Source organism: Trematomus bernacchii, unplaced genomic scaffold (genome assembly GCF_902827165.1).
Source record: "Trematomus bernacchii unplaced genomic scaffold, fTreBer1.1, whole genome shotgun sequence".
NCBI lineage: Eukaryota > Metazoa > Chordata > Actinopteri > Perciformes > Nototheniidae > Trematomus > Trematomus bernacchii.
In genome coordinates this window covers 429,740-571,539 of record NW_022987558.1, presented here as the reverse complement: position 1 = coordinate 571,539, position 141,800 = coordinate 429,740, and the positions used below count along the sequence as shown (strand labels likewise).

Here is a 141,800-nt window from a genome sequence, read left to right as displayed (position 1 = left end):
TCAAACTGTACGCTCTCATTCAGTGCAACGGCCAGGGCATTCTATCAAGAATATAGAATACCTTGGTTGAAGGATATTCTACCCAGAGACCCAGAAAAATATCTGATTGGTTGCATTTCTTCTCTAACACAAAACCACTGAAATGCGTAGTGCATGGACCGAGAAGGACAAACAAATCAACGTAACACTGTAATATTACAGATCAACAACACAGATACAATTCTCATTTATTCATTTTATATACATTTTATTACATTTTATTTATATAATTAAATCGATTTTTTGTTTGTTTTATCTGAGTGTTCCAGGGTATTCTCTGAATACCTTGAAGGCCCTGACGGTTCACCACTGCAGTGGATACACAGTGACTGACTCAATAGTTCATACAATTCTTCTTGTACGTCATCCAAACTCTTCCAGAAATTGCATTAGAAACCAGCCCATAGGAAACTGCCCACATGTCATTAAACTCTTGGTAGTTCTACCAGACACATAGGGGGAAGAGGAAAAAGTGCTGATGAATTGTTTACACTACAAGAACAGGTTCCTGTTGTAATGAGAAATGAGAACCTCTTCAATATTCTGAAAAACCTTAAGAATTCACGTTTCATTGTCGTGATATTTGGACTGACAACAAGCAAACTGCTCGCTACTCGCTATAGGAGTAACGTGTTTTCGCCGACCTTTACTCTCCCACCACATCGTCCTCTGCACAGTTTATTTCTGTTTCTGTCAACACTCACCTTTACCTTCTGTGTACTTGTTCCTTCAGTTCCTTTTATTCCTGCTGGGTAAATATCTCCAAACACGTTCCTGCATCCCCATGCTAAACCTAATCTATACAAATCTGTATCACTATGGTTTTTTGTATGTATAAGAACATTGAACTCGCCTGATAAGGGCCACTTAAATATGGAATCCAGACAATATTACAGTAAATGTTTTGAAAAGCTATCAAACCACTTTCTGTAAAAAATATCTTCATTAATCTTGAATGTATTTTCTTATTTTATAGATCAGTAATAACCCTAAAAGACTATAATTGAATTTGCCAAACTGTGATAAAACATTTGGCACTTGCCTTTATAAGTGGACGGCAGACACAAATAATATTCTGTTCATCTCATTTAAGACAAAAAGGAATGAACAAATGTCTATATACTGTATGGTTTAGTTCAGACATAGTCACCTTTAACAATCTCTAAAGGCTTCAAAAAATGTATATGTGGTCCAGCTGTTCAATCGGACGGATGCTTTTAGATGGTGAAGAGACGGTATTAGAGCTGAATCCCAGGTCAAATGTACGCTAAAGGGTCTTTGAGCATGTTTCTCTTCAGTGATTGCAACCTGATGTTAAATGTTGTTTTTTCTTATATCGTGTCTTAATATTTGTCCTTGTTTGATGTTACAAATGGAGCTGCTGTGATGCAAGTAACATTTCAGACTTGATCTGACAATAAATGATTATCGTATCGTATACATTAACGACACACACCTTGTGTAGTCAAAGATTGAAGTTGTTCGTCACGTTTTTCTCACAACTTCTACAATAAGTCACTAAGCTTTTATCCAAAGCAACCTAACCTACATATACTTAATCCTTTAGACATGTCCAAGACGTTAAGTACCTCGCCCAAGGACACTTCGACACTTGTTGACTGGGGATCAAGCTGTTGACCCTCTAACTGTTGCCTTTTTCCTCTCATTAAACATTAACATCCACAGACCAGAAGGGAGACATTGATCCCATGGTTAGCCTTTGATTTGGGAGGGTGGACCCAAGGTAGAAATAATAGGTGGCAATGACACATCAGTTTATTGATCTTGGTGATTAATTACAAGGATATCCCCTCTTTACGAAACATATGTGCGTCTTGAATTTGACTAATCTGAAAACAACATAGGAGCATACAGTATATTCACATGTATTGCCATTGCCAATAAATATGTTGAGCCTGTTTCTGCTTCCGCCTTGTCGCCGGGTCTGAACCTCCATTTCTTTTGTGGATGCTATTCTTCAATTGCTTCTTATTATAAAGCCTCTTAGTGTTAAGTGTGTTGAAACATCTTGACCCTTGTCTCCTCCACCTGTCTTACACAGAGCTCATCTCCAATGTGACGCTGAAAGCCAATCGGACCGACCTGATGGAGTTCAACAGTTCGGCCGTCGTTACCTGCTCCGTCTCCACTGGATCCTCTCTCTCTTTCCTCTGGCTGAACAGCAGCTCTCAGGTTACAGGAAGTGACAGAGTTCAGATCACTGATGGAAACTCCACTTTAACTATAATTAATGTGACGCGCTACGACCAGGGACCCTTCAGCTGCCGTGCGATCAATCCTGTCAGTAATGGCGCCAGTGCTCCAGTAAACTTCACCATCAACTGTGAGTAAGACAGTGATATTTCAGCCATCGGCACTATAGCTTGTACATGCAGTGGTTAGGGAAGTATACAGATCCTTCAAATCAAGTAAAAGTACTTACTATATTAAAATACTCTAATACAAGTAAAAGTCCTGCATTGAAAATGTTGCTTGAGACAAAATAAATACATTTTGTTTGCACATATTACTTTAAGCATTTCATTTTAATACAGAATTTAAAATAAAAAATGAAATAAAATGACTTACATTTGTTTGAGATGCCAAATCATTATCCCTTAAAATAGCTGTCATTCTTTTGTATGGAGTAAATTAAATGATGTTTCCCTCGCACATTCCTCTGTTTAATTTTGCACATTTCTGTTCAATGCTACCTCTCCAAAAACAGCACTTAATACTCTGATTTCCTGCACACATTTTATTTTTCAGAGTGATTTGTCATATTCTTATTGTTCTTAGTATATTTATATTTCAAGTATGTATCACCTTTATTTATTTTGTTATAGTTTTTTTTAAATAATTCTATGTATGCTCCTTTTCTTACAACTAAATTCCTCTTATTTTAGGTACTGTATGCACCATTAAACACTAACGCAGATATGTGTACTAGGCAATACACCTGATTCTGATCCTTGACTGTGTTTTTTCCTTCTGTCTCTTTCTCAGATGGTCCGGATAACATGGCGCTGACAGTCAATGGACAGAACACGACTTCCTTTTCCGTCGGATCCAATCTGACCCTGCTCTGTTCAGCCCAGTCCGGCCCTGAGGCCCGGCTGCAGTGGGCGTTCGGAGGAGAGACTCTGAACACCACGGGTCCTCTGTTGGAGCTGCTCAGTGTCAGCGAGAAGCAAAGCGGGTCGTACTCCTGTCTGGCCTCGAACCATCGCACCAACGTGAACAGCAACATCACCACAAACATCATGATAGCAAGTGAGTTTCTTAGTAGAGAGCCGTCAACCTCCATATTCAGAGATGGCAAAAGTACACACATCCTTTACTCAAGTAGAAGTACAGATACCCGTGTTTAAAAATACGTTGGTCAAAGTAGAAGCACTGACTAAACCTCTTTACTCAAGTAAAAGTAAAGAGCCAATTAACACTGAGGGTATAAAGGTAGGAACCCATGTTTGTGGTTACAGGCCCGCCGGAAGGCCAAACAGTTTTTGACCACACACGGACCACACACACGGACCACACACACACACACACACTTAAGGTATTGTGTGAACCGTAATATCGTGTATGGTGAATGAGAAAATGAGGCAAGTTAAATGGACACCAGTGAACAGGAAATAAATGGACTGTATTTAACTGGAAACTTTGTATCAAACCTTTATTCACCTAGCAAACTTTGTGTGCGTCAATTACGCCAACATAGCGGATCCTCAGAGGCTTAAAGCGTTGGCTTAGCCTCTACAAGAAGTATGGGCTTCGAAATGTACTTAAAGGGGACCTATCATGCAAAATGCACTTTTGTACGTCTTTTAAACATGAATATGTGTCCCCGGTGTTCCAGGGAACTCACCAAGTGTCAGAAAACACAACCCTCTCTATTTTCCTCCATACCCAAATCTCTAAAAAAGGGGCTGCAACGGATCTGATAAAAACTGATCCAGATTTGAACACTGTCCTGACGTCAGGACAGTGGCGCTACGGCTATTGGGCCAACTCTCCACCTATCAGGGGAATGTGGGGTTGGACTTTTTTTCTCCCTCCCCGAGGCAAGCATTTGCTCCCGCTAGTAGTAGAGTAAAGTACTGATACCAGAAAGATGTACTTGAGTACAGTAACGAGGTATTTGTACTCCACTGCTTACCACCTCTGTCCATATTTCTCTATCTGTCCCTGACTTGGTTTTTTCTCCACAGAGTCTCCGTCGTCAGGATCTGAACAACGAGCAGTGGATGTGGGTCTGCTGTCCCTGCTGCTGTTGGTCGGGGTCCTGTCCTCATTGCCCGGTCAGTTGTAGAATAAAGTTGTGTTAATCAGTCACTCTTTTTCCATTCATAGTCTTAGAAATATTCCAATATATATAAATGATATGTTCACTCAATTCTACATGGTTTCCACAAATGTTTTCTCTCAGAAAACACAAAAAAGGTTTATTATTCCTTTAAAATGGGGAAATGTCTACATTAATTCATATCAAGTCAACTCTACATGATACAATGATTTTAAGAGATAGATTAAAGGTCAAATCTACTTCCTTTTGTGAAGTCAGTGATACAACTTCAATGTGGGATTCTTTATATTATTAATTAGTAATCATTATGATATTATTATATGTAATCACTTAAATGTAGGTCTATGAAACAGCTCAAAAACATAACATCCCATTTTAAAGGTAGGGTAGGTAAGTTTGAGAAACCGGCTCGAGATCGCTAGAATTTGAAAATACACAACCGGAGAAAATCTGCCACTTCCTTACAGAGCCCCTCCTCCAACACACACGAACGCGCACATGACCAATGAGGGCACGAGATAAGTTTGTGCACAGATGGAAGGCTGACAGGCAGGTAGGCCATCCAGTTATTTTAGCCGGGCCGGCTAAAATGATTGGTCGTACTTTTTACAGTACTACGACTTCCACAGATGACATTTTTGTATGGATTTTTTGTCAAAGCACTTAAGATATTCATTGCTATCGGGATGTTAAGAGCATTCCATGAGTAAGTACTGGAATAACAAAAAAAACGCTCACAAGGAGGAAAAAACTAAGCATAATAAAAAGAGAACTTAAGATAAACTTAAACTAACAAAACCTAACAAGACTGGAAACAATCCTCTCTTTGCTGAGGCCTGGCACGACCACACGTTGGAACAAACACGAACTGACACAGGACAGGGAGAGACAGGACTATTTGAACATGAGGTGAGTGGGAACAGGTGGAAACAATCAGGGGCGGGGCAGACGCTGACGATGGCGGGAGAACACACAAAGGGAGGAAGTAACAGGGCCTGAAATGAGAGACAAGAGGGAAGTACAAAATAAAACGGGAAATGGAAAACGAGACACGACATGAAACACGGGGACTTAACTAGAGATGAATGACATAAATAGACAGACCTGACATGACGTGAATAAACATGAAAAACTGACTAAACATGAAATGACGGACATAATACATAAACATAACTAACACATTTGACGAGACACAACAAAAGGCACTGTTTGGCAAATACATTATCACTATTCTTAGATAATACACAATATTTGAAAACACTTTGAATACAAACAACCAAATGCATGCAGGAATGGACCCTGTACTGAACTTACAAACCTTACACGTGTAAGACATTTTGATAAGCTAGCCAAGTACTAAGTTAGCTTTTTCACTAAGCAGCCTGACGTCGGACTGTCAAACTTTGGCTACGGTTACATAAATTAACTGACAAAATTGTTTATATTAGTTACTTTCTTTGTCTCTTGAGTTACCATGTCCATTGGGGGAGGTTACTACCTGGTTCAGCAAAGGGCGTGGCCGAGTGCTGAGGACTCATAAATACTGCAAGGAGTGGGACAGATTGGGACAAACCACCTGCTTCCATGTCAAAGGGGGGATTTGGGTTTTGTCAGTGTCCTTTGTGTTTTCTGTTACTATTAATTATCCCTTGGTTTCAACTTCGTTTGGCCAAGCCACTATATAGGTTCCTTGGTTTTTCTTTGTAGCAGGTCAGTTTGTTGAGTTAACACCTGTTAAAGGTGGGGTAGGTAAGTTTGAGAAACCGGCTCGAGATCGCTAGAATTTGAAAATACACAACCGGAGAAAATCTGCCACTTCCTTACAGAGCCCCTCCTCCAACACACACGAACGCGCACATGACCAATGAGGGCACGAGATAAGTTTGTGCACAGATGGAAAGCTGACAGACAGGTAGGCCATCCAGTTATTTTAGCCGGGCCGGTTAAAATGATTGGTCGTGCTTTTTACAGTACTACGGCTTCCACAGATGACATTTTGTAATGGATTTTTTGTCAAAGCACTTAAGATATTCATTGCTATCGGGATGTTAAGAGCATTCCATGGAATATAACAAAAAGTGTATCTCGAGCCGGTTTCTCAAACTTACCTACCCCACCTTTAATCAAACAAAATGTTAAAAAGTTAAAATATTTAATCAGCTCTCCAAAATCTCCCAAAAATGTATTTACGATCATTGGGGATTAAATCATTTCCACCAAATTTCAATACAGGCCTTGCTATTCTTCGGCTTAAAAACAACAAATGGCCAAACCTTTTGTGAGGGAAAAACAGAATGAAGAATTACTCTGACAATCAGCCATGCTTACAGTATATGAAACTAAACTGCATACACTGATTTAATCTGACCTGACTAATAGTTTAAATAACTATCATCAGTCTATAATTTAATATTCCATCTGTCACATATGTAAATAATACCTTGCTTTAAATCTTGTTATTGTTCATTTGTAAATTCAACATGTATATTTTCTACTTTCTTGTTTATTTCTTGTCTTTTAATTTTTATTGTACAATGCCATGTCTTTTTATGCTGCTGCAACACAAACATTTCCCAAATTGGGATCAGTAAAGTTCTATCTTATCTTATCTTATCTTATCTCTCTTTTACAGATGTCGGTGGCTCCTTCAGTCGATGAATGACTCTGATGCAGTGAAATAAATCAGATCCAGTGAACCGTAAAACCATAATACATAATTTAAAACTAATTATATGTGTCTTTAATTCTTTTTTTGTATTCACCAAAGAAATTATGAATACAATATTATTGTTATAATCAAATTTGATCAAGATTAGTTAGATCAAAGTATTGTATCTTTGACCTATTTGTGTGTCATGTGTACTAATCAAACAAGGAAATCTGGCTGATAAGGAGTACTGAAAACACTTTGCACAACCTCATACCTCAAATAAACAATGACACATGGGTTGAGTAACTGTACTACCCAGACAAAAAAAATATTCCATTGTACCCATAATAAAAAAATGCCACTGCACGGTTTAAGACTTTGTTTGTCGTACTGTGTAGCGCTCATGATTTCCACTTGAATTGCTGTAACTATTGAAGAAAGATTGAGTATTTAATAATTCAACCGAGAGAAAAGCCCTTCACGTTGCATTGGCTGATTTGTATACAGGTTTAAAGGGAACATATTATGAAAAACTCACTTCTACATTCTGAAGTACCAAACTTCAAACTGTGAAATGAGACAATCCAGTCAGTTTTTTGTCAGGATTCAACAAGCCATTAAGACTAAGTTCCCCTTGAGGCTTATTAATATAAACCATTCCATCTGAGTATCTCCGCAATTTCTTTGAAAGCCCATCAGAGCATTACATTACATTACATGTCACTTGTTAGTCACTTTTATCCAAAGCGACTTACATACTCAATACTGTGGACAATCCCCACAGGAGCAATTTGGGGTGAAGTGTCTTGCCCAGGGACACAATGACATGCTGACTGCAGTGGGGTTTGAACCTGTGACCCCCTGATCCGAACACCAACACTCAACCCACTGCGCCACACGCCTCCCAGATCAGACTGGACTTAAAGTGTCAGGCGTTAAAACAAAGAGATTCAGACAGAGGGTAAATACAGGTACACTCGAACAGACAGTCAGAGAAACATAAAGGTGTTTTAGTAGAAACATGTATGCTTATTTTCAGGTACACACAAGTATGAAACCTTAATATCAGCATATTGTGTCCGCTTTAAACAATGAGGAAACTAAAAAGAAACATCACAATCATTCATTGGTGACCACTGACAGTCATTAGGGAAAACCAAAAGACTATTGAAAAGTCACATTGGTTTTATTCCTTAGAGGTACTTGGCATATTCAGAAGCTTTGATTCCAGTATCATATTAAATAAAAGTGTATTTCCTCTGAGAAGCAATAGTATTCCTAATATTCCTCATGTGGGTCTGCAGGTACATTAACCCTTTTACCCTCCATTGAATCCTGTCAATATTGTTATACATGATGCAGCTGGTTATCCAAAAACTGTAACAGCGAACATTGCCAATCTGTCATGATGGAGAGTTACCAATGATATATATTTAAAAGGATTTCCAATAGATGCTTAAATAGGTGTACAATCTCAAATAACATATCGCCACCTTCTTAAACTAATTGCCTTAGTCAACATGAACAAATTTCCCTCTGGTGCTCGGCTAGTATTTTAAACTGTTTGTGGCTGACCCTTCCCCATGGTATGTCACAGTAGTGGGAATAACAGAAGTGAACTGTTTTGCCTAAGTCACTAGCTCCAGAAGTAATTAAGTCAGGTTTAAAATTGCCTACGTAACAATGGCATTTTGGTAAATTGGCAAAGTAATATTATCCTCTTATTTTACATAATTGAAAGACAGTGTTATTTATATGTCAATAGTCATATATAGCCATAACCTTTTGTGTATCATATATTCTATATTTGGTTCAGTTTTTTCAGTTCTTGCCCTTGGTTATCCAGTTTGTTCCTCCTGTATTGAGGATGTGTTGTGTTAGCCCACAGTATACTTTGTATAAGAGAACCACAACTCCACTGAGCAGGTCCTTGCTCTTGTTCTTATCTGGTTTGTTTAAAGTTGCAGAACAAGTGAGGTTTACAGTAAATTGCCACACCTTGTTAGGGTTGGTGCTGGGACCAGGGCAAAACAAGGTGTGGCCATGACTGGGTGGTGGCTCAGTGATGGTAGGGGTGAGCATTTATGTGAATTGAAAGCTTGAGCAAAGTAGAGCAAATATTTGCTGATAAAAAGGTGACTGTGATCACCCGATTATAATTACAACAGCCAGAGTCAAGTCCATTCAGTTGGCAAGGAAGGATCTAACAAAAAAGAAACTGGAGATTAACATGGATGTTCGGGTGGTGTTGCTGATCTTGGCCACGACGATAACAGGTAAGGCTGATTATTTAGAACTTGATTTCAATGTATATGTCTTATTCTATTAACCCATTGGTAGCGAGTCTCCAGATCCTAATGATATACAAGTTTTAAACATGCTGCTTTGTGTTAACTTTGAATCTTATACTAGAAATATTGGTGCATGGATAATAATTACATTTAATTTAACTAAATGTTTTCTGTTTCTAGCTACGGGGAGCCAGCAGATATCTGCCTCAAGGAACCCGTTACCAGTGGGCAGCAACGTCACACTTTTCAGCCAGGACCATGTCAGAGCAGGAACGTGGATCTTTGACAATACTTTGATTGTCTTCATAGCTCCGGGAATTTTAAACATCGCCAACTCTTGGAAGGACAGGGCTACATTCAATTCAACCACTTCATCATTGACTATAACATCAGTGAAGCTAGAAGACTCTGGAGAGTACACATTACAGGCAATTGATACCTTTACTGCTAAGTTAACACTGTCAGTCCAAGGTAAGGACACCGTTTTTGTGTTTACTCCTTCCTTAATATACTTTCTCACACTCTACGTATCATAAATAAAGCTTAATCTTAAAAAACATACATAATCAACCTTTCATGTATTGTATTGAAAGACCTAATAACATCGTTTTTAAACAGCAATCAGCATGGAGTATTTGTATATTTCAATGTCTACTTCAATGTTTGCCAAGTTTTTATTTGCAAATACAAGTGCAGTACGTGATCTGTAGCCATTACGGTCACCTTGCATTTGACTACAGCGAGTAGAATGAGTCAGCTTTGCTCGTGTCCTAGGGTTTAGATCTTCAAATTAAATAAGTAGGACATTTTGATTTACATTTTGTTGTCTGAAACAAGACTACAAGTGTTCAGCTATCCGAGGCTTTACTCAAACTAAATACTAATACCAGTGTCCCTATATTGTTATTATATTTTGCACTTAAAGCAATGTACATCTGAGGCTGATTTAAAGATATTCAGGAATAAACCAAATTATTGGACAAATCAAATTGACCTAATGATGGAAATAGGTAACATATTTAGGGACAAAAAGTGATTGCACTATCTTCAGGTTTATATTAATGTATGTGCAAAATGTATTGGCAATTGATCCACTAGATGATGAGATGTTTTAGTTTGACCCAAAGTGGTGGGCATTGAGGCCAATATATGGTGCAGGGATGACATTTTTTGTAGGCCGACTCGGAAGTAAGCCTTGCACTAATTTCATCGACGAGAAGCCAATGGATTATTGCAGAAAAAAAGTTTGGGCCTTGGCATTAATCAGACTTAAGTTCATATCACATGAGTCATATTTCAACCTATGTCTACTATTTAGAATCAGAATCAGAATCAGGTTTATTACCAGGTAGGTTTACACGTACGAGGAATTTGACTTGATGTCATGGTGCATACATAAAAAATAACATAAAAAATTATTAGAAATAATGAAAAAAAAGTCAAATATAGCAGTATTTACAGAATGGAATAAAAAGGAATAAAATATGGAATAACATTTGGCCGTAATAACAAAAAAGAAAACAGATATTGTGTACATGTTAATGTCTTCATTGAGAACATCTCTTGTTTACTACAACCCCACATTTCCATAAAACCTAACAAATAGCTTGTTTATTTCTTTTTTTCCACAGTGCCTATTTCCAATGTGTCTCTGACAGCAAGTGCCACTGACCTGGTGGAGTTCAATGACACAGCAGTGCTCACATGCTCTGTGCTCAATGGCACGTCCCTGTCTTATGTTTGGATGAAGGGCAGCTCAGAGGTGGCAGCGGGAGCGAGAGCACAGCTCAGCGATGGAGGCGCCACTCTCACCATCGTCGGGGTGACACGATATGATGAGGGGTCGTACAGGTGCAATGTGTCCAATGGTGTGAGCGATGCTATCAGCCCCCCTGTTCACCTCAACATATACTGTGAGTATATGTAATAATAGCCTAGTTTATGTATGTTGGGAAAATACTAAATGTACTCTTCCAATATCAGAGTAGCACATGATAACAAAGGTATCCCAACTGTAGCTGTGTACATAACAGGATGTATGATTACCTAGAAGAGCATCAGGACTGTTTTAGGCATGTGACAGCTATGTGATTAACATGATGATTCAGCCTCTATGGAGATAGACATATGACAAGCATGCTCATTTCTGAGGTGGGCCTTAGCTAATCTGAACTAAACATTGTATACTGCTTTGAACCGGTATTCCTCCATCTTGTGACTGTGTAACTCCCTCTCTTGTATATAAGCATGGGAAGGACACTGTTTAGGAACTAGTTGTACCAAATGCTCTGTGATGACTACTTCCATTCTTGCAAGGATAATAAATACATGTATCCTGATATTGAAGCTCAAGCCGGTGACGAGTGATATTTTTCTAACAATGTAAAATAAACTTCAATCACTCAACGTCAACCGGTTACAACAATTTCCCTTTTCTTGCTTCGTCAGATGGTCCCAGTAACACAACAATGACAGTCACGCCCATGAGGTCCGCCTACATAACGGGATCTAACATCACACTGTCTTGCTCTGCGGAGTCTAAGCCTCCAGCGGGTGTCCAGTGGATGTTTAATGGGGTGAACCTAAATCACTTTGGCCAAGAGCTTCAACTGGAGATGGTTGCAGAAAACAAGTCGGGAAATTACCAATGCATACTTCACAACACAGTCACGTCCAGGTTCACGAGCAAAAGTGGAATGATCAGGATTTTGAGTAGGTTTTGGATTCGTTTTTCAAGTATTTGAGCTAGATTAAAGGATTGTTGCTGTTAGTTTACCTAAGGGTAGACATAACTAGCCTAGCTGTGTTCAAAGATAACAAACTCTACCCAACTGCACCTCCAACGCTCAATAATTAAAAGTCTATTTGCCTTGCATGAATACAAATGTAAAAAAAAACATTGGAAGTCAGGGTTATTTGCAAGACTTGAATGTGACTTATTTGAATTCTGCTGTCTCCGTGATGTTGCCACAAAGCCAGCTGAGACTTATATTTACACTTAAGTTATTGAATGTAATAAGCAATGAGATATACAATGGTAATTAGGGACTTTTAGAGATACTAGTGGCAGATTTTCTTAACGAGCCATAGCTTTCTTCCCCGTTTCCAGTATTTATGCTAAGCTAAGATAAACTACTGTTAGACAGATATGACAGTGGTGTCAATATTTTTAATTTTCAGTAAAAAAAAGTAAATACATTAGGCATATACAAAACTATGTCAGGCTATTATTTTAAATATTCTAGTAATATATACCAAATTCATTAGATCAATGTTAATTTGTATTACTAATTTTCTTTCTCTTTCTATAGCACCGATAGCAGCCGTTGTGGTGAATCCAGCAGGTGGACCACCAATACTTCATGAGCAGTACATGCTGCATTGTGAAGTGAATGGATATGTTGAAAACATTCAGTGGTCGAGGAATGGTCAACCAATTACTGCTGACAATACAACAGTCATTGATATGACCAACAGGACACTTCTTCTCAAGCCAGTCCAACTTTCAGATAATGGAGATTATCGGTGTGAGGCTTCTAGTCCTGTGAGCAACATGACCAGCCACCCTTACACAGTCGAAGTAAACTGTAAGTATTTTAAAGGTCACCTATTGTGCAAAATGCACTCTTTCATGTCTTTTATACATAAACATGTGTCCCCTCTGTGTAAAGAGATTCTGAAAGTTTCAGGAAAAAAGCTTTGCTCACTTTTTGTCCTGATCCATTTATATAAAAACCTGTCTGAAAATGAGCTGATCAGATTTTGGCCACTTTATGATGCCATAACGATTTTTTTGGCTTGTGTAACCATTAGCTAATCCACCCCCCCCCACCCTTATCACCTGAATCTCCTCCTAGAGCACCATTGAGTTCTTTTTAACCAAATCTCTCTCAGAGGGGCGTGGGGAGTGGCTCCTTATTTTCATCTAAAGTAACAGACAGAGAATCAGCACTTTTGAAACAGGGCTGAAACAGAGGGGATTATGGGATGCTGCAATGATCTGTTTGGTGTTTGGAGCCAAACACTTCAGAGACATGTTTTGTATATATCTGAGACCTATAATATGTTGATGAAAAACAGTATAATAGGGGACCTTTAATATTATCTCCTGTAGATGCACAAACAGCACATTAATGTATTTTATAAGTATTTTAACCTTTTCAATTTTTTTCTTACTTAAAAAGATGGCCCAATGACACCAGTGATTGCAGCACCTTCCATGGCTCTAACAGGACAAATGGTAACCCTCAACTGCTCAAGTGACTCTCATCCACCCAGTCACATAAACTGGTACTTCAATGGATCCCTGCAGGCTACCACCTCAGAACTAGTGATTGGACCTCTGACCTTCAATATGAGCGGGCAGTACACATGCATGGCCCACAACAACATCACCGGCAAAAACAGCTCAGCTGACACAATGCTCACACTTTTGGGTAACTAAGTATACAATAATATGTTGAAGATTTTTGAAGGGAGGCCCTTCTAGCCTGGCTCTATCCAAACGTAGCAAAAACTAGCTACCTGCACTTCCAAAACTTCAACTTTATTTTAACATTTGCTTTTGCCAGTAAGTCTAAGAAGTACTTTTCATATCTTTTGGATTTAGCCAGGCTACATGTTTTTGCATGATCCCAACAGGCTATGCTAAGCTAAGCTAAACAACGTGTGGCTGAGAGGGCTGCCAATGACCCCATTTACAAGATGTCTAAACCAGGCTACCAATGTATTATACATATTTTCGAGTTTAGCCAGCATCCTTTTGTTTTCTGTCTTTCCACAGCTCCAGTGACTATGGCATCAATAAAGATTGTTGGAGCTCAGCCAATCATGAACCACACTTTCACTCTGAGCTGTGAGACAGCTGGAAGTGTGCATTATATTGGCTGGATGTATAATTTGTCCCAACTGCATGCTGATAACACAAAAAACCTCTCAATGGACAACGCAACCCTCACCTTTAATCCTGTCACAAACGCTGACAATGGGGACTATAGATGTGAGGCAAACAACGCACTCAGCCACTTTGTCGGCCCCATCTTCTCGCTGGAGGTTTACTGTGAGTACTCACTTTGCAGTTTAGCAACATGTTCACCCCTTTTGACGGGGGAGAACTTTTTGGACCTGTCACAAACGTAGTGAAAATGTGATTCAACCAGAACCAAAGAAGTAACCCATCCAAAACACTGTAATACTGCCGTTTAAAATATAAATGAATGTAAGAAATAATTAACTTGTGAATGACGTGAGACATAACACAGTAGATCTATCATAAAATTCTGACTGAAATAACCTCAACATCAGATTGTTGGTGTCAGGTTAACCGAAAGTGGACCTCTCTGATCATGAACAGTTCTGCGTTGTAAGAATGTCTTTATGAAGGTGATTTTAAGGTAATATCTCTGTGTTTAGATGGCCCGCACAAACCAACTATCATGGGACCAAGTTTCTTAGGAGCTGGAGACAACGCCCCTTTCAGCTGCTACGCATCATCAAACCCTCCCAGCTCCTACAAATGGTTTTTCAATGGTTCTCTAGTTTCCAATACATCTGAGTATGTCTCCCCTCCTCTTACCGAAGACATGAGTGGGACTTACACCTGCATGGCCTACAACAACATCACCGGCAAAAACAGCAGTGCAGACAAGATGCTCACTGTTTTGGGCAAGTAACATGTACAAAAAAAACAGTAAATGTTCGTAGAAATGCTAATTTGTTTGGCATGATTGTTGACACTCTGTCTGTTCAACATGAAGCTACAGCCGGCAGACACTTAGCTCAGTTTAGACTCGAAACAGTTCTAAACAGCTAGCCGATCTCCATCCAAAGGTAACGCCATTTGACTACCAGCAATTAAGATATTTATTTCATACAAATTAAACAAATGAGTAGTCAGAGAGCCTTATATGTGCTACTAGGCACATTCTTTAAAGTGGACCTATCATGCTATATTATAATAATATAGTGTAGGACAATACCTACAGTATATAAAGCATATTTATACTTTTTTTTTTTCAAAATACCAAACAGATCATGCATTTTAGCCATGCCTCATTTTGCTCAATTTGCACTTTTTTACCCCTGTTTTAGCAAGGGCTGATTCTGTGAGAACAGCACCATCTACAGGCCTGGCATATGTACTACAGCGTCTCCAGCGCTTTCGAACGGCAATGGCCGTGGCTGTCTCCTCCTGATTGGTGGAGTTGGCCCAATAGCCGTAGCGCCACTGTCCTGACGTCAGGACAGTGTTCAAATCTGGATCAGTTTTGATCAGATCCGTTGCAGCCCCTTTTTTAGAGATTTGGGTATGGAGGAAAATAGAGAGGGTTGTGTTTTCGGACACTTGGTGAGTTCCCTGGAACACCGGGGACACATATTCATGTATAAAAGACGTACAAAAGTGCATTTTGCATGATAGGTCCCCTTTAATTTGGATGGATCCAGGCTCGCTGTTTCTGCCTGTTTCTTATCTTTATGCTAAGCTAAGCTGAGCTAAACATATTGGGGAATAGTATGTTTTCATGGAAGAAAGCAAATGTTTCCCAAAATCTCAAACCAATGTTTATTTACTGCACAAATGAAAATCACTAAAACATATAGCCAATGTTTCATACATTTCTTCGAGTGCCGCCATCTTTTTATTTTCTCTCCCTCGATAGCTCCAGTGACTATGGCATCAATAAAGATTGTCGGAGCTCAGCCAATCGAGAACCACACTTTTACTCTGACCTGTGAGACAACAGGAAGTGTGGAGTCAGTTATCTGGATGTATAATTGGTCCCCACTGTATGCTGACAACAGAAGAAACTTGTCAATGGACAACACCACCCTCACCTTTGATCCTGTCATGAAATCTGACAATGGGAACTATCAGTGCATAGCATCCAACCAATTCAGTAGGAACTACAGTCATATCTTCTCGCTGGATGTTTTTTGTGAGTATTCATCGTGCATTTTATCCCAATCCCCCTTTGACATGGTTGGGCTTTTTCAATCCATCAAAAAGAGAGAGATTAAATCAACACTTTGATTATATATATATTTTTTAATCTGGAAAATGTAACCAAATAATTAAACATCCAATTGTTGGTGACAGATTATCCAAATGTGGACTTCGGCGGAGTTCTTTGCATAAGGCATTGACAGTCATGTGAGAGTTTTCTTTTCAGTAAAGGTGATTTTAAGGTTATGTTTGTGTGTTTAGATGGACCAGAAATGCCAACTATTATGGGTCCCAATGCTGCTAAGAGAGGAGACAACGCCACATTCCGCTGCTACGCCTCATCAAACCCTCCCTGCTCCTATGAATGGTTCTTCAATGGTTCTGTAGTGTCCGATACGTCTGAGTATGTCGCATCTCTTCTCACTGGAGAATCGAGTGTGATGTACACCTGCATGGCCTACAACAACATCACCGGCAAAAACATCACTGCATACAAGATGCTCACTGTTTTTGGTGAGACTTGGACTGCTATTTTACAGTTCTGTTATATGTTATGCAAAACAGGACATTTGGCACTGGAGAGACCTAAATAACTGTTGCTTTTTTTCTTATCAGATCCAATAGAAGATGTACAAATAGAAACATCAATGAATCCTGCCATAGTAGGTCATTTTTATAACCTAACGTGCAATGTGACTGGAACTGCTGAGCATTTTTACTGGATGAAAAACGGTGAGCTTCTGCATGAAGACAACAGAACTGTTTTCTACATGGATTACAAGATAGTCACTTTCAACCCGCTTGAACTAAATGATACTGGACTGTATCAGTGTATGGCTCTCAATCCTTTTTGGAACAAGACAAGCCCTTCTTACATGCTTCTTATGAACTGTGAGTAACACTGAAGTGACAAGTATTAACTGACCATTTTTTAAATCTTAATTCATAGTATTTGTAGTTTCTAAATGTTGGTACCACGAGAGCCTACTTTCTTTCTTCCTGTTGCAGATGGACCAGAAACACCCATGATTGATGGTCCAGCTTTTGCGGAGACAGGACAGTCGGCTGTCTTTACCTGTTCTGCCAAATCAGTGCCTCCGAGTCACTACAGCTGGTGGTTCAATGGCTCCAGCGTGGCCAATTCTTCTGTGTTCACAACTGACCCTTTGTCTTTCAATATGAGTGGAGAATACACCTGCATGGCCTACAATAATGTGACGGAAAACAACAGCACTAACTCCAAGATGCTCACAGTCATTGGTAAGAAAAACTCAGCATCTCATATTGTATTACAAGCCTAACTTCCTACTGTAATCTATATCTTTTTACATATAATATTAATATGCCACTATAATGCTCATTTCCAGGTTCTTTGTATTTTGTGTTTCTACTGTGACATGTTTACATGCTTTAATGTTCAAAAAGGTCTGTAAAGACTGCTGTAAAGCTCTTTTCACCCTCTGTCTGAAACCAGAGCCAGTCTGCTCTGTTAACTGGCCAGCTTTATTGTGATTGGTTAATCGCTTAGAGATGTCCCGCCCCTTAACCTATCACGTACAATGTGTTGAAGCGCTAGCCAATAGAAGCGCAATTGTTAAATAGTGATGTCACTATGTTATGGAAGTAAACAAAAGAGTCCAAGGGAGACCATTTACATGCACATTAACCTATATTACACACTACAGGAAAGGGACAAACCCAAAAAGCCTAACATATTTAAATATACTTAACTGCTTTTGTTCTGTTTGAATGCTAAACTACATTTAAAAGTAGAATGTAATCGTATCTAATGGGTTTGACTTCTTCAATGCATGTCATGTGACTGTACAACTGATGACATACTGATTGATTCCTGCTGTGTTCTCTTCCCACAGAGGCAATATCATCAGTGATGATCAGAATCACCACAGTTCCAATAAACTTAGATGTCTTCACTCTCACCTGTGACGTTTCTGGGCCTTATGACATGATCTACTGGATGAAGGACAACATGCACCTCAACATGACAAACTCCACAGCAAACCCTCTCATGTCCTACCACATTAATAACAACATCCTGTACTTCACTCCGGTGAATCGGATTAATGACGGGACATATGAGTGTGTCGCTACCAATCAGGCTGGTCAACACAAAAGCCCCAAATATATGCTCCTGGTGAACTGTGAGTTGGGTGGATTTGGCAAAAACTTTATATAAGTTAGGCAAATATGCATTAACAAAATGCAAAAGTGAATATATTGTAATATGTATTGGTAATAGTGATTTACTATAACAGTAATTTTTACACATGCCATTTTACCAGGCCACAACTTTGAGCGTTAAATAATGCAAATGTAGACTTTTAAAAAGTAGCATTGTGTGCCAAGCCAACACATTTTCTACCTTTTTAGTGTACCTTATTCTGACCAAGTCTCTGTCTCTGTGTTTGCAGACGGCCCTCTGAATGTGATGATCTCTGGTCCAGATAAAGCAAAGGTTGGCAGCTCTGTGTCGTTGACATGCTCCGCTGAAACTCAGCCGGATTGTGACTTCCTCTGGTTCTTTAACAATCCGTTATTACCGAATGTAGAGGCCGGTCCTGTTATCACTTTCTCTGTGACGAAGGAGAATGAGGGAATCTACGTATGCAAGGCGAGGAATCCTGTGACCAATATCGAAATGTTCCAGTACAAAACCTTCATGGTCATTGGTGAGTGATATGATGAGCATATGAGCACTTGTTGACTTTATATGGTATGACATCCATCATTTTGCTATTAAAGGTAGGGTAGGTAATTCACTTCAGAAACACTTTTTGTTATATTCCATGGAATGCTTTTAACATCCCGATATTAATGAATAAATGAAATGCTTTGACAATAAATATATACAAATATTTCCTCTGTGGAAGCCGTGGCGCTGTAAAAAGCAAGTCCAATTATCTGCCTCGTCCCGCGGCAGATAACTGGATGGCCTACCTGCCTGTCAGCCTTCCATCTCGTGCACAAACTTATCTCGTGCCCTCATTGGTCATGTGCGCGTTCGTGTGTGTTGGAGGAGGGGCTCTGTAAGAAGTCTGAAGGAAAGGGCAGATTTTTTTCGGTTGTTTACTTTCAAATTCTAACTTACTCGAGCTGGTTTCTCCATTCTTACCTACCCTACCTTTAATGACTTCAGAATATGTGCTTTACAATTACAGATACCTCCCGTTTTACTAAATGCAACATGTGATTTATTTGTTGTTGTTTCCGTCCCTTTCTCCCTCTAAGGTCACGCCTCTGCCCTCCACTTCCATTCCCGAGGCGTTCTGATGTTGATGGGTGTGTTTGCTTTATCTTTCCCTGTGCTGTTCAACTGAGTCCTTCACATTTTGTCCAATTGCTCCCTCTACAGTCTTAACACTAACAGTCATATTATAAAATGTATGGAAAGGTCCTACATAGTCAATTATATGATTTGAATGTTATCAGTTCTTGCGTTTCTTGTTGTTTTGAAAGGCAAAGATGATTTGGAAAGCGTGACTGACTTTAAATTAAGTTACATTTTGTTGTTGGATATTTATTTGTATTAGATTTGTATTTGTTAACGTGCAATACATTAACACAGACATTTAAAGGGGAAATCATTTTAATACTGTTTAGGGTTTTATGTCAAATGTATCATTGTTAGTAGGTAAAGGTGGTGTGTTATTGTTACTGGTCTTTATTATAATTCAATAGTTTAACAATTCCTCTAATATACCTGCATTCTTCACTTTGAACACCTGCAGCTTTTATTGTTTAGTATACAAACTGTAAGTAAATATAAATCTAATCATGCTTTAATTCATAGAATGTTTTTCCTAATCAATAAATAATCAACACAATCAAAATCAATTTAGTTGGGACTTTATTGAGGAGGATACATTGTCTCTGTGCTTATTCAGAAAGATATAGTCATGCAAACATTGTCAAAAAGCTACAGCTGTTTTTTTTAATCAAATACAATAGAGAGAAATATGCATGTTAGCGATAAATGTATACATTTTAATTCAGTATTAGGTATTTATAGTACTTCTTTGTTGTTGTTCATATTGGGACACTGGGACCCAAGTTCCTGGTGTTCCCGCCCTTCCTCGGTTTGGAAAACTGTCTGCACGTCCTCAGATTCTTGTTTTTCTTCTTCTGGCAAAATATTTTCCCTTGTGGTTTGAAAGAATCCAGACAGATAATTAAAAAAAAACAGATAATGTCACTAGTAAATCTCTAATCAACCCTTTTGAAGAGTCCCTAATCACCTTTCCATACGAGCCAGTGGAATATACTGAATACAAGACTGATATCACTTATTGTTGTACTTTGTTTTTTAATAAATCTCTAAAACTATAACTCACATTTTCCATTCCTGCCGTTGCGTCCGCCAGACTGCTGACAAAGGCAGCGGGATTTCATCTCTCTTCCTTTTCCTGGGTGCCCCAAATACAGAAAGAGAACAATGGGTTAGGATGAAATGCACTCCACTAAGGCTGTGTTTACATTTAAACCGCTAAATTGTATCACCAAATATTGCTTTTACCTTTACAGTAACAAGCTCTGTTGCGCTGTCTTGGGATGTCGATTGGATTTGCAGTAGTCAGTAGTTCTCCAAAAATAGAGGCTACGATACCATTGATAAAGAAATACAGATCATTAATGAACATGAATGAAATAAAGTAATGCAGATACAACAATTCAATACATATAAATGGACAACTTGTGGAAAATGTGTTTTAAACATCAAAATCACATACCATCTGAGAATTTGCTGACATCCAAGGATTTCTCATGTGTCTCAGGAATACCTTTGAAAATCACAGAATAAAATGCAGAGGATATAAACATACTTTAAAATGAATTTAATAGTATAATACTGAAAAAAGTATACACTACCTTGGCTGTGATCAGTAAATAGGAGCAGGGTGAGAGCCAACAACAAGAACAGTCTTGGTCCCATATTGTAGTTTAGCAAGTCCAATACAATGAGTCCACTAACTTCAGTCCCAGTGAGGGAATACAAGGGATGTTGTTTGTCTCGTGTCTTTATAAAGGCTGGTGTTCAGTTCTGAAATTATAGCCGTGGCACATTCATCGCCTGCCAGGTATTTGAAGCTTGACACTTGCCCTACCAGCACCTTTCACAGTGAGTGACTGTGAAAGACAGGAAACATGCACCTTTGCCCAAAAAATCTGTTTGTGGTTTTGAGTCATGGCTCATTGTCGTGAGAAAGAGAAAGACCTGCATGATACTGATATCCACTGAAAGAAAACTTACTGGGTCTTCTTATTACATGATCTTACCAAAAAATAGCCAAGAGGCAACCCTTTTTTTTTTATCCCTGGTAAAGCCTTGATGGGGGAACATAATAGACATTTTTGAAACTGTTACTGTGAATTAGTAGCATGTGCAAAACTAAAATCTCAAAAAGGATGTTCTTCCTACTTGGTTGGTGGTTTGCACATATTGTCATTTTTTAATTCCTGGATAAGGCTTTTCATGCTGTACAAACTTTTTTAATCATCCATCAAAAATGATGGGTGATGTTATCAGCCTTGTCGACAAAACTGCAATGGGGCACCACTAACTGTCACATGGTAGATCATGCGTGCCATAATCCAGGCAAGGTATGTGGTCTGGTATTGTGTGATTAATGTTGGATGAAATGTTTGGGCAAAACGAGACTTGTTCACCAGTCTTAAATTACTGAAGTGTAGCTCTCTGCTCATAACAATGTTTAAGACTGGAAAAAAACAAGTAAAAAAACAAAAAACATAAATCCCCTTTGGCCATCTATGTACTCACAATGACCCTGCTAGTTAGTGAGTTAGAAAAGAGGATATATTACTCTTCTTCAGGTTCATATTTGTATTTTGAGCCTCTACTGTGACATGTCTCCATGCTTTAATGTTCAAAAAGCTCTTTATTTTTCTCATACTACCTCTTTTCACCCTCTGTCTGAAACCAGAGCCCAGTCTGCTCTGATTGGTTAGCTGCCGGTCAGCTTAGAGATATCTCGCGCCTTAACCTATCATGTACAATGTGTTGGAGCGCTAGCCAATGGACGCACGCGTGTTACATATTGATGTCATTATGTTTTAAACAAAGGAGTCAAATGGCGGCGTTTCAGGCAGGTGGGAGGAGTGTGTGGGGGAGAAACTCTCTCAGGAGGGATCTTTGGGAATTTAGACTTTGCAGACCATTTACATGCACAAAAACCTATAACAAGCTAAAGTGAAGGGAAAACCCCAAACAGCATAATAGGGCCTCTGCACTACATTAGTTTCAATACATGAATGTATCCTACTCAGTATCAGCAACCAGATTTAATTAATGAGTCAAAGGACACTAAAACAATTTTTCATATTTAATGCATTCTTTCATCACTTACAGTCAGAAATCCTGAAGCATAATTTCAAGGTCTGTAGCACAACCCTCATATAAGAGGCTCAGAAGCGTTTTAGTGTAAAGCCTTTTTAAATGATCTGATTGATCATAATGTCGCAGTTGAGGTTACACTTGAAGCACAAGCAATTTTTAGATATATGTATACAACTTCACAACCTACTTAAATACATTTATGTTTGAAACAAGACACAGCCTCTCATCGCAAAATATGTTAATGTTACAATAGGTGAAGCAAAAAAGGTGCAAAGACAATAATGAGACAAGTCACATGGTAAAAGGCAAGTAAACATAGTTATAGTCAATGAAAAAACATTTGGTCATTCAAATGAACATATACAAAAGACACCAGACATCACCATGGAGTAAATAAAGCTATTGGCAAATGAATGTAACTCATGGAACCGAAATGGCAAATTACAGCAGTTTTCTGGTAAGGGCAGTATTGTATCTCATTTTTTTTTAACCAGACATATACTGGCAACCCGTTTCAATTAGTTCCTGTTCCAGTAGCCTCAGATGGGCAATGCATTTTATCATTGTTTATTTTTTCAGAAAATGTTATATCCGTCCATATTCTAACGTAAATTAGGCCTTGTATGTCTCTAGAGAGTTTTAAGTGAAAACTGGAGAACCCAGTTATAAAGCTTTAAATAAGGAACAGCAACTAATGTTTTGACCTATCTTCATTGGAGTAAAAGTTGCTGCGTCTTTTTAAAAGTTTCATTTCAACCAATAGACATCTGGATGTATTTATCCATAACGCTGTCTTCCAGCATTCAGATTTCCTTTCACTGTCTGGCTCTGATCGTATTCACTCATATTTACCATGTGTCAGAGGAATGTGAATATTCTACTATGAGAAAAAACTTTGACAATCAAAAGCTAGTGGATCAGATGTTTAACGGGAGTAAAGGCAAGACTTTGTTTCTTTACAGCACAGCATGTTACATTTCTGACTGTATCATTACCACAACAAAAACTCTATGGTCCCATAATCTGTAACAGTGGTCATCAACCACCATGGAGAGGACTTAATGTGTTAATAATGTGTACAGCTCTTAGGCCCAAATAATTAATTATATTGATCATTGATGGTGTTAATAAGCGGAGTGCTGTTCTCTGGAAACAGGGATGAGGACCACCTTCTGTGACTTTGTGCCCTGGCTGCTCAGTTCTCAGCAGGCTTCTCTAGCATGGTCTTCAGATGGGCATGCAGGGGGTCGCACACAGCCTGGAAGCCCTGGGGGGTCAGGTGAAGGTAATCATACATGTCCTGATGGGAGATGCTGCCGTTGGAGTGGACGAAGCCTGGGTCCACGTTGAGGAAAGAGGCGTGGGGGAGGGAGGTCACGGCCTCTTGCACCAGCTGGTTCACAGCGGCGTTTCGCTCCCGGCGAAGGTTTGGCGATTTACCTCTAGGCAGTAAACCCTGGAAAACAAATGTATGTTGCTTTAAAGGTGGGGTAGGTAATTTTGGAGAAACCAGCTCGAGTGCGCTAGAATTTGAAAATACACAACCGGAAAAAATCTGCCACTTCCTTACAGAGCCCCTCCTCCAACACACACGAACGCGCACATGACCAATGAGGGCACGAGATAAATTTGTGCACAGATGGAAGTCTGACAGGCAGGTAGGCCATCCAGTTATTTTAGCCAGGCCGGCTAAAATGATTGGTCGTGCTTTTTACAGTACTACGGCTTCCACAGATGACATTTTTTAATGGATCTTTTGTCAAAGCACTTAAGATATTCATTGCTATCGAGATGTTAAGAGCATTCCATGGAATATAACAAAAAGTGTATCTCGAGCCGGTTTCTCAAACTTACCTACCCCACCTTTAAATGTTGGACACTTCTATTCCAACAACACGGACTATAACACCTCTTGTTGTTAAATACCAACTATGTGCAATATGTGCAATATATATATATGCTGTTAAAAACTGTGCAATATATACCTGGCTGCTAAATCCTCAGAACTGTTACAGGATGTGTATTTTGTAAGATGTGTAACTCTTTTTATTATAATTATTTGTATCTTTAATACTTTTTTATGCATGCTTTAGGTAACATTAAGCTGTCTTTGGCTCTTTTCTGCTGTAACAATTTTAATTTCCCCTCTGTGGGACTAATAAAGGTATTCTGATTCTGATTCTGGTTCTAGTAACATTCCTAGAAATACATGCATCAATGTAAAAAAGCATTTCACATCTAAGGTTTGTTTCCCAAAAATAAAATTAGGCTTTATCAGTCAACAGTTTCTCACCCATGTCAGAAGGTTTGTCATAATAGTCTGTAGCCAAACATACAGTAGGTAGCACATGTTGTTGCATCTCAGCCTTCCCCCAAACAAGTATTTTAAATAAAGTGTGAAAAGTAGCGCATCTCCAAACAGTTCACACAGAGTCGATTAGTCTTTTTTTCTAAATTACATAGGGTTGAAATGCAACTTAAAGTGTTAAACTGTGCAGTCTAATGGTAGCATGAACCTTATTTGTCATTTTTAACGGACATGCAGCTGTAGGAATGCATTAAAAAAAAAACCTACGAGTACTACAGTGCGGGAATTGGGGAGCTTGTTCTTGATGACTTGGACAATAGCCATGATGCCTCCACAGATCTGTTCAGGAGTATGGGCATAATTGAAAGTGCCCACCCACAGCACTACAACCTACACAAACAGAAGAGAAAGACACGTTGAAATGAGCACATATCCTCCATAATAGTTTAGGGTCAATATACCTGGAGATGGGATTTACGCACACAAATAAAGCACAATGGTTCTACTGTGTGAATAAACAAGTACAATCATGTTCTCTATTTTTGGCAGGGATATAGACCTTTGGGCTGATGTTATCCAGCTCGCCGTTGCTCAGTCTCCACAGCACATGTTGTGTTGCATCACCACCCACCCCAAAATTGAGGGCATGGAGAGGAGAGAACAGCTGCCTCCATATCTACAGACAAAGCACAACAAGAAAGCTTCAACTTTGACTGTTTGAAAGTATAGAACAAGAAAGACAAGCTATCAAACTACCAGGACACAGACACAGGAAAGGGTGTGACTTACCCCAAACTGGTGCAGGAGCTGAATTAGAGAGTCTCCAACAAACAGGACATCAGGTTCTTTGTCTTTGCTGTCAGAAACAAAGCGGTTGTGCTACAAAGAGAAAAAGAGAAAGTAAACATATATACAAACTATGAAATTATTATTTTTAAAAGTGTTTTGATGTATAGTAAATGCACACAAATGGTTAAAAAAATTCTAAATATATTTTGATATTTAAAAATGGGAAGACATTAGCTTGAATTAGCATGGACTGCAGATGGAAATTAGCTTTTGCCTATAATCTCATACATAGCATCTCTTCTCTTTTAGAGATGGTCCTTGCTCAATCGTGATATATAATACAAAAAGAATAATACTAGTGCACATTTCTATGACAATCTAAGGGGAAAACTGCTTAATTACAGAAGCATATATCAGCATTGTTGTTCTTGTGTTAAATGACCTACAAAACAATGACTATAAGTACTTTACAGTAATTCCTAAAGAGTAAACATTAGCAACAATACAAGACTGGGGAAACCAGGCAGTTCATGGTTGTATTAATGCTTTAGCTATGTTAAATACATGGAATAAGTAACAAAAAAGTCATAATAATCACATCATTTCACACACCAAAGACATCCATCGTGCATCTCCCTCGATGTCCTCACGGAGAGTGGGTGTGGCGGCTGGGTTTGAGTCTTCTGCACTCATGACTCTATCTGTGTAAGCTAGCAGTCACGTAGTGTTTTTGGTACGGAAAACTAATCGATTAATCAAACGTCTGCAGCTATAATTGCTAAATCTAAGGAGGTTGGAAGAATTAGCAAAGGTAGCTAGCCTACTTGCTGAAAGACAAGATAGATGTGGTTTAACAGAGAGATACTGGTCACAGCAACACAGATTGTTGTCAACCTTATGCAAACCTATACGGTGCGAAAGGGAAAAGGCAGAGCTTTATATTAAGGCTACATTTAAAGATATTACTGAACATAGGCTACCATGAAATCAAAAAACCGTCATCTCCCAATTCAGATTCAGGAAGTAAATGTTCACTATAGTCGCCAGTACCATTGTTGTCCATGGGCAACAACATGTGTATTTTTATGTTTTTTGATAATTGTTTGACACCTTTTTAATACTATATGTTTTGCGTTCAATTTAAGATCATACTTTATGAAGAAATGGACAATTCTAAAGTGTAAACGTTAGTAGGAATATAAAAGATAATACGGGTTCACCCCCTCGTCTTGGAAAATGAACTCACCCTGCTCGATGGTGCTCGTGAGAGTTGCTGCTGCGCAGAGAAACAGCTACGACATGTTGCCGAGCAACGACAAATTTACAAGAGGAAGAAAAAGACTAACAGTAAGTTGCGCTTTACATTATCGATTTAAAGTTTGTATAAAAATGTTTCTAGGAGGATTTTTAGTATGTATAAGATGGAATGGGCTCAGTGTTAAGGTTAGTTATTGTGTTTTTCAGCAGATAAAGCCAAATACTTAAAATCCATACACGTGTGATTATAGTTAGAGTGCAGCTGGTGGTTGATGTTACTCTCACCTGTTCGCTAACCACCTAGCTTACTAGCATAGCTATCAGGCTAAATCCAAATAACAGGTGTTTGGGATTTGGAACCACAGGGGGCGCAGTTGCATATTGAAACGTGTAATTAATGTAATCTGTTTATTCATTTAGCAAGCACTGTTATAGCGCAAATGCATATCATGTTGGATTATTTTTGGAACAGTCTTCAACGTTAAAACCCTTTTGACAAAAAAAAAGTGCGCACGAAGCAGTTGGAAGTAGTTGCTTCGAGGTTATTTGCAACATAAATGTAAGAGTATAGTATGGCATTGGCTTGTTCATATACATATATTTACAGTCATACTCAATCCCCCGTGACTTTGGTCAACCAACAGCTTTCCCAGTTATTATCAATTAAAAGTTGATCTAAATACCATCACCAGCTAAACGCTACATGTGCACTGTTGCCACCCCCTGTACTCTTCAACTGGAAAACTACGACATGATAATGTGTTAATGTTTGCAAAGTACGGCTGACTTGGTTTGAACTACAAATACTCTATTTTGCTATATGGATATTATCAGAGAGCACAAACTGCCTGTAGTAGACATCAACTAAGTGTAGCATTTGCCATTATGCTGTTGCCATGGTGCTTTTGTTACATTGCTAATTTTGAATGGCTAATTTTGTTTTAGTTGCAGGTGAATTTGGGACATATTGAACTTCTTTGCTAAGAAAATACTGTGAATGGAGCATTTTAGCATACCATACTTTTGCCTTGGCTCAATATTGTTTAATTTAGTGATGTTTTATTTGTAATTGGCTTAAAAATTACATCATTTACAGTACAGTTTTCGAGTGAAATAGGGGGGAAAAAGGCCGCCTTCAATATTAGGATCCTCATTCGAAGGTTTTATGTGAATATTTAGATATAATGATCATGTAAAGAGTGTTTCACTGTACATGTCAACTAGTGTCTGTCTCTGTTAAACTATCCACAGCGGAGACTCATATCTTGCAGACATGTCATACAGTAAAGTGTTAAGAAAATACATTTGGCATGCTTTTTCAGTATGGATAATGTGCAGGCCACAGTCCAGAGGGTCAACATTTTGATTTAGCCAGCAACTGTCATTGAAAAATAAGTAATTTGCTTTATGAGAGTTGGCATCACTGAGATGCAACAACATCCTGCGGAGGTGACCTGGCTCTCTTATCTCGGTTTTTACAGTCTTACAAATTACTCATTGTGCTTATCTTTCTGCAGAAACTGGTGCAGCATGAGCCACCTGTGCGGCATGGCTTCATCGGACAAAGAAAAGATTTTAAATGTTTTCAACAATCAACTAAAATCAGCAGATAAAAACCCTCGCTCAGTGAACAGATTCACTGCAGACTGCAACTGTTCAAATCATAGTAAAACAGATGAGCAGAACAAAATGAAAAGACGTAGGAGCCGCAAGGACAGGAGTCAGATGAGAGGTGGTGGGAAAGAAGTCCTAGCGTACAAATCACATCATCATCAATGCCGCCGCCAAATCAGTAGCGACATGGCGGCACATTTCGAGAACGGCTGTCATAGTAGCTGTCACTGTCCTTCAAGGAGAGCGGCATCTTTTCCAACCATCACTCCTGCTGCACAGGAGCCCAGCATAATAACGGACAGTCGCCTGATAGGACACCAAGGCCTGTTCAACCATGAGGTGAAGTCTATCGACATTGAACGCTTGTTAAGTGAGCAGAGGAAACTGAAGAAAAGTGGACAGCAAGTACATGAAAACAAAAATGCTACTTCACTAACCTTTTCAACATCCCAAATCCCTTCTCCATCCTCCATTAATGATTTATTGGTTGCTGATAATGATGAATATCTGCCATTGGAAAAACAAACAGGCCATGATGATTGTGTGAAGAAATATAACCAAATCAGTCAGGGATCAGAAATAACACCCGGGCAGAGAGCGCAGCCACAACTTGAGCTTTCTTTGGAAAGTGTTAAAAGCATCTCCTCATCGAAAAACAGCTCCAGCGATGTCGTGATAGTCAAGAGCAATAAGATGAACCCTGACGTGTCTGATGAGGGCAAAGAGTCTCAGCTGACTCCCACTGCTATGAAAACATTAAACAGGAAGGTAAAAGGACACATGATTTCTGCTCTGGACCACACCCCAATGAACAGGGACTCTCCTGTCCATCACACACAGGCTCATGGTGTCAGCCCGAGCCCCCTTCAGCTGTCCAGCTCCCCCACTGCTGACATCTCTGACATAAAGCCCAGAAGACCAGATCCTGACAGTGTGTCTCAGTCTGTCGGTGCCATGGCAGCACGTTTGACTGACTCTCTGAGGTTCCCACTGCTGAGGAGGAGAAACCTGGTTGCAGAGAGCAGGGAGGTCCTGCTGAGAGCTCTACGGGACAACCACGGATCGCAGCTTCAGGAAAACCTCCATGAGGTGCAGCGATGCCTCAGCTTTGGTGCTGATCCCTCAAAGAAAGTCCAGCCTCAGGAGTCGACCATGATGGAAGAGCTTCTACCTCCAGGTAGGCTCTCAAATTCGAGACGCTTCTGACCAAATGAAATGTGATGGTTTTTTAAACGTTATGGTTGATTTGAAGTGATACATCATTCTGACTATATGTCTCATCATCTTTCTGTATCATTACGCCACTGTTATATTCAGATATGGTGGTTCACAATCTAATCTACAAAAATGAGCAACATGTACATTTTAGGCATTTATTCATGTTCACATGGTATCATGTGATTTTGACTTATTTTAGTATAGGTATCAATAACATCTGTATTCTCAATATTGATTGTACTGTGCATATTAACCATCTTTAAAACAAAAATCTATGTTTTTATTAAATGTTCACTTTATCAAATGAGTTTAAATAACACTGCATTCTTTATGCCTTCAAAATGCATTAAATGCATTGATTTCATTATGAAACCGTTGCAAAGCTAACTAAAAACATGAATTGTTTAAATCTACAGTATATTTTCTTATTTTCAGTCTTCTTTTTTATTGACTTTGTTGCAACATCACAGGCCACAGATATTATCACCGCCTACTGTTAATCATTCAGAACAGGAATGTGATTGTGTTGTCCTGCATGCTCTGCATCTTTTAACAGTTACTGTCTTACCTTTATGGATAGTGTTTCCTTGCTCAGATTTAGTGGAGGAAAAGTTACAAAAAGAGTGCATTTTGTACAAAGAATAGAAGAAGCTTTATATTACCTTGACATTAACTAACATTAATGCACAGAATGAGACTATGGATTTTTCACCCATTAATTACATTAAAAGCACATTTAGGTTGGTGGGATTTCTTAATGGCCAGTATGAAAACAGTATGAATACAGCAGTGAAAACATGGTTGAATGTTCATATGTAAACTGGTATTCTTCTTGAACTGAATGAGAACTGAATGTATTCACAATAAACATTAGCACATTTCTTGTATTATGAAAGCAGTGGTAAGCACTGTTCGCATTATAGTTTGTGGGCAGGTTTTCAGTTTTGTCTCTTCCTTTTTAGATGTGTTCAAAGCAGCGTTTCAAGCCGAAACTGCTTATCAGCCATGTTTTGACGCCCAGAAAACCACACCTTTCAGAACGACTGGAAGTAGACATTTTAGCTGGAAATCCAGGCCACAACCAAACCGAAACATGGAACAGGTAAGACCTTAACTTCACTTCCTTAATTTAGTTCATTTAACATATGGTCAACTGTTATCCCTTATTTTGTCCTTTTAATTTATATTACTCTGGAATAAAATGCTTTCTGATTTGTATGTAAAGACCGCTGATTGGTTGACAAGCCCTGTGGAGACTTCTGTCAGCATTTTTGATGACATCACCAGACCTTCTTGCGCTCCTCAGTTCTGCATGGACTTTGAGCCCTCTGGAGGTACAGCCAGCAGTCATTTGTTCTCTCCACCCTCATGCTGGGGACAAAAGGCCTCACAGTCTGAGCCGTGGGAAGACCGCTTCAACAGAAACAGGAGCAATAAAGATTTTACTTTTGATTCCTTTGAAAACACCTTCAAAGACAACACCAGAGCAGAGAGGAGCAGCACCGTCCAGCCTTTCTTCCCTTATCAAACTCAGCTGCCAGATCGACGTCCTGCTGAGCTAATGCATTTCCCAGACCCATTTGAATCTGACAGATATTCATTTGCTCCCTCCTTCTCCACCCAAACTCACCATCCTCAAGAGAGTTTCCATCCCTACAGCCAATCCAGTCATCCTTCTACTGGCCCTCCCCTCAGGTCCCACCACACTGACATGAAACATTACCCTCCATCTCACATGATAGACAAAGACCCATCAGCCCCCCTCTCTTCTTTCCCGAGCCCTGAGCAGTGGACCTTCCCTCCAATGAGACTGTACTAATATAGAGTGAAGCTCTGCATGGATACAAGCCTGTGAACATTTCTTTGACAAACTTAAAATGCTCTCAATTCAAACCATCAAGATTTTTTGTTGAGAGCGAAAAATATGTTGCGTGTGCTCGTATTATTTTTAATTAAAAACACAGTATTAAATGTAATAGCAGTAGCTACCATCACAAGAGTTATCTCTTCTATTCTTTTGTCCCATTTATGCTGAGATAAACAAATGCACAATAATGTATTGTTTGTATTTTAGGAACATTTGTTAATGTGCAGAGCTGTATACATATCATCTTTAACACTGGTGTTATAACGGGAAATTCTTATAGAAGAAGCTTTGCCAGATGTGCTATTGTGAAAGCATTTTGATATATTTTGTGTGAGCTACATTTAAATGCAATAAAACACATTATCACAATTGTGTAATACAACGAAATAATCATTTTAATTTAGATGAGCACATTCAATTAAATGACACTTCTGATTAATGCTTGTATGGATTAAAAGTTTACAGTACAATGGATCACACTTCACATTTCCACCATATTTTTATGTTCCTCTCCAAACAGCAGAACATGTTATTATTCATTGAACATACTGAAAGGTTTGTCTCAACAGTCACAAATGAAAATGTTCAAGTATTTTCAAGTAAGCAAGTAATATTTTTCATCTGATGTGTGAGTGTCAACATTTCCAGGTTCCTCTTCTTCATGAACTTCATTGTTAATCTCCTCTGCTTCTTGTCCGCTCCCGGATCTTATTGCCCTCCGTAGCTGATTCCAAAACAGCGCTTGGGCCTGCGTCGGGTCAGTGCAGTCTGAGCTAGGCCACTGCAGATAAGTCTTTTTCAACATGACTTTCCTCATGCGGTGATAGCACGACACCTGCCTCTCGGAGATTTGCTCCAGAAACACAAGCAGGAGGACGTCCCGGTGCTCATCGAAGAGGCGGTAGCTGGCCAGTTGGATTTCCAGAGAACACCACTCACTCTTGAGGAAATTCCTGCTCACCACACAGATAGTTTTGCGGCTGCTATATACAGCAGAGACGATGTTGTCCACAATATTGCGGCCTAGCTCAAAGTCCCTGTGATGTAGACAAAGTTTAAAAGACGATCCATTGCCCTCCAGGTTCGGAATTAACTGGTCCATGACCCATTGTTCATCAGAGGAGTTATAGGAAATAAATGCGTCATATTTGCAATTTTCCTCTTTCTCTCTGAGTCTGCGCCACTGCTCACCAAACCAAGAAATGAACACATAGTAGCCATACTTCATTTTCCAGTACAGTTTGACATAAAGTAAAGGAGTTACTGTGAACAGGAAGATCACAACTGCTGTGCTAAGGAAGAAGTACTCTTCCAAATCTATGTAACAAACTTTGGTGTCAAAGTTGTGGAATCTGCTTTTTGCATGGTTTGGGCACGGAAGATTGTAGAGATAGACCACCTGGGTATTTTGGTTGTGCACTGTCCAGTTTTGCAGCAAGCTGTTTCCACAGGTGCAGCTTAGAGGAATACTCCGTATGTCGAGGTAGTCAAGTTTAGGTAAACTTTCTAGTGCGTCCACACGAATACTCTGCATTACATTGCGGTTGAGCTGCAGTATGTGCAACTTTGTGAGATTCCCAAAAACCTCTTTTGTGAAGTTCTGAATACCCATATTTTCAACAATCAATCGGGTCAAATTTCTTAGATTTTTGAAGATTCCTGGCTGTAGTTGTGTCACCCCAACACAGCAGTTATCTAACGTGAGGAAACTTAAGCCTGTCAGATCATCAAAGGCATCAGGAGGAAGATAGAAGATGTTATTGTTCGTTAGATACAGAGATTTCAGGGAGTGGAGGCCACGGAATAATTGTTGGGGTAAAACTGTGAGGCCATGCGGTCGCTGCCCGTCCAGTTTCAGATCCTTCAGTTTGCTGAGGTTCATAAATGGTGAACGGTCCGTTTCCTTGAGGAAGCGAAACCGATTACTCTGTAAATCCAGAACAGTTAGCGTGTCTTGAAATACACGATGGAGGGAAGTTTCAATCGTTTGGAGGTTGTTTCCATCGAGATAGAATTTGGACAGATTTTGTAGTCCATCAAGGCCAGATGCCGCTTGATATGACTAATCTTATTTCCTCCTAGGTCCAGTGTGTAAAGATTCTTTAAACTGTGGAAGGTCCCATTAAAAATGACAGAGATACGATTGTTGCGTAGGTTGAGGATTTTCAGGTTGAAAGTATCTTCAAAGGTGTCGTGGAACAAATCAGTTAAGAGGTTATTATCCAGACGGAGTGTCTCCAGCTTTTTTAACCCCATGAGAGCTTTATGATCAAGATAAGCTATTGTGTTTATGTTGAGCTCTAGTGTCTTGATATTTGGTGTTCGATAGAAAGCATAAGAGCGGACCGATAGGATGCGGTTGTAGCGATAGCTCAGATCTTCTAGATTGGTTAAATTACCCATGTGTGGTGGTTTACAAGACTTCAGGTAGGTGAGACCGTTGTGTTCTAAATTGACGCTTTTTAGCATTGTCTGTCTATCGAGAAAGTTAAGACAACTTATGCTTTTCAGGTTATTGTGGGAAAGATCCAAAGCCTGTGTGATGTTAGGACATTGGTTAAGAATGTTTTTTGGCAGATTCACAATCTTGTTACTACCCAGGCTTAACATTTTTATCGATTTCACATTTCTTTCCTTTAACAATATGCATAATCGCTCCGTGTCATTTTCAAGGCCCATGTCAGAAAAATCAACATGACCTGCATTGATATTGCTGATGTTTAAAAACTCCATGACCTTGACACTTGTTGAACGCATACGCAGGTAGTTTACACGCCTTAAATCCACTCCTTCAAAAGCGATCGTAGGCAGCCAATGATTGTAAGACAAATCCAGCACCTTGATGTTCTCGAGAAACGATTGATTACATCCTAATGTAGACAGATTATTTCTAGACAAATATAATGTAGTGAGGGATTTGGGTAGCGACACATTTGAGTGGCTGAGAGAGGTCAAATTGTTGAAGCAAATATCTATTTTTGTCAGATTTACTAAATGTGACACAGACTCAGCAACCTCTGAAAAGTTTTTCAGATGGTTTTGGCTCATGTTTAAAGTTTCCAGTTTGAGAAGAGTGGAGAAAATGCCTCCGGGGAGCCGCTTTAATGTATTGTTTGTCAGCGAGAGAAAGGTGAGGTTGTGCAGGTCCTTAAACACAGCAGGGTTAAGCACTGATATTTGGTTAAAGGACAAGTTCAGAGACGTGAGATGAAGCAGGTTCTCGAAAGCAGATTGACCGATGGTCCTTATGTTATTATGATCTAGTCGGAGTTGCTCAAGTTTTTGGAGATGACCAAAGCTGTTGTTGGGAATGTCCCCCAGATCATTATTTGAGATGGTGAGATTGATGGTAGATGACGGCAGGTCTTTTGTAATATTTGTAATCTTCGTCTCCTTCCGATTGATACATTGAAAGGTTCCTTTCGAGTAGGGTTTTTCAATGCAGTTGCTGTAGCTGTAACCACTGGCCATTTGAACTGCACCAAGAACAAATGCAACGGAAAACAGCCAATAAATTAGACTCGCCATTTTGCCTGTCCAGAGAAACTTTGTCCTTTAAATTATTTGGGCAGTCTCTTTGTTGGTTTGGTTTGCTCCTATAATATGTTGAACATGTCTGTAGAGGGCCTCATGTTCATCAACTGAAGGTGGTACAGGAATCTGAGGAAAGAAAAGATGGATTTAGATTACTTTAAATGTGTATTTTCATTCTTTAATCATAAATTCAACTCGGCCACATTTTAAAACCAGAAGAAAGTGACACTAGCAGTAACCCCTTTACGCTCACTAAATCTGCCTACTTCTCTGACTTTAAATGTCAGTGTTGACAGAGAAGCTTTGAAAAATGGCGAGTAAAATGTTAGAAAAAGAGCATTTCGTTAGTGACAGTTTTGAGAAGACTTATGAAAGAATATAATAATGCTTAGGTTTTTGTAAAGCATTCTCCTAGAGATCAGAGAGAAACTACTGATCAAGGCATTGCATTGGATTTTATTTCACAAGTTTAAAACTACAACTGGTGCCACTGCCAACAGTTTTCCTGCATAAGCAGACGGTTAATGATAAAAAAAGAAATGCTCCAAGAAGACAAGACAAATGGAGACGGAGAGTGGCCTGGAGTTCAGTATGTGAGTGCTGCTGAAGCAAGGCTCATGGAGTAAAGGACAGCTGCCGAGCGAAGGGAAATAAGTGCAAGGAAATGCAACAACTGGAACAACGGCAACGCTGTAGGTGTGTCAAGGTATGAAGAGCACACAGTCAGTGAAATGGGTCATTGTAATCACCATTTATTAAACCTCAGTGTTTATTTTCATAGTTAAGACAAGTTCCTCTACATTTAAAAAAAAAAAAACTGTACAAGAAAACATGAGAAAAGGAGGTATGATAAAGAAATGAATACTAAAGAATAAATAACTATGTACTGTATATACAACGTACAGGATAATACAGAGATATGTGTGAAATGTGTATGCAGACATTGGGTGAATGTCTGTGAATATGCAGAGTTAAGTAAGTATATGAGATGTATGCATCTATACAACCAACCTGCATGATTACATATTGTATAGCAGATACAATTACTAACCAGAAATTGATTAAAAGAGTACACAGTTATTCATACTTATAATTCTGCTCTCGAAGTGCACTACAGTCATGCAATTTATAATGTATACATTTTCCTTTAGGGGCCTCTGGACTACAGTAGAGGGTCAAAGTCATGGTTAACATCCTGTGGGAAACACTGAGATCCCCTCCAGGAAGTCACTGTCTGACAAGCCACATCACGTTGCATCACGAGACATCATGGAAACGCAGCTACCGTACAGTATGTAGCAGCTTACTGTCACCTTAAACCCAACCATCACCACAACCAAATGTTTTGTACGACAGTGAAATCGCTTTAAAGAATAATTGGTGTTCAGTCGGCAAATAGCTAAAGAATAATTCTGAACTAAGAGTGAAAGGTTCAGTAAACCGAGAAGAAAATCAAAGATGCCGGAGAACATAGCAGCAATACTGAAACCATCAAGATAAGCTTTTGGAAATATATGACTCCATATTGAAGCGTGAGATAATCATAACTCCTACCTCGTAGCGTGCAGAGATGTAGACCAAAAACAAAAGCATAGAAAAGTGCAAACAGAGAGCCTGTAGCATCCTATGTATGCCTTGGATAAACAAGCATATTGAGTATATGTTTTTTTAAAGTACCTCACCTTTCTCGTTCACAGGCCTCCCAACACTAAAGACCCATAATAAGCCACAAGGTCGAAAACAGGCAACGGCAAACAGTCGTCACTGATCTGTTCAGATGTAGCAATGAAACTGTCTTGTCACATATTTTTAGAAGCAGGTTTTTCAAGCTACACAGCCTCTGCACCCACTCACTGAAAGGCAAGCAGCCTCGGCCAGATCATATACCACAGGCTATTGTGAATCTGATAATCGTACAGGGTTTGAAATATGGGAGTTTACCCACATCACCTCTAGTCGGCACTTTCCCTAAAGCAATGGTCTTGCTGAGAAATCTGCGGTTATTGTGAAATTGGTTACGGTAAAAAGCGAAAGTTGATTAGAGAGATCCCTATCTTGAGTTTTTTAAGTATCGTTTCACTATTTGACAGCTGTAGATCACCGGCCCTGATGCTTAAGAGCCATCGCTTAGACTCGATCCCTCCCAGCACCCCCCAGCAGCTCCATACGACAGTGGGAGCGTCATAGTTGCTAATGCCAGGACAAGCAACCAATAACAGCGTCAGAAAAACGGTCTATCCAAACAAGATCCTCCCTAAGAACACCCAGCCAGCCCATAGCTCACAGATCACTAAACCCACAGCTAAAGGGCACTGACTTCCCCTTCTTGACAAAAGAGTAGCACGCAAGGCTCACACTGAAGAAAGCTTTTTAGAGGTTTTATAATATTCCAGGATGTTTCATCTTTTTAAAACTAAAACTTGGTTCCTCTTTATTTGTGTTCCTCCTTCTTTCTCCTGGCATTTCTTTTGTCTTTGTTACATTCCACTCTTAATACGATGACAATCGTGCCATCAAATGGTGCAAATGTTGAAACAGCAAATAATTTGTCTTTTTGCTACAGAAATGTGCTAAATACGATTAAAATGACATTTACAGCAGTGACAATCCTTGTGTGAGTAACGTCAGCAATAGCAAGTAATCCAGTTACATTTATTTTGTTAGACATCCTCCCATTATGTGTCCTTCATTACACTTTAAAGAAGGTATGTTTAGTCTAAAAGAAATTCAAAAATTGCAAGAATATAATAAAGACATCCTGTGGGAAGTCTGTTGTTATCAGCAGGATTTAGCCAACCGTTGTCTGATCAGAAAGATACTTGCCAGGAGTTTTAAATTACTTTACTAAAGATCATAGCTATAACAATAATTACAAGTATTTCAATAGTTTGACCATGAAAGCCTCACCTGTTTAGATGTCCTGGTTCCCCTCTTCAGAGAGCTTCTTGTGTCGAAGATATCCTAAACACTCACTGAACCAGAAAGAGGAACAACCCTTTCTTTTCTTTCCATATGCAGACACAACATGAAAGTCCCAGGAGGTTTTTATTGAAATACTGTTGCTTGAATGAATGTACACATGCATATAAAACTACATTAGAATAACACAATATTGAACATTGTATGAAAGAAAAGCAGTATTTAGATCATTTCAAGTATAATTTAATTCCAAAATAAATAATGTGTGTAAATTCACAAATGTAAACTTGCTAATTTAGAGTAAAGGAAAAGTCATTGTTCTTTATTTCATTGGCAGTGTATTCCCTGGTGTGTTGCATGAAGAAAATGTCACTATGGTATGTCATTATATTTCAGTGTTCAGTGCAAAAGTTGAGGCCTGATGAAATAATGAGTTTTCTTTTCTTATTTCTTTCATCCATGTGATTTATTTAGCCTGGTCCAAGTCTTTGAATCAGCGCCCATGTTTCTGATTTTTAAACATATATATATATTCAATTGATATTAAAGAATAAGGAAGTAACAAGACAACAATTCACTCTTATCAGGCAATTATTCAGAACTGTTAAACCTTTTTCTAGGTATTTAGGAAATGTCGCACTTTATTAAGGTCATGTCAATGCATTTAAAAGTTGATTTATTTGACAATTTGTCCAAACCAATGTCCTTTTCCATATATTCCACTTCTTTGCAATAAAAAAATTAGGTTTAATGTAAAAAATATATCTATCCTTTCCTCTTCTGCTCTCGAGCCATCTGACACAGTCCACACAGCGGCAGGCAGCCCATGATTAACCAGTCGTTACACACTGAGCCCTGGAAAGAAACAAAAGGACAGTAAACTTCAGACAAACATACATTTTCTCATTAATAAAACAAAAGATTGATTCAGGTCAACGATATATTTTCAACTGACCAGATTTCACAGTCACAGCATAATCTCTGCAGTACAAAATCAGCTGTACTATTGTTTTTTTAGGTTTAAAGCTCCCCTATTATACTGTTTTTCCTCAATATATTATAGGTCTCAGATATACAAAACATGTCTCTGAAGTGGATTTTGCATAATAGGTGACCTTTAATGTGTGCTCAGACAAAACTGAACGCTCTTACCTCGATGTGGTATTTGTCTCGCATGCTGGTCCTCAGAGCAATCATGGCCCCTGGGAGGAAGGGCAGGCAGCAGCTCTCCCCGTGGTCCTGAGCCACCTGGCAGCCAAGGATACAGGGGAGGAACGTGGCACACAGACCTGGAGGTGAGAGACGTGTCATCAATTAGCTATTTATGTTATAGTGTTGTTTAATTTGTTCTTGCTTCTACACACACACAGGTAAACACTTACAGATGCTACAGTCATCACAGCAGTCGCACACGTTTGAACTCCAGTCTACGGACCCGGACGTCACCGTGTACTGAGTGACGGTGACCTGAGGCTGCGAGCTGATCACATTGGACTGGAACGCCATTGCTGTAAGTAGAGAACTATTAGATGTAAAAACAGATTATATTGTTCTAGAATACAGTATCATAACAAAACAAAAAAGAATGTGTAGCCATATCAAATATATTGCTCCATGTCCAGTCCTGTGCCATCAAAGCTTCTTCATTCCAAGCAGAGCCAATTGAAGCCCATCTCACTAATATTGCCAAAGAAGGAAGAATTTACTCAGCAGAATAAGTTACTGAAATTCATTTGAATAAAAATCCTGCTGACTCTTCCATATAGCAGGAATGGAAAACCTTGTTTTTTGAGGAAACACAGCTTCAGATCTAATCTCACCTCCTGAGGTTGGTAGATTGCTCCTGTAAAGGTGGTTTCACAGTGTAGAGGGTCACGGGATAAATCCACTAACAGGAGGGCAGACGCCTGCCTGCGTCTCTTATACCCAGTGTGACATCACGCTTGCACCGGAGCCCAGTTTCAGTGCTGATATAAAATGGCAAACAATGACCATTTGGCCGGTGCACACCTTGTTTTCACAACAGTGTTTGACATTGGGGTGTATCACCTTTCAAAAGGGAGCCACGACCATGACGTGGTCTTTATCAGCGTGCAGTGATTGAAGAACAAAGAAGGCATATAGAGCATATTTGTATTATAGCAAATTATAGACTAGGTTCTACCTTTTAGTGCAAGGTGTGGTGTGTGTACACACTGTGGGCTGAAGTGTGGATGGGAAAATAATAAAAACGAGCACCGGCCTTAAAAGAAGTGTTTGTACTCCTGTGCTTCATTTCATCTTTTAGCTCTGCTACATGTCTAACTTTGTATAGCATGTGGGTCTATAGAACTACACAAAAGCCTCTCACTGTTATACATCCCCTATTTTAACTGTTTGTATAAGTATCCAATTTAAATTCATTTGAGCTATTCAAAATGATAATTCAGTCTGTATGGAGTTACAACTTCCTAAAAGCAAAATGGAAGAAAAGTGTTTATAAAGAATAATAAAACACAACTTAAATTGAAACAACAATACACCTATGCTGGTCACTGTTCATCCTTTCAGTTACCTGGTCCTTTAAACATTTATGAACATATCCGCTAAAAACACACTGTCCTCTTTAACGGCACAAAACACTTCTTTATATTGTTTTATCAATTGATACTTTGTGGAAAAAAATTTACCCGTTGAATGTAGTAATTCTTTTCCATATTGGCCTTGCATTTGGCAACATATTTTTGCTATGGCGTGTTCTGCCATCTCATGAAAAAGATATCGCAGCAGTTAGTCTCTCATCCTCCTGAGAGAATAATCCTATTTTTCTATTCATACCCTAATCCTTACCCACAATTTACCATTTTACATGAATAATGTGGTCAATTTACGCTGACCTTTACAACATAAAATGAAGTAACTTTCCCTTTTATAAACCAAGGCAAGCAAACACTCCTATACAACATAAATCATAGTGCAATTTAAAACATATTACGAGACACGTATTTCCCCCTTTACTGATATGATTTCACCACTACTATTTACGTTTATCAAATGAGCAAAACAGCGCTTTGGGCCTTGTGTGTGGTCAAAGCTGGCATTGCACACTCAATATCAAAATATGCAGAGGAGAGAGGTTTAATGTGCTTTCACTCTCACACTCCCTTTTTATTCTCATTCGACTGCAAAATAGGCAAAAAACAACAACCCTCAAATGCATTGACTTCATAAATCAGAAAATCACAAATACCCTCACCGTAAATCAGTCATTAGTGGAGAGACAAAATAATATATGTGTACACATTTTCAGAGGTTAAACTTTCAGCCTGATATATTGAAGTTAATAAATCAAATACAATGAACAACAGTTTAGTCATTTCTTCATCTGCACAAATAGACTCTTCTCTTGGCAAAGGGTTTTTGTACATGTTATGAAAAGCTCACTTTGTCAGTGCTTGTGCACCTACAGTTCATTTGTGTAATTTGAGTGCCTACCAATCCACAAACAAACAAAAAGACAATCCTGTCCGTTTTTTGTGGGGTGCCTCAGTCAGAAAATAAAAGATTTAACATGCCAGTCAGATTTGGCTTCCCTTCCTATGTCAGCCTAATTTGATTATTTTCTTTGGCTTTTTCTGCTGCTAAAAGTTTTTACTTGCTGTTCTTTGTTACTTAGATTTGTTTTTGTTCTGAGCACAACGACAAATAAAGATCTTTATACAAACCTATAGTACAAACCTCAAACGTAACTTGTTCCACTTCCACAGCTCAACCCATGCAAACTTAAAGTAATTTCTAAAAGACAAATATATTTCATAATCTTATATTCTAGATACAGATCCCCCAGATTTAGATGTGTTAGTATAACTTAAACTAGTAATACTACAACAACATGTCCAAGATAAATATCAAGCAGAACCTATCATTGTGTAACTATCCCCTAGTTAGTGCTCTCTGGTGGACACACTGTGAAATCACCCTGTTTCCAATGACTGTTAGCCTAGTTTGGATTTCTGTGCTGCAAGTTCTCGTTTCTTTTTAGGCAATAAAGAGTGTGTAACTTAATCAGGACTTTCAGTTACGTTGGTGGGATATTTACTTTCTCATCAGATGCCATAGTGAGGGTACAGGGTTGATTACATTCATGTGTATTTATCTGTTATGTCTTGTCCTGGCAGCTGTTTCTATAATCTGAGCATAGTTTACAATAGTTCATATTTCCTACCAACTACAGTGTGATTTAAGGCCACACCTCCATACCTACTTAAGGTGGAACTTGAGCTGTTGAATAATTAAAGGGTTAAAAAGGAAATAAATCTTACAGTTCCTTAAAAAGCTCCAAAATGTCAGATGCAAAAAATGCCCATAAAAACCTTTGAGTAATGACTGTCTGTAGTTGCTTTTACCAACTCATAATCATCAAGCCTTCCTATAAATGATACACGATGACTTAACAGATATCATATTACAAAACCAAAGGGTTAAATGTAGCTTCTATGGTTAAACCTTGTGATTTGTGTGCGTTGGCTTTACTTCTTTATGGTTTGGAGTCTAAACAAACAATAAGGAAAGACCAAGCAAAGAAATGTTTCATTATATTGTTATGCATTCAAAATATATCCTCTTTCTTTATAAAGGGTGGGGACCTTTTCTTTCTGACCAACAGAGAGAGCTGCAGAGCTGCTGTTCCAGTCATTTACAGACAGATAAATGTACATTATCCTCACTTATTTGGGTGAGTTATACTCCAAATAATTCTATAAACCTACTGTAACTAAACTGTTTAAAAACTCTATAATAATCAAACACAGATTTATTTAGGAGGGAAGTACTGTCTTCAAAAGTAGAACTCAATACAGGCTTTGTTTCCCCCTCAAGCCACATCATGGCTCTCTCAACCCAGAGGCCTTTAGTGTCCCAGATTTAAACAGTTAGGCATTTAGGTGTGTTATTATGCACACACGGATCACATTACATACAGACATGTCCTATTCAGTATTTAACCTTATATATGCTCCTGTTGTGTGCCCTGCACTGTTTATCACACAAACAAGTGGATAAAAGAAAGCAGAATCATCAGCCAGGTTGCGAAACACCAACAGACCCTCAGTAAAGACAGATGTAACCGCGAGAGTGTTCGGTTCCTCTCACATTTTACATGTTATTGAAAAGATATCATCAAATTATACTGACGGGGGGGGTTTTGTTCATTTGTCCATTCTGTCTGTCTCTGGTTTAGTTTGTGGAAGTAAGACTAAAGCGGCTTTCTGACTCATGGCTGCCCTTTACCTTCAACCAGCTTTAAAGTGCTTCAGAGCTCAGTCTGTTTGTTTGTTTGTGGTCAAAAACAAATGGTTTCTAAAACTCTCATTAACTGATTTTCAATATTCACTTCTTTAAAAACTTCCCCTTCACACTTTCAAACAGAGAGAGTTTCAGAAGATGTTTTTAACTCTATGATGTTGAGTATCAGAAATCTGTTGGAAGGTGCCAAATCACAAGATTATTTAAACTGCATGATAAAAAAAAAGATTCACTTTACAGCGCAGTGCGTTCTTGCAGATTTTGGCATCAGTCTTTCCGGTTCAGTGTTTCTTATCATAGTAACCAGCAGGGGCGTTTCCTGGACCTGGAAACATCCGGGGCTTAGCCCACAGTGGCGGCACCAGAGATTTTCTTTTGGGGGTGCTGTGGGGTAGCTTGACGTTTCATAGAGGGTGCTCCAACATGTAGGGTTTCCCATTAAGGTACCGGGCGCTACAGTGGAATTTTCTACTGCAACACTCCCCACACGCACATACACAGTCTACCCGCGACTGTTACAATGAAGGATTGATAATCAGCTCACGGCATATAGGTGTAAGCAGGGTCTTCCCGGGGGCATGCTCCAAATGTTTTTTCTTTAGCCCCGAACAATTCTCCCTCAATAATAATACATTAACCGTGCTTTACCTGAACCTCATCATGACACTAGAGAGGACGGTAGGATTGTAATTTTTTGCATCTGACATTTTGGAGCTTTTTAAGGAACTGTAAGATTTATTTCCTTTTTAACCCTTTAATTATTCAACAGCTCAAGTTCCACCTTAAGTAGGTATGGAGGTGTGGCCTTAAATCACACTGTAGTTGGTAGGAAATATGAACTATTGTAAACTATGCTCAGATTATAGAAACAGCTGCCAGGACAAGACATAACAAATAAATACACATGAATGTAATCAACCCCCTACCCTCACTATGGCATCTGATGAGAAAGTAAATATCCCACGAACGTAACTGAAAGTCCTGATTAAGTTACACACTCTTTATTGCCTAAAAAGAAACGAGAACTTGCAGCACAGAAATCCAAACTAGGCTAACAGTAATTGGAAACAGGGTGATTTCACAGTGTGTCCACCAGAGAGCACTAACTAGGGCAGGGGTACTCAAACTTTTTTATTAAAGGTCCAGTTGTGAACTTTACCCCCCCCCCCCCCCCCCCCCGAGCGGAGAAACGAAACTGAAATTAAGAAGCAGTTTCTTGGCGCTCTATGCATGGGGGGTTTTCCCGACATGTCGTTGCAGTAAATTAAAGGGTGTTTCATGTTGTCGTTGCTGTGGACCTTCTTAATCTACCTTCTTTGGGGGCCCCCTTCTGCTCCAAGCACTTGCCTGCCTTGCCTGCCTTGCCTGCCTTGCCTGCCTTGCCTGTCGGTAAACGGCGCCCCTGTAAACACACACACATTCAATACATACATACAGTATGGTGGCTTGAACTAGTGGGAGAAATGGCACTGTTTGTCTGTAGTCAATGCAATTGAACCTCGGCAAAAAAGGCATTAGAAGCATTAGAAAGTCAAGGTAAACTTGCGGTTAACTTGCGGTCTGCTATGCGTGTCACGCTCGCGCACACAAGTAAATATATATGCACGTTCATTCTCACAACTCGTCAGACACAAGACGCGCGTACATGATGATGTACATTAATTTATCAGAATCAGAATTTTTTTTTTTTTTTTTTTTAATAATGGGACACAGGGTTCGGTCCGGATTGATTTGCAGTTCAGTCCGGATCCGGACCTTGGTCCGGAGTTTGAGAAGCCCTGAACTAGGGGATAGTTACACAATGATAGGTTCTGCTTGATATTTATCTTGGACATGTTGTTGTAGTATTACTAGTTTAAGTTATACTAACACATCTAAATCTGGGGGATCTGTATCTAGAATATAAGATTATGAAATATATTTGTCTTTTAGAAATTACTTTAAGTAGTTTGCATGGGTTGAGCTGTGGAAGTGGAACAAGTTACTTTTGAGGTTTGTACTATAGGTTTGTATAAAGATCTTTATTTGTCGTTGTGCTCAGAACAAAAACAAATCTAAGTAACAAAGAACAGCAAGTAAAAACTTTTAGCAGCAGAAAAAGCCAAAGAAAAGGCGTAAAATGAATCAAATTAGGCTGACATAGGAAGGGAAGCCAAATCTGACTGGCATGTTAAATCTTTTATTTTCTGACTGAGGCACCCCACAAAAAACGGACAGGATTGTCTTTTTGTTTGTTTGTGGATTGGTAGGCACTCAAATTACACAAATGAACTGTAGGTGCACAAGCACTGACAAAGTGAGCTTTTCATAACATGTAAGCCCGTGTCACACTGTCCCGAAATTGACACCCGATGGACACACGATAAAGGAAATGTTCAAATTCGGCTCTGATCGTAACAACATCGGCCATTCGTGAGGGCATCTTAAGCCATCGTATGACCGCCGGTGGAGTTTCTCAGGCTCCGGCAGCAACTTCGTGAGCGGCAACTTCGTAAGGCACTCATGAGGGCATCTTGTCAAATCGTGTCATCTTCGTGTTATCATCGGTGCCATCGGGCATTCGCCCTCACTCTGATCGGGGCGAATGCCCGATGGCACCGATGATAACAAGATGCCCTCACGATGGCCTTACGAAGGGCAAAATTGACACACAAATTCAACCTGAAAATGAACCTTCGCAAGGTCCTTTGGCAATTTTTTGGCATGCCAAAGATTTTGCCACCGCTCACGAAGTTGCTGCCGGAGCCTGAGAAACTCCACCGGCGGTCATACGATGGCTTAAGATGCCCTCACGAATGGCCCGATGTTGTTATGATCAGAGCCGAATTTGAACATTTCCTTTATCGTGTGTCCATCGGGTTGTTTTATTGCACAACAAAATCATGTAAACAAATTATGTAAATAACCCAATTTGTGTTCTGTGAAACTGAAAAGGATATATCATATTATTTTGAAGGCGAGTTGACAGGAAGTTGTTGTTGCTATGGAAACAACATTACGGAGAAAACTTAATATCTTCTACATATAAAGATGGATAAAGTAAAGAACAAAATCTAAAAATATCAGTACAGTATCATAGTACTTTAACATAATTGTTTGTGTTACTTTCGTTGCAGTTGTATGTCTTAAATGTAATGTAAATGTTGCCTTCGTGTGTGGTTCGGGGCCATCTTCGTGCAAAATTCACAATTCCATATTCGTGTATCCAGGGGTTAAGTTGGGATTTGATATGTGGGGGGGCTCTGTATGGAGGTGCGAGAGGGGGGCGGAGGTCGAGGATCTCATTATTTGACCTTCAGGGATATAGGCCTACACTGTGGCCCTAAAGCAACTGCTCCATTATCTGTATCAAATGCACACATTGATGCCACCAAATGTCACAATAAAAATAGAAAGTACTACAAATAAACTGGAATTAATTTACATCTTAAATTATTAATATATATACACAAAAAAAGGTTTACAAATATCCAACCTTCAAATTGCTTTTTTAAATCAACACTGCTCTGCACACTTGCTAAAGAACATTTGTGTGGAAATCTCAATTCATTTGTAGGGCTGCGTGAGTATGGCCAAAAGTATGGGAGTAAATCTCAGTGTAAACTATTTAATCATCACCAAATTCTGTGTTATTATGACCGATCATAACTCAGCTTTATGCAGACATACATTTAGCATGGTGTACAGGGCCGGTTTTTGGCATAGGCGGTCGCCTAAGGCGCCAGATCTGGGGGGGGAAAAAACCTTTTTGACTGTTTGCGCTCATCCTAATTTTCAGCCTTGATGTAACAACATTCATAATTAAGTAAATAACACCCTTTTCACCCCGGTTACACTTTTCATTTGCACCAGATTGAAACATTTTACTTTACATTTTCAAACATTTCTTCCCGGGGGGGCATACCCCCGGACCCCCCTACAGGATGTGACGTCCACACCCCAATTAAAACATGTTCATACAATACTGAATACATTTGAAGCCTTGTTGATGTATATTACCTATGTCAATAAGTTTCAGTTTTTGGAGTGGTCTTTTGAAGAGATTTTTCATTTATTCTTTATATATTCTATTGTGTATTGCTGGGATACTTTTATCTTTTCTACTGTACGATTGAAGTAAATGTGGGAAGCGTTTAACAACAGCCATTTACTTCAAAGATTTTTCTCAATCTTATTCTTATTTTTGTTAATCCTGGAAGAATGCCTTCAAGAATAAAAAAAAACATGACATTAGTAATTGTGATAACAAATTAAACAAGTTCTGGGGGGGGGGGGGCTGCGCTGGTAGCTCCGGGAGGGAAAAAAACGTTTTGACTGTTTGCGCTCATCCTAATTTTCGGCCTTGATGTAACAACATTCATAATTAAGTAAAGGTAACACCCTTTTCTCCCCGGTTACACTTTTCATTTGCCCTGTACGATGGGCGCTGTAAGTGATGAAAGTGGGGGGTGTTGGCTTATCAGGCGTCCGCAGCTCACAGCCAAAGTGGGCGTGGGAGCGAGCAAGAGAGATAAATGCAATTTATGTAAACAAATATTTCCAAGGCACTCCTTTATAATTATTTGGATAAACAGGTTAGAAATCATTTCAATGTATACTATAGGACAGTAAACCAAATATATTGTTTAAAACTTGAGATATAAAAATATGCATAAATAAATGTTAACTAGGTAAAATAAGATATGAATGAACAACAAAAATAAAAGTTACATTTATTTGTTATTGGCTATGGTAGGTTATTGGTTATGTTCACATATTTGATTATTAAAATGTAAACCGATCTTTTTCATATGGGTGTCTAGAGTTGTACCCCCTAATCTAATGTGTGCTTAAAGTGCACCAGATTGAAGCATTTTACTTTACATTTTCAAACATTTCTTCACACACACACACACACACACACACACACACACACACACACACACACACACACACACACACACACACACACACACACACACACACACACACACACACACACACCGCTGCAGACTCTGCACGAAGGAGCCGCGGTGCTGCAGCTCCTGATCGGAGCAGAGACACACGTTCACTAAGCGGAAAAACTATATCCTCACAGAGATCTGCTATTTTAAAGTAAAGTCAACACATATCGACCCTAAATAAAGTCTATATTAAGAACGAGAGATGGTTTAACATATGGCTTAAACAAATGACAAATGAGCGAGGGTGATGACGTCAGAGCATCGTCCTATGTGCCGGGGCTGAGCCCCGGACAGCCCCGGCCCAATTTAACCCCTGCGTGTATCCATTGGGTGTCAATTTCGGGACAGTGTGACGCGGGCTGTACACAAAACGGTCCTTTGCCAAGAGAAGAGTCTAGATTTTTGCAGATGAATAAATGACTAAACTGTTGTTCATTGTATTGGATTTATTAACTTCAATATATCAGGCTAAAAGTTTAACCTCTGAAAATGTGTACATACTGTCTTCAAAAGTAGAACTCAATACAGGCTTTGTTTCCCCCTCAAGCCACATCATGGCTCTCATACAACCCAGAGGCCTTTAGTGTCCCAGATTTAAACAGTTAGGCATTTAGGTGTGTTATTATGCACACACGGATCACATTGCATACAGACATGTCCTATTCAGTATTTAACCTTATATATGCTCCTGTTGTGTGCCCTGCACTGTTTATCACACAAACAAGTGGATAAAAGAAAGCAGAATCATCAGCCAGGTTGCGAAACACCAACAGACCCTCAGTAAAGACAGATGTAACCGCGAGAGTGTTCGGTTCCTCTCACATTTTACATGTTATTGAAAAGATATCATCAAATTATACTGACGGGGGGGGTTTTGTTCATTTGTCCATTCTGTCTGTCTCTGGTTTAGTTTGTGGAAGTAAGACTAAAGGGGCTTTCTGACTCATGGCTGCCCTTTACCTTCAACCAGCTTTAAAGTGCTTCTGAGCTCAGTCTGTTTGTTTGTTAGTTTGTTTGTTTGTGGTCAAAAACAAATGGTTTCTAAAACTCTCATTAACTGATTTTCAATATTCACTTCTTTAAAAACTTCCCCTTCACACTTTCAAACAGAGAGAGTTTCAGAAGATGTTTTTAACTCTATGATGTTGAATATCAGAAATCCGTAGGAAGGTGCCAAATCACAAGATTATTTAAACTGCATGATAAAAAAAAAAATTCACTTTACAGCGCAGTCAATCATATCAACATGTTTTCCCCGAAGAGTGTGTTATTTTTACCTACATAGATGAACAGATTACTCCGGTTGTAGTTCAGTGTTTCTTATCGCACATGTGTCAAACTCATGGCCCGGGGGCCAAATCAGGCCCGTGGTGGATTTAATTTCGGCCCACTGTGTATTTGAGTTTGACACCCCCTGGTATATAGTAACCAGGATGTCCTGTTTTTAAAGAATATGCTTAACAACGTCTGAGAAGGTAAGAACTATCTTCTTTCATTCAGCTTCTTATACATATAAAAATAGCATTAAGCTTTGCAAAAGTGCAGTTTTTTCTATTTTTGTACATTTGTAGAATTCATGACAATCAAGGAATACTTGTTAGATTCTATTTACCCAGTTATTCTAATATTTTATTGCAATGTTTACTATCTCAAAGCATGCTGAACATAAAGAACCTGAAAAGTGTAGACTGAGTTTTCTGCCAACTAAACACTTTCACTTCTCCATTTGTGTGCGATTGTTTTGAGAAAAAAATGTCTTGAGGGTCGAATTCTCATAAAGTGAGTTCCCTTTCAATATGACATTATGCAAGATGTGTAAACGATCAAATAGCATAAGGGGTCTGCAGCAGATGAAGTATGAGATAGAAAATAGAGTATTTTTCCATATTGATGACACCAGTTATGACTGAGTGTCTCGCTGATGGAGCTTTATAGCTGGCTGCAGACACATTTTAAAAATATATATCACAATTTCCTTGACACACTCATCTATTACTACTATGTAGCATCTGTCCATATGTGCCAGGATTCAGTTCCTGAAATGACTTCTTCCTCTTCTTCTTTCTGACCGTCCCTTATCTCATTGTGTTTATCAGTGTCTCTGTTGGAGGGTTTCAGGCTGCTGGCTTAATTTCTACAAATATGGGAGAAGTGTCTACGACCACAGAGGATTACTGGGTGAGTGGAAACCATTTTCTCATCAGGAGACACAACGTGCCTCTGTTAGCACTTTATTTTCTATAACATAAGTCGCTTTAACTTATCAGAAAGCACAGATCCAACATATATTTTCAGTTGAGATACTCACATGTTGTACAGTATCTGAAAGACTTAAGATTGAAATACTTGTATGCACAACAGATACAGGTAAAGATACAGATGGAGGTAAACATATTGCATCCCAGGCTCTTCCAACAATGCAACATACAGAATCCAAGGCAAACAAATAAATAAAATAATGCAAGAACAAAACATTGAAAGAACATAATAGAAAATGATTAAACGGAATGTAAGAATAAAACCAAAACTGTACAGTCAAATGAAGGAAAAATGTATACTGTAATACGCGAAGGTATGACTAAAAAGGCTGTATACATACATGTTATGTATAAACAAATAATATACGAACAGTGCATCAATTGTTTTTATTTGCCATTTTGAAAATCTCATGACTTTTTGTGTAAATACTGCCCTTACTTAAATAAAATAATACAGCAACTGGTGGCAGCATAATAAGTTTGAACTTTTATTGAATAATTGATCTGTTACAAGAATTTGACAAAGCTCTTCCTCTCTCTTGTCAACAGGTCTACGATGAATATGAAGATGAAGATGAAACTCCACCTGGTCCCCCGAAACATACGGTAGTTTTACCCCGTGCTATCAGGACCGCATCTACAGTTTTGCACAGAGATACTCTCCAGTGGTCTACACCCTGGTGTTCCTCGTGGCTCTGGTTGGGAACGTTCTGGTTCTGTGTGTGATCCGCCGCTACCGAAACTCTCAGAGCGGAGGAGCCTGCGCCTTCTCTCTGACCGACACCTTCCTGCTCCACCTGGCCATCTCCGACCTGCTGCTGGCCTTCACCCTGCCACTGTTCGCAGTGCAGTGGGCTCACCAGTGGGTGTTCGGCCTGGTTGCTTGCAAGATCTCCGGCGCCCTCTTCTCCCTGAACCGTTACAGTGGCATCTTCTTCCTGGCCTGCATCAGCTTCGACCGGTACCTGGCCATCGTCCACGCTGTCAGCTCCGGTTGGAAACGCAGCACTTGCCATGCCCAGATTGCGTGTGCCCTCATCTGGGTGGTGTGTCTGGGCCTGAGTGGAATAGACATCTACTTCAAACAGGTAGAGGCTGTGACAACTGCAGGAAATGAGAAGATGTTGGTGTGCCAGGTGTGGTTCCTTAAGAACTCCATCCAGTGGCAGGTGGGGCTGCAGCTGGTCAGCCTGGTGCTTGGTTTCGGTCTCCCTCTGTTGATCATGCTCTACTGCTACATCCGTATCTTCAGGTCTCTCTGCAACGCCACTCGCCGCCAAAAACGCAAGTCCCTCAGCCTCATCGTCTCCTTAGTGTCAGTGTTTGTGGTCTGCTGGGCGCCGTACAACTGCTTCCAGCTGGCAGACAGTCTGCACCGGCTGGGCTTGGTGGTTGGAGGATGCCATTTTGGCCACGTGCTGGACATGGGGAGTCTGATCACTGAGAGCGTGGGGCTGTCGCACTGCGCCCTGAACCCTCTGCTGTACGGCTTCGTTGGGGTGAAGTTCAGGAGGGAGTTGGCCAGGATGTGCAAGGGGCTGCTGGGACAGAGAGGCTTCCTGGGGATGGAAGGCTGGAGGGAGAGGAGGCTCAGGAAAACCACAGGATCATTCAGCTCTGCAGAAAGTGAAAACACCTCCTTCTCTGTCATGGTGTGATATTGGTTAGAGGAACAGGAAAATGTGTATAAGAAAATTGCTTACTTAAGACTTTAAAAATGTTCTCAGAGGGAAAGTGATACATTTCAGGTGCTTTGATATGTGTTTTGTGTGTGTTTGTTGCAGCTTCCAACCTACATTCACAGTCATTTTTTCAAGTAAAATCATTAAGTAAGTGTGGAGTAAACACTGAAAAAGAACGCCACCTCCGAACATGCTGATGTTGCTTTCATGTAAAGTGTTTTTGTGAGAACGTGTGTATTTTCATGTGCATGGGTCAAATCTTGTGAAACATCTGAATTTCTTCACAACTCTCAAAGTGCGCTATCAGCAGTGGAGCTTGTGGTTTGTTTCTCATCCTTACAGCCAGTAGATGCTTCTTATCAGATTCCACACTCATGTAGTTTGTAAACTCAAATAAGTTTCAGCTTGTAAAACTGTGAAAATGGTTGTAATGGTTTAGTTTGACTTCTCATTTCCCGTTTTTTATTTTTTCATGATCCTTGTGCAGCTGTTCTCTCAGCTAGGTTCCTTAAAACTTTGCAAAACAGGAAATGTATACAGATGATTTTTACAATAAATATTTTGGGGTATCCATAAAGTGTCGTGTTCATATATCCATCAACATCTTAGTGGTCGAATAACTTGGTTCAAGTAGTGTCATTCATTTCAAATCCTACAGGTATTAGTACTTTACTTAAGTATTTTAATTGTATGCAACTTGCCACTTCTCCTCTACATCACAGAGGCTTATCTTTATCAGTGCATTGTATGCAGTGGTGGAAAGTACATACTGTACTATACCATTCAGGTACTTCTACTTCACAACATTTCTGAGGGAAAAAGTGTACGTTTTACATACTACAGTACATTTATCTTTCAGCTTTTGTTACTAGTTAATTTAGATATTCCGATTTGTACACACAAAATTATCAAGAATATTAAATGGCAGCAAGTTTTCTAATGATTTTAGTATTTTTGTTTTCTAAAAAAAATGGTCCAGCTTCCCAAGTATGAAGATTGTGCTGGGTTTTTTCCTGCAATGTGTACTTTTATTCCTAATTGTTTAAGTATATTTTCTTGGCCATAGATAAATACTTATACTTTAGTAAAATGTGCAACCAATACTTAAATCTGTTCCTGAATACTTTTTCCACCTTCTTGTGTCATTAACTTATTATTTATTATGACATTTTGTTTGCATGTACAATCTTAATCTCAAAAGTAATTTATACATTCAGAAGTATAATGTAGATAAACTGATTAACATGTAAATACTAAGGCAAGACAAGGCACGTTTATTTGTATAGCACATTTCAACACAAGGCAATTCAAATTGCTTTACAAAAATGAATGACATTAAGAGCATTAAGAAACATATTATGAAATGACATTTAAAAACACTAATTTAAAAGCAAAAATAGATTAATAAAAGTGACAGTGCATTGTGAGATACACACATCTGAAATGTTTAGCTCTGTCTCTCAATCATAGCTAACTTTTTAGCAAAAATAGTTTTCTATCACCTCCCTTTCTCTCTATTTTATTGTTTAACTTGTCCTTTAGTTATTTCAAGCGTTTCATGCTAAACGAACCCCCCTTTGGAAAATTCTAATCTGACCCCATGGTACCTTTTAGTTTTCGCCGAAACTTTTCCTCTTTTTTATTTTTAAATGCACATAGTAAAGTTTACCTTGTCTTTCTAGGACTTTTTTTGGTATCCTCCGTGAACCAGGGTCTTGAAACCAAAACTGATTCCTGTACCCTTTAGTTTTCGCCAAAACTATCCCTCTTTTTTATAAATGCACATTAGTTAAGTTTAAGTTGTCTTTTCTAGGACTTTTTTGGTGTCCTCCGCGAACCATGGTCTTGAAACCAAAACGGCACACGTAGGGGACTCTAACCACCTACGGGGGGACTTTAACCCCAATACACGTAGGGGACTTTAACCCTAAAAATAATAAGCCTGAAGATATCAGTTAAAACCAGCGGCAAAATGGCATTTAAAAACAGTAATTAAAAAGCCGAGATATTAAAATAAACATTAAAAGAAAAAATACATGGCAGTTTAAGATATGAATAGTTCAATTAAAAGCAGCGGCAAAAAGAAAAGTCTTCAGCCTGGATTTAAAAGTAGTAAGAGTTTCAGCGGACCTGCAGGTTTCTGGGAGTTTGATCCAGATATTTGGAGCATAACAACTGAACGCTGCTTCTCCATGTTTAGTTCTGACTCTAGGGACAGAAAGCTGACCTGGAGACCTGAGAGATCTGGATGGTTCATAATTTAGCAGTAGGTCAGAAATGTATTTTGGGCCGAAACCATTCAAAGCTTTATAAACCAGCAGCAGTATTTTGAAATCAATTATTTGACAGAGAGGAAGCCAGTGTACAGACTTCAGAACTGCGATGTGATACACTTTTTTAGTGTCAGTGAGGACTCGAGCAGCGGCATTCTGAATTAGCTGCAGCTTTCTAAGCTCTACTGAAGATAAAAGCATGGACAAGTTTTTCCAAATCCTGCTGTGACATTAGTCTTTTAATCCTAGATATATTCTTAAGGTGATAGTAGGCTGATTTAGTAATTGTTTTAATGTGACTGTTGAAACTCAGGTCAGAGTACTAAGGTAAAGTTTATGCAGCTCTAAATTGTACTTAAGCATATATCCCACAGCAATACTTTGCATTAATATGATTCCTTGTTATGATTCCTATGACTATGAACACTTTGCAACGGTTTTATATGTATCCTTTCTTCTGATTTATTTTTATTTTAACTTGGGCCAGTTCATATTTGTTCAGCTATCTCGATGATAGATTAAAAAACTATGACCAAACCCCCCTCAAACATTGATTTAAAAAGCCATATATATGCAGATTGTATTCCAACATAACTATCATGGTATCAGTATCAGGGGTTAACAGGCAGGTTGAAACATGCTTCAGGTTTGATCTGATGTTCTTAATAGAAACACAAATTCAACAGCTCTACCTGGTGGATAGTGGCTGTCTGTGCGGCGCATTGTTTGACTGCTTTGTGTTCAGCAGCGGTTTCGTTTCGTCAAGTCAGCCACAGAAAGCGGAAACGCGAAATGTTGGTAATTTGACCTTCAAAATAAAGCTCGGGTTGCCACAATTGCACAAACACCATGGGGAATAATCCAAGTTTACCAATACCTGCTTTTCTAACTATAAAAGTAAGTGCTTTGTGTATTCCCTCAATTCTTTATCTTGGTTTTGGATTGTGAATGTTACAGTGAATTTTAATGCAATATTTTATTTTGAAAAAAGACATCAAGCGTCTTGGTTTTTCGTGTGATTTGGCGGTTTGTCTGATTTTGCAACATGTAAGAAGAGGTGACATTTGATCAAACAAAACAATCATCAGGGGAACTTATTACAGTGAACGTAAGTAGCCTGCATTGTGTCCATGTTATTGGCTGTAAGGTCACAGAGTATCCTCTTAGTGCGTCCATGTTGTAAAAACTTCCAGCTGGTGAAGCGCACATTTTCTCACCGTCTGCTTTTACTGTCCCCTGCTTCCCCGGTGCTGTTGTTTTCGTGGATTCACCCTCAGCCTATTTTAACGCGCAGATTTTCTTTCATTTTTAGTGGTTATTCCATGTTTGCGCTTTTACTCGAAACCGGATTTCGTGCGTTTTTCTGCCGGACTTGACTGGCGCTCGACAGCTGGATCTGATCCGTCCTCCTCTCTCCAAAAACGGAGACTGTGTTAGCACATTTTGACCCCGGTGCGAAGAGATACGTGCAAGTAGAGAGGCAGCTGAAGCCTTTTATGGTAAGTAACATTACTTATGTGCAAACCCACAACATCAATAATCGTTTCCTTATGATATATGCAGACTTATTTAACCTGATTGCCTTTATTACTTAAGAAGTTGAAGCATTTCAGCTTGAGCCAATATTGCAGAATTCATATTGACGTCTGTTTCTCTTTTAGTCTTAGTTTCGAAACGTATCTTTGCTTCGGGGCCTGTAAGTTATTCATGTTTTTTGCGGGTTTGATGTGCCTTATCTTAGAAACAACCGTCACTACTGGTTTCGATGTTTGCATATCTACCTGAATAAACAGCAACACTTGCCTTGAGCTCACAGCCACTGTGCATAAAATAGCTCCATAGGTTGTTTCAGTATGACCAAGGGGAACTGGGCTTTCTAACACTCCGTCCAGTGACATCATACACCATGTGAGTTTGGGCAAGTTTTAACAAGCATCAGATGGAATTCCCAGCCATGACTGTCAAAAACACAGAGAGAAGAGAAAGGGAAAGAAGCAACAGAAAGAGTATACAAGCTGGTATCTTTCACTGACATCCATCCTCTGGAGTACTTGAGCATTTTGGACTTCTCTCTCTGTAGGTCAATCCAACAGTAGATGAACATGGACGTGGATGTGGGTGGATTCCTTGTCCAGAACGGCACCTATGACTACGATGAAGACTACGAGTACAAAGAGGAGATTGAGGCGAGGGTCAGTAAAGCAGTGTTGCTCCCCATCCTCTACTCCCTGGAGCTGGTTGTAGGTCTGCTGGGGAATGCACTCCTACTGGCTGTTCTGGTTCAGAAGAGGCGATCCTGGAGTATTTCAGACACCTTCATCCTCCACCTGAGTGTCTCCGACCTCCTGCTGCTGGTCTCGCTGCCCCTCTGGGCCGCAGAGGCTGCTCAGATATCTGGGTGGTGCCGTGGGGGATTTCTTTGCAAGATCAGTGGAGCTGTATTTAATGTGAGTAACAAATACTATGTTGAAATGTAAAGTTTTAGGTTTTAAAGTATTTATTGTCATATATGCACAGCAGCTTCAGCTAGTCCCAGGCTCCTTCCACAATGCAACGTATTATATAAAGTAAAAAATGGCAATTCATCATTACAAGTGGTTCAAGTAAAATTCAGGAATAAGAATGAATGAGATGAATCTATCTAAAATAAAAAACTGTACAGTTGAATGACATCCTGTATTCTTAATAACATACAAACACATATGTGGATTATAAACAGATGTACAGTATGTACTAGAACAGACAGAGACTGGAAAGTGAAAGCGGGATGTTTTCAGTGAAGCTGTGAGAAAGTGGGGTGTTTAGGCTGAAGGCCATTAATTAAATTCTGAGTGAGGGATTCTTGGCAGAATGAGGTTATTGTACTTGATACTTTTATGGAGCGAGGTTCACTCCCTGCTGGCAGCCACATTCCTCCAGGAAGCTCAGGATTTCTGGGAAGAGTCGAGAGGAAGGGAGTAGTGAGAGTGATCGAGACAGCTGGAGTTGTTTAAAGAAGATAAGATCAAACTTTATTGATCCCTACAGATAAATGCAGGTGTCTTGGCAGCAACGGCAAAAAATATATGTATTCACACAAAGATAAGAAAATAATAATTAAAAGAAAATGCATAGAAGAAACTTAAAATAAATCGAAGTGACTGTAAAATTACAATTAAAGGTCTTAACATATATACAGATATGGATAATTATGGATGTGTTAAATATAGAACAAGAAGAATAACTTTATTTGTATAGCACCTTTCATGCAAGGATGCAGCCCAACGTGCTCAACAGAACAAGATGAGTTTAAAATAAGTAAAAACTGGTTACAAAAACAAAACAGAACACATGTACATTTAGAAGTGTGAGTCAGAGTAGCTACATTACAAGTACTTTATTTATTGTGGAGCCTGATGGCACGAAGGATAGTCCAAGGCGCTTTGTGGTGTGCCAACGAGGGATGAGTCACGAGATCTTAGCTCATGGTTTGTTTGTTTGTTTTTTCCGCAGATCAACTTCTACTGTGGGATGTTCCTGCTGCTCTGCATCAGTCTGGATTGCTACCTGTCCATCGTCCACAGCACCCAGCGGTTCTCCCAGAAGAATCCCAGGTCAGCTCACGTCTGCTGCCTGTCGGTGTGGCTCCTCTCCGTGATCCTCTCCATCCCTGACTGTATCTTCCTGTCTGTGAATAATGACACGGGGAAAAGTCTGTGTAACAGCTACTCTCAGTCCCTATCTACCTCACAGCTGGTGTCCCACCTTCTCCACCTCACACTGGGCTTCCTGCTGCCTGCACTCGCCCTGATCATCTGCAGCTCCTTCATCCTGCTGCGGCTGAAACGAGGCTCTGAGGGTCCTCAAAAGAAGAGGGCCGTTAGACTCCTCCTGACCCTAGTGGTGGTCTTCTTCCTCTGCTGGATGCCGTACCACATCATACTCTTTGTAGACACAATTAGAAGAAGCTCTAAGGAACGTGATGGCGGTTTATCTAGAAAGAGTTCCCAGATTACAGCTCTGATGTTCACATCTGCTGTGGGCTGCCTGCACGCCTGCCTCAGACCTCTGCTCTACTTCGGCCTGTGTGGAAACTTCAGGGAACGGACGCTGGCCATGTTGACGTGTGCTACAGTAGACTCTAAGGGCTCGCTCTGGGAGCTGGGTGTGGGCGAGGAGGCCCTGCCTGAGCAGAATCACGAGGAGGAAGAGCTGAAACAGATGACCGAAACAGATGACTGTAGATCAGCAGGTGCAGTCCACTCACTGCTGAAGGATGGACAAAATGCCCCCTGTGACTCAGAGGTGGCTTGAATATCGCTCCACCCCTGAGGGGGATTTAGTGTCATGGGTTCAAGGGATGGAGGACGGATATATGAGTCTTTCACATTGCACTTTAATGTGAAGTTTTCCGAGTCACGTCATGGTGACACTTGTTGTTGAACTTTTATTTTGTAATCACTGTTGCACAATTTAAGCTTGTCACCCAGAATCATGAGTTTTTTATTTAACTGTAAATATCTGTGTTTTTATTATGCATTATTATTAGTGTTTTTATTGTAATTATTGAAAGCAACCTGCTTTTATTGTTTTAGATATTAAGAAAAAGTGGCCATTTACATTTTTCAGCTCCTCACAATCATCATAAAGCTAATTGCTGCTGGGTATTTAAGCTCTCGTAAAAACAATATAGTATAATCCTTGTCAGTGTTATTATAAGCGCCATTAAACGGTCCGACTGCAACACTTTTCATGTTATCTTGTTATATCTTGGCAGATAAGACCGTGTGGATTCCACGACTCAGTGTATGTTTCAACACCACAAAGCGAAGGAATTTCCCTTAGGCAAACCCCAAAGCCTTGTTTCTTTTTTGTCTGCATTGTTGCAACATGGGTGTGTGGACTGGATGATACAAACAGGTGGTGACGTCATGTGTCAGGTGACAGTGAGACAGAGGCAGAGAGGAAACAAAGCTCTCTGTTGGTGCGACGCCTCCACATAGCTCTCTCTGTTTATTCTCATCTGAATACATGTCTGTGTGTTTGGTGGACAGAGCACAGTGGAATAGAAGATTAAATCTCACAGTGCATGTTGTGCTAAACGTGTGGTTTCACCTCCATGTTGTGCATGTTACGGCCTGCCAGAGACTCCTGATTCCTGCGCACTAAGCAAGAAAGAAATGTCAAATGTGACCTGAAATAAAGCATATTACTTTCACAACCTCTTGTTCTTTCAGAAACGCAATGTACAATCATTTCACCCCAGAAGAAAAAAACTGTTTCCTTCTCTCTGCCCTCCTTTAGTTCCCTTTTCTGTTTATGGTGTTCAGGTTTATCAAGAGCTCATGGGAAACAATTTGGTCTAACCTGAGAAATACTGGTTGACAGTGACGGCAGCAACAAATCACATTTTAGCATGTCTTGTTCTAGTTATAGTCCTGAGTATTGCATCAGTTTGAAGTGTTACTTCCTGGGTCAGCTAGAGCTTCTCAGCACAACAATAAAGAGACAAGAGGCCCTTTTCTTTAAGGAGTAACACATCGGTTTTCAGTACACACTTTGTTAAACTGTCCCGCAGAAAGAGAGTTGACTTCCATCCAAAAAATAAGACATTGATCCTTAAAAGTACAAAGGTAACAAGATGATTAAAGTCTAATGCATGTTGACAACACACTGTTTGAATGGGCGTGAAGCCAAGCTCTGACAGGAAGAGTTTAAAAACCTGTCGCTCAGTTTGTTTTCTGCAACAGTGACTGAACCAGTAGAGCTGCTGCTTCTGGAGTGTTTCTTTACACTATATATAAACTGGTTGTTGCTGTAATCAAACGTTCTAACACTAACACCTCCAACAGGCTGCAGTGTGCCTTCATGAATACGAAGTGTTGTGAGCGATAGATGTGGTGGCATGTTGCGTTTTTTTGAGTAATCTTGTGAACATTAGTTGATATGGAGAAGACTGACACACTCGCTTCATTTCTCTTCTTTGTGCTTATCTCTTCTCGTTTCTGCTGAAGCCACATGTTGGAGGATGTGCGGCTTCTTTTCTCGAATTTGTTTCAAGTTTCCTGAAAATTATTTCCACCGAAACCGCTGCATGTGGGTTGAACGTTTCTTCTGCTGTTCTTCTGTGTATCAGATGTAATCCCCTGATCCTAAATGTATGATAAGCTTTGAGAGCATGTCAGAAAGGTGAGTACATTAAATGTATCAGGGTTTAATACACTATACAAGTTTCATGCTGCAACAATACCTCTTCCTTATCTCCTGTTTGAGTTCAATGGGATTTATACAGTACTGAATTTTAATTTTATAACCTCAATACTTAAGTCACTGTATAGGGCGTCATTGTTAATGACCAAATACCAAATTACAATTTAGAAAACCTACAGTTAACATTTTAAAAATCCAAAACAAATTGATCGCATCAACAAGACTTAATAAAATCTAAATAAAGCATTTATTAGGATTTAACAGGAAAACACTTGCTGTGATTTGCCCCTTTTAAGCCACCAACCAAACTGTATAACAATGTCTAGGTATTTAAAACAATATGTGTTCATCTAAGTTTATCATTCTTATTTTCAGTCAATGTACATTATGTTCTAACAGTTGTTTCAAAGGTATGACAATTGTTTTGCCTAAAAAATAAATTAGCCTCATAAGACTTCAGTCTAATGCTATGACCGCACTGTTTGGTGTAACCCCACCCACATGGCCACTCTCTTCTCTGGAGACAGCCTACATAGCCTTTGTTACTTTACTAGCCAGATGCCTGATATTGCTCATGTGGAAGTCTCCAATATCCCCTTCACACACCTTGTGGTTAAAAGAAGGCCTACATTCAGCCAAATTCGAGAAAATAAGGTGCTTAGTGCCCCTAGGTTCAATTCTCACAAAACACAACATCCCCTTCCACTGCTACGCCGACGATGTACAGATCTATCTGCCACTCAATTCAAATGTTAACTCATTACAGCTATTGATGGACTGCTTAGCAGAGATCAAATCCTGGCTGAGCCAACATTTCCTCAACCTCAATGAGAGCAAGACTGAGGTTATCTTTTTTGGACCCCAACCTCTAGCCTCCCAGGTTGATATTCTGGGCTCCCTCAAAAATAATATCCTCCCCTCTGTCACGAACCTTGGAGTGACCTTCAATAGCGCTTTTAAATTCGATAAGCAGGTCAGCAGCGTAGTCAAAACCTGCTTTTTTAAAATACGACTATTGGCCAAGACTAAGTCGTTTTTATCGTTTGAGGACCTGGAAAGGGTTATTAATGCCTTTGTTACCTCGAGGTTGGACTACTGCAACGCTCTGTACGTGGGTATGGACCAGGCCTCAATTAAACGCCTGCAGCTAGTCCAGAACGCAGCTGCACGTCTACTCACTGGCCACAAAAAGCGTGACCACATCACCCCAATTCTGGCCTCACTGCACTGGCTTCCAATTCGGTTCAGAATTGATTTTAAACTCCTTTTATTTGTTTTTAAAGCACTAAATGGGCTGGCTCCGGCCTATATAGCCAAACTCCTCCAGCGCTACACCCCAGCCAGAGCTTTAAGGTCTGCTGACCAGCTGTTGCTGATAGTGCCCAAGACCAGGCTCAAAACCCGAGGGCACCGAGCCTTCGCAGCAGCTGGCCAGAGGCTCTGGAACACTCTGCCCCTCCATGTGAGGTCGGCCCAGACCCTAGGGGTTTTTAAATCTACTCTTAAGACACACTTCTTCTCCCTGGCCTTTTAGTCAGAGCGGAGTACGACTCCTGACTTTAACCCTGTGTTTTCTTTTTAAATATCTGTTGTAATTTATTGTCTTTTATTGTGATTATAGAAATGTGTTTTTATGTGATTGTAGTTATTACATGTACAGCACTTTGGCCCGACCAAAAATCGCTTTTAAATGTGCTTTATAAATAAACCTTGATTTGATTTGATTTGATTTGATAGTGAGGGGCTCCCTGGGGAAATTCCACAAGATGTGGAACCCCTTCTACAGGTATATACGGGAGCTGGACATGCCGGATGTCTCTGTACAATAGGGTGGTGGACCTGCGGTGTTAAACTGTGTTTAGTGGGTGGCTGACTGACCAACAAGTGCTATGTTTTTATTTGATATGTTTGGTCTTTTTTTTTCATTTATACACATTGTGTATTCTACTTTTTCATTACGTTATTAATAATGGACTTAGACTCAGAGCCTTTAGTTTTTGATTTTGTTGTTGTTTTATTTGTCCTGTCTCAGTCCTTTTTTGTTTTGTTTAATTTTTTTGTCCTGTCGGACTCCAATCGCACTGTTGTCATCCTACTTGTTTGCCAACTGCTATTGTGCTGTCTGTTTGGTTGTTTGTTTATAAAAAAGTTTAAAAACAAAAATAAGACTTCTGTCTGTAACAAATACCTGTAAGTTGAAAACACTTGTAAGATTCAAAATATTTCAATCTTTATTTGAACAATGTATTTACATAATAACATATGCAGTAAAAAAGTATAAACAATATGTAATTTAAAGGTTTCTGTGTAAAACAGTAGAAAAGCTGCACGACGATACTCCTTGCTGTCAGAAAAGGGAAATGCTATGTTTCCATTACAACTCAAATAAATCTGCTGCTCACAGTACAGCTGTATGACCTCAGGTTCAGCTCAGACAAACAGATTTTTGTCCCAGTGTCATGTTGAGCTATTAATGCGCTGAGAACGACAGGAACATGAGAGAAAGGTTTTAAACACAGGACATTTACAGAAACACATGTTCAGCTGCTCAGATCTCACTCTTTGTGTCAGTTTTAATAAGCTTAATCAGGTTTATACGTGTGTTTTTAAAAAAAAATGTAAGGTAATTCTTTGGGCCACCAGTGCCTTAACTGAAGGGGGAGAAAGAGGAGATCACTTGTCTAATCTGATTGAATTAACAAAAATGAATTCAAACATAGATGGGTGGTTTGGATAATGCTTTGGCAGTTTTGCAGCAGCTGTGCATTTATTCTAGTTTCCCAGAACAACAAAACAGCAGTAACTGCAAACTCGATAATTAAAGATAAAGTTGAATTAACAGCTCTCTGAAACTATCAACTAAAACAAAACAAAAAATGTATGAGATGTAAATGTTCCTTGGGTCGGATTCAAACCCCTCTCCTCTGCAGCAAAGGCCGCCAGTTAGCTATACGGTGGCCTGGACATGACCTGTTGAAATGTTACAATGTGTGTGGATCCCTCTCAGACAGCGATGGAGTTGGAGGTGTCTGCAGACTCCGACCACACAGAGCTTCTCCTGCTGGTAACAGACTGCAGTTTGGCGCTCATCTTCAGCTGGCAGCCCATATACCTCAGGATGTCCACGAGCTGACGCCTGAACTTCACTCCCACGAAGGCGTACAGGATGGGATTGAGGCTGCAGTGGAGGTAGCCCAGGGAGGAGGTGACCACCATGGCTTTTTGCAGAGATCCTCTGACTCCACAGCTGTTGCCCGAATGAAGTGTGTCCACCATGAGAGTGATGTGGTACGGCGTCCAGCAGATGAAGAACACCACCACCACGGCCACGATGATCCTGAAAGCTTTCTGCTTCTGAAGGCCCTGGGAGCTGTAGCGCAGCCGGTGCAGGATGCAGGAATAACAGAAGATGAGGACGGCGGAGGGCAACAGGAAGCCCGCCGTGTGGGACAGCACGCGGGAGGCCAGTTCCCAATCAAAGACTCTATTGGGGTCGAAGCGGAAGTAGTTGGGAACACACTCTGTCCTGTTGCCTCTCCTGTCATCCTGAACAGCATCGTAAAAAACCCAGTCAGGGAGGGAGAGCAGCAGCGAGAAGATCCACACCGCCAGGCAGCTGATGTGAACCACCCGGGGGTTCCTGCGGGAGTACATCTGGGTCGCGTGGACGATGGACAGGTAGCGGTCCAGACTGATGCACGCCAGCAGGAAGATCCCACAGTAGAAGTTGATCTGGGGGTAAAAAGAAATCACAGACGAGTAAGAAACCTTTTTGCAGCCACTTTATCAGAATCAGAATCAGAAACAGGTTTATTACCAGGTTGGTTGACACGTACGAGGAATTTGACTTGATGTCGTGGTGCATAAAAGTAAAACAAGCATTTAACAACACAGATAGAGAACTAGAAAAATATTTAAAATAATACAAAATATAGTAAAATATAACAGTATTTACATAGAAATGAAATGGAATAAAATATGGAATAAAAATCGGCAGTAATACGCAAGAAAGGAAAACAGATATGGTTGTACATTGTGTGCATTCATGTAATTACTATCATGAACTTCAAAGGAGTACTCCACGCACACAATGACCATTTGTGTATCAATTTCTCACCACTTTTTATCTTAAATTCTGGAAGAAATCTTTATTTGCTCCAACGTGAACAAAGAATCCATAAACTGAGAAAATAATTGAAAATAAACGGGGGCTGCTTAGCAGAACTATTTTGTTTAGAAACTCTCACACTACTCGTGCAGTATAATCCAAGTCTCATCAGAATAGTTGTATGCTCACTACTTCCCTAACACATTTAAATACATCACGCCTACACAAGCTTGAGTCTGATACGGCAGAAGTCCTGTAGGCCTACTGTGTGCAGGAGTTGTGACATTTTTTAAACAGATGTTGATATTGTTTTGCTGTTCTTAAATGTAGCCCCCTCATGGAGACATGTGAAAAAAAGTGCTCTTCAAGAATTTAAGGTAACACAGGGTTGAATATTTGATATACAAGCTATTCCTTTAAAGAGTAAAGATGCTAATTTTCAAGTTCATATTTGTATTTTGTGCTTCATCTGTGACATGTCTGCATGCTTTAATGTGTTGGAGAGAAACTTTTGGATTTGTGCCTTTGCGGACCATTCAGGGGTGTCAAACTCAATTTCATCGCGGGCCACGTTAGCATTATGGTTGCACTCATTGGGTCAGTTGTAACTTTAAGACTATATAAATATACACATATAAATGTATATCATATATATAAAATAATGTATTATATTACATTATTGCCTCTGCATTGGATTATTATCAGATAGGGTAATAACTTCATAATTAACTACGTCTGAAAGGAGAAGCATGTAACCATATAATAAACGTATTTTATTCTTTGCAAGCTCTTGCGGGCCACATAAAATGAGGTTGCGGGCCAGATTTGACACACGGGCCTTGAGTTTAACACCCCGATTTACATGCACAGAAACCTTCATAGAAGCACCATAGGGCCCCTTTAAAGGTCCCCTATTATACTGTTTTTCATCAATATATTATAGGTCTCAGATATATACAAAACATGTCTCTGAAGTGTTTGGCTCCAAACACCAAACAGATCATTGCAGCATCCCATAATCCCCTCTGTTTCAGCCCTGTTTCCAAAGTGCTGATTCTCTGTCTGTTACTTTAGATGAAAATAAGGAGCCCCTCCCCACGCCCCTCTGAGAGATATTTGGTTACAAAGAACACAATGGTGCTCTAGGAGGAGATTCAGGTGATAAGGAGGTGGGGTGGTTACCTTGGTTGGTGATTGGCTAATGGTTACACGAGCCAAAAAATCGTTATGACATCATAAAGTGGCCAAAATCTGATCAGCTCATTTTCAGACAGGTTTTTATATAAATGGATCAGGACAAAAAGAGAGAGAATCTTTTTTCCTGAAACGTTCAGAATCTCTTTACACAGAAGGGACACATGTTGATGTAGAAAAGACATGAAAAAGTGGATTTTGCATAATAGGTGACCTTTAATTCAGTCTTACCGTAAAAACAGCTCCAGTGATCTTGCAGAGCGGAGTTCCAAACGTCCACCCTTCCTCCTGAGCGGACTGTGCGGCCCACAGCGGCAGCGTCAGCAGCAGCAGGATGTCGGCCACCCCCAGGTGGAGGATGAAGGTGTCCGTCACACTCCATCTCCCCCTGCTCCGAGCCAGAACCCCCAGCAGCACCCCGTTCCCCAGGACTCCCACAGCGAAGGCCACGGAGTACAGAACTGGTATGAACACAGACTCAAAGTGCGTGCCCTCAGTCAGGTCACACACATCACCGCTATCACAACAATACTCATCAGAGGAATTGTCATACAAGTCATCCATGCCGTCAAGCAGGCTGAAGTTGTCCATCTGGAATCTCTGTGCAAAAAGAAGAATAGAAGAAGGAAGGAATATAAACATGCATTTTGTTTGAGCATTTGATACTTGTTGTCTTTCAGCCACATGGTGGTGCTGAGTAGCTTCAAACTAATCTATCTATCTATATTTTTTTATCAGGGCATACATGATCATCTCTTAGACATACTCAAAAATCTGGCGCTTGTCCTGTAAATGAAGTTTTTACAACTTATTGTCAGTTGTGTGCTTGGAGGACAAAGGATTTTTTTTAAAGGTATTGATATAGCATAGAAATCCAATTTAAGGCCACTAAAGTGTCTAACATTAGTTTCTTTAACCCCATTGTTAAGGGTTTTGTTAAGTTTGTGTGTAATCAGTCGAAGGACATGTAACTACAACTAAAGACAACCCTACGGAGCCTGGTGTGCAATTTCTAAATGTAAGTTATGTTTTTACATTTCATTTGAGACTCTGCTGCATGTTTGGGGGTGTAGGGTATCTATGCATCGATCTTTGCATCTATCTATCTTTGCAAAGTGAAGTAAATGCCTCACAGGTTATATAAATGCTCTTTGCAACACAACGAGGAACAGAAAAGACAGAATCAGATCATATAGCATAAGTTATAAGTATTTTAGTATTTCTTTACGGAACAATCCAAAGCTTTAACGTATGTTTTTGTCCCAATCAATATAATCTCAGTTCCCTTTTTAGACAGAGAAAATAATGACAATTTTACGCACTACTAACTTTGAATTGGCAGATGGGGAAGAGAAAAATAATGGATGTCGAATGGGGAAGCATGTTTTCAATTCAGTTTCACGCTGTGCAATAAGTTTGTTCATGCACTAAAATGTCAATCCCAATGTGATTGTTAATGTACATTTGACTGTAGCTCCATCATTGTCCTATTGTGTAATTCTTCACTAAACGGCACCGTTTTCTTAACGGCACACTAAACAACCACATCACAGGCTTATCACTCCGTGGTCGCTTACTCTGAACAGATGGTGTGAGACCAAACATCAACATGGATGCACAGAGATGTAAAAAAGATTGAAGATTATTGGAAAGGTGCCAGTAATTAGTAACTTTGGTAAAGATGTCACTTTGGATCAACACATTTCTGTCACCACAATAAAAAATATTTGTGTGTTTTTCAAAAATCTTCTGAAAAGGACTTAAATTAGCAACGACGAAAACATCATGGATTATTTATTTGCAAAGCAACACTTGCTATTTGTATTCATGCAATTAGGAAAACAATTTTTTGTATATTTCTATACTTTTTCAAGTATAACTATTGATATCTAACAGAAGAGGTATCTTCATAAGGCTTTCTTTGGCATTTAACCTTCAACAAAATCGTATTATTGTCTTTATATGTGCTGATAAACACATCATAAAACAAGTAAATCATTACAAAACATACAAAATGATGCATTGATTCAGATGTGATGATTGAAATCCTAGATATATAATGCAATAAAAGCTGTAAAATAAGTTTTAACGTTACTTACCAAATTGTAATATTTGATCTTGTCACCTCAGCAGGAATTATCTCTATTGACACAGGGTTGCCAATAACACTGTGTATAGAGTGAGTGGAGGGGGAGGGGCCAGACAACACACCGACCCTAACCACCAATATATGTAAGAACATGAAATCAGGGAAAACTCAAGCATGCCAGTGTTTTATGTTTTCATATTTCTTATCTCTTTAGGCAGCTAATCTACACACACAAAAACTGTATATTAAAACTGACTAATTCTTAGATCTTTATGCTGATTCAGAGATATGGAAACAGACTATCACTCTGTCCTCGTGTCTTAAAGGGACTTGATGCTAATCTAAAGTCTGAATACTGAAAACACAACATGTGGGTAGGCTGGTAAACATTACTTAGAAACAGATGAGTAACATTTTCTCCAGTTTCACTCCAGAATCAGTAGGTGTTGATAAGAAACACATCATTGTCTGCATTTGCTCTGGTCATTTGACAGCAGTGTGCATAGATTTACTGCCAGGTGTTGCCTTTTTTAAGGTTTCATTTGCTTCACACAAAGGTTGCTCGTCAACTTCCTTTAGAAACCACATTTAAGATAATCCACCCGCACGCCTTTCAACCAGATGTATTGTATGACCGATCTCTCCTTTTTACCTTTCAATTTGTCTAATGTGCAACCTGATTTAAGTTTTTCATTCATGTGTGTCCATCGTGCCATGCTGGCATTATAATGTGTCGAATTTAATAGTATGTTTAATGTCAAATTCAATAGGGATGTTGAAACAGTTACATTTGAAATAACGTAATAAACCAGACCTGTCTATTCCCAATACCAATGTTTTAAAGGTCCCATGTCTTGGCCATTTCTACTGATCATATTTCCATTGTTGAGGTCTACTAGAATAGATTTAAATTGTGCAATTTTCCAAAATCACATTGGTTTCTCATACAGCATCTCTGTATAGTATGTGTACTCACTCTCTGTCCTAAACGGCTTGTTGGAGCTCCTGCCCCCCCCCCCCCCCCTCCCTGTGAGCCCAGTGTGCTCTGATTGGTCAGGACGTTGCGAGGCTCGTTGCGAGGGCTCGTTGCGAGGGCTCGTTGCGAGGCTCGTTGCGAGGCTCGTTGCGAGGCTCGTTGCGAGGGCTCGTTGCGAGGGCTCGTTGCGAGGCTCGTTGCGAGGCTCGTTGCTGCTGCGAGCTGCTGCGAGCTGCTGCGAGGAGCGGACAGGTTTCCGGGTCGGCTATACAGCGAGAACAAGCAAAACTCATCCTGAGCACACACAAACACTCACAGCCGAAGTAAAAACAATAAGTGTGGCTTGATATTGAGTAAGAAAAAGGTTTATAACGCTGTGAGAATGGGTCTGCGGAGAGCATTTCTCCGCGATCCCAACTCGTCTATTACCAGCGTTCAGGGAGCTCCATGCAAGTCAATGGGGACTCCCTGTTAGTTAGCCAAGGGATCCTGGTGTGTGAGGTGCTCCGCAGATTGGGTCATTTGTTGTTGATTTGGGTGTTCACACGTCACAGAACCCAGGAAGCAAACAATGGAAAAAGAGAAATCTCCAACGAGGCGTTCTGGGGCAGCATAGACAGGTCTTTTCTGTGTTAGAGTTTTACTCGCTACAGGGTGTACTTTGAGGGTTTTTGACCGTTTCCATGCAGAAGGGGACGGGTAATAACCAGAAAAGCATGACATGGGACCTTTAAAGAAAGTCTAGACATGAAACTACCACAACAGCAGTGACACTAAAACAGAAACAAGAACAGATTCAGAAATGGAGGTGAGTAGTTGAGGAGCATGGTTATCCACTAAATGCAATACCAATAGTTACAACTGACCTTAAGTGATGCGACTAAAAACAAACCCAATACAATAAGAAATAAACATGAAACTAGACTTTAAAATAAATCTTGAAGTAACAACTTTGCCATTAAACAATTAAAAAATACAGATGATTGTACTTTAATGCAGCTTTGACAGCTCGTAATATGGGGGGAGGTGCAGCTGTGAGTCAGTATTATTTCTTTTCGTCTCTGTTCCTGTAAGTTTGCATGAGAAAGCGTCAAGGTGCACAGCCTGACCACAGTATACTCATTTCACGACTCTCTTTGTGCGGTTTCCCTCTTTTTGCATGTGAAATAATGTGAATGATGGGATGTCATTTTGATGCTAATGGACTTCAGTGTTTGAACTGTGTGTCTAAAATGTATGCAAATTAAGAATGGAGAAAAAAAATGAAAGCTTCCTGTTGGTTTATAGGTATATCCTGTGGACTTTCACACCTCTGTTAATAGTGAGCTGTTTGTGTGTGTGTGTGTTGGAGGGTGCATTTGCATGCATGTGATGCTTTTCACAAGGTTACGGTAATATGATAGATGTTGCACATGTTTTATGAAGAATAAAATGGACGTTTAATGGGTTTATTGAAAAAGAACCTACTATTTATATTGCTTATCAGTGTAAAAGTGTTGATGTACATGCATGTACAGTAGGTGATGCTTTACTCAATGTGTTGGTATAGCAAAGTAAGCAATGCTGGATTTTAAATATTTACTTTGCAAAGGTTTTATGAGGAAGGAAATGCACTATTAATGGCCTTATCAATACAACCTGATAGTATTTATATATTGCATATCAGTGTAAAATCTCTACATGAATGATTTTCACTAACCATTTCATAGACGCAGTAACTGCCTCTAAAACCTCAAGATTAATATCACAGTTTTTTGTTTAAAGTGTCTGCACAGCGGCATGCAAAAGTGACACCTGCGCTGAGTTTCATGTGTTCATCTGTTTCCCGAGCATCGTGTGTTCCTGTTTTTTTCACACCTTTCGTCTTCTTTTCTGTTTTGCTAGGCGTGTGTTCTTTTGTGGTTAGAGAGGACGATGGAAATATAACCTGGCTATGAAAGTCATTTTTCGATCTTAGATAAGCATGTGTAATAATTAAATAATGAATGGAATTAAGTTTATCGAATTTAAATAAACACTAAATGGAAACAGAGAATGTCTGGAGGTTTTTTGGGAAAACCCCCAAAAAGCATAAAGGGCCCTAAAATGTGCCTTTTTCATAAAATAACTGTCCCCAGCACAGCTTAAATGGGTCTAGAACCAACACAAACACTCACATTACTGTTTCAAGTTTCACAGAAGGAGGATTTTATGGGGAAATATTTAGAAGAAATGGATCTTTCGATAGCGTCATGTGGTTTCAGACACCGGATTCTTTCCTTTTGATATCAATATAAGCGCTGTCTATGCTTTTTGGTTGAATACCATTTGTCGAAGCAGTGGTGTGTGTTGCTGCTTTGAGTTTTGTTTTCTGCTTTAAAACTAAACCAAACCCGCTGTCTAAGCCTTTCCTGACTATTGAAGGCAGGAAAAGGTTATTATTCATGTGTCCACTACCTGTTGTGTGTGTGCACGTCAATTACCATCACTAATATGTTGTAATAGTCTTGCTACTGTAGATGAGAATGTGAAGTAAAATATAGTGAATGCAAGATGCGTTACAATGTGTGTGTGCCCCAGGTAGGTTTTGAAACCATGGAGATCTCTTGAGGAACTGAAAGAAAACAGATACTTATAAATAGAAACAAATATTTCCACATGCTGTTTTTGAGTCCTATTCTAATGTCCTATGTTTGCCATCACGTTGCTAAGTCTAAATAGGAACAAATTATTTCTCTCCGTTGTTATACGAATTCAACAATCAAACCGAAAGTTCAATGCTGAATCATCTATGTACCGGTAATAGTGGCAATGCATAGATCATAGCATTATACATTTAATAAACTAATTTTGGAAGATTTATTATTCATATATGATTCATGATAATAAATAAAAAGCTAACATTGTAAAGCTCATTGAGAAGCTTCTCCTTTTTCCGCTGTTTGAACACCTGCAGAAATAGTTTTGTACATATCTCGTTTTTGAAAGTGGTGTCACCACAATGCAGGTCAGTGTGTCACTAGCATCAGAGCCCATGTGCTTTGGAGGCATTCACTGAAAAGCAGCAGGGATGGTTACGTAATCTGATGATGCATTGAAATGTTTTCAGTCCTGACACATTCAAGGGGCCCTATGATGCTTTTTGGGGGTGTCCTTTTCCTTTAGTGTGTCATAGGTTTTTGTAAATGGTCTGCAAAGGCTAAAATCTCGAAGTTCCCTCCAGAGAGAGTTTCTGACTGAAAGGCCTCCATTGGACTCCTTTGTTTACTTCCGTAACATAGTGACATCAGCACGCCTAGCGCTCCAACACATTGTACGTGATAATCTCAGAGGCGGGGACATCTCTAAATTGTTGACCAATAACAACAGAGCCGGCCAGCTAACCAATCAGAGCAGACTGGGCTCTGGTTTCAGACAGAGGACAGTGCTCATACCTCTGATTATTTTTAGTTTCAAGCTGTGTCGTTACTTTCTTCTCCCATTAGTGTTTGTTAAACAACTCCTGCTGGTTTAAGCTAAGGTAGTCAGAGTGGGAGACTCCAGAATTGTAATAATGCACATTTTCATATAGTTGAAAATGTGTTGCATGCGCTACTATGCACTCAATAAGGTGGTCATGTATGCTATGCATTAAAATAACAGCACAGGAAACTCTGCAGGATCTTTACAACAAACAGTTACTTAAGAAAGCATATAGTCTTTCCTGTCAGATTGTGTCCACCTTTTATGTCAACAGTTTCAGTTTCCTCCATTTGAAACCCTCCTCAGACTTCAACCTGGCTGAAACAAATACATTCAAACACTCCTTTGCTCTCTCCCTCCTAAACTCTAAGAGGAACCGTTTATTGTTAAAATAATGGTCTAATTTGTTGTTGTTTTTTAAATCTTTTTAATTGACCATATATATTTTACTCTAAGATATTAAAATGGATAACAATCTCGGATCTAAATGGTGTGTTACAATCTGAAACTATTCATTTGGTTAAAGTGCATTTGTTTCTGCCGTAGAGTTTAAAAACTTTAAATCACAAACAGCCCCCATTGAGACAAGAGACAAAACAAAAGATAGGTACATTTCAAGCCTTTGTCCTTAAAGGTGGGGTATGTAATTTATTTCAGAAACACTTTTTGTTATATTCCATGGAATGCTCATCCCGATAGCAATGAATACATTAAATGCTTTGACAGGTAATACATAAAAAATTGTCATCTGTGGAAGCCGTAGTACTGTAAAAAGCACGACCAATCATCTGAGCCGGCCCGGCTAAAATAACTGGATGGCCTACCTGCCTGTCAGCCTTCCATCTGTGCACAAACTTATCTCGTGCCCTCATTGGTCATGTGCGCGTCCGTGTGTGTTGGAGGAGGGGCTCTGTAAGGAAGTCTGAAGGAAGGGGCAGATTTGTTTTTCGGTTGTGTACTTTCAAATTCTAGCCCACTCGAGCTGGTTTCTCCAAAATGACATACCCCACCTTTAAGTTTCACTTCCAGGCGTCGCTTTGACTTTTTCAGGTTGCTTTTTATTCTCAGAAATGCTCCTTAACTTCCTTTATGAAACACATGTGAGACAATTAACCTTTGTGCACGTTGACCAGATTTATTTCTTGAATGATCATTACTCTTTAGTTTCAATTTGTCTGATTGAAGCTGTTTGATGCTGTGTGTCTTCATGCCATGTTGGCATATATACTCAAGGTAACAACATCTCTACATTTTACAAAGAAAATGTTTATTTGGTTAAAATGCTCTGCTCCTAGTACTAGGATGGGTTAATGCAGAGGTCAAATTTCACTGTGTGTGCTGTGTGCATGTATGTGTGACAATTAAAGAGGGTTTCATCCTCCAATTCTAGTATTCTCTAATGCATTTATTTGGCAAGCCTTTTTCCTAAAGTTCAAAAGTATTAAGATCACAAACAGCCCCCATTGTGAAGCCCTCAATTGTCAAAAGAGAAGATAGATGCAACATCACATGTGAAAATGAATCAACCTTCTGCACCTTTGTGGATTTCCTGTGTGACATTTTTTGTATTAGCAGTGCAGCTTGTGTAGAATATCAAAGACAATAACTGATTTGTCACACACAGGATAAAGATGTTGCTTCTCTCATACATTTTGATGGCAAAATTAACCACTCTGTGTCGGGGTGAACCAAAAACCTCTTTAAAAAAAATGATGTGGAGTAAAACTTGAAAAGTCCTTTTATATTCTTTATTTATTTACGAAGGGACAGTATTGAACATGAGCACTTGAGTCCAAATGTAGTCATAGTCTGGCCCATTTACATGAAGTTCATGCACTGTACATGGTGAGATAAGACAGGAACTGACGTGTGTATGAAAGGCTGCACGCTAATAAAGTGTTTTTGAACACCTGCTGGAAATGAATGACTAATACGTAAACTCACAGAGCACGTGGAAAATGACAGGGGGTGTAAGATATGCAGGGCCGTCCCTGGCCAACTTGGGGCCCCAAGCGACATTGTGAAAACTATTTTTTTGGAAACAAAGTACTTTGCAAATATAATTCCTGTTTATTATTATTATCAACACAGTTACTTTTTTATACAGTGAGGTAAATGGTAAATGTGCATGTATGTCGTTCAGTATGCGTTTACAGGTGAATACGTCTGCATTTCCTGCCAAATACTAGCCTCAAAAAGATTCAAATATAATTAATGCAAATAAACTACTTCTACTAATAATAATAATCATAATCAATTCAATAATATAAATACTATATTATTTTATTATAATATAGTTGTAATATAGTCAAGACAAAACATGCTTATTACACGCTCAAAAACTGATATTTCTTTCTCTATTCAAATGTAGTTCCCTCTGTCAGCAATGTATCAACAACTACACACACATTTCTGTCAGTATTTCTCTGTGTTGTGGTTGACATGATGATGACTGTTAGGAGTTAAGGGGAGAGGCTGAGCATCACCATGAAATGTGCAAATTGACATAAAAATGAATAAAAGGGGAAAAAATGCTCCATGTTTTTTAGGCTGTAAACTTTAACTGTTATGTAAGCCAACTAGACAGACAGTTTATCACTCTTCCTCCTGTACATTAGCAGATAAAAGGCATACAATACTTGAATGAATGGTAAATAAAGAATGCTGGAAATAACTGCATCTCGGACTGAAACTGTCTTTTCGCCGACATCTCTTCACCTGCACTAGTGGCCGTATCAAAGCCGTGATTGGTCAGATGTCGATTCATTGCAACGGTGGGTGTGTGTGGGGGGGGGGGGGGGTGCGCTGAGAACTGCGCTGAGAACTGCGCACAAGCCGAGCTCATAAGCCGAGGCCCCCTGCGCGAGGCCCCCTGCGCAATGTGAGGACCCATGCAACTGCATGATCGGCCTGTAGGGAGGGACGGCCCTGAAGTAATGTCTACTTTATTGTTATTTTTCTATTTTCAGTCCTGTACAGTTTGTTTAGGGTGTTTCAGTTTGTTTGATAATTTTAGTAAATCATTTCAGGATACATTTAACTGATTGCAGCCTCCGTCACTCTTCAGGTGAACGTATGGATTTCTGCCTGTAGCAGCAGAAATGCATTTAATCAATGCTATTCTAACCTATAACGATTTGTTAATGGTTGCAAAGACCATTTAAAAGACAGACACAAGCAACGTGCACACTTTTGCCACACATGCCACCACGGTGAACTTATATGTGGTTTACACACTGTAATGGCACTATTGCTCCATCTGCTGGATATCTTTTCGTATGAACTCACAAAAGGTGTCAATGAGAGGATGTTTCTTTTGAAAGAGGATATACCGCTCCAAAAAAAGTAAAATAAAAACATGGCAGTTTTGAAAAGGTCGTGGCACAGTAGTGAGGTACTGCAGCGTTCATATCTGTGTTTCCGAGTAATTTGAATATAAATATCTAACGAATAAGACTAATTATCTTGCATTGTGATGAATTCAAGGTTCAAGTAGCTCCCATGGTCCTCTCATACACTCTGCTCTGCTGAGAGCCTGAGGTTGACCCTTTCATGCATGAATTATGAAAGCCTCACTCAGGATTGTTTTACCAAGTGTTTTTATTGCTCTTGGGGCATTAAAAACAAGATTTTAACTTTAGTTTTTTTTAATCTAGTTTTTTCAAATTTAGAAAAAAAATGTTTTATATGTTCACCCCTCCTCCAACACACACGAACGCGCACATGACCAATGAGGGCACGAGATAAGTTTGTGCACAGATGGAAGGCTGACAGGCAGGTAGGCCATCCAGTTATTTGAGCCGGGCCGGCTAAAATGATTGGTCGTGCTTTTTACAGTACTACGGCTTCCACAGATGACATTTTTGTATGGATTTTTTGTCAAAGCACTTAAAATATTCATTGCTATCGGGGTGTTAAGAGCATTCCATGGAATATAACAAAAAGTGTCTCTCGAGCCGGTTTCTCAAACTTACCTACCCCACCTTTAAGTATATATATTTAAAGGGCCCATGTCATGGCCATTTCCACTGATCATAATTACATTGTTGAGGTATACTAAAATAGATTTATACTGTGCAATTTTCCAAACTCACATTGGTTTCGCATACAGCATCTCTGTCAAGCATGTGTATTCAGCAGTATTCACTTTCTCCACTAAACAACTCGTTGGAGCTCTTGCCCCCCCCTCCCTGTGAGCCTAGTGTGCTCCGATTGGTCAGCTCGGCCACTCGTTCTGATTAGTCAACCACCAGAGAGGCTGCGCCCATGTCAGTGCTTTTCCCGGCTGCTCTCAGCGTAACATCAGTCTTATCATGGCGTCGGTACAGCGGTATATTTTATATACATATATATTTTTAACTGTTGTTATAGAAGAGTGTGACGGCCCCAGGGCCTTTGTCTTACGATGGGGTGGAGCTGAAGAGGCTAATCAGCACGATCACGGACACCTCCGGACACAGTCTCTCTCCAAAGCGGCTGCAGGAAGACTAACTCTGCGATCCTCTCAACCACCTATCTTTGCATTTACCACAATAAATGTGCCGTGGTTTTGTAAACTCGTGTATGTCTCCTTGTCTTTCCGTTGTGGCCTACGAGCTACTCTCATAACAAAGAGTAAGTTATTTTTACCCGTTATAAACTACTACTGTTTGATGAGAAATCAAATCATGGTTTGCTATATATGAATTCAGGGAAGAAAGGATAGGCCTACTAAGTATTTCCATTAAACTTTATTTTTAGAAATGTACAAAATGAACATAAATATACATATATACACACGGTATATCATTCATTCCTCCTCCTCGCATCTTGCCTGCGCACAGTCGGTGCGGTGCCTTTTAGCACCCTCAGTAGTAGTAGAATCCCTTCCCCGTCATGGATTGTCCGCCAGGATCTGGCTGGACGAAATCAAATGCAAATCACAAAATATTAGAGAAACTTAGTTGTTTTAGATTAGTTAGTAGTAGTTGTGTAATGAACAGCTTGCCTGCTAATATGCTAACCTAGCTTTGTTTACCTTGGTAGCTAACACGATATGAACGTTAGCTTGGAGGAAAGGCAACTATAATGCAGTGTAATAAAACTACTATGAACAAAAGCTAGTGGTTCATATTAGGCTAGCAATAACGTGTTTATAATTGCAATCGTATACGGGTATTCTGCTACCATACAATGTAACTTGCATGAATACATTGTTTTGCGCTAGCATACAGCTAGCCTCGTTAGCTACATGCAGTATATGTACGGTCACAATGTACGGTAAATCACAGTACAGTATACTGTATGAGTATTCCGTGTGTGTGACTGCAGACATTCTCCTGCCATGACAAACATGTAAGGCCATCTGCTGACATTGTAGTTGATATATTTAAACGCTAGCAACGTAGCATCACAAAAATGTTTTTCTGACCGAAACTAGCTCTAGCTCCGTGTGTTAGATCGCTACGCCAGCTATAATGTAATTACGTTTCGCGACTGACCGGCAAATCACCCGGAGTATACTGTCAATAGGTATTTTGTGTGTGAATGCAGACATTCTCCTGCTATGAGATACATGTATGCAAGGCCATCTGCTGATATTAGAGTTGATATATGGAAACTCTAGCAACTTAGTTAGCACTGTGTCAATGGCTTAGCAGTCCAACACAGTTTACACATTTAAACAGTCTTGTTTGATAAATACACAAATAACAATGCAAACTTACAGGTTGTATACCCAGATCTTCCCCTGCTCCAAACGGTCCAAACAAGCTGTGCATATCCGGCCTCAAACTGGGCAATGTTTTGGAAGCTTTCGTCTGTGAAATGCCGGTTCTTCGAACCTCTGGAGGAGGAACACGCCGCTGCTGGTGTGGCCATAGCTCTTCGGGATTGGTCCATTTCGTTCCGGGTACCGCATGACATCATGCGGTACCCGGAAGAATCAAATGGGCAGTGACGTATCTCCAACGAGGCGTTTTGGGGAGGTATTTTCTGTGTTAGAGTTTTACTCGCTACAGGGTGTACTTTGAGGGTTTTGACTCTGCACACCGTTTACATGCATAAAAACCTTCATAACACACAAGGGGACGGGTAATAACCGGAAAAGCATGACATGGGAGCTTTAAGGCCCAAAAAGATATTGCAAATGAAGTATTTTCAAGAAGAACAGTAGCAGTAACAGTATGAAGTTTAGTTGAAATATAGCCAGTGATGCATGACGTGGACAGGCGAATAATCATGATTTCCTGCAAACATAAAATCAATACTTTGACAATTTTTGAATTATATGATTCCTTAGTTGTTACTTGATGTCACCAAATGTTTTATACCTGCAGGGAGCGCTTTCCATGAAAGGATTGGCAGGATATCGGCAGGTGACTTGGTCCATCTGGCTTTCTGTCGTTCATCTTGGTTTAGAGACATTTATCATGCACTTGCACTGACTTTCCACCAAGTGGAAGTGTATGGGATGATGCAATAGGGTCCTACTGTATGTAGTGGCTGATGGTGCAACTATGAAAACAAAAAAACATGCATATACAAGAAAACACCCTTTGAATAGCTGTCCACTGTAGTGACCTCTATGCGTGAAAGGGTTCAGGAGAAGTGTTTAAAACCTCATGAAAAACATGTGCCAAATGTCATGAAAGTCAGAAGAGAGACATGTGAGATTAGTAGGGTATGAAATTCGTTATTCCTGAAATAAGTTTGAATTGAGTTAGGTTCATGGGTTAATCAAGTTTAGTAAAACAGCTGAATAAAGTGCAAAAATAAATAAAAGGCATATCCTGTGATGACAATGTGTGTTTGTGTGCTTTCATGGTATATTTGTAATTGCATAATGTTAATGTTTAGGAGAGTATTGTCTCTAATTCAGCTGTCTAGGCTTTTGTATATTTATTTGCATTACAACAACAGAAAGTGATTCAAAGTCGATTAAGCTTCATTAGCATGACATATCAGACCCCTGTAATGCTTGAATTGGAACAGGAAATTAAATTTGACAGATGACTGGCAATACATATATAACATGCACATATCAACACAATCACATCAAATCTATATAATAAATGCATTACATAACAAATGGGCATCTTGATATTTTTACACATGTGATCCTTGAGATACATTTACTACCGATTTTTTTTCTAACGTATGACAACAGCATATTTCATAAAGTTGCACCCTGACTTTTCTCCCTACTTATTGTAGATAAACTCTTGCAGATGTGCAGACCTCCACAGAGAGAACGGATAATAAAGCTATGTAAAATCCTCCAGGTCCGCTAGAGAGCAGTGTTTTATCCCTCGTCAGGTTTGCAGTCTGTCTCAGAAACACGGAAATGAGTCAGAGAGTGGCACAGAACTAACTCGAGTGCAGTGCGAGAGCAGTTTGAGGAGTTTTATACTTCCTAAAACTACCACATACTACTTTTTATTATCTTATCTGATCGTAAGCTAACTGGTGAAGACTTAACACATCACACATCCGGGCCACTGCGTATTTTTCTGTGTATAATCCTGAGTTTGGGCGTTTCTCGAATTCGAAAGGAAGTGTTGGATCCATGGCTGAGTGTATTGACGAAGAAATGCCGGAGGAGGCTCAACCCCTGCGGCAGGACCTGACCTGCCCCGTGTGTCAGGGCATCTTCCGGGACCCCATGCTGCTGCCCTGCACCCACAGCTTCTGTCGGGAGTGTCTGCATAACAGTGCGAAGGTGAACAAGAAGTGTCCCGTGTGCAGAACCTTGTTTGAGGAATCGCAGGCCATCGCCAACCGCGCGCTCAACAGTACGTGCGAGACTTTCCTCAAGCAGTCTAATTGGATGCAGACCCGGAAGCTTCCCAATGAGGAAGACACCTGCAACCTGCACCTGAGGCCTCTGGAGCTGTACTGCGAGAAGGACGAGGAGCCGCTGTGTGTGGACTGTGTGGCCATGCACAACACACACAAGCTCTTCTCACTCAAAGATGGGGCTCCGATATGTAAGGTAAAGTACTCTCAGAAGTTATCAATATAGGTGTTTTGGTCTCTGAAATAAGTATTTAATTAAAGGTAACATTATTCGTTGATAGCACTTAGTTTCAAACCTGCAAGGAAAAGTACAGAGATCACCAGAAGCACATTAGAGAGATACTGCAGCTTCTATATGTGGGCCTGACAGAGGTGCAAGAAGTACTCAGATCTTGTACTTGAGTAAAAGTAGAAGTACCAGAGTGTAGGAATACTCTGTTACAAGTCAAATTCCTGCATTCAAAATGTTACTCAAGTAAAAGTACAAAAGTATACATGCATCAACATATACTTAAAGTTCAACGGTGCCCAAGTAGTTTGAATTAAAACATCCAACAATACGTCTACTTGAAAAAAACAAAAGGATTTTCTTTCCATTAAGCTTTGTGTGGTATTCCCCTCATGACATTTTTTCACTGATGATTTGAATAATAAGATATACTTGTAATAAACTGCATGCTCATGCTAATATGTTGCTTTGCCGATTCAATAACAATGATGTCTTCTTTTGGTTATCTGATGTTCTGCTTTCCACCCTGCAGAAAGAGCTGAGCTTCAAAGTCCAGATTTTTGAAAAGAAAGTGGAGGAGTACAAGAAATGGACACGCAAACTCAGCAATTCAGTGGAATACGTCAAGGTAAAGTTGCTGTCACATCGCACTGGGTTCATCTTACATACATCTGTGTATAATCTTTGATATAGTTTAATAAAAAAGATGCAAAACTAGTCCGCTACCTTCAGACTTTTGTGGAGAAAGGAGCTCCCCACAGGGATTTGTTAAGTCATTTGCCCCGGACATTGACTGCAAATATCTCCTTTTTGCTCAGATTCCTAATATTGTTATCTAAAGTCATATTAAATGCAATACATCACATATATAGATTTAGATAGATGGACCCTAACATGCCCCCTTATATGTTTTCTGAACACAGCCCGCATCCTTATTTCTTTACTGTTAGTAATCAAATCCTTGAAGCCATACATTTTCCTAAAAATAAATCTAATATGAGAAAAAACATGAAACCAAAAATTAATACATTTAAAGGTGGGGTAGGTAATTTTGGAGAAACCAGCTCGAGTGCGCTAGAATTTGAAAATACACAGCCGGAAAAAATCTGCCACTTCCTTACTCCCTCCTCCAACACACACGAACGCACACATGACCAATGAGGGCACGAGATAAATTTGTGCACAGATGGAAAGCTGACAGGCAGGTAGGCCATCCAGTTATTTTAGCCGGGCCGGCTCAGATGATTGGTCGTGCTTTTTACAGTACTACGGCTTCCACAGATGACATTTTTTTTATGGATTTTTTGTCAAAGCATTTAATGTATTCATTGCTATCGGGATGTTAAGAGCATTCCATGGAATAAAAAAAAAAGTGTATCTGAAATAAATTACATACCCCACCTTTAAGTAAGCTATATGACATGGGGTGGGTAGTACACATCTCCAATAAAGCATCACACTTTTTTATATAGCTTAAAAATGGTTGCCATAAAGAATAATTTCATAATTTCTTGCAATGAAATCTTGTAAAATAGAACATTATCTCAAACAGGTCTTTATTACATAGCTAAATATTTGGAGGATGGAGACGGCACATACAATTATAATTCCTTCTTGTATGTAAACTATTTAAGTAATATCTCTTTTCTTTAATCCATGCAGTATCAAGCTGAGCAGGCAGAGAGGCAGATCAAGGCTGAGTTTGAGAGGCTGCACAAGGCGCTGGTCGCAGAAGAAGCTCTGTGCCTCAAAGCCCTGTCCGATGACGAGGGGCAGAAGATCGCCAGCATACAGGGGAAGATCGACAAAGCAAACGAGGACATCGAGGCTTTGAAGGCGCTCTCTGAAACCCTGAAGAAAGAGATGAGCAACGACGATCTTCCCCTCCTGAAGGTAAGAGGAGGCACAAAGTTATGAAATGCATATGACTGTACCTTATTTGTCTCTTACTAACTTATCTCACTTACTCTCTTTTATTTTTTAGAATTTCCAGAAGTTAAAGAGAGAGTAAGTATCCGCAAAATACACTGGCAATCAAAAATATTGTGTGCTGTTAAATCTTTAAGTCTTTATTCTATTGTGTGAAGTGTTTGTTAACTTCTTATTGCCATCTTTGCTTTAGAGCTCAGTGGACTAAGGACGACCCTTCCATCCCTTACAACTCGGTTTTGAACATGGGCAAACATGTCGGTGCTTTGAGCTTCAACATCTGGAAGAACTTGCAGGCCCATGTCAAATATAGTGAGTAAACGACGCTGGGAGTTGGGATTGGCCTGCGGTTTAAAAAACCTTGTGTCTTTACTGAACTTGTGATTGTTTAATAAGTTTGATATTGATTTGGCAACAAAAAGCATTTCTTCAGACCTTGGTGTCGGACATTAAATGTGTCGTGATCTACTTGAAACTTAGGTCTCGAAGTTAACACAGACTTAAATATTGGCACAAAAAAATACCACCTTCAATAGGGGTGTGAAACCTTTTGTGTCTCACGATCATTTTTGATTGTTGTGGTCATGAGTCATTTAAAAATTATTTCTAGATTTTAAAAAAGGGGCTAATTTTGTGCTGGTGCTAAAAGTTTGTATGAGATAATGCTGTTTTATATTTGAAATAGTTACGGCAACTGATTACAATAATTTCAACACAACCCACATTTCTTTATTCTTTAGGAATAAAATAACTTTTAGGTTATACAATAAAATAAAAATGCTGCATGTTACATGAATATAATTGGTTGGCGTAGTCTAGCGCTCTTTTTATTTCTCAGACATTTTGTGGGATCTTTCTACGATTCACACAAACATGCTTAACACTATTTTGACTTAGCTTTAAAGAAAAAACATTTTAAATATTGATTTTTGGAAGTTGTGAATTGATTCAGAATCTTACATTTGTCCATAAGTTGCCTTTTTCCCCCCAGTCTAAAAACATTGTATGTGACCAAACAAATGTTACTTTACTTTAATTTAAATACATATATAGGAGCCAAAATGTTGATTTACTATTTTGATTATTTAATCGTTGAATTATGCGTTGAATATTGGTTATGGAATGGAATAGGTTGTTAATTAATGTCAATTTATTGTGATCCGCACACGCGGTTAAACAAAGCAGCTGATTGGCGCTGTGATTGCCTCAGCTGGTACAAAAGCGTCCTGCTGACGATACTCTGCGTTCATTTTGGTTTTTGATAAGGTTTTTTGACCACTGCACTGCAGAGAAATTATGAGTTTAAGTTGTTTATTTTATGTGACGTAACTGTCTCCATCATCGTCTGTTAAGACACTTTTATTTGTGTTAAAAGAAGAGAACAGTGAAGAAAATACATGTAAAGGATAAGATGGAAATAAATGTACCGAAACAAACAAACAATATCTCTCTGTGTGATGTGTGAGCGCGTCGGTCAGGCGTAAACCAAAGGACAGAAAGGAGCAAAAACGAAGTGGGAAAGATTGCTCTTTTAACATAATATTGTCTCCTCCTGTGTGCAGACCCAGTGGTGTTCGACCCCAACACCGCCTCTCCCTGGCTCTCCTTGAACCCAGACCTGTCCTCTGTGAAGGAAAGCTCGGAGCGGCTCACCGTCCCTGAGAACCCGCAGCGCTTCGATCCCTGCGTCTTCGTCCTGGGCGCTGAAGGTTACAAGACAGGGAAACACAGATGGGACGTCATTGTGGGCGACAATCCCAAGTGGATTGTGGGAGTGTGCAAAGAGTCCGTGCCCCGTAAGAAGAAGTTCACAGTCTCTACTAACCGAGGTGTGTGGTCCATTGGACTGAGCAAAGGCGTGTACACCGTCTCCACCCCTGAGCGTACGGAGCTGCAGGTGCAGCAGCGCCCCGAGAGGATCCGCATCAAGCTGAACATGGATAAGGGAGAGGTGTCATTTTGGGATGGGGGCACGACGAAGCACCTTGTCACGTTAACACACGAGTTTGATGAGGAGATGTTCCCTCTCTTCGGCCCTGGGCTCTATAGTAGTCCTACGGTTCTGCCTCAGGGAAAGATAGCTGTACACACATCATAGGCCGATTTACAAAACTAGGATTGGAAATAAGAATAAAAACCTTTTTACACACAACCTTTTTAAAGTAAGATACATTTAACAAAATGTCACTATCAGTCACACTGATTGATTACAAGTCAATGTAGCAAATAAAGGATACAAAATAATAAGGGATTGAACAATACAATTGAGAAAAACAATCAGTGTATAGATAATCATGTAAAAAATCTAATTAAATATAAAATAAACAGTTTATAAATTGGAAAATTCAGAAATTACATTTTTAGTTAACGTATAATTCCTTTTCAAGTTCTTTGTTTATCATATAAACAACAATAACACAGAAGCAGTCGTTTGCTATGGAAGTCTCAGAGTCCCTCTAACAATGCTAAAACTAAAAACAAATATATATGTAAGAATATAATATATGTAATAAAATAAAACTTAAAATTAAAAATTCTAGAGATAAAATATATTTCTAATTCAAAGTACATAAAAGACGATAAGGATATATTTCAGGTTCGGCATAAGGGACTCATGAGAATTAGAGCCTGTCAAGCTGCATGATGCATCATTTGAGAAATTACTTTCTGAATACTGATGTCGTTTAAAAAAACTAAACTGAGACGTGATGATTTGTTTTGAGAAAGCAGAGGATAATCAAAGCCCAATATGTTGACATGTGCCTTAGCTGGAGGAAAGTGGGTTGATCACTCTTTTGTCGCTACATTACTATGGACAGAAACGAATACAAAATGACACCAAAATAACTGGGAACTTGGCTGACGCTGGTGCCAAAACTGATCACATTTGAAGTGGTTAAAAAAAATCTCTCTAGACATCCATCTTTTGATATCTGAGGGTCAATAAATACAAATGTGAATGTATTTAGGTTGCTTGCTTTACTAGATTTGGGTGCTTTTATAGTAGTTACGTAATCCTTACATTTTTACTTTACACAATTGTTAGAATCAATTGAAAGAATTGCCTTTATGCTGGGGAAATCATTTGTTGTACTTTTATATAATGTTGTTATTTTTACTCAAATATTGTGGTTTAAAATGTTAACCGATCTGTGCTGTTTGGTTTGTTGTATATTTTATCACTCGCTACACAAATTGTGGCCTGGAAGTAGTCATGCTCAGTGACAGCTTGTATGCTATTGCCTACTACTACTACTACTGCTCTGAATCTGTTTTTATCCACAATCTGTATTCGCTGTCTCCATGTAATCACTTGTTTAATAAAAACCAATAAAATCGAATTAGTTTTCTTTATTGATTAAAAGCACATTAACTGTCCTTACACGATTTCAAAAAATGCTGCTCTGTGGGACACATTTGATTATCTATCTAAGCATTTATTGTCATCATACACAAATATACAGTACAATGAGATTTTTGAGTGCAACCCCGTCACAGTGTGCAAACAGACACACAATAAAAACACATAAACAATCATACAAGGGGTAATGATACATATCCTCATTAATGATATCTATATAGGCCTATTCACTGTTTTGGGTATTTTATTTATCTTCTACTGCTGTTATGTATATCTTTATTTTGTTTTTATAGTTTTTCTCCCCTCTATTTTTATTTTATTGTATTTACTTCTAATTCATTTGCAATGTTTTCTCTATGCTGCTGTGCCCCATTTTCTTTCAAATTATGTATATCTTATCTCATCTATCGCTGTGATGTTACTACTTTTGAGAATGTCTTCCACCACTGCACACACACACACACACAATTCAGTGATGGTTGCTGAAACGTTTGTACATTATACATAAATAGAGACTATGCTTTCGACATACTGTCTGTTAAATGAAAATGTCAGAAATCCAGATGTTGAGTCGTTGATCTCTCCGCTGGATGGCGGTGGTGGACATGCTGTCTTTTTTGTTGGCTAACACCGGTGGCTGCTAGCCAACCATAAACACCAAAACAACGGGCATCTGTCCCTGGGATGGACTGCAGGGATCGGGTCGATTGCGATCTGTGGGTTCGTTGTTAGCTGGCAGCATTTCCTCCTGCTGTAACGGCTAAGAAACATAATTTCCTAAATATATAACGAAGAATTACTCTCAAGAGGGACGGTTCTTGGTAGATTTAGCAGCAACTGCCGATTGCGCATCTGGAATTTAGCCGCTAGCGCTAGCTAGCCGACAAGCTAGTTTAGCAGATCCTGTCCTCTGCATTTTTGTCGAAGCATTAGCTATAAGCTAGCTCTCAGTCTCAAGCATTCACAAGTCAAAGAACATGTAAATTACCATGGAGGCAAAGAGACGGGAACTGGTGAGTATGATGATGAAAATGTTTAAACTAACCTGCTAACGGCCTCTTTCTGTTAACGGTATTCAGCTAGCTTTCTGAGCTTAGCAACCTCTGCATATTAGCTTTGTTGTGATAGCCTGCGGTGAGCCCCTGTTGCTGATACCAGTGTTTATCTCTTATCTTGTTGGATATAAAACCCTCTGTGTTGTTGAATAGCATTGTTATTTGATAAATCTCCACATGTGTGGACATTGTATTGTTGTCACTTTAATGTTTGTAAGATTGGTGCACTGTTTAGTGGGCTAACGGTACTGTACATAGGGCTAGAGTTGTTAGCTTCATCAGTATCTGTTTTTCTCTCTCTCTATAGGCTGCGTCTAAGCCGTTTTGAGCATTGCATTGCAATTGTTCCACATTTGGTTCTGTGTTATTCTGCAGTCTGCATGACATGGCAGTTGTCAGAAGGATGGTGTAGTTTGCTAATGAAGCAAGAACGGAATTATGCAAACGGATGGGGGACTTGAAGGGCCCAGAGCTGGAAAAAGTATTCAGATCTTGTACTTAAGTAAAAGTAGAAGTACCAGAGTGTAGGAATACTCTGTTACAAGTAACGGTCCTGCTATCAAAATGTCACTCAAGTAAAAGTACAAAAGTATTAGCATACAAATATACTTAAAGAACCAATAGTAAAAATAATCATTGTGCAGATTGATCCATTTCAAAATAATACATAATGTGTTTTGATTATGATTATTGATGCATTAAAGTGTTATCAAAGCTGGTAAAGGTGCAACTAGTTTTAATCACGTTGTATACTGCAGGCTAGCTTGTGAATTAACTCCAGGTGTAACTAAAGTCTTATGTAAGTGTTTGATTATATTTCATATCAATCATCCAAATCTGCAAAGTAACTAAAGATATTAAATACATGTAGTGGAGTAAAAGTACACTATTTACCTCTGAATTTTAGTGGGGTAGAAGTACAAAGTAGCAACACATTGAAATACTCAAGGAAAGTACAAGCCTCTCAAAATTGTACTTTAGCACAGTACTTGAGTAAATGTACTATATATCTTTACATCACTAGCACTTGAATCACATTTGGTTGTGTGTTATTCTACAGTCTGCATGACATTGCAGTTGTCTTAAGGATTGCGTGGTTTTATACTGAAGCAAGAATGGAATTATGCAAACGGACAGGGGACTTGCATGGCCACATTAGGTTGTTTGTGACCACAACGCCTCCTTAGAAATAATCCTATATTTTTTTGCTGTCATATTTATTTACATGAGGCTGATGCATATTTTTAAAGATATATCTGCTAGGAGGACCCACACAAAGTTGTTATCTTTGACCATTTACCTGTCATTATTCAGGCAGTGCCAGTGATGGCCTCCCCCCTGCCTGTCTCCATCATCCTGGTGGTTCTGCTGTTGGCTGAGTCTCCATGCCAGGCAGGGGACTGCAAAGGCCACAGGCAGGTGTTGAGGGGACCACCAGGCTACGTCACAGATGGACCAGGAAACTACTCTGTCAATGGGAACTGCGAGTGGCTTATCAAAGGTATAAGAGTGTGTCTTGTTCGCTGAAACATTTATGAATAAATGCCGAAGACTGTAACTCACAGATATTTCCCACCTTTATACATCCTCCAGCCCCCAGCAGCAGTCACAGCATTGTCCTAAATTTCACCTTCATGGACACAGAGTGTACCTATGACTACCTGTTTGTGTATGATGGAGACTCCTACCAGAGCCCTCTTCTAGCCAGCCTGAGTGGCAACACTCTGCCTGAACCCATTGAAGCCAAGTCTGGCAAGGTAACTAATGAAAGCATGATGAAAGAAACTCTGAAGCGTTATAACTATGGCATATAATCATTTTGTGTCTATTATTTGATTTCCTTGTTCCAGATGCTGCTTCATCTTTTCAGTGACGCTAATTACAACCTCCTGGGCTATAATGCAACGTACACCTTCTCTCTGTGCCCCGGAGCCTGTGGGGGCCGTGGTCGCTGTGACTCCACCACATCAAAGTGCCAGTGCCATCAGGGTTGGGGAGGAGCAGCTTGTACAACCTACCTGTGCTCCCAGGCTTGTTCTGTGAATGGCCAGTGTGACAACGTAAGAGTAGGGATGGGGAAGGTTTAATAATAACAAAAGCGATCAGTGTCCAACGGAAGGGTCATTCATCCTCCCCTAAATAAGCTTATATTACGCCTGTTTGTTGTGCGGTGTGGTCTTAAACAATTTTTCTTCTCCAATGTTTTGTCTCAGAAAGGGGAGCGTTGCATATGTAACCCTAGCTTCCTGGGTCAGAGCTGCCTGCTTGGTTTTCATAACGACAGTGGGGCGGGGCAGTGGTGGCGGGTGAGTGAAGGAAACCCCCACACGCCCCCCAGGACGGGTTCTGCTGGCGTGTATCTGTCCTCCACTGGAGCCATGTACTTGTTTGGCGGTGAGATACTCGTAATTTCTACTGATGTAATATAAAGGGAATAAAGTCCTCCTTCCAACCCCTTTATTTCAGCTGCAGTCCCTCATTTGATTTTACTGGCTAGTGTTATGATGATAAATAACCTCGATGTACATTTGATTATTACTTATTTTCCCACAGGGTTTGACCTGAATAGAGCTCTTGGTGACTTGATCAAATATAACTTCTCCTCCAACCAATGGGAAAGCCGGTCTTATGGTCACTCTCCTGTAAGTAGTTTGTGTATTAACACACACACACACACACACACACACACACACACACACACACACACACACACACACACACACACACACACACACACACACACACACACACACACACACACACACACACACACACACACACACACACACACACACACACACACACACACACACGCACGCATACTGTTTGTGCTTCTTCCTGTTTTTACACCTCATATGTTTTGTTTCCATATAAGGGCTTTGTTACCTTCAGCCTTCTGCAGAAACCTTATATTTCAAACGTCATGAAAACAAAAAACTTTGCTTCCTTAATCATGATCATGTGATACCTTGCGTGACGAGAGAACCGTTTAATCAACCTGTACTGTACTGTAGCTAGCAGCAGCAAGTTCGGCAGCATTATAAAAAATCGAATAGCTTGCATTTATAATGTACAGCAAACCAAAGCACAAGAGCGGCGCTCAAAAGAGAAAGGACAAGAGAGAACAAGGAGATGTAACAGCTAAACTGACAAAATTAGACCGTTTTTTTTCCAAAACAATATTTGCACCGGGGCCAATCACAACCTTGTTACGCCACTGATCATGATAGAGTATTTATAGAAACTTAGTCAGCACAGCTAGAATTTATTTGAATAAGAAGTAGTCAGTCGAGATTCAGTGGTAAAAAAAACTCCCCAGCCCCAAAGCATATTATGACAAAGAAACCAAACATATGGCAGATATAAAAACAGATATCAAATGTATGGTTGTGCAGTAATGTGATTTATGATATTGTGTGGAAGTGTGGAGATGAAAGTTTTATAGTAATCAGCTGATTGCAGTGCATTCAATCAGGAGAGACGGTTTTGATGTAAGAATACATATGTATTGCCAGGAATACACAAATGAATGTAATGGAGTTTTGGCGATTAGGCCCCGTTGTGCAGGAGTATCATTCGGGAGGGGAGAACCGATCCGATGAAACCCCCCGGGGTCTAGACACTGGTGGTGGTGAATAGATAGTTGGGTTTGGTCTGAAGAGGAGTGGCTTGGCTTGACCCTGGATTCAGAGGGACAGGAGGTGAAAGGGGTTGGAGGATGGTTGCGTCGTGTCACCTGAAATGACAGCTGTCAGAGGGGAGAGCAGATTTAAAAGGTTTAGCAGAGCGCTATGATAGGCTTGTGAGAATAGAGCGAAGTGATTGGTTAAGCTGGGGAGTGACGCCCCCGATCACTTATTGAGAGGAGAGAGAGTAGTAACATGGAAATAGTAAATTAATGAGTAAAGAAGGTCTTCCTGGTTGAACTTGCGCTGAGCTTCATTTGTAATCTTCTCAAATATCCTTTAACATTTAGCTGTTTGACTCTCCGCTCTTGTCAGGTGGCTCGTCATTCCCACACAGCTGTTGAGTGGACGGGTAACATGGTGATCTTTGGAGGAGAGCTAGCTAACGGCTCCCTGGCCAGTGACGTCTGGATGTACCGGCCTCTCCAAGATGACTGGCAGCAGCACGGCTTCTCAAATTCGCGTGGGTCTCCTAAACTGGCCAATCACGCTGCAGCTGTCGTAGACAACTATCTCTATGTATTTGGAGGTAAGTTTCACAACATACTGTCACTTTTAAAGGTCACCTATTATGCAAAATCCACTTTTTCATGTCTCTTCTACATCAACATGTGTCCTCTCTGCATTAAGAGATTCTGAAAGTTTCTTTGTCCTGATCCATTTATAAGAAAACCTCAGATTTTGGCCACTTTATGATGTCATAACAATTTTTTGGCTTGTGTAACCATTAGCCAATCACCAACCAAGGTAACCCCCCCCCCCACATTATCACCTGAATCTCCTCCTAGAGCACCATTGTATTCTTTTTAACCAAATATCTCTCAGAGGGGCGTGGGGAGGGGCTCCTTATTTTCATCTAAAGTAACAGACAGAGAATCAGCACTTTTGAAACAGGTCTGAAACAGAGGGGATTATGGGATGCTGCAATGATCTGTTTGGTGTTTGGAGCCAAACACTCCAGAGACATGTTTTGTATATATCTGAGACCTATAATATATTGATGGAAAACAGTATAATAGGGGACCTTTAAGTCTATGTTTTGATTGCCACACCTACAGTTTATCCCTTGAAAAATGCATTCTACTTAGCAGCATCTTTTATTTTCCCCTCTCCTTGTTTCCCAGGTCGCACTGAGGAGGATATGTTTTCTTCCTCTCTGTATCGGTTCGGCCTGCATGGCTCTGGGCGGTGGGAGACTGTTCAGCCCACCGGGGGGAAGCCCCCTTCCACCGCGGGCCACTCCATGGTGTTCCACAGCCCCTCCAGGACGCTGCTGGTCTACGGTGGCCACCGGCCCACCACTGCCAGGTACACACACTTGTGCATTAGCATAGCCAACAGTAACCCTCACACAGCAAGTAGGAACATTTTGACCACACATATTTGTTGTTGTTTATGAGGAAGCAACAGTTTGCTGCCTATTTTTTGAGTATCAATATTTGATTTTTGGATTGCACATAATATATTTCTGTTTGTGCATATACACAAGCCATTTATACCTTAAGATTCCAAAATAATGACTTGAGTCAAAGTTGTAAAAATGAAACATGTAGATGTAGAAATGATTTAAAATAATAACATTAGTGGTTACCCAACATTTTGAGGTTTAACCAGCAAGTAAGTAACAGCATCTGTATCCACACCAAAAGTCCACTTGTTTATTTTTTTAAAGGTTTAGTGTGAGGGTGAACAACACCGACGTGTTCCACGTTGACCGGCGGTTCTGGACATCTTTCCGTTCCCGTTTCCCAGCAACCGGCCCCAGAGAGCGAGCTTTCCACACAGCCACCGTCATCGGAAACTACATGGTGGTCTACGGTAAGCATGGAGGAAATGGCCAGACATAATTCACTCTAATCAGTGACGTGCTAATGTTCTTCCTTCCTGCCTTTCTCTCCCAGGGGGGAATGTGCATATTCATTACCAAGAGGAGAAGTGCTATGATGAGGATATCTTCTTTTACCACCTGGGCTGTCACCAGTGGGTTTCTGCTGGGGAGAGATGGTCCCTCAGTGAGTTCTCCAACACTTAGTCCAGTGTTCATCTCCAGCTTGTTTCTTGGTGGTTGTTACATCTGTACATGCATTGCATACAAAGCATTACTTTTTTCTTTCTCAGGAGGGGATCCAGTGAGGGGGCGTTACTCGCACGTTGCTGCTGTGATGGAGGGAAAAGTGCTGCTGGTTGCCGGGGGTTACAACGGTATTGCCAATGGAGACCTGGTGGCTTACAAAGTTCCGCTGTTCGTCAGTAGCGATCAGGGTGACAGGGTGAGTCATGAAACAATAGAAGTGGAAGTCATATCATTGGAAAAACCAATAAGAGAGAATGAAAATGTTGTGTTGAACAATTGCAGCTATGATAACTCAATTGTTGTGAATCTCTGTGTGTTTGTGTTGTTTTGTTAGGATGCTGTGTGTGCTGAGGCACTCGATGAAAGTATGTGCCTGAAGAACCCCGAGTGCAGCTGGTGTGAAGGCCGCTGTCGAGAGTACCAGCCCACTAATCCGGTAACATTTCCCTCATCATAGCCTTTAATGTGACACCTTCTTAATGTCATGTCATTGATATTGTGGTCAAAAGAATTCAAAATAACAACATTAAGGTGATATCTAATTGAAATTTTATAAGAAAATAAAACCGTATTAGTCAAATGAATATTTAACTTTGCTTATTGTGCAAATTCTCTCTTTTTTGACTATTTCATTCCGGCCAAAATGTGTAAGGAGGAAGAGTGAGAGTCTCTAACCATAAATGCATATATAAAATGATTTAAGAGGAGCTGGATTGTTTACAGAAGATTATGCGTATTATTAAAACCATATAAAACTATAAACACTGGTATAATCCAACTCCCCTAGTGCAAATGTACAGTAAAATATAGTATTCCTATTTCTATTCCCACAGCAGGAGACACCAAAAAAAACATTTCTTTCCCTTCGATGTGTCTGTATGTGTATCCTTCAGATTTACAAGGTGAAATGAACAGCCCCTCTGTTGTGTTCACAGTGTGGCAGCACTGGTTGCCTTGGCCTGGCTCGCTTCCTGTCTGACTGCCAGTCCTGTCTGGTATTCAGTGGCACCCCCGCCTCTCTGGCCCGGGCCCCTGGTGAATTTGGCTGGTGTGTCCAGAACGAGTCCTGCCTTCCAGTGTCAGGTGAGACTCAGGGAGGGAGGGAGGGAGGGAGGAGGGCAGAAGAGAGGGGCTAAGCCTAAAAAAACATTTTGGGAGTTGACATGGGAGGGAATTTTGTTGGGCGTGTTTCAGAGCTGGAGCACAGTGACACGACTACTGCTGTGATTGGACAGGCTAGTCAAAGTCAACTTTATTGTCAATATTCCAGTTTGTGTGTACAGAGAGATCGAAATACTGTTTCCCACAATCCCGAATATATACAAATATGCATGCAAATATGTATATACCTATATATATATATATATATATATATATATATATATATATATACACAATCAAAGACACATTTATACATATGCACACATTAAGACCTAAATAAAAGCACAACAATCAATATATACAAAATAACAGTCACTTCAATATCTTTGAGAATGTACAAGTGACTGTTATTTTTGTATATATTGATTGTTGTGCTTTTATTTACTCAGACCGTGATTTGACTCGCCTGTCCAATGCCATGCTTCCTTTGCAGCGCTGAGGTCCTGCCATTCGACTCTTTTTGAACACACGCCTCACAAAAGTCCCAGATCAGACTCTTTTTCAGTACACTTAATGAAATGATGAGCTTTTAAAGAGGTCAGATGTGTTCTTTGTGTGCTGACCTCTCCCTCTCGGTCTCACAGAGCGAAGTGCGTGCCGTGTGGACCAGATCTCAGGAGCGTACGGCTGGTGGGGGGAGCGTACCCTTTTCCTAACCTCCCTCCACTCCTGTCGCACCGAGAACTATGTCCCGGGACTGCACCTGCTCACCTTCCAGCACCCCCGCAACGACTCCCAGCCTGACAAGGTACGGAGTCCAAATCTCAAGTGCTACCTGTACTAGTTGTGGTTGTAACTCCTTCCCTCTCTGCTTATACTTATCCCTCCTTCCTTCCTCCAACACTTCGAACAAGTTCTCCAATTTTAATATCATGATTCTCCTTTTTTATTTCTAATGACTTCCTTCTGCTCCTTGCTTTTCAACCTCTTGACTCCAATGCACACCACCCCCTCTTTTTTCTTATCGTTTTGTACGGTCTGTGTTGTTTTTGTCAAACTTTGTGGAGCAGTTTGTTGAGAGTAGTGCTTCTGTTGATGTGTTTCCACTTCCATCTATCCTCCATCCTCCTCCTCCCTTCGCCAGGTGTCCATCCTCCGCAGCACCACCATCATCCTTAGCCCCACCACAGAAATGGACGTAGCTCTACAGTTCAGGGGCTTCATCCACCCATTATGGGGGGCCCCTCCACCAGCACCCCCTCCCATCGAGAGTGTCTCCATGTGGGCTCGCATCCAGAGGCTCCACTTTGAGGCTCGGATGGCTTCAGGGCCCAACTCCAGCCAACTGGTGAGGGAAAGTGCATTTCAGCATTTGTGTGTGTGTTGCTCAGATGCAGTTGGAAAACGAGTTCCCAAACAGGGTTCATTTCGTCAACGAAAACTATGACGAAAAATGTTCGTCAACGACCTTTTTTTACACGACAAAGACGAGACGATGACGAGCTATAAATAGATTCTTGATAATAAAAACTATGACGAAATGTCTATTTAGTTTTCGTTGACGAGATGAGACGGGACTAAGGTGTTAATGGTGGACTATCGGACATTCAAAATGCAGAGTATTTTCCCCCAATTGTCCGTCTCGTCTGTCAAAATGCATCTTACGTATCTAACTTGCAATATCATTATTTCCGCTCTCTTCACTCCAGAAGAGCGATCTCCCTGTGTCTCCCTGTGTGCGGGGGGCGGGGCCTAACAGACGCTGCAGCGGTGTGCACACAGATTTTTAAGAGTAGTAGTACCGTTAAAAACCGTAACGATACCCGTCCCTAGATATTACACAAGTAAAGTGTTAAGAGAGTGAAATGTTGCTTTACGAATTTCAACACTTGATGCTCACATTGATTCCAGTTTCAGATACCTGTGTTTGGCTAACTGAATTGGTTTGAAGAGAGGAAACATTTTGACTAAAACTGGACTAAAACGTTTTGAGTTTTCGTCGACTAAAACTAGACTAAAACTATGAAGGATAAAAAGGACTAAAATGTGACTAAAACTAACAAACATTTTCGTCTAAAAACTAAAGGCCGCTACACACCCACCTGAGACCAAAGAACGCGTACCGAAGGCGTCCCGACTTTTACGTCAGCTTCGTCGCCTGCGTCGGCTACGCCGCCCGCTACGCCGCCCGCCTACGAACATACCGCAAATACTTCAGTCGACGAGTGGCAATAACTGGCCTTACCAGCAGGCAGCGGTAGTGTGAACAGCCAATCAGAGTGATTGCTTGGGCCGACTTTCTCTGACCTCACGCGGCCGATTCAACAATCGGCCGCGTGAGGTGTGAAAAGGTGCCGTAAAGAGACGACGGTGCGGGACACACCAACCTGAGTAGGGCGCCGCGAATGCCCGACTGCCTCTGACGGCCTCTGACGGCCTCTGACTCCCAAAATCGGGCTGGTGTGTCCGGGCCTTACGACTAAGACTAAATCAAAAATAGCTCCCAAAATTAACACTGTTCCCAACAAGATGCAAAAATTGCTGTTTATTATTGTTTCCATCCTACCAAATTTAGTTATTTTAGTCCCATGTTGAATAACAGTCATTAATGCAAGGCAGGCATTCCCACAGGAGAAACCAGTGCAGGACATGTAATCCTCTTTGAGTGTGTGTTGATATAACTATCTAACATACCTCACAATAAGATAGAGCTGTGTGTCAGCAAGGACAATAATAATAGAACAATATAAAGTGTATCATGATACGGGTGTTACCATTAAGTATATTCTGAAATGTTGTGGTACTGTAACAAAAAGTCAATATATATTGTCTTTTTAAACAAGAATTTATTTTGCAAAACATTCACAGTTTAAAGAATAAAGTGCCATATGCACGAAGTCTGAGTTTAAGTTGATTATGCAACTAAAACAGTAAAATCTTCATCTGCAAATATCAGAGTCCCTGTAACATCCAAGATCTTAGCACTACTTTGTGTAAGATCTGAGCCACATGTATATTTGCATATAAACTCTTAATTATAAAACAATACAATTTGTGAAGGTCAATACAGTATCACAAAACCTAATATTGTGTATATCTTTCTGACAGTTTTGATGCTTTTAAATGTCAAAGTAAACCTGTAAGCCTGTCCAATAGTGTAATGAAATCAGGAAAAATATTTGAATAGATTGTAATTGTGTTTTTAATATTGAATTCACTGCCTTATAATGGAAGATGTTTTCCTCATTTGTTAAATGCTATTTGACCAAAAAGTAGTTAACCAGGCATACCCTATCATTTTACGAGATAACTGAGAGGTGTATTAAATTAACAGCACTTATTTATTGCCTACCTTTCTTAACTCTTGTCCACTTTTTCTTACTTTCTCTCTTATTCTCTCTCATCTCTATCCCATGGGAGCAGGAGGTGGTGGGTCGCTGGGCAGCGCAGCAGGAGAAGGAGTTGAAGCTGCTGGCTCGAACAGACGGGAGCCGACTGTTCTCTAACCTGACGAGGGGAAACCATTACCTCGTTCAGGCGGAGGGATACCTGAACAACTCGGGCTCGGGACAGACCAGCGAGATGGCCCTGATATGGAACAGAACATTACCTGGAGGGAGTGTGAGTACTATATCATCAGACATAATGGAGATATATGAAATGGGACAACCCGATAAGCACCAGACACTAAACATAAATTATTTACTAGATATAATGTCAACATATCTAGATTTGGAGAGAGTTAATGTGTTACATTACACGCTTATAACACTAACCAAATACTCTAAAAACAATATTTATCCAACCCTAACTACTAAATGGTCCCTAAACATCAATTTCATTAGATTAAACCTTGGTTCAAAATAGGTTACATAATATAAACACATACACATCACTAGGGAAAATAAGGTTATTAGTTTAATGAGTCCCCAGCCATTAAGTGTTTTCAAAACCTTAAGATCTTTTCAAGGAGTGACACAGATAAAGACCTTTTTATAGTGTTTTAATTTCATCCCATACCTGTGGACCTCTGCAAACCTCACTCAAGCTTGAACATCTAAGTTTACGTTTATTACCCTTCATAAAGTAATTCCTCCTGTCCTATACATACAAACAAATGTAGCCTCTATAATAGGTGTTCGATGATTTTCACAACTGAACTGTAACTTATTGGTCTTTGCACATTTACACATCTGTATTTTTCATTCAGTAGTGAAAACCAAAGATAAACCGTTCCTCCATAACTTGCTCCCCCTGCAGGAGATCTCCTTCCTGTTCCTGGAGCCGTACCGCTCGGGGTCCTGCTCAGCGTACATGTCCTGCCTGGCCTGTCTGTCCGACCAGTCCTGCGGCTGGTGTCCCTCTTTGTCCCGCTGCCTGCTGCGAGACACCCCGGACATCGAGCCCTGCCCTGAGGGGGAGAAGGGGGAAGGCAGAGGAGATGGTGAGCGCCATCTGCTGCTAGCACCGCAGCACTGCACCCTGTGTGAGGAGTACAGAGACTGCTCTGCTTGCACTCAGGTAACGCCTCATTTAAACAGGTTTTCATTGCAGCTGATGTTATATAACTTAATTTGGAGCTGCTGTGTTTCGCACTCATGCTAACCTTACTTTGGCCTGCAGGATACTTTTTGTGAGTGGCAGATCAACTCCAGCAAGAAAGGCGACTACCAGTGCAGCCGACGGGGACGACTAGATGGATCCATACGGGACCCAAGGGTGTGTCCTAAAGTCTGCAACCAGTGAGTTAAAACAACTTATTTTCACCAGAGGACATTTCAACAAGAGCCTATAGCCCATCCATAACATTTATCTGTTTGCAACTCACATATATCATATACATCAATATTCCAATTACTGGGATGTAACGATACCAAAAACTCACGGTACGATAATATCGCGATAACAAGTCCACGGTACGATATTTATCGCGATATTGAAAAATAAAGAAAAATCTTTTTTTGAAAATGTTATTAGGACTTTTTTTTTTTTTTTACTTGAAAAAATGTTCTTTATTAAATGATAAATCTGATTTGTACAGCATTTTAGTAGGATAGTAGTATTTTAAAGTGTCAACAATATAATAATCAGACCCTGCAATACAATAAATCAAGTTTCACTTTAGTTTTTCAAGTAACTCAACTCAAACTCACTAACTCACTCACTCAGCATCATCAGACAGGTTATTTTTTAGGAATATGAGCATGTCCACATTTCCAGGTAGAAGCTGGGATGTTTGGGCGTTTACAATATCCCCTGCTGTGGAAAAAACTCTCTTGCTTGGTACTGATGTTGCTGGGACAGAGAGATATGCTTTGGCCATGGGTGACAGCAGTGGGTCAAACTGTGCATTGTCTCTCCACCACTTCAAAAACAATACCGTTTTTGCCAAGAAGGTGAGGCTTATTGACAGGGCGAGATATACATATACTGTTGGTACTTGTCAATGTCTCTAGGTATGTAAATGTGGCCCTGTAAATACGACGTCCTTTTGTGTTATCTGTTGTTTTATGTTCATGTTGTAACCTACTTGCTGCCATGTTGGACCGGTCGAAAAAGAGATCATCATCTCAATGGGACCACCTGGTTAAATAAAGGTTTAAAAAAAATATATTCGTCTCACGACGGTATCGAGACATTTATTTATCGTGATATTCGATATATCGTTACATCCCTACTGTATATAGACTATTCTGCACAGTTTCTGTCATATTCTGTTTCTATTATATTCTATTTTATTTTATTTACTTGTACTTTACTTGTTTTATTGTGTTGCACTGTTGGAGGAGCCTGTGACCTCAGATTTTCATTGTCATAACTACACTGTAGCTATGCACACATGACAATAAAAGCCTTGAAACTTGAAACTATAACTCTTAATTGTTGTCCTCCTCTCCTCTCTGCACATCTTTTCGTCTTACATAGGAGGAGGACGTGTGGTGAGTGCCTCTCTAACTCCAGCCAGTGTGCATGGTGTGAGTCGGCACAGGCCTGCTTCTACTTTGCTGCCTACCTCACAAAATACCCGTATGGAGAGTGCAGGGACTGGTACGACAGGTAAAATGAGAACATTTGAACACTTTATTTGTTGTCATGTTTCGCTGACAGTCGATACACATATTGAGTATTTGCATTTATCTGCTTTCCTGTGATTTAAACATGAACACATGCAGCAGTACACTCGCATTTTAATGCAATTACTTGTATTTTGTCAGTCAATGAGTTGAAACCAACCTTAATCAAATATTTATTTTTATCATTCCTTATTCTCTCCCTCTTCAGTGTTCATTCGGTTCCCCAGTGTAAGCAATGTTCAGCTTTAAACACGTGCACAGACTGCCTGAGAACCTTCCAGTGTGGCTGGTGTGGCGACCACAACAATCCCACAATTGGAAAGTAAGTATTGCAACCGTACAACAAATCCCTTTAACAATATATTCTTTGTACAGAGAAAGTCCATGTACCACCAACACACCTGATGAAAGTCTTTATTGTGTTTTTCTTGTATTTATTCCATGTTTTCCATGATTTTTTTCAGATGTTTGAAGGGAGACTGGGGGGGAATGGACGACCCCTCAGTTTATAACTGCAGTGTGGCTGTGGCTGAAGCACGAGCTGCAAAGTAAGATATGTCTCATTACACTTCCTGCTGTAAGCATACAACTATTTCCTAACGAGAAAATGTCTTAGGTTATCTGGGTAGTTTTACTTAGTATATTATATATATATTTATTTTTTTATTATTGAACTCGTTGTAAATGTATTTTGGTTGTTAAGTCCTTGGATAGGGAAGAAGTCCTTATCTTGTTTTTCACAATACAGTTACTCCAAGTTAAGTGGGAAAAATGCATTTGCAAAGCACGTCAATAAATAAAATCCACTTGACCCAGTCTATGTAATGAAAGAATATATTTTGATGTAATCAGTTGTATACATCTGAAAAATAAATATATGGATTTCGTTCTGTTTCTAAATGATATGTGGGCTTACATACCTTAGTAAATCTGCCACTGGGTAGATTAAACTGTTGTTTTTTCCTTCTCTTCCAGTCCTGACCCTACGACCTCTGCGCCACCGCGACCTCTGGAAATGGAGATGGAGCTGGAGCTGTTGGAAAACGAAGAGCAAGATGCCATCTGGTCGTACCCCACCTGCCCAGATGTGGAGGAATGCAGGCTGGGTCTCCACAACTGTCACTCCTTCGCCACCTGCATCAACACGCCCACCTCCTACGAGTGCCACTGTGAGCGAGGATACACCGGGGACGGCACGCTGCACTGCAACCAGACGTAAGAAGTGTTCCTTTGTTCATCCTCCTACTCTCTCAAAAGGGTTGTTCATAATTCACTTAATTTTTTTAAACAATATCTTTATTGAGTTTTTCATTTTTTACAAACATAAACAATGACATCCACAAATACAGATATTAACAATGAGTGAATAAGACATGTACAAATTAGTTGGCAATCCATGTATAATATACAGTACAATACGTAACCAACCAGGTAGCAAAGAACAAAGACACCAGGTGACAAGACCAGAAAACATTTAATAAAATAACTGACAAGAAAATAAATAATAATAAAATAAAAAATGAATCAATTACAATAATCAAATGCATTTAAAGACAAACATAAAGGCACTCAGCAATACAACTATTTCCAAGCAGCTGTTTACTTTGGCTTTCCAGAAACTTCAGTAAGGGATACCACCGTTTTTTTTCCCTCTGGCTATGTAGGTGAGTTGTTCCAGTACTATACAGGATGCCATTTCTTTTCACAATTAACTATTAATGCTTTCAGTTAAACAGTAAAACAAAATGGTGTCCATCCATGACATTTCATGCAACAAGATGGCTGCTAACTCTTTTGGGTGAAGAGGGGACTCGCACATGTTTTCCATAAGTCAGGGTGTCCGCGGGGTCTTAAAAAGTATTAAAAGTTGATAAATCAATTTAGCCAAAATGAAGGCTATTAAAAAGTATTAAACGGCATTTTCCAAGGTATTACATTTTGTAGCTTGTTTTCAATAAGTATATAAATTGTCCAAAGAGGTTGTATTCTACAGTCTGCCTGAATGTAATCATTGCGTAGGTGTGTAGTGTGATTCTGTGTTTATGGCATCCCGTTGGATTTGACGTCATCTGAACAGGACATCGCACGCTCACTGCTTGATAGCGCGCGAAGGTCCGTTTACGCCGGTTGTTAAACAACATCGTTATGGGGAAATGCAAGTTTGCGTCCAAATGGTTGGAAGATAAGGAGGAAGGACAATCAATACTGTATATAGTCAATGTGAGGTCAAGTGTGTCGCCAATGTAACCGGTTAAAACTCCAAGTGGCGATGAGGTCTTAAAATGTATGGAAAGGGTCTTAAAAAAGGTCTTAAAAGATTTTACATTTGACTTCAGGATTCCTGCATATTCCCTGCATAAACATTGCAGCTGGTGATAAATGGGTTTAACTTGTTTGTGCATCAGTCTTGTCGGTTAATAATCAGTAAACCAGGCAAGACTATTTATATAACACAATTTAACAGAAGGCTGTTCAAATAAAAATAAATAAAAGCATTAACATATAGTGCACAACAGATTATAAAATGATATATAAAACCATTTAAAAACACAATAATTGAAAAGCCATGAGAATACAAACAAGCTAAAATAGATTTTAAGTAAAATACGATAATTAAAGTTACAGTGCAGTGTAAAATATAAATAGTTATTTCATTTAATAGAAGGCTGCGTCAAAAACAAGGGTCGGTTATCGATCGGAAAGAAATCTGAATAAGCATCCCTTGTCTTAACATTCAAATCTTCCTTACCTTTCCCTTTTGGTCATCAGGCTTGCTTTCGTACAGCTGTAAAAAAGGTAATACAATAATTCCCCCCCTTCCCACAGGTGCTACAACGAGTGCCGTGAGGGTCAGTGCAGCGGCAGCCCGCGGTTTGAGTGTGAATGCTCCCTCGGCTGGACGTCTGACCCCGCCACGCTGGTCCTCAGTGGGGTCGAATGTGACGTAGACTGTGGCTGCAACTTCCACTCCACCTGCATCACTGCACCGGGGATCTGTGACGAATGCCAGGGTGAGACCTTAATATACGACTCATTTCAATATCAGAATCAGAAACGGGTTTATTGCCAGGTAGGTTCACACATACGAGGAATTTGACTTGATGTCATGGTGCATACATAAAATATAAAACAAGAAATCTTCAAGGACACTGTAATAAAATATAGTTAAATAGCAATAAAATAAAGCAGTAATTTACAGCGAAATGGAATGCAATGAGTTATAGAATATAAAATATGAAATAAGAATATGTGCAGTAAGCCGTATTTGAACATTGTGTGCATTAATGTAATGCATATAGAGGGTGTTTCTCAATGTCGGGGGAAGGCTGCTCCAGAGCCACTATTTCAAGGATGCTACGCCATCGAGTCCCGCCGAAGGACTGTTCCAATGTCCAGGATGCTTGGAATTCTACGGAGGCCGGCGTACTTCGTAGCGGGACATTTCAAAGTTGCACATGTGTAGACTCCACGGTCTTAAAATCCCCACAATGCTTTGCGCACGGACCAATTTCCAAATCTTTGGAGGAAATCGCGCTCCATTTAAGGCGGGGCCTCGCATATGACGCACACCTGTTAGCCTGTTCCACCATTCTTCGTTTTCCGAGGCTAGGAAGGATTCTTGCCTCGCTTCTGAAGCAAGTGACTCGGAAGACATGTGCTACCAAGCAAGCGTCCTCGACATTGAGAAACACCCACTCTCTACGTTGTGTCAGTCGGGGGGCCGGGCCTTGTTTAAGAGGCCGGCAGCGGACGGGAAGAAACTGTTCAGGTGGCGAGAGGTTTTGGTCCTGATGGAGCGCAGCCTCCTGCCAGAGGGGAGGGGGGTGAACAGTTTGTGGCAGGGGTCTGGAAAAACATGACTTAACTCTTGTGTTAAGTCATGTTTTTGTATTTATCTCATACTGAAACAGGTCAATTTATGAGGTAACATCATATTCGCAGTTTGTAAATTACACTGCATGCCAGAACATCTGGGAGCAAATGCATTTTATATGCTACACAAATTATGGCCAGGATCCGTTGAATTTTCGGGAATATTGGGTTGCAGATTAGAATTTTCCCAAAGGGGGTTTGTTTAGCATGAAACACTTGAAGTAACTAAAGGATAAGTTAAAAAATAAAGTAGAAAGAAAGTGAGCAATGATTGAGAGTCAGAGCTAAACATTTCAGATGTGTGTATCTCACGCTGCACTGTCACTTTAATTCATGTACCTTTGTTATTCATGTTTTATTATCATTGCTTTTAAATGAGTGTTTTTAAATGACATTTTATAATATGTTTCTTAATGCTCTTAATGTCTTTCATTTTTGTAAAGCACTTTGAATTGCCTTGTGTTGAACGGTGCTATATAAATAAACTTGCCTTGCATTTTTTTTTTAATATTTAAGCTCATCTGACATGCTTCCTTTGTCTTCCAGATTGGACGACCGGCCCCCACTGTGAGGACTGTCGCCCGGGCAGCTTTGGATCGGCGCTGTCTGGAGGCGAGGGCTGTGTGCAGTGTGAGTGTAACGGCCACGGTCACCCTGTGCGAGGATACTGTCACAACCAGACCGGCCAGTGCTACTGTACCCACAACACACAGGGGCCGCACTGTGAGTCCTGCCTGCCCGGATACTACGGAGACCCCAGGTGAGGAGAGTTTCATCCTTTACCAGTGTTAAGGATACTTAACACTTATATTTGCTGTTGTAACTTATTGTCTTCTGTTTGCGATTGTATTAATGTGTTATTTATTATTTGCATGTACAGCACTTTGGCTCGACCAAAAATCGTTTTTAAAATGTGCTATATAAATAAAACCTGATTTGATTTGAAGGAAGACTACAAGCAGCAACAATGTCATATTTTAAACCATTCTATAATAGAAAATTAGGACTTCACTGTTGGCATACAGTAAATGTTGTACCTACCTTACTTAAAGGTAGGGTATGTAAGTTTGAGAAACCGGCTCGAGATACACTTTTTGTTATATTCCATGGAATGCTCTTAACATCCCGATAGCAATGAATATCTTAAGTGCTTTGACAAAAAATCCATAAAAAATGTAATCTGTGGAAGCCGTAGTACTGTAAAAAGCACGACCAATCATCTGAGCCGGCCCGGCTAAAATAACTGGATGGCCTACCTGCCTGTCAGCCTTCCATCTGTGCACAAACTTATCTCGTGCCCTCATTGGTCATGTGCGCGTTCGTGTGTGTTGGAGGAGGGGCTCTATAAGGAAGTGGCAGATTTTCTCCGGTCGTGTATTTTCAAATTCTAGCGATTTCGAGCCGGTTTCTCAAACTTACCTACCCCACCTTTAAGTTGAAGTTTAAAGTGACACAAGTTCATATTTTGGCTGGACTCATTTCTAAAAATCTAAAAAAGACTCAAATTAAAGCAGCCGTCATTGACTTAAACTATAACAAAATAAGATAAGATGGACCTTTATTAATCCCCGTGGGGAAATTCAGTTGTTCAAGCAGCAACAGGGTAAGGGTGAAAAACAGGACAGCAGATTCACACAGATTAATAAAATAAAAAATAAAATCAAGATAAAAATTTAAATAATAATAATAAAAAAACTATGAAATAAGAAATGAATAAAAAATAGGAATAAAAATAAATGTCAGCATATATAGTTGTCTTTGGCTAAGATAAAAAGACATGGATCAGACTTTTTATTCCAATAAAGCTTGACTTAAAAAGCAGTTTGACTATATCATATGATTAAATACTAACAAGGACATTTGATGATTGATAATTAATAAATTCTCATTTATTTGTATCTAAACAAAAACAATTCAAAATCAGGAATCATGAAAAGGTATTGATAAAAACAGATAGTCTGAAAACAGTGGAAGTGTCTTTGGTTGATTCTGTATTTCCTATCCTAACCCTACCCTGACTCCTTTCTCTCTCTAACAGGAACAATGGCACCTGCTACCGTCAGTGCCAGGGCCGCTCGGTGCTGCTCTCCTCCACCTCCTCCTCCGCCATGCCTCTCTCCTCCTCTCTGGGATGGCGTAGTGGCACAGAGGGCAAAGGAGGACTTTCTCACTGCCTGTGGGTCCTGTCTGTGACGGAGAACCTGGCTCCATGTCTACCCAGACAGCTGTGCCCCCCTGTGGCCCTCACACTACACCCTGACTCCCACACGCATTGTAAAGTGAGTCTACAAATACCATGATTATACACACAAGCTAAACAACATGCTAGCTGTGATGTAGCATTAAACATAGTTAGTATTCCTCTCTATATAACTGACCTTATGTTCTTTATGTTTTGTTCTGCAGAGCTCCTTTGTCTATGTGTTTGACGGCCTCCCTCGTTTCCTGCCCAATGGAGTCGTACATTCAGATCACAACCTGATTGGTGCATTTTGTGGCACCACCAGGACTGAGCCTATCACAGTGGAGGCCACCTCAGGTAACTATCTTTCTGCTTCGACACAAGTCCTTTGCAGACCCACAGCAAAGGTTGAGCAATTGAAATGGTGTCAATCAAGTTTTATTTTAGTTATACTGTCCAAAATAACATATTACCAGTTTGTCTAAGGGAGTTATTTAGACTGTACAGCATTCGAGACATCTGTCCTTAGACACTTGCAGTGCACAAGGAAAGATATTCTTAAAATAATCCCCATAATTATTAATGGGATTTTTTTTTTTAAACCTTTAGGAAAGACCAACAGAGGAAGGATCCTTCCTACTGTAGGACAAACCTGAAATAGATAATAGACATTTATATTCTGCATTATTCAGATACGTTATAGATCTATATCTTCCTCCTGTTATACATATATTTACTTTTTATGTTTATTTTTATTTTACTATTCTTTTAACTAATATGCAATGCGTTGTTAACATGCTGCTGTGATTTTTGTTTTTGGGATCAATAAAATATATCTTATCTAAACAGCACGGTAGTGGTAGCTGTGGGCTACTACACATCCCTCTAATCACATTAACTACCACTCAAGTCCCCTCGGTGGATTGGGAAAGTCCTTTTAATGTCAAACATTGAAACATTTTATTCAAACTCTTAGCTTGATCAAATGTATATTGTCTTTTCTTTGTTACCTCCAGGCGTGATCTCTGTCTACTTTGAGGCCAACGTCTCCTCGAACAAACCTCAAGGCTTCAACGCGTCTTTCTGGGTGCGGCGCTGTCAGCAGAGCTCTGATGACGGAGAAGAGGGGTCTCCTGTGTGTCCGGGGGGGGCCGTGTGCCAGGAGGGGCTCTGCCAGTGCCCGCAGGGATTCGGAGGACCCCACTGCGACCGGCCCATGTGCCCTCAGGACTGTGGAGTAGCAGAAGGACGAGGAGCGTGTAATATAGTAAGAATTCTGATTATATATCAAGACGTATACATTTGGTTTTCATTTCTAAATTGTCTCAGTGGCACAGGGATTATTCAGTTCTGAGAATATAATGGTTTCCGAGTTAAAAAATACTTTTTAGAATTAGAAAAAACTATAAACTGTAGCTTATACTCTTTGCCATTTGATTTGTTGTGATGTTTTCATAAGATTCAAGATTACATTTTAAGGTTTTATTTTCATGCACAATAGCTTAGTAAATAAAAAAACAGTTGGCAGAATCAAACCATTAAATGACAGCCATTTTGATTAAATGTTTATGAATAATTGGTCAAAGTACATGAACTACCAAGTCCCAGGCCCAACCAACAGTGTAACATACAATATACTTACTACATAAACAACAATAATGCAAGTGATACAATGCTATAAGTAAAATGCAGGAATAAATAAACAATGTACATGTAAAATATAATAAAATCAATATCATTCTTCTCCATCTATAAAAAGACAGCTGTAAAATTAGGTTTCTTGGTCATGATAGTCATGTTACACATTTTCCTTGATTGCTAACAAAAGTATTGTGTGTGTCAGTCTCTGGGAGTGTGTGTGTGCTCAGAGAACTGGGCTGGATCCGACTGCTCTGTCCCCCGCGACTCCAACAGCCTGCTGTGGGAAACACTGCTGGACACACAACTAACAGTGGTAAACATTCAAACAAATATCTTTTTCAATCTGCTGGTTCTTTAATAGTACACACAAACACACGTTCATTTTGCCCCATTGCTCCACAGAACCAGGCCCACAGGTTCCTGCACAGGATGGGTCACTCTCTGGTGTCCGGGCCGCAGGGAAACCTCTGGATGTACGGAGGACTCTCTCTGACACAGGGCATTCTGGGTAATGTCTACAGGTACGTCTTGTGTAACCCTTAGACTGGTCTGAGTTTAAGGTCTAGAAGTGTTTTAGGTTTGATAATAATAGTTAGAAAAATGCTTAATTGTTACCACTATCTTTTCAAGTGTAGTGATATGCTTGAATTCAATTATACTCTTTGACATTTTTTTTATTTTTAACTTAATCTGGTGTTTCAGCTACACCATAACTCATGTGAACCTAAAAAATATTTGTATTTTAAATGACACAATACTGTTGTCAAATGTTGTTGTTGTCTCCTTGCATCACCAGATGCAGAGCAGAACTGAATGAATTGCCATGAGCATTTAACCTTTTAAATGTAAATATAGAGATATTTTCTCATGTAAATTAATACTCCGCTGGGATAATCTGTTTTTGTTCATTTCTTCTTTTACATTTTTTGAACAGATACCGATATTGTTGTAATGATTTGTTTACTTTTAACCAAAGTTAACCTGAAAAAAAATAAACAACATGTCACTATACATTCATTTCTGTGGGTGAACAATTATTCAGTTAATTCTATTTTTGATTATAAAGGCATAGAGACTCTTGACATTTTGGGTTATGGTATCTTGGAAGTTCTTGAATTGTACTCTTAAAAAGTGGTCAACCCTGTATGTATAAAGCTCATGCAATGTCTACATGTTTCCATTTTGTCCCTGCTTTGTTTAGATATTCTGTGTCGGAGCACCGTTGGACCCAAATGCTGACGAGCTCATTGGAGGAAGGCTCGACTCCCGGTCCTCGCTACCACCACGCCGCTGCCATGCTGACCAATCACGAGTCCGGCTCTGGAAACCACGCAGCCAGTCACGACTGCATGTTGGTGGTGGGCGGAGTCACTAACAACGGTGTTGCCATGGATACCTGGACTCTGAATCTCAGCAGTTTGGTCTGGAGAGAACACAAGGTCAGGGGTTAGACTTACTGTGGAAAACATCTTAAAGGTCACCTATTATGCAAAATCCACTTGTTCATGTCTTTTCTACATCAACATGTGTCCCCTCTTCTTCATGTCTCTTCTACATCAACATGTGTCCCCTCTTCTTCATGTCTCTTCTACATCAACATGTGTCCCCTCTTCTTCATGTCTCTTCTACATCAACATGTGTCCCCTCTTCTTCATGTCTCTTCTACATCAACATGTGTCCCCTCTTCTTCATGTCTCTTCTACATCAACATGTGTCCCCTCTTCTTCATGTCTCTTCTACATCAACATGTGTCCCCTCTGTGTAAAGAGATTCTGAAAGTTTCAGGAACAAAGATTCTCTCTCTTTTTGTCCTGATCCATTTCTATAAAAACCTGTCTGAAAATGAGCTGATCAGATTTTGGCCACTTTATGATGTCATAACGATGTATTGGCTTGTGTAACCATTAGCCAATCACCAACCAAGGTAACCCCCCCCCCCCCCACCATATTACCTGAATCTCCTCCTAGAGCACCATTAGCCGCGTTCACACCAAGTACTTTGCCGTATTTAGTGCCGGCACTCAGAGCCCCAGCACGTATGACCCCAGGGCATTAAGTACAGATCGCGTTCACACTGGAGTACTTTTCTCTGAGGGAAGATTACGCAAATGAGCCGCTGACGTCACTTCGTCTTCTTCTACTTTGGGTTTACTGGCAGGCAGTAAACAACTTCACGGCGTATACTGCCACCCGGAGTCCCCGGCCGGAAGTCCCCGGAGTTGGGGACTGGCTTCTACTGAAGCCTTCCGAGTAAATCGCCAGAACGCCGACACCTCCTCATCTCCACCGCTCCCATATTTTGTTTTGTGTTGCTGTTAGTCTCTCTGCGTTTGTGCGCTGGGCGAATGCTAATGCTAATAATGCTAATGCTAATAATGCTAATGCGAGGATAATACAATGGCGGCTCTACAAAACATTTCAGAGTTGTACGAGGCGTGGTTTGCAATTCGCCCAGCCAACCAGAACTGGGGCACTTTTTTCCCCCAGGAGAGTACCATCTCTCAGCAGGCACTAAAAATGGGGGTAAAAGTTCCCGAGAAGTGCTCTTTTTGGTGTGAACGCGACATAAGGGGTACTAACGGAACTAAACGCGAAAAGTACGGTGAAAAGTACTCCGGTGTGAACGCGGCTATTGTGTTCTTTGTAACCAAATATCTCTCAGAGGGGCGTGGGGAGTGGCTCCTTATTTTCATCTAAAGTAACAGACAGAGAATCAGCACTTTTGAAACAGGGCTGAAACAGAGGGGATGCTGCAATGATCTGTTTGGTGTTTCAGCCAATCACTTCAGAGACATGTTTTGTATATATCTGACACCTATAATAAAGTAATGAAAAACAGTATGATAGGGGACCTAAAATCTTTTGTTTCTTTTCACTCTAACAAATTGATATCTCTTCCATATATAGAGCACGCTGCTGCCCCCGTTGGCCGGCCACACTTTAACGGTGCGCAGACACTCCTCCGTGCTGTTGATTGGAGGATACTCTCCAGACAACGGCTTCAACCACCACCTGCTGGAGTTCAGCCCTCGGACCGGAAACTGGACCATCATCTCCCACGTTGGCACACCGCCTACAGGTTTTTGAGGCCTTTTATTACGGGTTGTATTTGAGCTTTTACTCCCTCTGTAACTCATTGATTTATGAAACACTGATATAAGTACAGACATCATTATTTGTAGTCAATAGGAATTCATTACATTTTCAGAGAGGGAGAAAACAAACAACACAAAAACAACCATTTTCTTTTCCTTTGCACTTCAACCTGTTTTGCATTATGTGTTCTTCACTCAGGTTTATACGGTCACTCTGCAGTCTACCACAAGCAGACCGATGCCATCTACGTGTTTGGAGGCTACCGCTTCCACGTAGAGACGGTGGAGCCCTCAGGAGAGCTCTACAGTCTGTACTACCCCAGCCTCACCTGGTCCCTGCTGGTGCCCTCACAGGGGGTCAAGGTAAGGATTCAAAAAGAGGTGTAATCTTCTATTCATGGGCATTATGACATATAACTAGCTTATAGATTATGCATTTATAGCGGCACTTAGAAAGATGATGAACAGAGACACCAATCGTGATCACTTTTCATGTCAACATCATACGAAGCAGATGGGTGACCAACATTTTTCTTGTCCGTAGTTGTTTAAGGCGCTGTAAATAGCTTAAAGTGAATGTACAACCCGCTTCAAACCTTTTAAAATGACGGGACAGTATTCATATTATCTCCGTCATTGTAATAACAATTCAGTCAATGGTGAAACATATTTTATTAACGTGGCCTCTTCTCGATGCTCCTCTTACAGTCTGGTAAATAAGTCAAGCTAAGCATTTATCCTCTTATCAGTCCGCTGCATATAGATAACCTATCTATTCTTGCTGTGTCATCTCTTCGCTGCGCAGCCCCTGTCCCGCTTCTTCCACACTGCAGCCATGATCAAAGACACCATGGTGATTGTCGGGGGCCGGACCGAAGCAGAGGACTACAGTAACTCAGTGTCTCTGTACCAGATCAACTGTAACACCTGGATTCAACCAGGTGACTGCCTTAAGGTCTTCCTGCAGATTCATTTTCAGTCAAATCATGATTTACCGTCCAATAACGTATGTTTTCCTCCTTCCTTCAGTCTCAGTTATAGGAGATCCAGTGAATCGTTCAGTGTCTCTTGCCATGACGAGCTGGGGCGGACGTCTCTTCCTGTCCGGAGGCTTTAATGGCGTCACGCTGGGCCGACTCCTGACCCTGACCATGCCCTCTGATCCCTGTGCCCTGCTGCCCACCCCAGAGGCCTGCAACACCACCACCGGCAGCTGTGTCTGGTGTCGGGCAGCCTGTGCATCTTCTGATACAGCTGAGAGGTAACGCTTTGGCTGAAAGAAACTCTAAATAAAGTGTTGTATGTGTATCTCCAACTTACAGTCCCCCCCCCTCCCCCTCTCCATCAGAATTGGATGCTTGACTGGTCAGTCTCCGTGTTCCCCGACCCCCCGTCAGCCGGACCAGTGTCGCAGACTTAAGACCTGCAGTGAATGCCTCGCTCGACACCCTAAAATATTCACCAATCCGTTACTGGTAACATCCTATGCACCTACATCGAAACAATCACTAGTAAGTAATCACCATTTGTTTGTAGAGTTGACAAAATGACTGTAAAAACATTACAAATGTGAGTAAAAAGATGAAAAACTAATGGTAACAATAAACAACAATGTGCAAATACAGAATTGAAGACTTAACAGATTTAAGGATTAAGGGGCCGAAAAGGCCAGTGGTAAATAAATAAATAAGTGTCTTTAGCCTAGCTCAAAGAAAGACAGCTTCTTTCCTCAAACTAAGACCTGTTCCTTTCTGATCCTCCCAGCCTGCTCTACATTGTAAGTGGTGCACAAACTGTCCAGAGGGCGCCTGTATCAGCAGCTTTGTCAGCTGCACGTCTGAACACGACTGTCGCATCAACCAGAGAGAGATCTTCGTGTCCAGCAACTGCACTGAGACCAGCTGCGAGGCGTCCGACTGCCCCAAGTGCACCTCCTCTGGAAAATGCATGTGGACTCGCCAGTTCAAACGCACAGGTACGGTGATTGTGTTGTAAAGCCTTGAAAAGATTATGATGTTTTTTATCATATATATATATATATTTTTTTGAATTATTTAGAATGTGTAAAACAATAATAAAAAAATGAATAATAATAATGAAATGAAACATGATAATTATTATACTATACAAACTTAAGCAGTGTCAAATTGATAGAATTGATTGGTCTGGAACTGAAAATAGAAAATATATATATTTATTTTTTACATTGTAATTTTCTATTTTCTTATTCTCTATTCCTTTTTTTTATAAACATTTACAAACTTTTAATTTAATAATATATTTAAAAAATATTTGTATGTATGCTTTAATTTTCTAGTTGAATATGTCCTAGTCTGTTAATGTATGCAGCATCATATATCAAAACTAATTTCTTTAGGGCATTTCATAATAAACACTGACTGTGTCCCCCAGGTGAGACGAGGCGCATCCTGAGTGTGAACCCCACCTACGACTGGACGTGTTTCAGCTACGCTCTGCTCAACGTCTCCCCCATGCAGGTGGAGTCCTCCCCCCCCATGCCCTGCCCTCCCCCCTGCCACACTCTCACTAACTGCAGCCTGTGTCTGGGCTCCAGAGGCTCTGATGGGGGGTGGCAGCACTGTGTGTGGAGCATGGCTCTGCAGCAGGTAAGTCCGCCCCTTAAGTGCTTCACAGAATCTTTTATTTAATCAAATCGGATTCTTATATGCCAAATGATTTAAAGGGCTGTAAAAAATGTTTTATGTTTAAGAAAATGTATAAAGAAAGCGTAATTAGACAGTATGAAGTTGACTTTTGATTGTGTTCTGGTTTTATGTTTCAGTATTTGTAAGCAACTGAGACTGAAAGAATATTGCTTTTATTTGACTAAAATAAGATGTTCTTCTCCCTGCTCCTTTCCACCATGCGCTATAAAAAAAACAGTAGCCTATAAGTGTACATGTTTTGTAAAGTGTACATGTTTTGTTTTAAAATAACTGCCATATGTGGAATAAACAAATGAATCAATAAATATGGCTAAACATTCCCCCCTGTCTCTAGTGCATGAGCCCTTCCTACACGCCCCTGCGATGTGAGGCGGGTCAGTGCGGTCGCCTGCTCTCCGGGGGGGACTCCTGCTCGCCCCAGTGCTCCCAGCTCACCCAGTGCTCCCAGTGCATTGCCAGGCCTCAGTGCGGCTGGTGTGCTGGTCGGGGGGGCAATGGGGCTGGAGGCTGCCTACAAGGAGGACTTGATGGTGAGAAATGTCTTCAGAATCAGAATACCTTTATTAGTCCCACAGAGGGGAAACGTACATTGTTACAGCAGAAAAGAGCCAAAGACAGCTTAATGTTACCTAAGAAACTATTCTAAAAAAACAATTATAATAATAAAAAGTTCAGCGATTGCGTTTCCCACCAGTTTCATAAACCACATTTCTGCTTTTCTGCTCTGTGGTCCCCTCATCTTCCTCCATTCTTGTCTCCCAGGTGTGAGTGAGGGTGTTTGCCCCCTGAGGAACAGCAGCTGGTCCTTCCTCCACTGTCCAGAGGAGGATGAATGTGCCAATGGCCATCACGACTGTAACAGCACCCAGGACTGCCACGACCAACCGCAGGGCTACCACTGCACCTGCAAACAGGGCTACATCCTCAGCAGGTGAGATCTGGACTCAGCATGTATGACTCAAACACTGAATTCAGGAGTATAGTTAAAGGTCACCTGTTGTGCAAAATCCACTTTTTCATGTCTCTTCTACATCAACATGTGTCCCCTCTGTGTAAAGAGATTCTGAAAGTTTCAGGAACAAAGATTCTCTCTCTTTCTGTCCTGATCCATTTCTATAAAAACCTGTCTGAAAATGAGCTGATCAGATTTTGGCCACTTTATGATGTCATAACGATTGTTTGGCTTGTGTAACCATTAGCCAATCACCAACCAAGGTACCCCCCCTCCCGTATCACCTGAATCTCCTCCAAGAGCACCATTGTGTTCTTTTTAACCAAATCTCTCTCAGAGGGGCGTGGGGAGGGGCTCCTTATTTTCATCTGAAGTAACAGACAGAGAATCAGCACTTTTGAAACAGGGCTGAAACAGAGGGGATTATGGGATGCTGCAATGATCTGTTTGGTGTTAGGAGCCAAACACTTCAGAGACATGTTCTGTATATAACTGAGACCTATAATATATTGATGAAAAACAGAATAATAGGGGACCTTTAAGAAAAATACTGTATTGCATAGTGACATACAGGTTTTCCAAAATCTTTTCTTTTTCTTTTTCCTCTGTACAGTGTTTCTGGTCAGTGTGAGCCGGTGTGTGCACAGGGCTGTGTGAACGGGACGTGTATTTCCCCAGGAATTTGCCAGTGTCACTTCGGGTTTGTGGGAGATAACTGCTCCTCTCAGTGCAGTTGCAACAAACACAGCAACTGCGCCGGAGTCAGCAAACCGGATGTTTGCCTCGAGTGCCACAATAACACCATAGTAAGGGCTTATAGCAAATCACATGCACTCTAAACAGAGTTATGAAAACATTTCCAAACTGGTAATACAAATGTATCTCTTGTATTTCCAGGGTAAGCACTGTGAGAAGTGTAAGCCTCTGTTTGTGGGCTCTGCCAAGGGGGGCGGCACTTGTCGTCCGTGTCGGGAGTTTTGCAGGGGAAACAGTGATGTGTGTTTAACCGGAGACGAACATAAGAAGGCCCTTGAGAACCCACGGCTTTTCCCTCTTGACACCAGCAGCGTAAGTGTCTGCCGTTCTCATGACTATATGTAAAAAAACAAATCCACCAGAAAGTGTTCACAGTCTTTGTTCTCTGGCCCATAAACTCTTTGTGTCTTTATCAGATTCAGAGCGAGGTGTCGGAGGGTCCCACAGAGGAGAATGCTGTGTGTGTGAATTGCCAGAACAACAGCGTGGGGGACAAGTGTGAGAGCTGCCTCAGTGGTTTCTTCCTGCTTCAGGGGAAGTGTGAAAAGTGAGTAATATGCACTGCTCACAAAACAATGGATTCTCTTGCCTTGACCTAGGGATGTTAGATTTGCAAATATATCATCCTCTACCAGAGGAGTGAGTTAACGCAACTCTGCAACAGAACTGTTTGTGCCGAAGCGGGTTAACGTCGCTGTTCCAGGTTTGTTTTTTTTATTTCAGGATTGTGGCATTTTACAGGGTTATTTTTTTTTCTTGGACCAAAAGGCTAATAGAGGTTGTTGAACGTATTGAACTTGCTGCTCGCACACACACACCAAGTAGGTAAGTGAGGTAAGCCCAAGTAGGGTGACAAAACAAACCGGTTTACCTTAAAAAAAACACAAATTTGATCAACATTACCAAGTCTTTATTCATGGGGGCCGCGTGACGTCACTGTTTCCTTGCGCCACCATGTTTGTGTCCAAGATGATCCAAGAAAAAGCTCATTACGATCGATAAAGGCTCGTAAAACATTCCCCGGGATTTGTTGCTCTGCTGGCTGCGACAGCCGACGTCAGAGAAAAACCCCGGACTACAATTTGATTCGATCCCAAAGGAGTTATATCGCGGAATAAATGTTTGGATTCAACCAGACTGGACCACTGGCATCTAACTCCGGATGCCGTCAACACGTTGTTTCTGGTAAGCCCTCAATTTGGCTAGCAAACATATTTTTATCATTCAGTTCCCTAATCCAAAAACCCCTTTTTTTAAAACACTTAAACGTGGTTAGCTTCAGTCGTGTTCCTATAGACTGCATATATGCTCCTAACACGCTGGAAACAGACTGTATGTGAATAAGAGAGAAACATGTCTGAGAGAGTGAAAACACCTTGCTCGATTTTTCAGTTTTAAGCGGTGAAATGTTTTTGAAGTACATTTACTCAATTATTGTGAGTTACTACTACTTCCATGTTAAGGTTTAACATTTTTACTTCAACTGCCCTACATTTTAGAAGCCTATTTTGAGCTGTTTACTCCATTACATGTATTTGACAGTTCTAGTCACTACTAACTGTACATTAGCAAATCATACATCAACAGTAAATACACATTAACATACTGTACAATTAGATCCACCTTTTTGTATGTCTTTTTTTTAAAGTATCTGATTCTGAATTGGGAGATAGCTCATAACAAGTTATATTACTTTTGATAGTGTATTATGATGCTTATATGTTTGTAATGTGTACTGTTAAATGCAGGACTTTGAAACAGAGTTTTTCTACAATGTACTATTGCTATACACAATTTAAGATCCGAGTACTTCTTCCACATCTGTCAATACAATGATAAGAGGCATATGCACACATTAATATTCTGACATGTTTGCCTCCCTGTCTGTTTAGGAGGACAAGAGGCAGAAAAGCCCCGAGGCCAACATCAGGTTGAGCAACTGTAGCCCCCCGCAGTGAAGACACTCACCTTAAGACTTCCAGCACCAGCGATGCAACTGAGCATGAAAATGGAAGAACATACAGAATTTGTAAAGGATGCTAACAATTAATCCAATATATAGAATGCATTTCATATCTTATCTTAAAAATAGATACATCACAATATTCATTATTAAAGTAATAAACAGATGTATCCTCAGTTTTGGTTCCTCTGGTCTTTTTTTTTGTTTGCAACTGCAGATATTGGGACACTGAGCTAAATGTTGTTTACTATTTAGTCTAGATGTTGGGTTTTGAAGTATCCATCAGTCCAAGTCCTCTTCATGTAACCCTTACCCTTGGGTTAAATTGTGTAGCAGGAGTTCCATTTTCTCCAGCCTTGGTCAGCCATCGTTGTTCCAGCAGCCCATTTCTCATCAGGTCTCCCTGGTTCCCCAACACCTGACGAGGACCTCGTTGACCCGGTTGACGTCCGAGCCAGTCTGACTCTCGCATTAAGGGTCTTCCCCCAAGGGCCCTCACTGGACTTGCCCCACCTCCCGACTGGGAATCGAACCCCAGTCTCCTGTAACAAAGAAACAGACGACTGATTTGAGAGCATTTTCACTAATATCTTGTAATCTGTACGAGCCAGTGTCTGACATGTGAAGCTTATTTCTTGTTTAGTGACACGTTTTTCATCCTGCACCACCATCCATGAACATGTTGCTTTTGGAAATCTGGTATCCATGAATATGTCGGATGTACACATTAATATTAGGCTTTTAGATTTAAATAAAAAAGACTATATACTCAATGTTTTGGCACTGTCCACCTTCACCATTATACATTGTTACACAATGCCTGACCTCTGATATAACTACTGTGCATACTGAATGTTGTACTACTAAATTATAATTTTACCTTTTTATCTATGTGGTCTTACAGCAACAAATACGTGCTACTAATGAGATGGAAATGTCCCCATGCCCATTGGTCAGATAAATAAAATGTTGCAAAAAGACAATCCACAAAAATGCCTGAAGAAGCAGCACTCTTACTAAAACTCTCTTCTCCCCTTTAGTTTTCTCTCCTTTTAAGTGTGAATGTTCTCCTGTGCATTGCAGGTGTCAGTGTAACGGCCATGCAGACACGTGTAATGAACACGATGGTACAGGATGCCCCTGCCAAAACAACACCGAGACCCCCTCCTGCCTCAACAACGCTCAGAGTGACCGCAAAGACTGCTACAAGCAACAGGTATGCACTTAAGGCACTTCAAATATGGAAGAAGGCTTTTACTTTGCACATTTTTGACAACATATTATTCACACAGAAGTTGACCATGGTCACTGGTCACAATATCATCTTTGACTTTCTTTCTCTGCATTGTTAAAGGCAAAAAAAATGTTGTGCTCTTTTATTCAGTGTGCCAAGTGCAAAGACTCCTTCAACGGCACCCCGGTGAACGGGCGTCAGTGCTACCGTCAGTTCAACGTGGACACAGAGTGCTGCTTCGACCCCACGTCCCAGACCAACTGCTTCCATGACCCCACCATCCGCAACCTGCCCAGAGGCCGGACCGTCTTTTTCTCTGCGCAGCCAAAGTTCACCAATGTGGACATCCGGGTTACCATCGATGTTACCTTTGGGGAGGTGGAGGTGTACGTGTCCAACTCTCCTGACATCTTCATCGTGGACGTAGACAGATCCACAGGGATTCACACCATCAACATCGAGGAGGATCCAGCGACTCGAGGCACAGCGACTGGCGTAGATAAGGATTCACCTCCGTCCCCTATAAAGGTGTTTGCCAATGCCTCGTCCAGTCTCTTGGGTCCCTTGCTCTCCCACAATCCACTTCAGTTGCAAGCAAAAACCCCAGGGGCGGAGAAAGAGATGACAGAGGAGCGCGCTGAAGGACTCATCAGCTACATCACGGTGTGGAAACCTCAGACGGTGCTGATAGTCCGTGGTGTTCGAGATCGTGTGGTCATCACCTTCCCTCACGAGGTGCACTCCCTGAAGTCCAGCCGCTTCTACATCGCTCTGAGAGGGCTGGGAACTGACCAGAGGCAGGGGGAGTCGCAGGGTCTGCTGTTTCTGCGACAGGACCAAGCCCACATAGACCTGTTTGTCTTCTTCTCTGTTTTCTTCTCCTGCTTCTTCCTCTTCCTGTCCGTCTGCGTCCTCCTCTGGAAGGTGAAGCAGTTCCTGGACTTCCGGCGGGAGCAGCGCCGACACATCCAGGAGATGACCAAGATGGCGTCGAGGCCCTTCGCTAAACTCACCATTTACCTGGAGCCGGAGGAGCCTCAGCTCATCTACCTGCCGTCAGCGGGCGGGGGGGGCAGCACTGTGTCGCTCGCTCACGCCCGCACAAGCAAGCTAGGAGGTGTGGTGGTGGGTCAGAGGGGCCGGGCGGGGGGTGTCTCCTACAAACACGACCCGGGCTCTGGACCCACGGCGCACCACCACCATCACCTCACCCTGGGTGGAGGGGGCAACGGCGGGCAGCACCTTCCGCTTCACTACCTGAACACCCACCACTATGCCAGCACCACGTCTGGCACCCCCGCCTCACAACATCATCACCCATCCACGTACAGCGGCTACCAGAACTTTTGCCGCTCCGACCCCTTCCTCTCTCAGCTCATGGGCTTTTCTTACTCCACCTTTAAGGTCGGGCCCATCACTCTGGAGCCCACGGACGACGGCATGGCCGGGGTGGCCACCGTCCTCTTCCAGCTGCCCGGGGGGGTCCTGGCTCCCAATCGGGCCTGCCTGGGCTCTGCACTGGTTACTCTGCGTCAGAACCTGCAAGAATACTGTGGCCATGGCAACGGGGGGGGTCACCCGGGGGGAGGGGGGCGCAAAGGTCTGCTCGGGCATCAACACCTCACCACTATGGCTATGTAGGGAAGCAACAATATAAGATAAGGTGTAAAAGAGAGGGGATGAATTTGTTTGAAAGCTGTAAGGCAAAAGTCCAAGAGTTATGTCGCTTCACGTGAGCATTTTGAACAGAGTTGTACATACACTGTAACATGAATTATTAAGTGTCTTTTATTTGTATTATGTATTGCAGTGCTTCACATGACCATGTCTCTGCAGTGCACTACAACTGCTTCATGCTTCAACAACACATCCTGTCTATGAGGTGTGAGCACACTCAGTCTCATACACAGACTGAAGCCGGACTGAGGACAAAACTCTTCTCACTGACAAAGAGAGGTGTTAAAAATACTCTCTTTGGAACCAACATGTGCTTTATACCCCAGAAAGTGACAATCAAAATTGCCGTTGAGAACAAAAGACTTTGGTTAGGCGTAATGTGCAAGATTGTGATTGTCAGCTCCGTGCAGGTAAACAAGTCAAAGTCGCTTGTGAGATGTTTTTTATATCACAGTCGATATGAGTGATTTATAACTGTAGCTCAGTATATGGCAGGCTTCGAGGCTACGTGTTTATGTTACACATTAATTTGTGTTTCTTCTCATCTGCCTTCACTTATTGCCTTGTCTGCGAGTCGAACGGCTTACACTTAATAACACATTTTGTTTCATGACTTGAACAAATAATGAAGGATGATGTTTTCCTATTAGTATAATAGTAAGATAATTTAGAAACACAACATAATTCGTCCATGAAAAGAAGAAAGTATGTGTCCTTTGGAAACGTTTGGTTACATTATGAAATGTATGTTGGTGTTTGGCTCGTTTTGCTGGACTGCTTTTTTCAGGCACCTTGTCTGCTTAAATGATTGTAATAACCAATCAATTTGATTTAAAAAAAGAAAAGAAATTGGATGTATAAAAATGAAAAGGTATGGAACATTTTACTTTATCGAAATGAACGCAACGGAAAGAATTCTCCTGGTGAGAGATTTTGAGAAGACGTGAAAGCTTTTTTATTTGTGATGAGACTGAATTACTTGTACTGTCAAGGTTAGTTTTGTTTTTTGTGTTTCCTCTCTGGTTTCCTTTTTGCACTGCATGGAGGCAATGAGCCCCATTATTCACGAGAAACACTAAGAGATGTCGTCCAGCCTCAGATGGCACACGAGTCATGAATGAACTCAGAATGATGCTACTGGCTTGTTATCGACTGAACTAAATCATGAACTGTATACTCACAGCAAAAGCTTCAAATACATACTGTCCCTATTTATAACAGCCCTCCACGATTAAGCATTAATACTGTTTTTTTTCTTTGTTCTTTTTTTAACATATTTTGTACATACATTTTGTTGTGTTTGTTTTTTTGTTTTCAAAAAAGGGAACAGTGCTGTACAGAATATTGCGTCAAGATTCTCTGTCCTGAGTCGGCTTAAATAAAGTCTGTGAAACATGACTCTGTGGTTTTTTTTTACAGGAGGGAAAACTAATTACAAATACAAAATAATTAGAAACACTACTTAATTGTGATTTTCTAATGTATCTAGTCTAAAAATGTTTAGAATTATGTTCCTTTGTTTTCCATTTTACACTCAGAAATACTATCTCCATGTAGGGTACACATTTTATACATTATTAAACCCATCACACCAATATTACACTGTTAACCCTCCTGTTGTCTTCGGGTCAAATCTGACCGATTTACTACTTTCATCAATCATAACTTTTTTGTTTTACATTCGATTGCATTAAGGCTTTATGATATGCTTCACAGTAGATATTTGAACATATACAATTGCTGATCACCACTGTCATTGAATTTTGGATGATTTAGTCAACTTTGTAACACCCATGGTGTTCCCGGTCAAAAATGACCGCCATAAAGAAAAGGAATTAGTAACCATCCGGATCAGATAACACACCCACACACACACACACACACACACACACACAACAATTTGACACATGGATCACACCTGGCACATGCAATACATGTTCAGTGTCTATTCTTTGTATATTTACTGCAGTTTTTCATGTATACCAGTAGTCTGATACAATATTTACAGTTTGAAAGGGTGTTAAATGAAATTTGGTGATGATTAATGGTATTTGTGTTAATGTAATAGCAGTTAAAACAGGACCGGTCAAATTTGACCGCGAATACCAAAGTAAGAGGGGGGGGGGGAACTAAGACAATAGAAGGGCTAAACAACATTATTGCAGCCATACAACACTGTTAATACACCATTATCACACCCACACTACACACATCTAACACCAATATTACACCCATGTTAAACTGTTATTACTGTACACCATTAATACAGCACTAAGATTACACCCAAATCACACTATTATTACACCTTTATAACATCCATATTACAATTATACTAAACCCATGTTAAACAATGCCACCTGTCAAATGACTTTAACCCACCAGAATACAGAAACCATTTAAAGGTTACATTTAAAAAAGTAATTAAAAAAAGCCAAGAGAATGCAAAGAAGAAGGATAAAGTAGAATAAGACAGGTTTAAATAAAAGAAAAAGAGTGACAGTGCATTATAAGACATGTTTAGTTATTTATTTAATAAAATGCAGTGGCAGTGGTTGTGTTTGTGATTGTGTTGCTGTTACTTTAATCCTGTGATGTAACTTGGACATCAGTGACCTGCGCTGATTGGCCGGAGCAGGAGGAAGTGTGCTGCTCTTCCTGTGTTATATTCTAGCCATTTATTAAACGTTAACCTGCTTAGGTATTAAAAAGCAGCTTTGACTGAATGACGAAACTATCAACGGTCAGTATTTTCTTTACACCTGATTAACCATAATAACATTGACAGTTGCCTAGCTACAAGAAAACGGTTTTAACGGTAAATGACCCACAGTGCTAGCCCCGTTGCTAGGCTAATGCAGGCGTTAGTGATGCTTAGCTATGATGCTAACCCGTAGATAACAGAAATATGGAGAAGATGAAGACTTGTGTCGTGTATTTATGCAAATGTATTGTATGTTACTGCCTTTTCTGTACTATAAATTAACCTCAGCAATGTGTCCCTCTTGTTCGCAGCACATTAAATGACGAAACCCTAATGGTGACCATATGAAGATGAAATCCACCAAGAAGAAGTCTTTGCAAAACAAAGCAATGAGAGGAGAGAAACAACATGATGTTGTGGTAGTTAAGACTGAATGTGAACCAGAGGAGGAAGTGCACCTTACTAATGGAGCGGGTCTGATCATCCAAATCAAGGAGGAACCACTCTCACAGGAGATCAGTGAGGAGCACAATGGACCCTCATCATGCTGCTCAGACACTAAGGATGGGACTGAGGCATGCATGCCAGATGTTCAGCAACACATCAAGGAAGAGTGTGACTTTGAGCATCATCCAGATGTCACTGAGGCTGCTGTCAAAGAGGAACCAGAGTCAGGGATAAAAGAGGAGATACACATTGAGCAGCAGAGAGGGGGGGAGGCAACAATACACATCAAGGGAGATTATGGAGAAGGAGAGAAGGACTGCAAAGGTAGGATATCTGTAGTTTATAAAAAACAGGCAATCCCTGGATATTATTGACGTTTTGGTGTTTCTTTTATATTAAAAAGTGTGTTTCTTCATTGCACTAATACAACAGCAGGTTATCAAATATTTTAAAATGTATAAGTATTAATGCAATATAAGATAAAGCCAGTACTTTGCCATTTGTGGCACTGCAGCTTATGTAACTCATATGTCATGTTGTAAATTGGTAATTTGCAATATTTATATATATTTAGATAAGATAAGACTGGATTTACTTACTACATTTTTCGTCTCAGCAGACTCGGCATGTTAAAACAATGCGTTGCACATCTGAAAATGAAAAAAAGAGTAATAAATAAACCAACATAAAATAGAAACATCTCAAAATAGAAAATATATACATATGAAGGGCCAAATTACAGCAAAAAAATTTGAAAGAAGAATATTATTTACATACTGTTTATTATTAATGCAATAGGCTTATTTTGTTGCTCATAACTTTTAAAGGGGACCTATCATGCAAAATGCACTTTTGTACGTCTTTTATACATGAATATGTGTCCCCGTTGTTCCAGGGAACTCACCAAGTGTCAGAAAACACAACCCTCTCTATTTTCCTCCATACCCAAATCTCTAAAAAAGGGGCTGCAACGGATCTGATAAAAACTGATCCAGATTTGAACACGTTACTGACGTCAGGACAGTGGCGCTACGGCTATTGGGCCAACTCTCCACCTATCAGGGAAATGTGGGGTTGGGCCACGGCCGGCCATTGCCGCTCGAAAGCGCTGGAGACGCTGTAGTACATATGCCAGGCCTGTAAGTGGCGCAGTAGTCTGCCACAAAAGCAGCGAAGAAGACTTCCCGCGCATGGCTGTGGCTTTTTTTCTCCCTCCCCGAGGCAAGCCTTTGCTCCCGCTGCTGTAATTCAATGCAATCCCTCCCCGTCGAGGCAAGCACTGTAATTCTCTCCGGTTAGTCCACCAGCAGATGACAAACACCCACCTCTCCGCCTCTTCCAAGGAACGAGGGGACCGTGCGGCAGAGTTTCAGTTAGGTTTTTTTTTCGCCGGTCAAGATGTCCGTTAAAGTTTAAATCTTCCGGACAAAATTAGAAATGTGCCGGTCAAAGGTCTTCTTTGTTATTTATTGAGCTTTAAAACAAATGAATAACGACTCTATATAATAAAACACGGAAGACGGAGATCTATTTTTCTCCCCCTCTTCTGACAGCCCAGCAGCTGTTCAGAGCACGCTCCCCTCTCCTGCAGGGGGGCGTGGTCAGCTGCAGCTCACAGAATCAGGCCCCTGCAAAAACAGTGCTGGAAAGAGCAAATAGAGCGAAATGAGGCATGGCTAAAATGCAGGATCTGTTTAGTATTTTGAAAAAAAAACTATATTTATATACTTTATATAGGTATGGCCCTACAATATATTGTTAAAATATAGCATGATAGGTGTCCTTTAAGTATTTTTCACGTTGTCTGTATAATAGGGAAGTTTGAAAATCATAATTACCACCTTTATTTAATGCACTCTGCTTCCTGTGTGTCTTCCTCTCCTCCCCAGAGTCATCGTCTGACTTCTATCCATGTCCTCACTGCGATGTTTCCTTCACTGACCTGGACTTCCTGGAGAAGCATGTCAAGTGGGTCCATCAGAAGGAGTATCTTGCCAAACTAAAGAAATGCCTCTCAAGCCGCACACTGAACCTCATCCCCAAACACCCGTGCACCGCCTGCAGCAGCACCTTTACATCTAAAGTACACCTTAGGCTCCATATACGTGAAGCCCACCCTTCTGCCCCTCCTCGCAGACTCTTCCCCTGTCCGACATGTGCGCGCAGCTTCCAGTACCTGAAGAATCTGAAGAATCACTGTCAGCGCTGGCACAGCATGTCCGTGGCGACCAAAGGAGGACATCTCAGCTGCGCCAAGTGTGGGAAGAGTTTCAAAGCTACCTGGGGTCAAGGGCCGCATTTGTGTCATGAGCAGCAAAACACAGAATCCGAGGATAAGCCAATCTGTCTGGATGTTGGTGTGAAGTGTCCAGAATGTGGCAAGATGATAGGCACACCTCAAAGCCTGGAGGATCACATGCGCACACACACGGGTGACCGGCCGTATGTCTGCAAGGATTGTGGCAGGAGGTTTGTGGAGCGCAGCGGGTGGCGGCAACACATGAAAATACACTTAGGGGAGAAGCCTTACAAATGCCAGGTGTGCGGGAAGGCCTTTTTAAGATCGCATCACCTCAAGTGCCACTTAACCACACACTCGGGGAAGAAGGAATACTCTTGTTCTGAATGTGGAAAAGAGTTTGGATTCAAGTCGAGTCTGACTCTCCACATTAGGACGCACTCCGATGAGAAACCCTTTCACTGCAATGTGTGCGGGAAGGACTTCATCACCCAGAGAAACCTCGGGGTTCACTCCAAAATCCATAACATTGAGAAAGCTCACCAGTGCGGTGACTGTGGGCTGAAGATTGGAGACATCGGGGCTTTGAAAATACACCTGCGCACACACACCGGAGAAAGACCTTACCACTGCACAGTCTGCGGCAATAGGTTCATTCGCCTATCACATCTGCGGAACCACCAACGCATACACACTGGAGAGAAACCCTACAAATGCAATGAATGCGACAAGAGTTTCACTCAGTCAGGTGATCTGGCCAAGCATAAGAGGATACACTCTGGGGAAAAGCCCTTTGAATGCCCAGAGTGCCACAATCGTTTCACCTCGTCCGGCGATCTGGGTAAGCACAGGAGGAGTCACACCAACCTGCGTCCCTACACGTGTGAAGAATGTGGAAAAAGCTTTCGTTTGTCAGGACATCTTAAAACTCACATGTTAACCCACACAGGCGAGAAGCCATATTCTTGCCCGAACTGCCTGCGCAGGTTTGCTCGCTCTCACCATCTCTCTGGGCACGTGGCTAAATGTCGCTGACTTTAACAACATGATTATAAATAAGCTATACTGATTTTGAAGTGGTTATTATTAGAGATGTATGTACGTTTTTTAATTCAAAACTCATATCCGTATATGATTATTTATATAATTTTTCTGTACATTTCGTCACTCGGATAACATTAACTTGTAAAGAAAAGTGGAAAAACACACATATGGACATTTTTGTTACTGCATGTAACTTTATTAAAGCATTATCCCAGGCCTTGTAGATAGATGGATAGAATCGGAGGGATTAAACCCTCTTTAATGGTCACACAGCACACACAGTGAAATTTGTTCTCTGCATTTAACCCATCATAGTACTAGGAGCCACAGTGGGCAGCTATTGTACAGCGCCCGTATGATTTAAATTTAGATTCATGATAAACCGGTTTTGAAAAACCGGTTTAAAATGAAGGCTTGTTGTCATCGTGTGAGGCAAAGTTCATGGAGACATGCTGTTAATGTTCGGTTGTGTGTTTCACAGAAAAATGCTGTATTATTTGTAAAAATATAATAAATTATTTGATGAATGCATGAACACTGTGTGCTACTGTGTCTTAAGATACTGGGAGAGAGCAAATTATTTTAAGCCTTTTGTGCAAAAGTGTTAAATGCCCACAATAAGGATGCCCATATTTCACGCAAGACTGAAAACTAGAGATTTGATTTGACTTAATCATGATAAAAAAATAATGGATTTATTAAGATTACTGAATTTGGATAAACCTTTTTTCTTTTCTTTTTTTAAACCTGGTTGTGTTTTCTGGTACCCATTTTTCAGATAAATTACATGCACATACAACAAAATATAAAGAAATAATTGTTAAAAGCTTAATAAAAGCAAAATCACACAAAAGGGGATTCGGTATTATAAAAATAGGACTAGCACTGCAAAGTATTGCTGATAACTTGCAATAGACCATAGATAATTGTATAGACAGCTCCCTCTAAGTATGCTGCACTATTTGTTTACAGTGTAGTTCATTGACCGTTGGTCCAAGGCACGGCGTAACCCGGCGGGGCGGGTCACTCCTCTTTAGCATTGTGCTTAACGTATAAGCTCCGCCCTAGATGTCAAGGCGGAGAAGCCCGTCTACGGCGCTCAGGTGAAAATATACGCACAATAATTCAGCAGTTTGTTTGTGTTGCCAATAAATCAGTAAACTCAACAGTCAATAATTCACAACAATTTGAGCTTTATTCATCGTATAACTAATGAGTTTCGTGACCATTAATATGTATAAACTAGCAGACAAAAGAAGGCTGAACTAAAGTAAATGTTTTAACTGAAATTAAACTCTTTAAGTGGGGCTAATGCAGTCCTAAAACAAGCTAGCTAACGTAGCTAACAACGCTGATATTTAAATTTAAATTGACAAGCTTTCTGAAGGCAAGGGTTTAAGCCTTTAAAGTAAAGGCTCATTCTGAAGAACCCGATTGAAGGACCTCCTAATCCGCTGCATGATCCGTAAGTAAATTTAGTTTTCTCATATCTTTGTCGAAGTGTTCAACAAACTGTACGTTAATAGTTTATGGCAGTGGCGTAACAAGGTTGTGATTGGCCCCGGTGCAAATATTGTTTTTTACTTAAATCATTTAACCAAAAACTGATGAAAAGCCACTTTTTTAGTTATGCCTTTCGTATCAACTGTGCTAAGAATAATCTGAAATAAATATCCAACATTTGTAAGTAACATGTTCCAATAGCAAGTAGCCCAAATGAAGGTTCTCTGGTATGCAATATCCATATGAACTACTTTGTGCAAAACTTCAACAACCAAAGGAAATTAAAAATGTACAAGACCAGAATATAACATAATGATTTCCCTCAGAGAGCCAACAGTGTCTCCAGCATTTGGCAGATTTGATATAAAGACACGTTTTAACTGGAATAACAGAAAAACGAATTATGTTTTCAACAAAATTCTCCATAAAGCTGAACTTCATTATCTTTAGGCCTAAAACTAGATGGTCTTTAAAATCGGGCCACATGAAAGTGCTGTTAGAATGAACAGGAAATATCTATACAAACTGGTATAGTCCCATATAATTGACATGCTTTATTGACAAACATGTCTAAAGCTCTTTTTATATTTCCTGGTCGTGCATCACATGTTTACTGTGAATTGGCCTCTGCAGTTTGTCATATAATCAATCATTTGCTCTCTGTATTTAAAATGAAATGAGGGGATTTGACACATTTTGATTGCATAAACAATATATTAAATGCGCACTTATGGGAGAATGGCTTTCATAGCTGCAAACATAGTGTAACATATTCATTTGGAGAATGATCTCAGCAATACCAAGTCTATATTTTCTTTACAGAAAGGATATAACCTCAGATACAGAGACCTCTAGTGGCTAGATGCACATCAAAGCTGCAGTTGGTACTTTACTCCGTCTACTTCTTACATTACTGACGTATGACGATCTAGTGACAGTTTCCGCATATTTTACATAATGATATTTTTTATAAGATTGGCCTACTGTTGCTTTTGAAAGATTGTGTTTTATTCCCAGCTTGTTTGCACAAAAGTTAAACAGCCAAGTTAATACATATTTACATTACACTGACAGATAATATGCAGTTTAAGCTATTGCTTAATTCACATTGTAAATACACATTTTCATAATATAGTGTGCTTTCAGCTTGTAAATGGGTAAAATAACAAATTGCCTTTTGTTCCTTTTTGCTTAATACTAAGTGCTTTGGCTTCTTGTTCATGACTTATGCTTTCTCTTATCTACAGGTCTATAGATTTCCTCTCCACTGAAGAGTAAGGCAGCAGCTAAGATGAGTCAGTCTGCTAAGATGAGTCAGTCTGCTAAAACGGGAATTCAACATCCTCAAAAGACTGCACACACCGAAGACAGAGGTATGTAAGAGTAAGATCCACTCTTTCATATGGGAACCAGTTTGCCCTAAAAAGACTGAACCATAACGGGATGAGGACACAATCCAAGATGTACAAACTATAATTGACTGTCCCCAGAAAGAGAAGAGGAACCCCTAAAACTAAAGCATCACTCTGAAGGAATGTGCCCTAAAAAACAAAATGAATTGTCCCTTATTTAGAACATTATCAGATCTGCGAAAAGAAAACAAGGACGCCCTATTTTCTGCACTGGACAGTGTGGAGAGTTGAAACATGAACAGGGGAGTATGAGCTGCACTGATTTGTACTGTAAACAAGTGGAAGAGGAGCCAGCAGACCCTGAGACACGTGAAATCTGCCATGTAACAAAGTTTGGGAATTGGGAATTTGAAGGCCTGGAGGCATTTGTGGAGGGAGAGACTGAGCCACGCTTAACTGGACACTACGAGGACACACCAGCAGCCGAGGCAGAGGAAAGCAACACAAGTAAGCCACCTCACATCTGATCTTTGACTAATCCTCCTCACTGCAGCGAGATGCTTTATTTAAAGCCTCTTTTTTCTTTTCTAAATATATTTGTATTGAAGACACATAGAAAAGACATTTGGTGCATTGATAGGTTAGATTGAACAGTTCAAAGATACCAGTGTTCATCTTAGTCTCTACTATTGAACATCAATTGACAAGCCACACATAGAAGATCTTCACTTGAAGGCGTACAATATTCAAACCACAAATTATAACCAAAACAGACCATGTAGCCAAAATGTAAGAGAGGGTTGTACAGACTAACAGGACAAAACAAAAATAAATAATAACAAAACAGTACAAAGACAACAACTAAATATATAATAAAGGGGGGGGGGGGGAAGTGTCCATTAATCAGTAGACAAAAATATTTAAAGCCTTTCTCATTGGAATATGTATTTATTGATCGGACTAGTACAGATTTCTTTTGAGGATATGATTACATTCTAATTGACAATTGAACCGTACATTGATGTCTACTTTGTTAAAAACACAACAACCAACTAAATAATGTGATTACGGTTACTACATTTTGAATGTGTTGTTTTAATAACTGCACTGCATTGTTCCTTCACCGAATAAGATCTAAGTTAATAAAAGACTACCCTGTGGCAGGCAAATAAACAAATTATGCTTATTTTTTTGCTTGACTTGCTGCTGAAGCAGTCTATTATCCCCTGCATGCATAAAACTATTTTGGTCATGGCTACAAGGCACATTAGGTTATCCTGCTGCTAACATAAATGAAACCAGATAGACATTATACCAACTGTTGTTCCCCGTAAATACCTTTCCTGACTTGTTTAATCAACATCCATGAACAATTTGACAAAATCTAAATTAAGTATGTTTTGTAGACAGAGAAGTTGAGTTGTGGTGTCCTTAAAAGAGGTCAGGGGAAAGTTCTTACAGTGGAGATTTAGCATGTGGACGGTTGGGTGATGTGATTTATTTTCTGGTGATATGCTTAACTTTTTAAGAAGTCGTTTGACTGAGTAGACTACATTTTTTAGAAAAATCTTCCCATGGTAGATGTTACAGTGTACAAAAGGGAAAAAAAGAGAGAACACAGAAGTAGCACCAGGAAAAGCACTATATAAATACTTATTATTATTATATAGTAGCAAAATGCAAGTTCCACATACAGGACATTCAGGATTAATTTCATAGTTAACTTGTACACCCTTAGATCGATCTGATAGGACTTACATCAGCTTAGTGCGGTTCTTTTTTAATACAAATTAAATGTTCCACGCTCTTTAATAGGATGTCAAAAGTTGTCAAATTCAGTACTAGGAATATAAAATATGACACCAACATGCTTTCCTGTACACATACAAGTCATTGGCATTAATAATAGGAAATGGTAAGAAGAAATATGCAGTATACTGTACCAAGATTCAAATTGTATTTTCCTAGTGCACTTATGTGTGTCTACTTATAAATAATCATAGGTCAAATGAAAGCGACCAGCCAAACATGGATAAATGCTGTGTGTACTTTTTGGAAAGGCTAGTAGGATGTCTTCTCTAATTGGAATTTAATAATATATACATTCATTATTACCTGCCTTTAAATTCTGTCACGGTCACTTTACACCAAATTGTTTACTAATTAAACTTTCTTCTCTCCCCAGATTTGTCTCTGCAGGAGTTGAATATTTGTCCGTGCTGCACAAATCCTTCAGACTCTGGCTTCCTGTCAACCATCATCACCGGGATTATAACTATGGTATACTTGGTCCTCTAGATACCAGTCCTCAAAGTACTCTCTAGTAAAGTGACTTTTGAAAATGTTGTCCCCAAGGCACACATGCATGAATCTGCTAACACCTGTATTCATATCCATGCAAATGTGCTTCTATAATTGTTATCACTTGTTTTATTCTGTAAACTGTATACATCCAATGCCAAATAAAATGTTATAGATTAATATATTACTCATTAATATATTAATTAACAAAAGAAATCAAGAATTAATTAGACATTTTGTAAAACAACAACACACACATCATGCAAATCTAGCTGGGAAAGAGGCTAACCACGGCTCTGCAGGGGAATACAATGTCATTCATATTGTTTTGTACAGTTTCATATTGCATCAATGATGTATGGTTGTCCCAAAATGCAGTCGTACACAGTTAAAGAACCACTGTTCGAGTAATTAAACGACCAGAATGCATTAGTACTTTCCAGACTTTGATGCAGCTAATAGTCCATAATGTCCAAGATCTTTGGAAAGCTTTAATTGTACAGAGTTCATCAGAAAATGTAAAATTATGAGTTGATCCATGATCCATTAAAAGATAAACTAATATAGGTTAAGTCCTGATTTAACAGGAAGAAGCATGGCATGACACAAATAAATAATATATAGCTACCAACAAAATATCTTGTGTTTTTCACATGAGAGCAGAAGCCCGAGGAGAAAAGAAACAAGAAAATCTATACATGACAAACCTCTGAGGCAGGAAAACCATTTTTTTGTGATACTGCATGAAAAACAATAATGGAAAGAAGATGATTGCCTTTATAGTGTTTCTGATTACCGTTGAAATATATTGTAATGGTTTCTTTTTTTAAATTCGCATTGCATTTCATCCCCCGTTTGCATCGGAATATATATCTGTCTCGAGCAGGGCTTTCATCAGAGGAAGATCTTCCCCGCACATTCGTTTACACCCAGGATATGCATCACTAGGACGAGGGCCACAACCAGACCTGTCTCGGTCAATTCGGTGGGAATTGGTCTATTATTTTTATGTCCGCAATTACGAGGACAGAGCAGTAACTACGACTCCAGCGCAGATAACAAAGATATATTTAGGAGTAAATAATATTGACTGTACCTTTGTTTAAAGCTGGAATCAATACTTCTTAAAGCGTGTCCATTTTTCATTTAGCCGCGTCATGTCTGTGCGGAGGAGGGGCAGAGAGATGAATGGCTGGATTCTCTAATTCCCCCTGTTGCAGTTATCATAATTGTTGAACAACCACGGTTTTTAAAGATCGGGCTCGGGGAGAGGCAGGCCACACAAAGAAAGTTAATAGATTTGGAAAATTGAGATAGATTGCACAGCAGCCGTTTTTGGACCGTTCCATCGGCGTGGCAGGCAGATGGACAAATATGATCCGTGGTGGAGGATGGGGAGGGGGATACTGCAGCACACAAACACAGAGAATGCATCCTGATAAATAAAGGTGTTACTGTTTACCCCTTCCGTGCTGCGTGCGCGCGTGTCTCATCGTGTGGCGGGTGATAGCCGGATGCATCACAGTTTGAGGCCTCCATCAGCCTCAGAGCGGGTGAATTCTCCCTGAAAGGCCTCGGCGAAGCAGCGGCAGTTCCTCTCTTGAGGCACCAGGGGGAAATGGATAGCTGTGGAAAGGATGCTTCGGGGAATAGGCGAGCTCAGGAAATGCCTCCCGCTCAGAAGTTTTTTGCCAATTTGTTAGAACTATGATGTGGAATGAGCCTGTGGTCAGCATTGCATATAGAAAAGGTCTCTTTTGTCCCTTTTGTAATGCCTCCATCATACCTCCTCCATCATAGACAGTGTTGTCCCAGCTGATAGTGCTCCCTGTGTACGACCTCTGACCCCGTCATTTGTCTGCGGACGATGGCTTTCAGAACCTCCTAAAGGATATTTTACAGCAGTGATTTATCCAGAGGAGGCTACATTTGGTCCCATCCGTTTTGATACCGGCCATTGTTTTCACATTTGATGCTTTTCTCTCTGCTCCTCTGAAATCTTTCCCATATCCAATTTTCGCCTTTTCCCCGTGTCCAATTTTCCCTAATATTCAGATGATTATAGCATGATGCTTTCCTTCCCTTCTTTCAGCGTTCTACTCTTTTTCCTCTCCTGCTGCTATTTTCCCCTGATTCTCTTTCACTCTCCTCCTTATATTCGGACATACAGCTACATGATATGAATATTTACAGTGACATAATGTTTAATCATCTCCGATATAGATGCACTACGATGCCTGAGTCTGCTGCAAATCATCCGCAAATCGAAAACATAAAATCTTACATTTACTTAGCCCTTCCCTGTCCTAGAGCCAACCGGCAAAAAAACATTTTCAATCTGTCCCCTTTGACAGACAGTCTGCAGTGTTTTAGCTTGCCGCCTGAGAATTGAATCACCCCATATTGAATCTTATAAAGTCCAGTTGAGGGGATTTTCTTTTTGTGATGTAATTTGAGCTATCCAATTTTCCTTGTATTTACGGTCTATATTTTGTCAATTTGGCAGAGGAACACATTGTGTGCGTTGGCGCTGGGTGTCACCGGTGTCGTCACGCTGCGGTGGTTTTGGTGTTGGCTGGCCTCGGAGGTCAGTGTGTGGGAAGAGATGGTGGCTCTGCAGGGCTTTGCAGCGGCTCTTGGCCTGTCCCTTTGGGCTCCGGCAGGCCCACATCCACTCCTCTTATTCATGAAGGGGTCAGAACACGGGTCAAAACACACCGTTTGACTCCCCGCAACACACTGGTGTGTGTGGGCGTAGATGAAACTGGGTATTTTGTGGGCCTTTGGTAAGCTGCAGCTGGTAGCGGCTCTTACTTCTCTCCCTCTCAAGTCCAAATGTGCCTAAAAGCATAGCTCACACAAAGGAAGGAGAGAGAAAACGCCATTAAAATGTTGAGTGCTGAGAGTGGGCTGCCGAGTTACACATAAAGGATACAAAGATGCTGTTTATTCCCCATTAGTATCACCACATTGACAGGTTGGTCAAGAGGTGAGGAAGATTTCTCTCTCCCTCAACCACCTTGTAATGCTTGCACTGAGAAACTACGCTACGTGTTTTCCACCAAGTCGGTCGCTATCGTGGCGACTGCCCGAGAGGATCTCTTGACCACGGCATCCCTCCTCCTTTCATCCCACTCTAACCTCTTGCCCCCTCCGTCTCCTTAGTGCAGAGATAGAGATGTGGAGGGCGACGGAGACTGACAGTGTGCGCTCCCCTGCTCAGTAAATATGAACTGCACCCAGCAGACAGACTCATTCATCACAGGGGAAAGAGGGGGAAAAGAGGGGATGGTGGAGGTGGAGGGAAACAGAAAGGACTAAGAGACATGTCCAAAAGACCGAGAGGGAGGGAGGGAGGGAGGGATGAAGCGGAGGAAGAAGAGAGGTGGGAGGAATAGGAAGCAGATGGGAAAAAAGGATGAAAGAAAGGAAAGTGTTCTGGGTGAAACGAGTGGGAGAAAGAGATAACGGGCTGAAAAGGAGAAGAGAGTCCCGGATGATTGAAGGATAAATAAAGGATAGAGGAAGTGCATGGGGAGGAGAAACCTCAAGCATGGGAAAGCTGATGAAATATCGGAGGACATTTTATATCTCATCACCAAGAGATCTTGTGTTGTGATGACTGCCCTTAAGCATTTGATTATGGGAGCAGCATTAGTTTTGCTGCCCTCCAGTCAGAAGCTCATCCCTCACCGACTTGTTGCTTCTCACATTTTAACCTTGAATATGCACTGTTTGAATCTGGAGGTCATGTCACTGTTTTCATGACTGGAGTAGTTTTAGTGGCAGTTAGGCCATGAGGTGCGAAAATGTCTTTGTTGTCTAAACTTGAGTTATTTTTAAACGCTATATTGTTAGAGTTACAGAAAAACTAACAATGTCATCTCTAAACTTTTGGGCTGAGAGTTGCACTCACTGGCAAAGAGCCCATTCACTCCTACTGAAGATAACATTTGAAAATCATAAGCAAACGATGCCACAAGACAAATGATTTATTGGGGACTATTTTCAGCCACAAATACGGTTCAATAGTGAGTTTTTTTACAATAGCAAGTCAGTTCACTTGGGAATGGCTCAAAATTAACTGCAGTGTCAATTGTAATAAATTACCTTTCACAGAGGTCAAAGGTGTAGTTCACTGTTTTAGTTTTTAATAGCTTTTACATCAATGACATATAGAGGTACGATGCCGTGCGTTGGCTACAGAGATAAGTTAGTGGGATCAATTCCTTGGTGGTTTTTGATAATATAGAAAAGCCAGGCCTTTTTGTTCGTGTTGAAAATATCTCAGTCTAAACAAAACACTTGACATGATAATTATGGATGAGATGTAAAACTAATACAACAACTGCTATTATTTGCCCAAATGCACCAGATTACCTCACATTAATCGAAAGGCATTTACCTTTGCTATAACATGAATCAATAATGTTGTATCGGTCGTTGCCGTGTTATACAGATTTCCACAACAAAAGGAGTAGTATCATAACAAGCTGCAGCCGAAGGGAAATACACAAGAGGTATTTGATTACTCGGGTACATACAGTAGTTACCGTGTATTGATTATTGACTCAAGTTTTAGACGAAGAGATTGGTCAAGAGGGACATTAAAAATGCATCTTATATATTTTTAGCATTATTGTTAAACACATATTGTTAGTCCAGTTCTCTAACTGTTAAGGAAGATTATCTTTGTGTGTGTTTGTCTTTCAAGTACTTATGTTAAAATTATGTTTTAATGTAAGTGCCCATGACAAGCCATGGCGTACAACTGTCCTTGAAATGTGCTTTTATTTAACTAAAGGCTTGAATGTCCAAAGGCATGCCATACCAAATGCTAGGACACAATAAAAACATACAAAGTATTTCTCGTAAATCCCTAAATCCTTTGTCCTTTCCGGTCCATGTCCTCAATTTCCAACACTCCCACCAAAACCACGTCCCCTCCATCTTTTTCCACTCCGCAGAAAGACAGCAGAGAGGGAAGATGATGTGTGACAGATGCCACATTTCGACTTTCTGTCAGGGAGATTAATATTGACACAGTGTGTTTCTTACCAGGGGCTTGTTGACTGTGTGTGTTGGCCTTTGATTTCATTATCCTCTGCTCAGCCACTTTTTTCTTAAGAATCAGACAATAACAGATGTGGCGACTGAAATGGAGACACTGATGTTGGAGGGGCTGAGTGAACAAGTCATATTGCCGGGGGGGGGGTCGGCCATCAGTCCTGTTTGCCGTGGAAGTGTAAACCCCCCGAGGATATCCAGAGACCCTTCAGTTTGATCAACCCCTTCAGTAGCGTGGCCCACGAGCTGCTGTGGTACAAAGTGTCCTAGCTGTTTCCAAACACATGAGTGAGTTAACTTAACGCTACTTTACTTTCATGTCATTCGTTTTTCTCAATTCGAGACTCTACTTTAACACATTATAGAGCAAATATTGTACTTTTGACTACACTAGCTGTATTTGACGGATACAGTTGGTGAGTGCTTGGCATATTAATACTTTAAAAACCTATTTGGGAAAATGATGCATCATTATTCAATACATTTAAAGCCTCACTGACACTGGATTTTTATTTTTTATTTGAAAGATTTTGTTGTTTGAGATTGAAAGTGACAAAGAGACTGATTTTAGGTTGATCTTTGAGAGTTAAAAAGACATCAATATATATTAAAGTGGACCTATCATGCTATATTTGAATAATATAGTGTAGGACCATACCTATATAAGGCATATTTATACTTTTTTTTTTCAAAATACCAAACAGATCATGCATTTTAGCCATGCCTCATTTCGCTCAATTTGACATTTTTTAGCTCTGTTTTAGCAAGGGCAGATTCTGTGAGAACAGCACCATCTACAGGCCTGGCATATGTACTACAGCGTCTCCAGGGCTTTCGAACGGCAATGGCCGTGGCTGTCTCCTCCTGATTGGTGGAGTTGGCCCAATAGCCGTAGCGCCACTGTCCTGACGTCAGGACAGTGTTCAAATCTGGATCAGTTTTTATCAGATCCGTTGCAGCCTCTTTTTTAGAGATTTGGGTATGGAGGAAAATAGAGAGGGTTGTGTTTTCTGACACTTGGTGAGTTCCCTGGAACGCCGGGGACACATATTCATATATAAAAGACGTACAAAAGTGCATTTTGCATGATAGGTCCCCTTTAAAGTACATACAAGCATTGGTGATAAGGACTCCTTACTTAGCTTTTATTAAAGCATTGTTTGCATGATATGTACTGAGCGTGAGGTTTACATTTAGAAATAAGTTTCTCTGTGCTCTCTGGTCGAAGAACTTTGGAACATATCGATGTTTCTAAATGACCTCAAGATATTCTTTAGGAAATCTGTGCTGCAATTATTCTCTGATACAGATGTACAATAGGATTAGATCAGCAGCAATATCTGTCTGATATGATACTCAAAAGTATGTTTTACGTTAGCCATGGTACAACATTCAAGCTGCTCATCCATTCATCACAAATAAAGGACGCAATATGTCAGTGGCTATAATAATATAAACTATTATATGAGAAGATGTTATTATAGTTGGTTTGCAGTAATAGGATTTGAGCTCATGGGCTGGGGATGTTTGTATAGGAAAGATGTGATGTCAATAAGCTCATATATTTAAAAAATAAATAAACTGTTTTTTTTGTGTATGTAAGCAGGGTACAGGCTCTCTAAATGTTTACTACGACTGTAAGACTTTCACTTGTTTTTATTTTCCTAAGTATGTCTCCCTCCAATGTATGAGAGTATTTGAACTGGTATTTTGGCCATTGTAATGTTGGACGTATTGGACCTTACAAATGTTGACTATTTTGGTTTTATTAGAGTAAACATTAGATACAATTTTCAGAACTTTTTGAGCAAGCATAATGATGAAAATATCAAAATATAGAAGGCATGTTTTTCAAAATACAGGTCAGCATCTCCGTACAACCCTATATGTTGAAGTGTGTGGTTTAGAATTGGAGAAGAAAACTGGTTTAGTATTTGTTCCTCAGTCAGACCCTCCTAAGTGCTCATATGTTCTCTGATCTACTTGCCTGTTATGGCTGTAGATAGACTTATAGATTTGGCAGAGCGTAATAAAATCTAATTGATTCAATTGTAATTCCTTTTGTTGATTTGAGCAATCTACAAGTGGCTTCATGTCTCCGAGCCAAAGCTGGCCGGCCTTCATCTCAAACTTGTAAGCCTCTGAGAACTTTCCGACGCTTATCGAAGCATTTCTGAGCTGAAATACAAGAGATGGATCCTACAGCTTCCTGATTTAGTAATTTCAAAGCGTGGGGCTTGCTGTTAGTGGGAGAATAAAATCAATAGGCCTCTCTGGAGAGGAGTAGGTATAGCTTGTAGTCCTATGATATGAGAAGAGGATCCAAACAGGAAACACAGGAGGAAATAGGGAGGAGCAAAGCAGCTTCAGCGCATAAACAAATGGAAAGCAAAGTAGGGGAGATAATGCAAGAAGGAGACAAGAGACCGGTGGGGGAAACAGTTGTCGCCAGAGACTTTTATTGACTTTTTCCCCCCTCCTCTGCACACGTGACTACCAGATAAATTCACACACAGTGAGAGGGAGAAGGGTAGTGAGGGGGGAGAGAGAGAGAGAAATGAGAAAATAAATTACTCTGGAAAGATATGACGATAGGCTACACGCGGCTTTAAATCTAAAAGGGAATTCGCGACACACTCGACCAATTTGTCACTGTGCTTTTTGCCTCTTTTCATTTCTTTTTTGCTACTTCCCCCCTTCTATTATTTTTCACTCCCTCAATACCCCGATGCCCCTAATTTACCTCACTTTTCCCTTGCAGGCCTGTCCAATTTTTCTTCACCCTATGTTTTCCAAATGTAGTCTTCAGGACCTAAACATTGAGGTGTTGTCATGTGAGCATATAGGATCCTTCACTTTTCTTTATTCCTAACCTAGGATACCTGTCATGTCCAAGTCTTAATATATCGCCTTGCAATCTATGACAAATCCATAAATCTATCCACCTCAGCTCGTCTTTCAATAGGTTTCCCTTCATCTGTAACTACAATCACATTTGTGCTTCCTCCTCCTCCTCCTCCTCCTCCTGTTCTGCAAACATGGGTCTATCAAAATCTGGGGGGAAAAGGAGGAAATGAGATGCATCGTAAAAAAAAAGGGAAAAAAAGAATGATCGCACCCACAGTAAAGGATGTCTGGAAAATAGGTGGAAGAATGGAATGGAAAAGAGAAAAGAAAGAAAACGCAGACTTAAAGTATACCCCCCTCTCTTTTATTTAATTTAGACGCCAGGCGAAAATCGATCCTGCCATTCGATACGCAATCCGAATCAAGGCGAATTAAGCGGGCGGAAATTAACTCTGAAAATATTTTTGATGGAGTGGCTTGTAGTCTCTCGGCCAAATGGACTGCAAAGTGGAACAAATGACAGGGGCCTAGTGGTGGAGACAGCGCCGCTCCATCTTCCATTAGGCCGTAATGGGATAGGTCCAGCCCCCTAGCTCGACTCGGCTGCATTAATCAAAACAGCCGCTATATGAAGATTTATGGTTCTCCACTCCACCGGAGCCGGAGCCAGTTCTCGGTGCGTATGTTTGAAGGAGGGGGTCGGGAGTCTCCCCCCGCTTTGCCTTTCTCTCTCTCTCTCTCTCTTTCACTCTCTCTCTCTTCCTCTCTCCCCCTTTTTCTCCATCCATCCTACAGACTTTGCCCCTACCTGTGGGCCTGCGTGTCGCGCCTTTACGCACACCCACCTTTAATCCAGACACTGTGTAATCGCATTTTGTCATTTTTGTCAACAGGCGTGTCAAACCCCTGATTCTTATGTTGACTTGGTAATAAACCTGTAATAGCAGGTCTATATGCATATGAGCATGGCATGTAATCAAACACTATGTTAAGTGCAGTGGTGGGAAATAAATAAAAGGCTCTCGCTGACCTTCAGACAACATAAGACCAAATGTAAACAAAAACTCAGACATTTGTTGTTGTTTTCATCCTCTGTGTGGTTAATAATTATAGTGATATGGTCATTGTGGCCGTGAGGTAGTGTGGTTGTATATGAATCTAATGGTTGGTGGTTTGATTCCCACCCCCTGCAGCGAACATGTCAATTTGTCCTTGTGCAAGATACTTAACCCCAAATTGCCTTCGAAAAAAAGCGCTTTGATGGATCGTAAAGACTGGAAAAGCACCATTTACCATTAACCATATACAGTTGTAGTTTGTTGCCTGATAAATCAAAATGCCAATCAACTAGTCTCCAGATAAAAATGCCAACTATGCAGGCCCGCCCTCATCATTAATAGTTTTGAGTCTTCAGTCTCCTGAGGAACTTCTCCGAGCCGTACAGTTTGCCTGTTGTCACCTCTTACCCGTAGCAGCAGACAAACAAAATGGGCATCCTCTGGCGTGCAGTATTGAGACTTTAGATTACAGCCTGTATTGCTGCAGCCCCTCTCTCCCAAGAAAGCCCATTAGAAGTGTGTAGAGCGCAGAGCTGCTGTGACGAGCCGAAGGGACAGACAGGGGGAGACAGTGTGACGGAGAAGAGTGTGTGGCGGCTCAAGTAGATTGGAGCTGGGATCCATCCAAAAAACTTCAGCCAAGTTTTGATGAGATGAGACTGATCGGGACCCACTGCTGAGAGACCCTGTTTGACTTTCAGTGTGTGTGTGTGAGGATGGATGATCTTTCCCCACTCCCTATCTTTTCACACACACTCACTTTTGTATTACCAAACTTTCAAAGCTCTTTCCCTCCCTTAACCCCTGTATCCTGTCACTGTTTTCCCCATGATTTGTGTCCCCTCTCTTTCTCCTCCATCTAGCTCTCTATTTTATTCCACTTCACTCCCTATACTCCCTCATTCCCCATCCTCTGGCCTCTAACTCTCCCATGCGGATAAGCAAACCAGCGTGGAGACCTCTCTATATCCATCTATCTATCTCTCCTTTCCTTTTGCCGTCCCTCTTTTTCCCCCTTTTCCTTTCTTCTCCCTCTTTTCCTCGCGAGCAAAGGGGAAGCTCGCTGCCAGTTTCAGTCTGCCGAAGGGTTTATTTAAATTACAAACGCTTCAATCTCCTCACTCCCCCCCCCCCGCCCCCCGTTCCATTCTCTCCACCTTATTCGCTTTCTTACCTCTTTCCTTCGGATGAGGGTGGACTCCCACCTTTTTCCTCGCTGACGGCCTCTCCAGGGTCCCGTCAATGCCAGGCAACTTTGTTTTGTAGATGGAAGTGGTGGAAAGCGGGGTTGGAAGGAGAGAGGAAACGAGGGAGAGGAAAAGTAGAGGTGGGAGAGTGGGAGTTGGGGAGGG

At 40.4% G+C, this 141,800-nt stretch overlaps 12 protein-coding genes and 1 long non-coding RNA gene across 21 annotated transcripts in view; 9 read left to right on the top strand and 4 right to left on the bottom strand.

Annotated features, from left to right (window-relative positions):
• LOC117477279 (carcinoembryonic antigen-related cell adhesion molecule 1-like) overlaps nt 1–7,369 on the top strand; it is a 10,959-nt gene extending 3,590 nt beyond the window's left edge. Inside the window, exons 3-6 of the mRNA XM_034123950.1 lie at nt 2,102–2,383; nt 3,046–3,312; nt 4,251–4,340; nt 6,978–7,369. Coding sequence (XP_033979841.1) covers nt 2,102–2,383; nt 3,046–3,312; nt 4,251–4,340; nt 6,978–7,003 — 665 coding nt within the window. The 3' untranslated portion in view covers nt 7,004–7,369. The remainder of the gene's footprint in view (nt 1–2,101; nt 2,384–3,045; nt 3,313–4,250; nt 4,341–6,977) is intronic.
• A 1,702-nt stretch (nt 7,370–9,071) lies between these two features.
• ceacam1 (CEA cell adhesion molecule 1) lies at nt 9,072–19,875 on the top strand. Its single transcript, XM_034123934.1, has 15 exons — nt 9,072–9,271; nt 9,467–9,757; nt 10,918–11,199; nt 11,735–11,998; nt 12,598–12,873; nt 13,471–13,722; nt 14,070–14,345; nt 14,699–14,950; nt 15,946–16,221; nt 16,491–16,742; nt 16,845–17,120; nt 17,238–17,489; nt 18,104–18,391; nt 18,662–18,919; nt 19,479–19,875. Exons 1-15 carry the CDS (start codon nt 9,226–9,228, stop codon nt 19,565–19,567), a joined length of 3,630 nt encoding a protein of 1,209 aa, XP_033979825.1. The 5' UTR covers nt 9,072–9,225; the 3' UTR covers nt 19,568–19,875.
• A 2,700-nt stretch (nt 19,876–22,575) lies between these two features.
• On the bottom strand, nt 22,576–26,718 carry pafah1b3. The gene is made up of 5 exons (XM_034123970.1): nt 26,312–26,718; nt 25,700–25,789; nt 25,470–25,586; nt 25,178–25,300; nt 22,576–24,058 (listed from the first exon to the last, which is right to left on the bottom strand). The coding sequence occupies exons 1-5, from the start codon at nt 26,390–26,392 to the stop codon at nt 23,798–23,800; spliced, it is 672 nt and encodes a 223-aa protein (XP_033979861.1). The 5' UTR covers nt 26,393–26,718; the 3' UTR covers nt 22,576–23,797.
• Nucleotides 26,719–26,836: 118 nt separating this feature from the next.
• Nucleotides 26,837–39,366, top strand: si:dkey-250k15.4. Of its 5 annotated transcripts, none has more exons than XR_004555331.1 (5): nt 26,837–27,046; nt 28,474–29,747; nt 30,751–30,890; nt 36,341–36,480; nt 39,297–39,366. XR_004555331.1 is itself a non-coding variant. In XM_034123969.1 (4 exons), exons 2-4 carry the CDS (start codon nt 28,487–28,489, stop codon nt 36,398–36,400), a joined length of 1,461 nt encoding a protein of 486 aa, XP_033979860.1. In that variant the 5' UTR covers nt 26,837–27,046; nt 28,474–28,486; the 3' UTR covers nt 36,401–36,862. The 5 variants fall into 5 exon arrangements, 3 of the variants coding, with proteins under 3 accessions (XP_033979860.1, XP_033979859.1, XP_033979858.1); XR_004555330.1 differs by lacking the exon at nt 39,297–39,366 and adding an exon at nt 38,446–38,524; XM_034123969.1 differs by lacking the exon at nt 39,297–39,366 and having other exon boundaries at nt 36,341–36,862.
• On the bottom strand, nt 31,848–35,207 carry tlr21 (toll-like receptor 21). The gene is given in 2 exon segments (XM_034123965.1): nt 31,848–33,699; nt 33,702–35,207. Coding segments are annotated over 2 exon segments (2,931 nt in total). The 5' UTR covers nt 35,184–35,207; the 3' UTR covers nt 31,848–32,250.
• On the bottom strand, nt 38,863–40,502 carry cnfn (cornifelin). The gene is made up of 4 exons (XM_034123973.1): nt 39,929–40,502; nt 39,491–39,616; nt 39,261–39,397; nt 38,863–38,963 (listed from the first exon to the last, which is right to left on the bottom strand). The coding sequence occupies exons 2-4, from the start codon at nt 39,612–39,614 to the stop codon at nt 38,874–38,876; spliced, it is 351 nt and encodes a 116-aa protein (XP_033979864.1). The 5' UTR covers nt 39,615–39,616; nt 39,929–40,502; the 3' UTR covers nt 38,863–38,873.
• A 9,195-nt stretch (nt 40,503–49,697) lies between these two features.
• Nucleotides 49,698–52,851, top strand: cxcr3.2 (chemokine (C-X-C motif) receptor 3, tandem duplicate 2). 2 transcript variants are annotated; one of them, XM_034123972.1, is made up of 3 exons: nt 49,698–49,809; nt 50,453–50,512; nt 51,142–52,851. In XM_034123972.1, the coding sequence occupies exon 3, from the start codon at nt 51,714–51,716 to the stop codon at nt 52,248–52,250; it is 537 nt and encodes a 178-aa protein (XP_033979863.1). In that variant the 5' UTR covers nt 49,698–49,809; nt 50,453–50,512; nt 51,142–51,713; the 3' UTR covers nt 52,251–52,851. The 2 variants fall into 2 exon arrangements, with proteins under 2 accessions (XP_033979863.1, XP_033979862.1); XM_034123971.1 differs by having other exon boundaries at nt 50,431–50,512.
• A 2,706-nt stretch (nt 52,852–55,557) lies between these two features.
• LOC117477290 (C-X-C chemokine receptor type 3-like) lies at nt 55,558–59,744 on the top strand. 2 transcript variants are annotated; one of them, XM_034123962.1, is made up of 4 exons: nt 55,558–55,655; nt 55,860–56,046; nt 56,628–56,994; nt 58,040–59,744. In XM_034123962.1, the coding sequence occupies exons 3-4, from the start codon at nt 56,644–56,646 to the stop codon at nt 58,838–58,840; spliced, it is 1,152 nt and encodes a 383-aa protein (XP_033979853.1). In that variant the 5' UTR covers nt 55,558–55,655; nt 55,860–56,046; nt 56,628–56,643; the 3' UTR covers nt 58,841–59,744. The 2 variants fall into 2 exon arrangements, with proteins under 2 accessions (XP_033979853.1, XP_033979852.1); XM_034123961.1 differs by having other exon boundaries at nt 55,573–56,046.
• Nucleotides 59,745–62,944: 3,200 nt separating this feature from the next.
• cxcr3.1 (chemokine (C-X-C motif) receptor 3, tandem duplicate 1) lies at nt 62,945–68,217 on the bottom strand. Of its 2 annotated transcripts, XM_034123964.1 has the most exons (3): nt 68,138–68,217; nt 66,270–66,638; nt 62,945–64,468 (listed from the first exon to the last, which is right to left on the bottom strand). In XM_034123964.1, the coding sequence occupies exons 2-3, from the start codon at nt 66,627–66,629 to the stop codon at nt 63,740–63,742; spliced, it is 1,089 nt and encodes a 362-aa protein (XP_033979855.1). In that variant the 5' UTR covers nt 66,630–66,638; nt 68,138–68,217; the 3' UTR covers nt 62,945–63,739. The 2 variants fall into 2 exon arrangements, with proteins under 2 accessions (XP_033979855.1, XP_033979854.1); XM_034123963.1 differs by lacking the exon at nt 68,138–68,217 and having other exon boundaries at nt 66,270–68,067.
• An 11,651-nt stretch (nt 68,218–79,868) lies between these two features.
• Nucleotides 79,869–85,819, top strand: trim35-28 (tripartite motif containing 35-28). The gene is made up of 6 exons (XM_034123960.1): nt 79,869–80,516; nt 81,082–81,177; nt 82,212–82,442; nt 82,534–82,556; nt 82,672–82,790; nt 84,041–85,819. The coding sequence occupies exons 1-6, from the start codon at nt 80,091–80,093 to the stop codon at nt 84,574–84,576; spliced, it is 1,431 nt and encodes a 476-aa protein (XP_033979851.1). The 5' UTR covers nt 79,869–80,090; the 3' UTR covers nt 84,577–85,819.
• Nucleotides 85,820–86,490: 671 nt separating this feature from the next.
• On the top strand, nt 86,491–121,287 carry megf8 (multiple EGF-like-domains 8). 2 transcript variants are annotated; one of them, XM_034123929.1, is made up of 44 exons: nt 86,491–86,852; nt 88,209–88,395; nt 88,488–88,651; nt 88,745–88,954; nt 89,108–89,288; nt 89,448–89,536; nt 90,896–91,109; nt 91,705–91,888; nt 92,253–92,398; nt 92,482–92,592; nt 92,699–92,850; nt 92,989–93,090; nt 93,590–93,737; nt 94,400–94,563; nt 94,900–95,103; nt 97,179–97,376; nt 98,016–98,276; nt 98,379–98,497; nt 99,681–99,812; nt 100,038–100,151; nt 100,294–100,377; nt 100,805–101,044; nt 102,656–102,840; nt 104,249–104,462; nt 105,741–105,981; nt 106,109–106,241; nt 106,901–107,151; nt 107,728–107,838; nt 107,928–108,046; nt 108,727–108,964; nt 110,433–110,604; nt 110,820–110,983; nt 111,426–111,561; nt 111,650–111,881; nt 111,969–112,131; nt 112,385–112,595; nt 113,033–113,247; nt 113,642–113,837; nt 114,070–114,238; nt 114,873–115,065; nt 115,157–115,327; nt 115,432–115,562; nt 118,062–118,194; nt 118,363–121,287. In XM_034123929.1, exons 1-44 carry the CDS (start codon nt 86,829–86,831, stop codon nt 119,851–119,853), a joined length of 8,697 nt encoding a protein of 2,898 aa, XP_033979820.1. In that variant the 5' UTR covers nt 86,491–86,828; the 3' UTR covers nt 119,854–121,287. The 2 variants fall into 2 exon arrangements, with proteins under 2 accessions (XP_033979820.1, XP_033979821.1); XM_034123930.1 differs by lacking the exons at nt 118,062–118,194; nt 118,363–121,287 and adding an exon at nt 116,908–117,171.
• Nucleotides 121,288–122,508: 1,221 nt separating this feature from the next.
• LOC117477241 (zinc finger protein 2 homolog) lies at nt 122,509–126,847 on the top strand. The gene is made up of 3 exons (XM_034123904.1): nt 122,509–122,629; nt 122,902–123,361; nt 124,927–126,847. The coding sequence occupies exons 2-3, from the start codon at nt 122,935–122,937 to the stop codon at nt 126,309–126,311; spliced, it is 1,812 nt and encodes a 603-aa protein (XP_033979795.1). The 5' UTR covers nt 122,509–122,629; nt 122,902–122,934; the 3' UTR covers nt 126,312–126,847.
• Nucleotides 126,848–127,449: 602 nt separating this feature from the next.
• LOC117477292 lies at nt 127,450–131,624 on the top strand. Its single transcript, XR_004555329.1, has 3 exons — nt 127,450–127,785; nt 129,071–129,682; nt 131,361–131,624. It is a non-coding gene; the product is annotated as an uncharacterized LOC117477292 (long non-coding RNA).
• Nucleotides 131,625–141,800: the final 10,176 nt, after the last annotated feature.

Coding starts and splice junctions, on each gene's coding strand:
- ceacam1 (XM_034123934.1), top strand. CDS start 9,226: ATGGATGTTCGGGTGGTGTTGCTGATCTTGGCCACGACGATAACAG. Junction 9,758..10,917: donor GTTAACACTGTCAGTCCAAG/GTAAGGACACCG, acceptor TTTTTTCCACAG/TGCCTATTTCCAATGTGTCT. Junction 17,490..18,103: donor CAAGATGCTCACAGTCATTG/GTAAGAAAAACT, acceptor CTCTTCCCACAG/AGGCAATATCATCAGTGATG.
- pafah1b3 (XM_034123970.1), bottom strand. CDS start 26,392: ATGAGTGCAGAAGACTCAAACCCAGCCGCCACACCCACTCTCCGTGAG. Junction 25,301..25,469: donor TGGATAACATCAGCCCAAAG/GTCTATATCCCT, acceptor CTGTTTGTGTAG/GTTGTAGTGCTGTGGGTGGG. Junction 24,059..25,177: donor ATTCCCGCACTGTAGTACTC/GTAGGTTTTTTT, acceptor TTTGTTTTCCAG/GGTTTACTGCCTAGAGGTAA.
- si:dkey-250k15.4 (XM_034123967.1), top strand. CDS start 28,487: ATGAGCCACCTGTGCGGCATGGCTTCATCGGACAAAGAAAAGATTTTA. Junction 29,748..30,750: donor GGAAGAGCTTCTACCTCCAG/GTAGGCTCTCAA, acceptor CTTCCTTTTTAG/ATGTGTTCAAAGCAGCGTTT. Junction 30,891..31,013: donor CAAACCGAAACATGGAACAG/GTAAGACCTTAA, acceptor TTGTATGTAAAG/ACCGCTGATTGGTTGACAAG.
- cnfn (XM_034123973.1), bottom strand. CDS start 39,614: ATGGCGTTCCAGTCCAATGTGATCAGCTCGCAGCCTCAGGTCACCGTC. Junction 39,398..39,490: donor CTGTGATGACTGTAGCATCT/GTAAGTGTTTAC, acceptor TCTCACCTCCAG/GTCTGTGTGCCACGTTCCTC. Junction 38,964..39,260: donor GAGACAAATACCACATCGAG/GTAAGAGCGTTC, acceptor GTTTCTTTCCAG/GGCTCAGTGTGTAACGACTG.
- cxcr3.2 (XM_034123972.1), top strand. CDS start 51,714: ATGTTGGTGTGCCAGGTGTGGTTCCTTAAGAACTCCATCCAGTGGCAG.
- LOC117477290 (XM_034123962.1), top strand. CDS start 56,644: ATGAACATGGACGTGGATGTGGGTGGATTCCTTGTCCAGAACGGCACC. Junction 56,995..58,039: donor TCAGTGGAGCTGTATTTAAT/GTGAGTAACAAA, acceptor TTTTTTCCGCAG/ATCAACTTCTACTGTGGGAT.
- cxcr3.1 (XM_034123963.1), bottom strand. CDS start 66,680: ATGTTTATATTCCTTCCTTCTTCTATTCTTCTTTTTGCACAGAGATTC. Junction 64,469..66,269: donor TCACTGGAGCTGTTTTTACG/GTAAGACTGAAT, acceptor TTTTACCCCCAG/ATCAACTTCTACTGTGGGAT.
- trim35-28 (XM_034123960.1), top strand. CDS start 80,091: ATGGCTGAGTGTATTGACGAAGAAATGCCGGAGGAGGCTCAACCCCTG. Junction 82,443..82,533: donor ACGATCTTCCCCTCCTGAAG/GTAAGAGGAGGC, acceptor TTTATTTTTTAG/AATTTCCAGAAGTTAAAGAG. Junction 82,791..84,040: donor GCAGGCCCATGTCAAATATA/GTGAGTAAACGA, acceptor TCCTGTGTGCAG/ACCCAGTGGTGTTCGACCCC.
- megf8 (XM_034123929.1), top strand. CDS start 86,829: ATGGAGGCAAAGAGACGGGAACTG. Junction 92,399..92,481: donor AAACTACATGGTGGTCTACG/GTAAGCATGGAG, acceptor TTTCTCTCCCAG/GGGGGAATGTGCATATTCAT. Junction 111,882..111,968: donor TCTTCTGATACAGCTGAGAG/GTAACGCTTTGG, acceptor CCTCTCCATCAG/AATTGGATGCTTGACTGGTC.
- LOC117477241 (XM_034123904.1), top strand. CDS start 122,935: ATGAAGATGAAATCCACCAAGAAGAAGTCTTTGCAAAACAAAGCAATG. Junction 123,362..124,926: donor AGGAGAGAAGGACTGCAAAG/GTAGGATATCTG, acceptor TCTCCTCCCCAG/AGTCATCGTCTGACTTCTAT.